The 140,747-nt window shown below is 44.9% G+C and overlaps 23 protein-coding genes across 23 annotated transcripts; 14 read left to right on the top strand and 9 right to left on the bottom strand.

Annotated features, from left to right (window-relative positions):
• Window positions 1-5,965: 5,965 nt before the first annotated feature.
• PG994_004741 (2-isopropylmalate synthase) lies at window positions 5,966-7,934 on the top strand (the record flags this gene model as incomplete). Its single annotated transcript, XM_066856150.1, has 4 exons — window positions 5,966-6,107; window positions 6,162-6,388; window positions 6,444-7,697; window positions 7,755-7,934. 4 exons carry the CDS (start codon window positions 5,966-5,968, stop codon window positions 7,932-7,934), a joined length of 1,803 nt encoding a protein of 600 aa, XP_066718317.1.
• A 1,972-nt stretch (window positions 7,935-9,906) lies between these two features.
• On the top strand, window positions 9,907-12,942 carry PG994_004740 (armadillo-type protein; the record flags this gene model as incomplete). The annotated part of the gene is made up of 5 exons (XM_066856149.1): window positions 9,907-9,958; window positions 10,118-10,176; window positions 10,244-12,533; window positions 12,588-12,696; window positions 12,753-12,942. The coding sequence occupies 5 exons, from the start codon at window positions 9,907-9,909 to the stop codon at window positions 12,940-12,942; spliced, it is 2,700 nt and encodes an 899-aa protein (XP_066718316.1).
• A 1,537-nt stretch (window positions 12,943-14,479) lies between these two features.
• PG994_004739 (uncharacterized protein) lies at window positions 14,480-17,407 on the bottom strand (the record flags this gene model as incomplete). The annotated part of the gene is given in 10 exon segments (XM_066856148.1): window positions 14,480-15,091; window positions 15,154-15,450; window positions 15,518-15,683; window positions 15,736-15,803; window positions 15,857-16,249; window positions 16,408-16,520; window positions 16,610-16,805; window positions 16,823-17,093; window positions 17,153-17,307; window positions 17,351-17,407. 10 exon segments carry the CDS (start codon window positions 17,405-17,407, stop codon window positions 14,480-14,482), a joined length of 2,328 nt encoding a protein of 775 aa, XP_066718315.1.
• A 1,806-nt stretch (window positions 17,408-19,213) lies between these two features.
• Window positions 19,214-20,953, top strand: PG994_004738 (Cytochrome p450 1a2; the record flags this gene model as incomplete). Its single annotated transcript, XM_066856147.1, has 4 exons — window positions 19,214-19,415; window positions 19,476-19,608; window positions 19,665-20,795; window positions 20,872-20,953. The coding sequence occupies 4 exons, from the start codon at window positions 19,214-19,216 to the stop codon at window positions 20,951-20,953; spliced, it is 1,548 nt and encodes a 515-aa protein (XP_066718314.1).
• Window positions 20,954-22,656: 1,703 nt separating this feature from the next.
• On the bottom strand, window positions 22,657-24,807 carry PG994_004737 (uncharacterized protein; the record flags this gene model as incomplete). The annotated part of the gene is made up of 1 exon (XM_066856146.1): window positions 22,657-24,807. The coding sequence occupies one exon, from the start codon at window positions 24,805-24,807 to the stop codon at window positions 22,657-22,659; it is 2,151 nt and encodes a 716-aa protein (XP_066718313.1).
• A 3,866-nt stretch (window positions 24,808-28,673) lies between these two features.
• Window positions 28,674-29,402, top strand: PG994_004736 (uncharacterized protein; the record flags this gene model as incomplete). The annotated part of the gene is made up of 3 exons (XM_066856145.1): window positions 28,674-28,702; window positions 29,049-29,189; window positions 29,234-29,402. 3 exons carry the CDS (start codon window positions 28,674-28,676, stop codon window positions 29,400-29,402), a joined length of 339 nt encoding a protein of 112 aa, XP_066718312.1.
• A 3,254-nt stretch (window positions 29,403-32,656) lies between these two features.
• Window positions 32,657-35,476, top strand: PG994_004735 (uncharacterized protein; the record flags this gene model as incomplete). Its single annotated transcript, XM_066856144.1, has 3 exons — window positions 32,657-32,702; window positions 32,770-33,437; window positions 33,479-35,476. The coding sequence occupies 3 exons, from the start codon at window positions 32,657-32,659 to the stop codon at window positions 35,474-35,476; spliced, it is 2,712 nt and encodes a 903-aa protein (XP_066718311.1).
• Window positions 35,477-37,591: 2,115 nt separating this feature from the next.
• On the bottom strand, window positions 37,592-38,860 carry PG994_004734 (uncharacterized protein; the record flags this gene model as incomplete). Its single annotated transcript, XM_066856143.1, has 1 exon — window positions 37,592-38,860. One exon carries the CDS (start codon window positions 38,858-38,860, stop codon window positions 37,592-37,594), a length of 1,269 nt encoding a protein of 422 aa, XP_066718310.1.
• Window positions 38,861-45,260: 6,400 nt separating this feature from the next.
• On the top strand, window positions 45,261-48,373 carry PG994_004733 (uncharacterized protein; the record flags this gene model as incomplete). The annotated part of the gene is made up of 3 exons (XM_066856142.1): window positions 45,261-45,422; window positions 46,076-48,074; window positions 48,162-48,373. 3 exons carry the CDS (start codon window positions 45,261-45,263, stop codon window positions 48,371-48,373), a joined length of 2,373 nt encoding a protein of 790 aa, XP_066718309.1.
• A 1,366-nt stretch (window positions 48,374-49,739) lies between these two features.
• Window positions 49,740-50,795, top strand: PG994_004732 (electron transport protein; the record flags this gene model as incomplete). The annotated part of the gene is made up of 2 exons (XM_066856141.1): window positions 49,740-50,231; window positions 50,367-50,795. 2 exons carry the CDS (start codon window positions 49,740-49,742, stop codon window positions 50,793-50,795), a joined length of 921 nt encoding a protein of 306 aa, XP_066718308.1.
• Window positions 50,796-51,100: 305 nt separating this feature from the next.
• Window positions 51,101-51,631, bottom strand: PG994_004731 (uncharacterized protein; the record flags this gene model as incomplete). Its single annotated transcript, XM_066856140.1, has 1 exon — window positions 51,101-51,631. The coding sequence occupies one exon, from the start codon at window positions 51,629-51,631 to the stop codon at window positions 51,101-51,103; it is 531 nt and encodes a 176-aa protein (XP_066718307.1).
• Window positions 51,632-52,042: 411 nt separating this feature from the next.
• Window positions 52,043-54,452, bottom strand: PG994_004730 (choline kinase; the record flags this gene model as incomplete). Its single annotated transcript, XM_066856139.1, has 4 exons — window positions 52,043-52,753; window positions 52,871-53,635; window positions 53,694-54,337; window positions 54,419-54,452. The coding sequence occupies 4 exons, from the start codon at window positions 54,450-54,452 to the stop codon at window positions 52,043-52,045; spliced, it is 2,154 nt and encodes a 717-aa protein (XP_066718306.1).
• A 1,494-nt stretch (window positions 54,453-55,946) lies between these two features.
• PG994_004729 (HAD-superfamily subfamily IIA hydrolase) lies at window positions 55,947-57,298 on the bottom strand (the record flags this gene model as incomplete). The annotated part of the gene is made up of 2 exons (XM_066856138.1): window positions 55,947-56,985; window positions 57,045-57,298. 2 exons carry the CDS (start codon window positions 57,296-57,298, stop codon window positions 55,947-55,949), a joined length of 1,293 nt encoding a protein of 430 aa, XP_066718305.1.
• Window positions 57,299-58,347: 1,049 nt separating this feature from the next.
• Window positions 58,348-59,785, top strand: PG994_004728 (uncharacterized protein; the record flags this gene model as incomplete). Its single annotated transcript, XM_066856137.1, has 2 exons — window positions 58,348-59,140; window positions 59,226-59,785. 2 exons carry the CDS (start codon window positions 58,348-58,350, stop codon window positions 59,783-59,785), a joined length of 1,353 nt encoding a protein of 450 aa, XP_066718304.1.
• A 14,372-nt stretch (window positions 59,786-74,157) lies between these two features.
• PG994_004727 (uncharacterized protein) lies at window positions 74,158-75,161 on the top strand (the record flags this gene model as incomplete). The annotated part of the gene is made up of 3 exons (XM_066856136.1): window positions 74,158-74,332; window positions 74,388-74,791; window positions 74,844-75,161. 3 exons carry the CDS (start codon window positions 74,158-74,160, stop codon window positions 75,159-75,161), a joined length of 897 nt encoding a protein of 298 aa, XP_066718303.1.
• Window positions 75,162-88,547: 13,386 nt separating this feature from the next.
• Window positions 88,548-89,090, top strand: PG994_004726 (ead/Ea22-like protein domain-containing protein; the record flags this gene model as incomplete). The annotated part of the gene is made up of 1 exon (XM_066856135.1): window positions 88,548-89,090. The coding sequence occupies one exon, from the start codon at window positions 88,548-88,550 to the stop codon at window positions 89,088-89,090; it is 543 nt and encodes a 180-aa protein (XP_066718302.1).
• Window positions 89,091-91,638: 2,548 nt separating this feature from the next.
• On the bottom strand, window positions 91,639-94,283 carry PG994_004725 (ferric reductase transmembrane component 7; the record flags this gene model as incomplete). The annotated part of the gene is made up of 3 exons (XM_066856134.1): window positions 91,639-93,195; window positions 93,222-94,198; window positions 94,253-94,283. 3 exons carry the CDS (start codon window positions 94,281-94,283, stop codon window positions 91,639-91,641), a joined length of 2,565 nt encoding a protein of 854 aa, XP_066718301.1.
• Window positions 94,284-97,346: 3,063 nt separating this feature from the next.
• On the top strand, window positions 97,347-98,391 carry PG994_004724 (3' exoribonuclease family protein; the record flags this gene model as incomplete). The annotated part of the gene is made up of 2 exons (XM_066856133.1): window positions 97,347-98,082; window positions 98,144-98,391. 2 exons carry the CDS (start codon window positions 97,347-97,349, stop codon window positions 98,389-98,391), a joined length of 984 nt encoding a protein of 327 aa, XP_066718300.1.
• Window positions 98,392-99,017: 626 nt separating this feature from the next.
• Window positions 99,018-100,791, top strand: PG994_004723 (uncharacterized protein; the record flags this gene model as incomplete). Its single annotated transcript, XM_066856132.1, has 3 exons — window positions 99,018-99,091; window positions 99,173-100,236; window positions 100,442-100,791. 3 exons carry the CDS (start codon window positions 99,018-99,020, stop codon window positions 100,789-100,791), a joined length of 1,488 nt encoding a protein of 495 aa, XP_066718299.1.
• A 593-nt stretch (window positions 100,792-101,384) lies between these two features.
• Window positions 101,385-103,665, bottom strand: PG994_004722 (uncharacterized protein; the record flags this gene model as incomplete). Its single annotated transcript, XM_066856131.1, has 4 exons — window positions 101,385-103,122; window positions 103,182-103,457; window positions 103,554-103,590; window positions 103,647-103,665. The coding sequence occupies 4 exons, from the start codon at window positions 103,663-103,665 to the stop codon at window positions 101,385-101,387; spliced, it is 2,070 nt and encodes a 689-aa protein (XP_066718298.1).
• Window positions 103,666-106,498: 2,833 nt separating this feature from the next.
• On the top strand, window positions 106,499-107,386 carry PG994_004721 (uncharacterized protein; the record flags this gene model as incomplete). The annotated part of the gene is made up of 2 exons (XM_066856130.1): window positions 106,499-106,631; window positions 106,689-107,386. 2 exons carry the CDS (start codon window positions 106,499-106,501, stop codon window positions 107,384-107,386), a joined length of 831 nt encoding a protein of 276 aa, XP_066718297.1.
• A 540-nt stretch (window positions 107,387-107,926) lies between these two features.
• PG994_004720 (uncharacterized protein) lies at window positions 107,927-108,718 on the top strand (the record flags this gene model as incomplete). Its single annotated transcript, XM_066856129.1, has 2 exons — window positions 107,927-107,975; window positions 108,186-108,718. 2 exons carry the CDS (start codon window positions 107,927-107,929, stop codon window positions 108,716-108,718), a joined length of 582 nt encoding a protein of 193 aa, XP_066718296.1.
• A 7,470-nt stretch (window positions 108,719-116,188) lies between these two features.
• Window positions 116,189-117,049, bottom strand: PG994_004719 (uncharacterized protein; the record flags this gene model as incomplete). The annotated part of the gene is made up of 2 exons (XM_066856128.1): window positions 116,189-116,194; window positions 116,726-117,049. The coding sequence occupies 2 exons, from the start codon at window positions 117,047-117,049 to the stop codon at window positions 116,189-116,191; spliced, it is 330 nt and encodes a 109-aa protein (XP_066718295.1).
• Window positions 117,050-140,747: the final 23,698 nt, after the last annotated feature.

Here is a 140,747-nt window from a genome sequence, read left to right as displayed (position 1 = left end):
AAACGTCCGGGTATACGCCGTCTTAATTAAGTAAGAAGTTAGAAAGTAATGTCGAAACTTTTTTAAGAACTATCTCGGTCGTAGTCGTACGACGAGCCTTCTTTTTAACCTCTTTACGTTCTATACGTTTAAGCTCCTCAATAGAGTTAAGATTACGCTAAACCGCCCGTATATTTTTTCGAACTACAGCTTTTTCTATTTTTAAAAACGTTACACTTTTACGTTTATTTCGCGACGACGCTCCTCGACTTCCTTAATTTCCGCCTCTAGCTTAAAGTATTATAAAGTAATATTTAATGAGGCCTTTAACGAAAAACTTATATCGTAATTAAATTAATAATTAACGATATACCCGTCGTAACGAGAAAAATTATCCGGCGAAGCTCGATAAATAAAACTATGGCGAATATAATAGGAGTAATCGTCCGGCATCGTAACGAGACTTTTAAAAATAGTTTAAATAAAAAGATCGTAAATATAAAACTTTTCGGTTTTAAATTATTTAAATATATAACGTTTTTTAATACGATTAAAAAATATAATAAGTATATATTATAATAAAAGTGAAAAAAGGAATTTATATATACTTAATATAACGAAACTCCTTAAATATTTATATTAATTAAACCGCTTTAAATATAAAGTAGATAAAAGAGAGGGATAATTTTATAACCTAGCCTAGTTATACGGCCAGGACTTATATCTCTCGGCGCGGGTTAACGATAACTTAAGGCGCCTACGGACCCCGCGAAAGTCCGGTTAACGCTTACGCCTTATTAATAATAATAAACCCTATTATATTATTATAAAACCTTAATAATTAATATTATAATAATAATATATTAAAACTAATTAATTAAAAATAAATAAAAGTAGATAAATAAAGATAGCTAATATAGATTAAATAGTTAAAATAAGATAACTATTACGGGTTATATAAAAATAAAATAACTAGAGGTTAGCAGCTCTCGGGATTTAACGAGATCTAAAGAGCCAGCTTAATAAGATCTCGCGAGATCCTCGAGATCCCTAAGAACTAAGGGATATTAATAAAAGAGAGACTAAATATATAACGACGAACGATTCCTTATATATTTTATATAAATACTCTTTATTTTAATAATTGATTTAAATGTTAATCTTAATTTATTAATAAAATAAATAACTTTAACGACTTTATTATATAAATACCTTTACTCGACCCTTTATTATTACGTTACGACCCGGCTATTATATATTATATTAGTAAAAGCGTTACTTTTATCGCACGTTTAAATACTTTCTCGTATTATTAATATAAACCCTAGTACGTTTTATTAGGTTTCTTTTAAAACTTAAATAGCGTTTATTATAATAAGTCGTATTTATAAAACTAGTTTATAAAGTAATATTAACTTTAAATAAATAAAAATAGCGGAATATATTAACTTTATAAATTAATATATTTAATAGCCGTTAATTATTCTCGATTATTAAATTAAATTAACTTCGCTTTTTTATAGTAATTAACGCGTGTTATAACGAGTATTAATTTAATTATATTTATTATAAAACTAGTTTTATTAAAATTTTATATTATTATAGTGCGTTTAGACTAACCACTACGCTATAAAGTAAAAGCTTCGAAAATGACTAAACGATTATTTCTATTTAATTCTACGGCTTAAGTGCTACCCCGCGGGGGACTAACCCGCCGACCGTAATATATATTTAGTTTTAATATTTACGACTAATATAAACTAGTAAAAAATAACACTTATATTTTTATAAAGAGCCTTTTAATAATTATATTAACGTTTTATTTAAGTCTTAAGGTTTAAGTTATAGTTAATAAAGCGTTTAACTTAATACTTATTAACGCGGTTATCGCCGCGCGATTTTAAAAAAAATTAAATATATCTCTTATAATACTAAGATTAAAAGGTATCCCTTAAATATTTAAATTAATTATATAATTATAAAGCACCTCTTTTTTAATTAGATTTAATTTATATTATAAATATCGGATTTCGCGTCGAGGTTTAATACTATAGAGTCGGTCGTTTAAAGTAGCTTAGAGGACGTTATACACTTTCGTAGTAGCTCTTTAACTAATTCGATTCGAACCTTCTCGAGTCGCTTAAATTATTAAGATAATACGATCTTTTTTTAATTAAATCGATTTTATAATTATAAAGATATTACGTATTAAAGTTTAATTATATAAATTAAAAAAAAGTAGCCGACTTAATAATATAATTAACTTAATAATAAAATATATATAAATATAAAAAAATATTATTATATATATTATATATATTATATTAAAATAAGTAAAATAGCTTATTATATTTTTTAATTTAACCTCGTATTTTAAAGATATTAATTAAAACGTATAGAATCCTTAAAAATTGCACCTTAAAAGAGCTGTCCCATGGTTTTAAGGTGTCCCATGGTTTTGAGACTCACTGAATTCCAATTCAGTGAGCTCGCTAGTTGGTCTGAGCTCACTAGTAGAATGATCTCTGAATAATCGTCTGGCGGCGATCCGTCCTTAATGAAGTATGTAGACACGCCAGGCCTTTGCTCGGGCATATTTCATTGTCTGTCGCCCATTGCCAGCTCGCTGTGATCCCATCGCCAGTTAACCCACAGCTAGCTAGCCCATCGTGAAGAATCGAGGCAGTGTATCCAGGCCCGATGGCTTCTCTTGTTACATTCATGTTGTTCCTACCACACGACATGGGCGTGCATGAGTGTATGTAGTTTTGGAAATATTGTTCCTTTGGGCAATAGGACAAGGGTGATGGTCTCAAGTAGTCCGATTGCGGCTCAACGCCTCCGCGTGTAACCGGTCTTTACTGACAATAACACTAAAATGGGCCAGCGTTATTTATGATCGGTGGACAGTGAGGCGCAACTAAAATGCATTTGATACTTTATTAGTGAGCTATGTATATGTATACTTATCACCTTTCTTTTTATCACATATCTCATAAGCTGCTAAAGCGCTGCTTTCACCACATTTAATAGTACTGTACAGGCCAGGGATGATTTTAATGTGATTAGAGTGACGTTTAAAATATTTATTATACTCGGTGTGAGTTTTAATTAATTAAGCTAACCTTATTATAAAATATACAGCTGTGTTAATTATTCATTAAAAGTATTATATAAAAAGCAGTGCTTTAATAGCTTATAAAATAATATACTTTATAGTTTAATTAACTACACGGTTTAATTAACTATTTTCTTATAATTTTTAATAATTAAGTTTATTTTATCTCTTTTTCACTATTTTATTATAGTTAATAATTAAAAAAAGGTAATATATAATTAACGCTTTAAGCGCTTTAAAATAGTTTTAAATTAAGTTTTTAATTTATAATATAAGTTTATAATATTTTTTATATAACTTTACGTTTTTAATATTATAATAATACATTATAATAAAATATATAATTATTAATATAAAAGCTTATTATTCTCGAAAAAAATACAATAGTTTTATATATAATCGAATTAAATTCGCGATCGGGTTTTTTTTTAAATAAGTAATATTAAAGATATAGCGAACTAACTACTCTTTTAACGCGACACGAGACGCGTAGACGTTAATTAAGCCTCTAGCTTTATATAATAATAACTAGACCTCCGGACGCGTTTTAATTTAAGAATCGATTATTAAAAAGTCTTTTATAAAGATCTCGATGCGTATTACGCGTAATTTACCTTCGAACGAAATATAATTAATAAATATAAGATTTAAAAAAAGGATATTTATAACTTTAACGAGACCGGCTTTTTTATAAGTTAAATCTCGTTCGAAATAATCGTTATAACCTTTAATCGATGCGAGAAGCCTAAAGTAATGTAATAAAAGAACTAGGAATAGGTTATAATTATTTAAAGCGTTAAATTATACGGTTACGCCATTTTTTTATATATTATATTTACTAGGAAAACGCACCTCTTTTCCTAGTATAAAAACAGCTTATTATTAAAGTATTAAGTAATCGTAATTACTAAAAACGGCTAAATTATAAAGGAGAGAGGCGAGGATTAAATTTAATATTTCGATAAATATATAAAGTTTTATACGAAAAGTATTTATTATTTATTAATCTTTAACGGCTATAAAAGCTACTATTTAATAATTTTCAAGCTTTATTATAAAAAGAACTCGATTATTATACTTTATATACTTTCTTATTCGTCGTATAAGCTTTAACCTCTTAATATCAGCTGTTTCTATATATTAAAAAAGTTATACGAGAAATAAATCAAACGTTTTATATAGGCGTATATTATTTATATTTTAAAAGAGGACTTTTTACTAGCGTTCTCAAAAGCGTTCTAGGCCACTTTTATCGTTTTAAATATCTAGGGAGGTTTTTAAGGGGCAAGACTTATATCGTATAATTTAAAATATATTATTTTATAATTAAATATAAAGCTATGTACGCTAATGCCTCCGGGCGACCTTTTCCGGCCTACTTATACCTTAAGAATTAAAAACCTTAAATAACTTAATTAAAACTTAATCTTAAACCGAGTATATTAAAAATCGAATCACGCGATATTAAAATAGCTCTCTAATATTAATTTTAATTAAGCTTAATTAAATTACGAAAAGTATAACGTAAGTTATATACTAACTCGCTTTATTAAAAAGTGAGGTAACTATACTACGAGAAGCGAATAAAATACTTAGCTAGCGCCGCCGTACGAAAAAAAAACCGGCTATAAAATAAAGGATTACTTTATATATAAGCTAAAAAAGACTTATAGTTTTAAAAGGATATTAATAAATAATTATAAGACGAATCGCGTTAAAAAATAGTCGTACGAGGACGTTTAAAACGCCCTTACAGCGCTATAGAATTTACGGAGAGCCCGGATATAATACTTATACTTATTAAAATAATGTAGAAGTATTTAAAGATAAAGATTTCGATTAATTTTAAAATATTAAATACGTTATAGCGAAATTAATTTATACTTTATTAAATAAAGTCTTTAAAGGTGATTATTTAAATTATATAATTAATTAAACTATAAAGTATATTAATTAATTAATTATAGTTACTAGTTATAATATTTTCTTAAGGGAACCTAATAAGACAGCTTTATTTTAAGAGTATGTTTAATTTATACCCGGAATATTTAAGGTTAGTAGTCGCTCTATACGTGTTACACGAGAGTGGATGATATCCATCGTTAGTCAGCTATAGCGAGAGCACGCCCTGCCAAGGCTGTCACTTACAAGACGACTTTACCTCGAGTACAACTGGAAGATGCGTCTTAAGACGACGGGGCCCCAAGCGAATCTTTCCTTAAGTACCTACGCTAAAGCATGACCTCATTCTGCAGAAGGGCGCACAATGAGTCGGGCGTGATATGGAATTAATGTACGGATTATTGGAACCCTTCACCGGTCACACCAATTGCGTTGTGAGCACGTAGTCAGTCGTATATTAAGGACAGAGCTGGAGTGTCTGCTTCAGGATATCAATATACGACCCCAAGCAATAAGAGACTGATAGTATCCAATTGCAGTCTCATCCAGCGCCGTGATCGGTCTGCCCGCTATATCCCCACAATCCGGCTGGTTCCCACTACCCGGGATAGTCGGAGGATCTCAATGACTCAATTCCAATTGATTTGGAGCCTTTTGAGCTGAAGAAATCATTGGTGTTGCCATCTATAAATCACCAAGATATTCTCGCACGAGTCGCCTCGCCCGACCGTATTCATATTCCCTAACAGGCCGTGAAACTGCATTTTATTGCTGGGCCCCGATTGAGCAGGCATTCGTCATAATCCTCATCCACACAACGGACCACCCACTACCCCTCCAAGAAAAATATTACCCCGCCAAATAACTTTAGGTTGAAGTTGCGCACGGGGGAAAAGATTGAGCTTCTACAAGCACCCTTTACTTTTTTTCTGGATATCGAGTGACTAGTCGTGGTACTGAGACATCATGGGTATGCTTAAAGATCCCTCCAAGAAATACAAAAGCTTCAAGCCTTTGGATCTTCCCAACCGCCAATGGCCCTCCAAAGTCATTGAAAAGCCTCCCAGATGGCTTGCCACCGATCTGAGAAGACGGCAACCAGAGCTTGGTCGACCCCATGAACGGAGATGAGAAATGGAGGTTCTTTAACATGCTCGTCGAGCTTGGTTACAAGGAGATCGAAGTCTCCTTCCCTCTGCCTCACAGACCGACTTCGACTTTACGCGACGCGTAATCGAAACCCCCGGCGCGGTACCTGACGATGTCTGGATTCAGGTCCTCTCTCCCTGTCGCGAGGACCTGATCCGCCGGACCGTTGACTCTCTCAAGGGCGCCAAGAAGGCTCTTTTGCACATTTACCTGGCCACCAGCGAATGCTTCCGGCACATCGTATTCGGCTTCTCAGAAGAAGGAGAGTCTTGCGATGGCTGTGAAATGCACAAAGTACGCCCGCTCCATCACCAAGGACGACCCGTCGCAAGCTGGCACCGAGTGGGCTTTCGAGTTCAGCCCGGAAACCTTCTCCGACACCAGCCCCGAATTCGCCATCAAGATCTGCGAGGCTGTTAAGGCCGCCTGGGAACCGACCGAGGCGAACCCCATCATCTTCAACCTCCCCGCAACGGTGGAGATGGCCACGCCGAACGTCTACGCCGACCAGATCGAGTACTTCTGCACCAACATCACCGAGCGAGAGAAGGTCTGCGTCTCCTTGCATCCACACAACGATCGAGGCTGCGCAGTAGCTGCCGCGGAGCTGGCCCAGATGGCTGGCGCTGACAGAGTCGAAGGTTGCTTGTTCGGTAATGGCGAACGCACTGGTAACGTTGACTTGGTCACCCTCGCCCTCAACTTGTATACCCAGGGAATCCACCCGAATGTCGACTTTTCCGACCTGAAGCGCGTCATCGATACGGTCGAAATATGCAACAAGATCCCTGTCCATCCCCGTGCCCCATACGGTGGCTCTCTTGTCGTGTGCGCCTTTAGTGGATCTCACCAAGATGCCATTAAGAAGGGATTCCAAGTACGGAAACAAGAGAACAAGGCCTACGACGACCAGTGGCAGGTACCTTACCTGCCTCTCGACCCGCAAGATATCGGTCGTACCTACGAAGCCATCATCCGCGTCAACTCCCAGAGTGGCAAGGGTGGTGCTGCTTGGATTATTCTGCGGAAGCTTGAGCTTGACCTGCCTCGCGGCTTGCAGATTGCCTTCAGTAAGGTGGTTCAGAAGAAAGCGGATGAGCTTGGCAGAGAACTGTTGTCGGACGAGATCAGTGAGCTCTTCGAGACAACCTACTTCCTCAAAGAACACCCGCGATTCCAGATTATCGACTACTCTATCTCGGTCGACCGTTCACACTCGCCAGCGCCTCCGGCGCCTGGAAAGACACAAGATACTAAGAATCTCGCCCGTCTTTTCGAGGGTATTGTCGCGGTCGATGGCAAAGAGTATCAGCTCCAAGGCCGTGGCAATGGACCTATTTCGTCGTTGGCCAACGCGCTCAAGAGCGTCGGTATTGATCTTGATGTCGCCGACTACAAGGAACACTCCATAGGACGCGGCCGAGATGTGAAGGCCGCGACTTATATCGAGTGCACGGCATCCGGCACCTCCCAGAAGGTGTGGGGTGTTGGTATCCACGAGGATGTGGTCCAGAGCTCGCTCGTTGCCCTTCTGAGCGCGGCTAGCAGCGTAAGTGAAGCCGACCAAGCCTATTGTATGCCAGCTGTTCTGACTTTATATACCTAGTTCGTTTTGAGCCGCCCCGGAAGCCCTATCCTCTCCAAGGCCACGCCACGCCGAACACCCAGCCAAGATGTTGATCTCAACGGACTCGCAGTACCAGACACACAGAGCACAACCGAGACCTCGAATAACGGTGTCTCGTCAGTGGTGGAAACTCTGGAAGCCAAAGCGAGCCATATATAAACTTGGTGCTGCCAAAGGGAACAGCACGCAGAGATGGTCATCATGGTGCCCGGGGCAGCACAACAAGACCAAAGTTGAAAATTATAGTCGCGTTGAAGATTGATTAGTAGCGCATTTACTGGGCTGGGCGGTGGCAAAAAGTCATTCATGCTAGCCGATGAGGCCGAAGCCAAGTACCAAACTAACCTGCATTGTTTTTCGCAAGGTAGTCACTGTAGTAACATGATAAAGAGTATATTGTACATCTTGGGGCACGCAGGGCCCATAACAAGTTTATTATACTTTTTCCTTGCTATGCTGGGTGCTTTGAACATATTCTATTCAGTTGCTCTCCGCCATTTCAGCAAATATGCTGACCGAGACGAGATGCGTATTACAGCATCTGCAAGTCTTGGCAGTTGAGGAGGGGGCACTTTGGGGAGTTGATAGTGTGGGGGAGGGACATTGACAGAATTTCGAGGGTGCGTCCTTCCGGTAGGTATTATTACATGTGAAGCCTTATGAGCAGCCCCTCGCCTGCCTGCGCTGTAAGTCATAACCTACTGGGTGCTTCTAATTGGCTCTCGAGTCGCCAGTCGGTGAGATTGATTAGGTTAGGAATATATTGCCTAGGACTAGAATGACTCTTGAGCATTTTTGATGGATGACTTGGGAGGCAAATTTGCCTAGGTTGCTAGGCAAATGAGTGGTGGCCGATTCCGCTGATCTGGTAGCATCAATTGGCATGCAGTGTCTTTGGGTTGAAAACAACACTTGGTGGGCTTAGGGTATACTGCTGCTTTGGTGCACCCCCTTACGCATCTGTTGCTTTCTGCCTCTACGATAGAAGATTGGCTTTGAAATGTCGGTCACAGGATAAATAATCAAATAAAGCATTACTCCCCAACTTAGCAATAAGACATGCCTGCATGTGGACATTGAAATTATATACAAAAGGGCGGGCAGAGTAAATCTGGCCCCAAGCAGTCGAGGCTATCTCGGGAGGAGCACAAAAGAGAAGGTTCTTTTAGCAGAACTTCCAAACGGCCCGTAGGCTGGCTGACAAGATGTATTAAAGTTGAGTTCTCACCGGCAACAAGAGAGAAGCTCCCGCGCCTCTAGAACATGGCTCTGGCTCCTTCTATGATCCAATCTTATGCACGCACTCATTGTTTCTTCCGTATGGCTTTCGAATAGGTAATGAGTGTACAGTAGTGGCAGGTTAGGTAGGCATGTCATGTCCAGATGGGTGTTTGCAAATCAATGCTCCAGGAGATAAGAGGGAAAAGACCCGATGTAGATTCTTACTTGTAATGCACATCAGGTACATACACGTAGTAGATAAAATTAGGTGCAAGCTCCCGCTTCTGGTCCGTCTCCTCACATGAATTCTCTCTTGTCTCTGGCCTCTTTCTTTTTTTTGTTCGGCCAGTCCAGGAGCGGTTCGATTGTCAAGTCAACACATTTCCTGATTGATTTAGGTATTTTGCTAACCTACGGGCTACGACCAGCGAAAACCCCCCCAAAGGCTCCCCTACCCAGACCCTACGCAGGTGCTAAGGTAGGCTCGGGCCCACTTAAACATATGGAAGGACCCCTCAAGCGCTACCCACTTTGGTAGCCAGCAGCCAACGACGATTGCATATTATTCTCCCATATTCATCTCTCTTCTACAACCAATTTCTCTCCATCCCCCCAAACAAAATAAGAAAAATCAACAAACCCAAGAAAGCTCAGTGTGCCGACTTGAGCATATCGCCGCCGCATCAAAGAAGCACGAGAGCGCGGGAGAAAAGGCTGCCACATTCCTTCATCATTACTTTCTAGAAGGGAAAAAACACACTGCTGGTTTTATTTTGACCAAGACCTTATTTCTCTCCCTTTCCCATCCCCACTTTGCCCATACTGCTGGCCATTATTTACCCCCCCTTCGACACCACCATCGCGCTGGATCGACACCGCAGAACACAGGAGAGGCTGTTAAGCAGACAAGATGGCTGACAACGGTGGTATCAACACTGTCCTCAGCAACTCGCTGTCGCCTGGTATGTTGACTATCCATCCAATCCCCTCATTCCTTAATTTCCTATAAACAATCAATCTATCTGCCGCATTCATGTGATCTCGCCCATACGTCACGGGCCTTTCTGAACCTTCGTCCGTTTTCGCTCTTGGTGCCACCACCCGCTGACCTCACTTTCCAGATGCGGCTACGCGAAACGCAGCCGAGCAACAGCTCACCCAAGCCGCTGAAAACAACTTTGTAAGTTCACGACATGCAACCCGACTGGACCCGCCTTGGCGCTGACCGCAAATTCTCAACCCTATAGTCCCTCTACCTAGCCACACTCGTCCAAGTATTAGCAGACGACAACGCCGAGGCACAGATCCGAGTAGCGGCCGGTCTCGCCCTCAAGAACGCTTTCTCCGCACGCGAATTCGCACGACAGCAAGAACTGCAGGCAAAATGGCTGCAGCAGACGGAGCAAGAGACCAAGACACAGGTCAAGTCCTTGGCCTTCCAGACCCTCTCGTCCAGCAATGCGCAGGCCGGTCAGGCTGCCGCCCAGGTCATCGCGGCTATTGCCTCGATCGAACTGCCTCGGGATCAATGGCCCGACCTCATGTCTACCCTGGTGCAGAACGTCAGCACCGGCGCCCCACACCAGAAGCAGGCCTCGTTGACCTGTCTTGGTTACATTTGCGAGAGCCAGGACACCGAGCTGCGGACGGCTCTCATCAGCCATTCTAATGCGATCCTGACTGCAGTCGTACAAGGCGCCCGGAAGGAGGAGACCAACCAGGAGGTCCGTCTATCGGCCATCTTGGCCCTTGGCGACTCTCTTGACTTTGTCGGTAACAACTTCAAGCACGAGGGTGAGCGAAACTACATCATGCAGGTTGTCTGTGAGGCCACACAAGCCGATGACTCGCGCATTCAGCAGGGCGCTTTTGGATGCCTTAACCGCATCATGGCCCTTTACTACGAGAACATGCGCTTCTACATGGAGAAGGCGCTGTTCGGTCTTACTATTTTGGGTATGAAGAACGAGGACGAGGATGTCGCCAAGCTTGCTGTCGAATTCTGGAGCACAGTTTGCGAGGAGGAAATTAACATCGAGGAGGATAATGGCCAGGTTGAGAGCTCGGATCAGATGCGACCGTTCTATAACTTTGCTCGGGTCGCGACGAACGAGGTTGTCCCTACACTTCTCGTGCTGTTGACCAAGCAGGACGAGGATGCCGCCGATGACGAGTACAACCTGTCTCGCGCCGCCTACCAATGTCTGCAACTGTACGCTCAGGCTGTCGGGCCTAACATTATCCCCCCAGTCATCCAGTTTGTCGAGCAGCATTTGCGATCGGAGGACTGGCACTTCAGAGAAGCTGCTGTCGCTGCCTTCGGTGCTATCATGGAGGGCCCCGAGGAGAAGGTGTTGGAGCCCATCGTCAAGCAGGCTCTGCCTGTCCTGATCACCATGATGGAGGACAGCTCTACGCATGTCAAGGACTCGACCGCCTATGCACTGGGACGCATCACCGAGGCATGCTCCGATGCCATTGACCCTGCCACACACTTGACTCCGCTGATCGGCTCTCTCTTTGCTGGCGTTCATGATGCTAAGATGGCAAGCTCTTGCTGCTGGGCTCTCATGAACCTGGCCGAGCGCTTCTCGGGCGAGCTGGATGCTACGAGCAACCCTCTAACTCAGCACTTTAACGAGAGCGTTTCCACTCTGCTGAACGTGACGTCCAAGCCTGAGGCTGAGACAACGGTCCGCACGACTGCTTACGAGGTTCTCAGCGCATTTGTTCAGCATGCTGCCACGGAGAGCTTCCCGGCCATTGCTTCATTGTCCGATGTGATCCTGAAGCGTCTCGAGGAGACCGTCCCCATGCAGAGCCAGGTCGTCAGCATTGAAGACAAGATCGCTCTGGAGGAAATGCAGACCAGCCTTAATGCTGTCTTGCAATCCATCATCCAGCGACTGGAGAAGGAGATTGCTCCCCAGGGCGACCGCATCATGCAGGTTTCGCTTCAGATTCTTACCACGGCCGGTGCCAAGTCGGCTGTCCCAGAGGCAGTCTTCGCCACCATCAGCAACCTTGCCAACGCCATGGAGGAAGACTTTGCCAAGTACATGGATGCCTTCACGCCATTCTTGTACAACGCTCTCGCAAACCAGGAAGAGCCCAGTCTATGCTCAATGGCTATTGGCCTTGTCAGTGACATCACGCGATCCATGCACGAGCGCAGCCAGCCCTACTGTGACAACTTTATGAACTACCTTCTTAACAACCTTAGGGTTAGTGATCCTCCTTTGATTTCAGCATCCCACGTTCCGAATTACAACTTGTCTAACGCGAACACGCAGAGCAACTCGTTGGGCAACCAATTCAAGCCCGCCATCCTCCAGTGCTTCGGCGATATTGCTAGTGCCATCACCGGACACTTCGAGTCCTACCTGTCCGTCGTTGCTCAGGTGCTGCAGCAAGCCTCCACTGTTACCGCCAGCCCCGATGGCAGCTATGAGATGTACGACTACGTCATCTCCCTGAGGGAAGGAATTATGGATGCCTGGAGTGGCATCATTAGCGCTATGAGGGATAGCAACAAGAGTAAGCAGTGGCGGTTTACACATACGGAAGAACTATGCTAACCTTGACGAACAGCTGAGGCTCTTCAGCCCTATGTCCAATCCATCTTCCAAATGCTTAACATCATTTCGCAAGATATGAACCGGAGTGAATCCCTGATGCGATCATCCATGGGCGTTATTGGGTAAGCACCAACCCGGAAACATTGCTGGAATGGACGATGCTGACATTGTTGATTAGCGACCTTGCTGATGCGTACCCCAACGGAGAGCTTGTCGATGCGTTCCGACAAGATTGGGTCACGGCCATGATCAGGGAAACCAAGACCAACCGTGAATTCCAGTCGCGCACAATCGAGACGGCTCGCTGGGCCCGCGAGCAGGTTAAGCGTCAACTCGGCGGTCAACAGTCTGTCATGCAGCAGACCTGAGCAGGCAACGTTGTGGCACGGGCTTGACCCTCTCTCCCTTCGTCTACTCATCGGGTGGCGGATGCCCAAGGGAGATGTTGAGCACCAAACCTGGCCCATAACCCCCTCTACCCCATGTCATCTACATGAGACCGAGCCAGGCGCCTTGCACGGTTCAGTGCAGCGAGCGAAAGGCACAGTCAATACACATCAGCAGCTACACTTCCCCCTACACGTCGATGCAAGACCCGTGTGTATATAGACCCCTTCCCACACTCTACCCTATTGATCCTATACCCCTCCAACACCCCATTCCACGCCACAGCACACACACAAACACACAAAGCACAAACCGCGATACACCTTTACCCCCTTGCCCCCGTTGTATTTTGCCGCGGAGTTTTCGGTTTTGGCTGAAAAACCCGATACGGACATGTGTCGCAGCTAGAGAAGATCATTATGTCATGTACGCCCCTCTACCTTGATATTGGTGGCCACGAAGTCATGTAAGAAAGAGACGATGGAGAGACGCGATAAGGAAAGCGGAGACCAGTCTCGTCAGGTTTGTTCAAGTGAATACGACCGACAAGGGACGAGGGGGATGCCCCTAGCTCCGAACCCCAACGGTTCGAGGCTTACACTCTATTATGCACGATGAAAAGCTAGCGAGAGACCCAAGTGCTATGCGCTCTTAGGGATGGCAGATGGATGGCTAGCCTGTTTCATCACATCATCTTATGTTTCCGTCCGGAGACACCATCACTTACCCTTATGCGTCGTTCCCGCAGGATATGTTCCATATATGGTAGGCGAAAAGCGCCATGGCCTAGCCTTCTCCCCCCTTAGTTCAGTGCAGAAAACAAGACAAATAAAGTTGTTTAATCCCCATAATCGCATCACAGAAGTGTGCTGCCACGAGCGGTGATGACATTAATGATTCAAGTCGTATTGATTCCGATGTAAACTTTGGTTGTAGTTGTCCTGGCAGTCATGAGTTACGGCCCGCTCATTATATCAAGGCTTGGATATCTCGACTGTGCTATCAACATGACAATGGAGAGGTACTGGGACAGGCTTTATTCACGAGGCTGCATTCCATACCTCCTGCTTATCAGACAAACTTCACGAGGCTGCATTCCATACCTCCTGCTTATCAGACAAACTTCCCTGCGTTCAGCAGCTAAAGAAGTTGGCTACTACACGGAGCTTCTTGACTATGTAGACGCAAGTTTGAACTTGGCCATCGTGAGGGACAAAGCGGATGCGAGTATGTGTTATCTATTGCTACTCGACAATCTCTACCTACAGCTTGAAATATTACCAACTTGATATAAACAACCCGATTGGAGAATTAGAGAATAGAACTTGTTATATTTACTTATATGTCCCCTGCCTGGGTATATCCATCATCGATCGCTATATCGAGATCCAGCGCTTTGATCCGTTTCATAAAAATAATGTCAAATCGACGCTAACCACCCTACCGAAAACGTTTTGGGAAATATAAAAAACGAAATTAGAAGAAAGATACGTATGTGTATATATATACACCCCCTTGTTATGTCGGCGGTTGCGTCGACAAGTCGGCCAGGTGGTGATGATTGTACAACGGAGCTGTCGCATCCGGTGCATTCCAAGGTGCGCCCATGAGTTGTTGGAGCTGGAGATTGAAGCCGTCGTTCGTGGTAGAGATAAAGTTGTTGAAGTCGGGCATGAAAGCCGGGTTATGGTCGTACGTGTTGGCGACTTGTGGCGAAATTTGCGCGGTAGGGGTGCCGCCGCCGTGTTGACTGTGGTGAAGGGCATACATGCCTTCGTATTGTTGCTGTTGCTGCTGATGATGAGTATGATCGGGCTTACCATAGTTGGGCAACTGGGACGAGTAACTGTTGTATTGAGGGTGATGATACTGCGTCGGCGGTTGCTGCTGCTGCTGTGTAGGACTCATGTACTCTACAAGTGGTGGCGGCGGGAGCGAGGGGGGTTCGATGGAAATGGATTGACTCGACTGCAGAGGTGGCAGAATTGCAGGCTCGGTATGCGCGAGAGGGATGAGATGTTGCTTTGGTTCGACCTTGCCATGAACAAAGGAGGGCGAGAGAAGACCTGTCATCTTGTCTGCGGGCGTAGAAACAGGGGGGTGCAGGAAAGCATGTGGTAAGGGATCTTTCTGTCCATGAGAGCAGGATTAATTTTCCATTCGAGGATGTCGAGGACTCGGGGCAACCTTACGCCGTCCGCCATGAAGACGCCTTCATATACTCTACCTGTATCTGGGCCACCCATCCAGCTCTTTAGGCCCGTGAGCCAACTGGAAGCCAGAGGCCAGATTGCCTGGGCCTCCTCCAGAATGCCGATGATACGGTCATACATCCGTATAGGTGGATACTTATTTAGCTCGGGGCGTTGATCGACTATAGGCCGTTTAATAGGCTGATATGAAATGAAAACGGGATACTTATAATACTCACGCTTAGGGAACTTGACGAGATAAGATACAAGCAAGCCGCAACTGTAAACACAGAACGCCTGCTACATGTTAGGGGACTGCTGTTAGGAAACTGGCCGGAGCTACGGCGTAAAATGCTTCACTTACAGCCATCTGAGACCCAACCATTTCTTCCAAGGGCCTATCCGATTCACCAAATTGGGCGTCAATCTGCTTGTAAAGATCAAGGACATTGTCGAAGAGCTCCTTGGATATTGTACAAAGGATATGCGCTCCCAGGCCAGAATGGGGGCTGTCCAACGAGCGGATCATGCTGTAGTAAAGTTAATGGATTGCCCATGGGAAGGATCTCTGGCAATACATACTCCCCAAGATATGCCTTCCGAAGAACAATGTTACTCAGCCTTAAGGTTGCACAAGCACTTAGATATGCCTGTACCTTGCGTCAGACCATCACATGCCATCCAGAAATTCAGGGCAGCTCACAAGATCCTCGTTTTTCTTTCGGTACCCAGCCAGAAAGAGGTTGTCGTAAGCATGATTCTTCGGCAAGTTCTCTTCAAAGTCGGCCAGCTGGCTTCTTATCTTTGCGTAGTCGCTGCCAGTGTCGTTGGGATGACGGCTTTTCTTGTTTGCTACAGCTCGGCGCGCAACTGTGCCCCAGATATGGTGGGTTTGGATGAGGGTAGCAAAGAGCGATCGTGAACCGAGTGTCGTCAGGGTTGGATTCAGATCCGCCGGTGGCGTTCCAACAAGCGCCGCTCGAGGGTTTACTTGGAATTCGCCGCAGCGAAACTCGTCTTCGTCACAGGGCAGCAACGTCGTTATGTCGCTCGCCGCAAGTAGTACCGGCTTATAGGGGCCAGAGTGGAGGTTGTCCTGGCCTAACCATCTGAGCATACAAAACTCTTGTTGGTGCAGGAATCACTTACTATGCAGCATCCACTTCACAAGTTTTGGGTCAGTCTGCAGACACCAAGGCACATAATCGATAGAAATTGGTCGAGGGCCACCAAGTCTACCATGAAAGCACTTACAAGAGTACGTCGAGCGGATTCGGCCCTGATTCTTGCCTCTTGTGTTGAGTCTTCCGTTATTTGCTTAAACGTTTCTTCGCGGTGAAGGTGCATCTCAGTGGCCATCGATATGGCTATACCCATGTTAATCTGCCGGGATTAGTGTCGTGCTCGCTGAGTATAGAAACCAATAATGACCTACATTGCTGCGACTTGTTCTCACCCATGCCATGCTGGGCGATGGACAAGAGGAAAAACGCTTGGCATCTTTCCAGAGTGATAGGTTGGTAAAGCTCCCTCAGAGCCAGCTTCTCGGCACAGTCCAGATAGGATTGCACAACCTTCTGTGCAGCCTCGTAATTCCTATTGAATCGTGCAGATATGCTGAGGATGCTCACCAGGAGGAAAGCGCCTATCCTCTAGAATCTTTCTCCACCTGCAGAAGGAAATCGTCTGTGGCGATGAAGCCCAGTTGAAAGAAGTGCTGGGTGAAGGCTCGGACACCCTCTTTCACCGTTTCGACATCTGCGAGGAGCGCCAACTCATCACCATCCCAGTCCAGTGTGTTGCTACTGGTGGTAAGACTGGGGGGCACCGCATTCTCCTTGTTCACCCTTGGTAGTTTGCCATTGTGCTTTCTGTCCGCCCTTTGGCGCGGATGGCGGAACTGACGATCCTCCGTGGACTCGCCGCGGCCCGGGTAGAAGCTAATAATATCTCAGTGAGACTAAACGCAAACCGGTCAGATGGTGGGAGTCATAGCTACCAATCGTCGGGCTTCCCAGCTTCTATACATCCCTGGCATGGCCCGTGATTTTTTTCATGGATACATTTGCTCCTCATACGCCGACACCTGGGGTGGGTGATAAGCAAATGCTGTTCAGATTTCTTTGGGTCGAAATGCACGATACCTTCGACAAGCTATGGGTGCCCTCCTTTTGATAGGCGCACCTGAAATGGATACCTGTGTAGAAGCAGGCGTGGGGGACGCCGACGGTTTGATATCTGAGGTTTGGTCCATGGCGCGCAAGTAGTAGACAGTAGTGCTCTAACCTGCCTATGCGTTTATTCGAACAAGCACCTGGCGTTGCCGGATGAAGTGAAAATTGCCCTGCCGGCAAATTCGATTGATCCGGCAATGTGACCAACTTAAGGATCGAGCGTGTATTGGCTGCTCCTCCCAGGACGAGGTAGCACGCCGGCTCACTTGTTTGCCCACTTACGGTTTCCGAGTCTTGATGTAAGGCGTTCGGTCAGCAGGCTCAGGTCCCAGGCAGGCTATCATCAGATCTCCCCACATCCGCACCAAATGAAGCAGAGATGAGGTTGGCCAAGGGAGTGATCCGGGAAACGCTGGATTTATGACAATACCTACATACTCGAGCGGATGGAGCAGAGTGTCAGGGCTCTTGAAATAGGAAGTTGTTTCGCAGTTGGGCGTTGCAGCCCAGTGCGCGCAGTTCAGTCAAAAGATCCGGAACGGATGTTGATTGGCACGCAAGGGGGGTGGTTGGTGTGTTGTGTGTCGGACCGGCCAGATGGTTGCGGCCCTACGTATCTGATATGATTGCTTGGGTGCTCGGCTGATATTCTGTTGTGCTTGCTAGCGAGTGTCACTACCCCCATGCGCAAGAGACTGATCTTCTGCCAAATGGACATGGCACGACTGGGCTTCGACAGCAGCCGCATTCTGGGGAAACGACCAACTGGGAGATCGATATTGGGGGGGGGGGGTGTCAGCACCAACCCCATTTTTCTGTCCAATGATGTCTCCCCCTGTTGTGAATGGAAAGCCCAGAATCGGTATAGATCAGGTGGTATGTGTGGCTTACAAGCCCTCGGCAACCTCATCATCCTTGCATTGCCGCACCGGCAACATCTTTCTTCATGACCATTGCCTATACTTGCCATGGGCAATTCATCACGGATCAGCCCGTGGCTGCAGTCGGTCACTGGCTGAGTTCAAGCAGACTCCAACTACAGTCATGCATGTAATGGTATATAATGTGACGCACTGCACATCAACATCCCACGTAGACCAAGGCGGGCAGGCATGAGCCTCCGCTGGACACCGGTATCTCGAGTCGTCGGAAGTAGGTCTCCTCTACCGACTACACGCAAGCCAAAGCCAAGCCAAACAAACATACCTTAGAGTCCCAATCCATGGTAACCTTGCCCGCAATATATTGCCAATCGTCTATACATGTCAGCTTTATTGGTGAAGATATCCCCTTCACCGGTTTCCATCATGCCTTTGGTTGTCCATCACCCACGTCGACGCCCTCATCCCTTCCACGACCCTTTCTAGCCAAGACTATTGGGATGATAGGGGTCGGCACCTCTGCCCCCCGAAGCCGTATGCCGTGATAGGATCCGAGTATTCCCACCTTGATCTAGCCAAAGTTCCACAGCATTCATCCCTCCAATTGTGTTTGCGCAACAGTTGTCAATTGTCCATTCGGCCTATTTTGCGGCTCAGGAACCCCCATTATGGAAATGAATCGGCACGGGATACCTCATGTGGGGGAGTCTTTGCAGGAATAATCATGACGACCAGTCTGTCCTGGAGGGTAATGCGCTAGGATCATGGACTGATAGCACTATAACAAATGCCTGACTTGCTTCGCCTCCCATTCCCGGGCCTCGATAGGCCGCTTGTCTTGCTATCCTGCGTTTACGAGGACACTCGGGTGTTTGCAGAACAATCCATGTTTCTCGGAGAGTCCTATTTATATCTTTCTCAGGGCCCCTTTCGCGTTCTCAGGACCATTTCTCATGTTCCTCAGAACTGAGCTCCGATATCACTCGATCGTTGCATTACTAGATGATGGATTCTCAGGTCCACGGCCTCATAGGCGCGTTATTCTTCGCAGCGTTGGTAGTTTTCATCCTGTGGAAAAGCCGGTTCGGAAGGAGAAATCCGTATCCATTACCACCTGGACCACCGAGGAGATTTTTCATAGGAAACCTAGGTCAGGTCAGCGCTGACCAACCAGAAAGAGATTATATGCGATGGAGCATCGAATATAGTGAGCAGAGATTTTCTATCATGGCTAGTCCGGTTTGACTGCTGACCAACCCGTGAACAGGCTCAGACGTAATTTACGTCAATATGCTTGGTCAACACATGGTTGTGCTGAACAGCGCAGTTGCTGCAACTGATTTGCTTGATCAGCGAGGAGCCAATTATTGCGATAGACCAGATTTCACCTTGTTCGAGATGTAAGTGGCTGTTGCATGAATCCAGATCTCTTGGAATGAGGCCTAATTCAGATCAGCATGGGCTGGGGTCGTACCTTGACATTCCTGAAATGGGGAGACCAGTTCAAGCTTCATCGTAAGATGTTCCAGAGCACCTTTTCCCGCTCTAATGTCGGAATGTTCCGCCCGATGCAGTTACAGGAAAGCAGAAAGGCTGTGCGGTCTTTGATCAAGGGCCCGGGTAGCTGGAGGGAGTCTACGCTTCTGATGACGACGAGCATTATCTTCCGGATAGCATTTGGTCAAGAGGTTCCAAGCGAAAGCTCCCCATATTGCGAGATGACCAAAGCAGCAAGCCAGGCGACTGCCGCTGGTGGTATAGCGGGGACAAGCCTTGTCGATATATTTCCACCCATCCGATTCTTACCCGACTGGCTCAATCCTTCGGCTGCTTTGCGCCATGCCCGGGTGAGCCGAAAGGCCATACAGGCAGTCCATGACCAGCCCTGGGATGCCAATATGAGGGCCATAGAAGCAAATACTGCGCCATCGTCTTTTATGAAGATACACTGGGACCGTTTTGTCGAAAACGCCAAGGGAGGCAGGCCGCAGGAAGCGAGCTTGGCAGACATAAAGGGGGCAACGGGGGCGAGCATCATTGCCGGAGGGAACACCACTTGGGCAACAGTACTGTCTTGCATGTTATTCCTGACCAGGCACCCGGAATCCCAGCGGGTAATTCAGGCGAGACTTGACATGATACTCTATCCCGAGGGCCAAGGACGCCTACCAGCGTTTGGCGACCGCTGCGAGCTGAAATGTCTCGACGACTTCATCATGGAGACGATGAGATGCCTGCCACTGAACCCTCTGAACATACCGCACAAGAGTCTGCGCGACGACGTATATAGAGGCATGCTCATTCCTGCGGGAACTATGGTGCTCACGAATACCGCGGCCATGGCGACGGATGCTGGTACGTACAAGAACCCTCTCGTCTTCGACCCGAGCCGGTATGACCGCGGCGAACCTTATCCGCTTGGGAATTTTGGGTTTGGCCGGCGGAAGTGTCCCGGGAACTGGCTGGCTCTTGAAAGCGTTTACATGTTCCTGGCGACTTTCCTCGCCGCATTCGAGCTCGAGCAGGCCCTGGACGATGAAGGGAAACCCAAGATACCGGAGCCCGGCGTCTCTGTTGGATTAGGAGGGTGAGTCCATGTCTTTGACGATAAATAACGTGGCCTGGCAGAATTGATTAGCTGACCATTTCCCCACAAACTGCAGGCATCCTTTGCCATTCGAATGTGTACTCAAGGTCAGGTCGCAAGAGATGGCAAGGCTGTTGTTGATGGAAGAAGACGCCTGAGCAAGGAAGGATGTTTGCTGCTTTGATTGGGTCTGAGCATTGGGGTTTGGCAAGTGCGGATCCAGGGAAGTCACACCACAGAGTCTATTATTCATCGCACCTTCTTCCTCTCATTACAGCATTGGTTGCCGTTTCCACTTGTGGTTTTCACCTTACTGAGTAACGGGCAAACAGAGTATCTCACTAGTTTATAATCAATTGCAGTATATCATGATGACCAACAGTATACTTCTGAGAATGGCCTTCGAGACCCGCTCCGGTATGGCTGGCCCATATATATAAGTAGTCGTCGATGGTAACACAAATTTATATGGCCAAGCCTTCGTCCAATACTCGATACAACGCACAAGGTTGCGTGTAGTCCATTCAGTCAGGATTCTGACTTCCGTCTGGGAACCCTATAATGGATACAAAAAGAACACGTACGAGAGGCAGTCGCCTCTCCATCACAGGTGAAGGTGGATGAGTTGCCCGCCTGATTACTTTCTGACTTATACTCTTTTTCCGAGCTGCCGTCTTTCGGCACAACTTATCTGGCGTGCGACAGCTCCTGTGCCTTCTACCTGAAGTGTTGCGAGGCTTTGCGAGAGCCAACGTCCCGGCCGATGTTTGCTTGCCGACGATGGAGCCGTCACCGAATGAATGAATGGCTGGCTTACTGTCGGACCAAGAAGGCCCCTTCTATGCCGCCGCGCAGGCCATGGGGCCAGTTCTGCTGCTACCGGTCGGCTTTGAGCGGAAGTGATCTCCTTCGCAGGAGACTGGGTATGTATATGTCGAGACAGAGGCCTCTAGCTGGTCTTTGGAGACGCCGAAGGACGGACTGCGCAGTGGCTACCCAAGATCGTGAAATGGTGGGAGTATTCATCTCCGCGCAATGTTGGAGGGTCATAAGCCGGTGCCGGTGGTGGCGGAAGTGGGCCTCATCTTGAATTGGGAATTAGGCGGTGGGCGATAAAGGAGCTCAAGCAAGTCCACGAACGACAAGAGGGATAGGGGCTAAAATTGCGGACGCTCGTGCTGCCATTCTCAAAGCACCATGCCATGTTGTGATCGTATTGTACAGCGATGAGACATGATTAGCATTGTAAATGTCGCATTTATCTATATAATCAAGGAATGAAAGTAGAAACCTGTTCTTGGATCGTGAAGATCATTAACATAAGTATGTATGCTGTTATGCAAGGCCCCAACCGAGGCCTCTACTAATGAGGAATCGAAAACGTGAACTTTTCAAACCGTAGTAGGCTGGACGAACAGCGGACATGAGTGCCAACCTCGTCATGTCTGTCCTTCCTTCCGTGGACCGCCTATCCTCAAATGCATCAACCCAAAATAGTGTACCAATACATTGGCTGCTCCAGTCAGTGTGTCTGTGCCCCCTGAAAATAATGCTTGCTCCTCCAAAACGCCATCACACTGACTATCGATCAGCTGTGCCCCAACGACAGCTGTAATTCCCAAGCCTTTCAGGTTAGTCCATTACAAAAAAGATAAAAATAAAATGCCCCAAAACGCCGCTGCCATAAGTTCCATGCACCTTCCCGACCTCTCGATGAAGAGGTCTTCCATACTTTAGTGGACTAATATTACACAAAATGGTCTAAGTGAGTGATAGTATCGTGTAAGCAAACGATATGCCAGCCTCTCTTTCGTAGAGGAGCTGGCAAGACAAGATTATGCTGAAGATGCTCTCTGTTGACTCACTCCTCGAATGCTCCAGGAATGGACAAAGAGAGCCGCTTCACCCCATCGTCTGACTTGATTGGGGCTTCTAGTGTTTGTGACGAGCTTTTGAGATCCGCAGTTGAGCTCGTCACCTCATCTTCCGACAGAAATTCCGCAGGTATGTGGGTGGGAGTAACTGGGGGTTCGAGTTTCGCGACAGGTTCAACAGAGTCAAAGACTTCAGTTGATTCCGTAATGATGGGTTGAGGTGTTAGCGTAACCTCGGATGCGTCTCTGGGTAATGTTTGGGTTTTGCCGTCGTCGTTTGCACGTTCCGCTGCCTGGTGGACGGCTTCAGGTTGACCCTCCTGACTTATGCTCATGCGTGGACTCTTCCCAGCTGAACTTTCCGTGCGACCGTGGAAGGGGTGAGAGACAGGCACGACTCCACCTCCGATGCGGCTCCAGAACATTTGCTCTCTCAGTCTTACACTCTCCTCCCATGCGGCTCGTTCCGAATCAGCGTCATCGGCCCGCCAGAATCCATCTTTCACAATGCGCAAAAAGCCCAAGAAGTCGCACGTGGACCGTACGCGACCGAGGCAGTACTTGCAAAGTGGGTAACGCTGAGCAGTGTCGGCCTCGCTTGTTCGGAATCGGTGGTTGCGCAAGTGAGACTCGTCCCGGCGCGTGTCGCCGCATAGAGAACATGGATAGAATTGCGGCTTACTTATAGATGCAAACGGACTGTTCGATGGGACGGGTTCCACAACGAGGGTGCCTTCACACATGGCACTGAGCACAGCTCGCCTGGCAAGCCATGATAGCCCAGGCGCTGTGTCGAGTCGCAGTGTTGGTTCGATATCCTCGACGAGTACCCTTTTGTAGAATTTGCTATCTTTCAACGGCGGTAGTGGCCCAGAGGAGCCAGTGCTGATGGCTGACGACGGGGTATTGGGAGTTTGAGGCGACGTCGTATGGATGGAGGTGCCGGCTGCAGACAATGAAGTTGTCGACGCATTGGAGGGCGCGGAGTTGGCACTCGACGAGTTTAGTAATCCTAGGCTCAGTCCACTATACGAGCCCGAGGAAGCACGGCTAGGCGCTCTTTTCGAAACATTGACAAGAGCCATGAAATCGTCGAAAGAGGATAGGTCCACTCGTACCACAGGCTGGAGTAGGTGAGTAAGATTCGTAGGATACGTAGGCGATAAAGGCTCCGCGATACCGCTCTGGGAGATGGCCTCGGAGGTATTTCCGTCCTCATCTGTGGGCGCGAACTTGCTAAATCCCGGAGAAGATGGCGTGGTCCCACTATGGTCATCGCGTTCGGCCGTCATTTGCTCCAGGACGAGCTTGAGCTGGACAAGCTGCTCTTGCGACGACTTCAGCAGACTTTCGCTATCGGCTAATTGGGCCTTCAGTTGTTCGTTCTTGCGTTGAAGTGCGTCATGTTCTTTCTGGGCATCTTCCTTGGCCGATATGACCATTTTGTTGGCTTCTTCAAACAAAGCTTGCGTCAAGTTTTCCAACTCCTGCTCGATCTTCTTCTTCTCTTTCTCCATTTCGCCACGCACCCGTTTCTCCTCAACGATCTTGGATAGCATATCTTTCTTGTCTGCTTCGACGTTTTTCCGCTTGACCCAAACGTCCCCGGCCAGCATCTCCTGTTGGCGTGCGACCTGGTCCTCGAGTTCACGTATCCGGTCTTTTGAGGACTCCAGCTCCTGGCGAGTGGAGCTTAGTGTGTCGTCGAGACTGGTCTGATGGTTAAGCGCATTGACAAGCTTGGTACTGAGGGTCGCGACTTCGTCGTCCAAATCAGGGTGATGGGTGGTTGGATCGGGGCTCGATCCATCTGCCCGACTCATGGCTCTGCTTCTCGGACCAAGATGTGTGCTAAACTCTTGGTCATCCATCAACGACTGTTTTGACGGCATCCTCTTCGGCGGCGTCGGCGTATGGACCTCGACTGTCGGCTGCGGTAGTTCCCCTGTCGCTGTCATGCTGGACAGATGCGACGAAGAAGGAGATCTGACGTGTGGCGGCGATTTGGAGCGAGGCGACACGCCTGAGAAGGTGGAGAGAGATCTGAAATGGCCATAACCGCGCGGTGGCGTATTAGGACCAGAGCCGGCCTGATGCCCTGTCCATGATGCCATGTGGATGAAGCTGAATTTCCCCATGTTAGTCGTATTAGGATCATAGCCAATTGTGAGACCAATATAGCTCCAAAACTGGTCTATACGGGCAAAAGGTAGACAGAAGGCAAGAGCATGATGGAAGAGGGGGAGGTGTGTGTATGTGTCATGGTGTCATGGTAGGCTCGAGTAATCGGAGATGTAACACAGAATTGCACGTACCCGTCCATCTGGACTGGCTTACGGACCACGAGGTCCCCTGATGTTGCGTGGTTCGATTCGTCGCGGCCCAATCAAGTGTGCGAATTGCAGTCCAATAAGGTTGAGTTGGTGATCCTGTATAAAGCCTCGTGTTTTGTCGGCCGTACAATTATTTCGCGAGTCGTTGGAGAGGAAGCTTTTCCTCCGTTTTCAACGATTGTTGCTTGCCGAAGCGCCGGGGTTTTGTGAAAGTATGCAAGTACGAGCTCATGTATGCATTTCTCCGATATGCATGAGTCGTCGAAGGCGCCTTCGTTGGATGTGCAGTTTGAACCTAATACTTTGGGTTTCAGTTGATGTTGTTGTGAGACAGTCCCTTTTCTGTACTGTCTATGTTGGGCGTTATGGTTTGGGCGCGCTGCAAACCGGACGGGGGGTATATGTTAGAGATTGTTAGTTGCTCAGGCAGCTCGTCAACCAGCGAAGGTCTACCGTGAATCAATGGAATTACAATGAGGTATAAGAGGAGGGGATAAGCGACAAGGTGAATGGATGAACTGAAGCGCGGGAAAAGTGTGGAGGCCGAGCAGAAGGAACATTCAAAAGGGAAGGAGTGTAGCGAGCGACGAGTTGGTTATCGGAAAGGCGCAGATGTGCCATGCGGAGAATGGCAAGAATGGCGAGAATGGCTGATATGATAGGCCGGGTCTAGGTGGTAGTCTTGGCCCTCGGGGCTTGATCTGGGAAGACTAGGGAAGACTTGATGGATGGGAACACACTAGGATGACATGGGCTCGTTAGAACGCATGTCATTCGTTCATTGATGGCAACTCTCACGGATGCAGCGGGTAACATCCATCCATGCTGGGTACACCATTGAAACTGTGGCACTACAGCCGCTCAAGTACTCTCGTACTGTCTTTAGCCTGCAGATCTACGCGCTGGATGCTGCACAACGCGTACAGGATGTCCATGGATCTGGTATATGACGCCAAGCTTGGGAAATCCCATCAGTCGATTGACCTGGCGCTGACCCAGCAGCACGTTTGTCGGTTGTTCAAACCAAACAATTTGGGGAGGGCGGGAATCGCCTGTGACTGGCTAGCAGTCGCTTCCCCGATTCCAGAAAGGCAACTATCGCTCATCACGCTGTGTGAGCCTGTGACCAAATCGGGGTATCAATTGACTTGCTTGCCTGACAAGAGACACTTATTAAAAACGTGGGAACGAATCGGGTGGAGATAGTGTTGGATGAGGCGCATGCATACCTACGTTAGTCGATACATGCACCTAATAAGAGGAGCACGAGCATAACTCTTCATACTGGCAGAGGGCGCTAGGTTAGTCTTGGTCCTCAGTTGCGACAACAAAACTGACAGATTCTGAGTACATGTTTGTTCAACGTCGCAAAACAAAACAGTCGGCCCAGTTGGGTGAATCGACTGATTCGCATGCACGAAAGAAGAAGCTCGTCATCGATACGAGTGTTTGCGCAGGTTTTCCTCGCTTAGGCTGACGCTTCCAAGCTTTTTCTCTGTCGTATTTAGCAAGGCCCCCGGGCGCCCCTAGTACTAGGTGGTGATAGGGTTACAGTGCTTGGGGCTTCACTTCGGACTGTATGACGATTGTCTCTGATTGACAGAAGCTGCGCGGACACCTGTCAAGCACCCTGTGACGTGCCGTGCGGAGCAAATTGATAGATGGCAAGCGGCCGACAGGCTTCAAGTTGAAATGCCCATGACAATATGTTAATACGATGAGCTCATACTTCTCTCTTTTGCTGCACACCAAAGGTATGTTTCAATTGACCACTATGCGTATCAAACATGGCAATTGCGTTTGGAGAAAAGGAGTCCAATAAATAATATACTCATCTCCGCACTCGCTCCAAAAAGGGGACAGGAGCTGACAGGAGCTGACAGAAAGGAGTATCGGAGGATCAGAGCTCTTGGAGCCTGGTAATTCCCCTTCAATCAATCTGAGCCCCGCTTCCGGCGGACGCGCCTTTATGGAACCAACAACATGGCGAAGGCTGTGTCATGCCTGAGCGCTACCTGAAGTACTGAAACAACCAACCTGAACCCTTTGCGGAGCTCTCTGAGTTGGCCTTAACTCCGGCGCAGGCAGGGTTTTTGTTCATCATGCTTCTTTTACTACATTATTTTGGCTGAGAACGAGAAGCTGCGTTTACTCTCTCACATATGTTGAATAAGCAATGAGCAGGACACGTACGGGCTGGCGAATGTGCGCTACTCTTTGGCGCTGCGCTGCTGTGTTTATTCCACGAGTAATGAGTATGTTAGTACAGTAGGAGAGAGAGATGGGCATGTCTAGACGACAAAATGATTGACGATTATCGGATGGCACCACTAGCGATATCCAGGACCCTGCAAGACCAAAAAAGCCGCCAACCAGGATCTACTACTACGGCACCGAACCAACACCTTAATACGGAATTGATTCTCCCCTCTACGCGCCCATCGCATTCGGTTCAGGCAGGGAATGGCCTTCTTTGCCGCGCTCCAACAAGTTGAAAGAGAAAGAATTGCGGGCGTTTTGTTTCCTTCGTATCGCAGATCTTGGAACCGTCAAGTCTAAATTGTTTGGGTGCTTTTCCCACCTCGGCTAGATTAAGTCGTGATGAGATGACTAGACGAACGGATGGACGACCTGAAAATCCGAAGTTCCGCATGTTCTATCAAACCGCAAAAACAACACCGACGGCAATCTAGCACCCCCTGGCCGCCGCGAGTTTTGATGGAGCCTCCATCAGCTCAGCTCAACTCCACTGACCGTCAGGCACATGTATGAAAAGATTGGGGCCTGAAGCCTCCTTCGAGGCTCGAGACCCTTGCATTCTCGTCAGCTCAAGCATTCCAGATTCATCTGGACTCGAATAGTTATTATGGCTTCAACAAAAATAGCAATAGTCCTACTAAAGGAGTAGTCGCCGCCGCCGACAGCGCCAAACAAGCCCAGCCTCACCCTGACCGATTTGGATGAATTGGGATGAAAAGTTTGTTGTTCACGTGCCTTGCTTGCAGGTTCCCCGTTCGAGATCAATCGTCTTTGTCGTGCCTCCACGTTCTGGCCAAGTTCTCGTCTCTTCATCATGCCAACGCATCCTTTAAGCTGTGAGGGCCCGACGACTTCTTCTTTTTGAATTCCCCGCCAGCCAACCGGCAGCTCAGGGTCGTGATGCCGCTGTAAACTCAAAACGTCTTGGCTCTCGATGATCTGCAGTTCAGGCCGCGTTCCTGCGTCTCTAAACGGGCCCTGGCGCTGTGTATGGGTCTTGGGGTAGGGGGCACGGAGCGTGGTGCGTGGACCAACATCAGTCCAGCATACATACGTGTCACGCGCTCTGGACCAAGCAAGGCACCACATGTTGCCTTGCGGCATTTCATGCCTTGCTGTATTGTATGTATGTGATATCTCACTTGGGCTTCTGTTCATCTTCCAACAACTCCCTCCCGTTGCACGATGCCGAGCGAGTTATGCAGGTATGCAACCCGGGTGAGCCCTCCCATGCACGTTCACAAGCAGTTGACCTAGACATTCATATATTCATCATGAGCCGCGACAGCAACAACCTCGTAATAATAGTTGCAGTACAGTAGTGAACTAGGAAGATGAACGCCCAAGGGAAAAAACGAGTGTATTGCGAGCTCGAGCTGATTCGTGTGTAGCTCAAGGAAAACAAGAACAAAATGTACCTATTCCCCTCATACGTCTCGTCGTACGTCAAGATGGAATGAACCAAACTCCCATCTCATCACATGGACACATAAAACCGTAATCATGATCCCACTAACGACCAACCCATCCAAATTCCCAAACTGTTCAGCACCCAGTGAATGATAACGACCGTAAATAACCCTGAAACTGCTTGGGAGGGGCGATTCCCGCTACGGAGACCAGATGAAGCGACTGACCGACTGATTGGCTTGATCGAAGTCTGCTGTTTCTGAAACCCTTCCTCAGGACCAAAAGAACCCCGCAAGATATTGGGCTCAGAAACAACAACGAAACCTCCCCCTTTTCCTTTTATTCGCGACAGAATGGCGGTGTCTACTTGGACATAGACAGAGATTTGGCAGCAACGCTGCCCCTGTGAGCCGGCAGATCAGCGAGGCACTGGGCAACGCACTCCTCGACGCACTCCAGGATCCCGGCCACGTCCTTCTTGGCGACGCACTTGAGGCCGCAGTCGCTGCAGTTGTGGTGTACGTGCGGGGGCGCCGTGGCGGACGGCTTTGGGGGGGGGGAGAACCGACACCGACGCCGTCGGAATTCTCAAGGAAGCAGACACCAACGACGTCGGAACCCGCAAGGAGGCAGACGCCGACCACGTCGGAATCATCATGGAAGCAGTGACGGAAGAGAGCGGCTTGATGCTCCTGATAAGGTCGTCGTCGCCGTCAACGGCCGCCGCCTGACGCTTGTTCTTATACATGGCAAAGTCCAGGTCAGGGTCGACGGCGGTCTCGAGAGGGAGAGGGAGGATGTTCGAGGAGGAGGGGAAGAGGTGGGTAGCTCTCGGTACGCCGACGGGGAAGTGGCTGAGTGAGGGCGTGGGAAGGTCGAGGTCAAGGCCGTCGGTCTCTACTGGTAGAGTTGGAAGAGAGACGGTCAGGGAAGGCAGGGCGAAGTCCTCAGTCTCGAGAGGAAGGTCTTCCGTCAGCGTGAGTGAAGGTAGAAGACTGCTTGTCTTCGTGGGTGGGACCAATCCATCCGTCAGTGTAAGCGAAGGCAGAAGACCATCTGTCTCCAGGGGCAGGTCATCTGTGACTGTGACAGAGGGCAGAAGATCGTCCGTGGAGGTAGGTAGAACAAGGTCGTCAGTTAGGCTGGGGATATCCACAGCTCGCTTCTTGGTCGGCAAGTCAAGACCATCGTCGGTTTCCAAAGGGAGAGGGACGGTCGAGGTCCGGCTGCGGCGCATCGTTATGGTTGGGAAGTCCCAAGGCTCCGAGTTAGTGGGAGGTGCTTCCCGTAGATGATGAAATCATCAGCCGAGGAAGTGGGGACAGCGGTCGACAGTGACTTGAGGCTATGGGTTCGCATGTTGAGTACAGCAGTGAACTCGGTCGAGGTCGAGGTCGATGTTGCAGTCTCTGTGAGGCTGTCCATCATCCGCCTGCGGTGACTATACATCGGTTAGTAATACATTTAGCTAATAGATTTGAACCGTAGCGTACTGGACAGGCTTTGCCATGATGCCGGGTGCGAGACCCGCAGCAAGTATGAAGCTGGTCAACATCTTGTTGAGTTGGTTCGGACACCTGGGTTCACTGTTTTGGAAAAGGGGTTAGTTCAAGACTTATGATTCTGCCGACTTTGAGATGACTGTTGATTTCTCACGATATGGTCTGTCTGCCTGACTACTGCTTCATTTTGCTTCCTGGGATGTCGCCCCCTTCCAACTTATATACCTGCAACTTCTGAACTCACATCCGACTTCGTGGAATTTAACCCCTATTGCGCCAACCTTCCCGGTCCGACGACACGAAACGCGACGACGTGAAAACCGTCGATCGGATTACCTGGCAGGGCGGCAGCATGCCAACCCAATTGTGAATAAGGAAAGTGAGCATCGTAATTTGAGACACGCACTACGGGTTGACAGCAGTAGTGTCTCAGACGGCCCGACGACGGCCACCTGATCAGCGGCTTGATTGCCTATTCCTCGACGTATATCCATTCCACCACGTCTTCAGTTTCGCCGAGAATAAGGGCGAAAAGTTCTTCATAGGCGGATTGCGTGCTTGAGGACGGCAGGACAACGCGTCGCTTCGCGGTTAGCATGACTAGGACTACAGATCGTGGGCCAACGTAAGCCATGAACTGGTGCAGGGACGTGAAGCGCGACGTATATGGTAGCCTCGATGATGCAGAAAAGCCAATGCTGCATGCTGTATGCTATATCTAAAAGCACTTTGGTTCCTTGAATATCAAAGACGAGCATCAATCCAGTACTGGTCCGTGATATACTACCCCTAATCCAGTGCCATGGTATTTGTTGTAACTATCTGCCTTTTCCGAAATAATGCATCAGATATGCATGGAATCCGGAGCGAGTTCTTTGGGGCCGAATTCGAGTTGCATCGATTTCAGGGGTAACATCGCCTTGAGCAAGATGATGCATCCAGGGCAAGCAGTACAATAAGCTACCTTTTTTACAGTCTGTTGGCTTATATGACTAGATGACCGCTGATCTAGTCTCTCAGGATTCATCACAATCAACCGCCCGTACTCGTATTACTATTTTATTCTGGCAGCTTCAATTGAGCACCTGCACACATCTCAGCTTTGACAGTCAAAGTTGATGACCACGGTCATAAGTAAATCACGGCAGGGGAGAGAAGAGGCCTTGTCGCTAGGGGCTATTCTGCCAAGAGTTTTAATATATACCAGACGCAGGAAAGAACCTGAGCACCAAGTAGGTACCTAGATAAACAGGCAAGTGATTTTTCTTATAGATGGCTCTGTCTTTGGTATACTCTGATTCTATACTGACCCATATATGTGCAGATGTGCATAGGAAAGTCACCCTTGTTCAGATCAGTGGACACACTCTATCTGAGATGCAGATCCGTAGGAGGCAACAACTGATCCGAGTGTTGACTATACTGGCCAAAAGCATCCAATCAAGTGTACATTGTAACAGGATAACCAAACTTATGTAAGCCCCAGCACCGCATCTATGGATCTAAGTTTGCATCGAGTTCAATTGGGCAGCAATCGAGTTATTAGATCAAAGTGATGGGTTGGTTGCATGGGTAAGCAATTACAGCCACGAGGCTGGATATATGTGCTTCCAGTCCCATGTTGCAAGTCGAGGGCTCATGATGTCATGGTAAACAGGCCCTCAAACGGACCAGAGTTCTACAGTGCATCAGGACCAATGTCTCTGATAAATATAGTCGGTTTGATCTGTCGTTCGTCATGCAGGGTCATGCCAGGTAGTCAACAAGCTTTCTTTTTGATATGTTGACGTATATTAACTTACATAAGTACTAAAAAAAAGTCGCATGGGAGAAAGAGAGACAGACGCCATCTTCTTTAGTAGTAGAGGAGGCTCGTCCCCCGCAAGGTGTTGCCAGGCCAGCCCCGATTTCTCAAGCGCCCGTCGTTGGCCCACTTGAGCTTTCCAGTTACCCACTTTACTTCCCCAAGCACCAAGCTCTAGTTGTAGCTCGCCGCTGTCGACGAACATCTTCACTGCAGCTTATAACGGCCGTTGTTTGTGTCTCAGACGACTGAATATACTCAATTGTGAGAAAAGCCCGATTGATTCGAAGAAGAAAAGGAAATAATTCGTAAGTTGTAAACCTCTTCAGTTGTCATTTTGTTCTTCATCAAATTTCAGTACTCAGTTATCGCAAACGGTGCCATGGTTTCATGCTGTTGCAATGCCTTGCTCAAGTGGGAGGCTGGGAAAGTATTCCCAACCTCGTATATTCAGACAAACTGCTGCCAGCCCCCCGACCACGATCCAGCAAAAAGGCAATCCCCCCAACCAGGACTCGTTCCTGCAGTTATGAATCATGCATCCCGTGGACCTGCATCTGCAACCTAGAGCATATCGACTCAAGTCATTGGCTCGATATATCCAAGTGGTATTCTAGTGGAGTTTGTTAGGCCGCAAAAGCGACCCCCCGTCTGCTGTGCTGTCCCGGTTACCAGAACCATGGCCAACTCGCAAGGCCTCCCTTCTAACTATGTCGAGCAGAACCGTACGTCTGTCTCTCTTTTACTCATAACAACATTAGCCAAGACTTCTCGCTTACTTTCCAACACTAGGATCCAACCAATCCTACAGAACCTTCTCGTCTGCTGCCACGCCGACGGCGAGGCCATCTCCGGCTCAGGCTACCGTTCTGCACCTTCCAATCCCGGAATTTCGCCATCTGCGACCACAACCATACGAGCGACCCGAGCTTCCTGCTTCGCCCTCACCACCTTCTACCATCGTTCCACACGTCCCGTCGCCGCCTCCATTCGGCACGACGTATGGAACCAATCATCCTCCTAACCAGCAACGGGCGGTGACATACCAAGTGCCTGAGCCTGTAGCCCCTCGACAACTGGCTCGGTTTCAGCAGAAGCCCATCGCCGCTATGTCCGGGCCTCAATACCAGTCCCTTGCCAATGCGGTGACCGACGATATGCTTCGCGCCACCAAAGCGTCTATTACCCCAGGCATCGACGACACCCCCTACATTCAGCATGCGATCGAAGCTTTGACGCGGCAACGGTATAGTCGAGGACTCTCAGGGGTGTCTTCTTCCGGCGCTGGCGAGGAAAATCCTATGATGCGGTACATGCCCGACACCGTCCCGGGGCTCTTCGACCCTCTCCCCGCTCATGAGTCTCTGTCTCAGTCGGAGGATGCCAACTACTACGAGGATGTCGACCCGGATGAATTACTCGCAACCCGACGGCTTCAACGAGCCCTCTCTGATAACCCCGTTATGCCAGTCATGGACGAGCACCCACCTGTCCCGCCCAGGAGCACCCATCGAGTCCCGATGGCAGTGAAGGATATCAGTGGGGCGACCAGTCAGGTTGGTGGCGGACTGAGGGCAAGGCCATGCTGGATGAGTCGCAAAACCGTCCGAAGCACGTACATCGTTCTCCTCGGAACCTCCCGCACTGGCACGCTCGCTCGGATGTCGACGCCGAGAGGATCCGAGACCACCCTCCTCTCACTTTCAAACCCTGGATCCTTCGGACCCAATCACTGTTGGTCCTGGCAGTACTATGCGTATTAATGATTGCGGCCCTCATGTTCTGTGCCATCTATAGCGACCGCCAGAATGGCTTGGTAGGCTACGGTGGCGCGATGAGTGGGGGGCAATATTTTGTCTTCCGGATCATGCCTCAACTCATTGCGGCAGTCTTGCTGATCTATGCTCAATGTGTCATAACCGCAGTGTTCCGAGTTCTGCCTTTCTCCGCCATGGCATCCGAGGATTTACGATACCGACGAGGCGTTGGCTTTTTACCCCTATATCCCAAGTCATTCCTGTGGCCTCAACTTGTTAGCACCTGGCAAGTTTGGATACCTACCATCATCACCTGGATTGCCAACCTTACGATCCCGCTGCAGAGCACTCTGTTTACGGTCATAATTGTTGATGGCACATGGTCTTGGGCGACAGTCCAGGGTGTCGCTTGGGTTCTGGTGGCACTATATGTATTCTTGCTGATTTCCACCGGTATTTTGATTGTCTTTTGGCACAGTAGGCGTACTGGTATGCGACCAGGTTGGGACGTCAAGAGCATCGCCGATGTCATCCACTTGATGGCGCAGAGCAACTCTGCGCACTTGTATGACGGCACCGAGACAGCCGCGAGTAGGGCCGAGATGAGAGATAGACTCGACGGGAACAGGGATCGACTCGGCTACTGGTCTACCCCAGACGCCCCAAACTGGGTGTGGCACGGTATAGGACACTCGACCAATGACGAAAAAGTCGACATCGAACAATTGGGAGCCTCCGTCCATGAGAGGGATTCACGCAGCGGCATGTCTCACAGACCCCTAGCGGGCCCTGATATGCGCCATAGCTACCTGCCTTGGTGTATGCGGACGAGCCAAGTTATAATGTGGGCGGTGGCTGGCTCCGTCCTCCTCATTGCGCTCTTCGTCGTTTCTTTTAATCCAAGTACCGACATCCACCGCGGATTCCTCCCTGCCCTCAGAGCTGGGCCTATTCCAGGCGCATTTTCGGCGGCAGACTTCCTTTACTCTTTCGTCCCGTCGCTCATTGGCCTTATACTGTTTCTCATGTTCCAGTCACTCGACCTTACGTTGCGGATCCTGACACCCTGGGCCGAGTTGACACGGAAGGAAGGTTCGAGGGCCAAGACGTCTTTGCTCGTTGACTACGCTGCTTGTCTGCCACTGGAGGCTACATGGAAGGCGCTCAAGAACCGGCACTGGCGCGTGGCCTGTATCTCTTATTTGGCGAACCTCTTCATTCTGATACCAGTACTGGCTGGCGGCTTGTTCATGGCCATGACGCCACCAGCAGGCGAGGTGCGGATGTATGCAAACATACCTGCCTACGCCGTCCTGCTAAGCCTGCTCGTCCTCTACGTGTTGGCATTGTTCGCAATGATACCAAAGCGCGCTCAGTTTGGTATCCCCCATGCTGTGACTTGTGTGGCCGAGATCATTAGCTTCTGCACCAACGATGAGCTCCTGGCCGACGACGCTTTCCAGTGGCCGCGTGATCGCAAGGCATTCGAGGGGAAATTGGACGCTTACGCCGACCTCCTGGATCAGAGCAGATGGTTCCTTGGCGACGGTCAACACGGCGGGGAGAAGTTCGGCATCAGGCGTTTGCCCAAATTCACAAGACCGCCGTCGCGGAGGCTGCACCCGAAACTGCGCGACCCGGACACTTTGGAGAGGGCCAAGATCATGGTGATGAGAGGCTCTCATGTGGCACATAATATTTCTAGACCTGTAAATACGGGCAACAGCCAAATGCTTGATTAGCGCTTTAACGATCACCACGACAACGAAACAAAACGACGACGACTTCGATTACGACATGATTTTGCGCAAACATTTACGACACCCATGTATAAACAGAAGTTTTGCCGTTGCATTTACGCTTCTACCTGTACATTGTTATTTACTATTGCCAGGCGTCCACCTTGCTGGAGGGGACACGCTGATTCGGCATGGCACATAGAATTTGGACTTTATCTGGAGGATGAGGGTTTGCAACAACCCAAGAGATGAGAGTGCGATATGAATCAAATCACCACTTTTTGGATTTTACGTGGAAAGGGTTCACTCAATAATGGGTTCATGGGTTACGAAAAGGCAAAGGCGTTTTAGGGAGATACATGAGGGATGATTTTATCGGCATTCTGACGACGAGCAAACTGCATATACACATCATACGTTAATAGGGGGCTCCCACCCACGAAGGGAGTCTCCCAGGGAGAGAGTGTTTGTATGTTTGAAGGAAAGAAGGGAGCAGGAGTGAGTTAGAGTGAGCCCGCTTGCAGGTACTGTCTATTAGAGACCGGAATTGAAAACAGAAGAACAATTCCGCCTCAGGCGTTCTACTGATCACTCTATCATTCCCTGTTTGCTTGCTGGCGTGCGCGTTGTCTAAGCTTAGCCGTAAAATCGGTCGGTCCAGCCGATCTCCGCGTTGGTCTCGATCCGACGCTCCTTAACGAGTAGTAATGTAAGCGAGACCTTGTATATCTCTTACACCTCATCGCGAAATGCTCTGTACTCCACGCAATGAGCACTATGCAACAAAGGGGCCACAAGTGCCATCGCAGGATGGAAGTTGATACCACAAGACGATAGCAACACATATTAATTATACGTGTACACCGTAATGGGCTAGCAATTTTCCGTACGATACGACAGAAGACACGGTAGAAAGGAGAATCGTCCGGCTTATATATAGTATGCGACTAGGTGCTCTGCATCAAATTAGCAGGAAACACCAATGCATTCACTATCAGGTTGTGTATGATCATGGGAATATGTTTGGTTGAAGAATACATTTCATTATCATTTCTATATGATTTCATGTCCATGCTATAAAATAACACATAAATACTCGACTGACTGTGTTGACCTTGCGACGTCTCCGTCGAATGTCCCCTTTCTCCCGTCGTCATTATCATCTGTCGTCATCGTTCATCATCAGTCAACAACAAATGTTGTCGGTTTCGCAACCGCACGGTGTTTTTTTTTCTTCGTCTCTTTCTTCCTCCCTCTTGTTCTTTTGGATCCCGTACACACCAGCGTACATAGTGGCTGAACTGATCCTTTTGTTATCCCAGTAAGGAAAAAAAAAGTAAAGAAGACCCTTGGTTCCGCCGCCGCCGTCTATTGACAAATGCGATGATGATGTAACAATGTTGATGCCCAAATCCCATGCCATGATGCGATAATGAAAAGTTTGATGGAAAAGATTTGCTGCTCCGATGAGCCGCCCGCCACCAAATGAGACCAAGATAGAATAAAAAAAGAACAGAGTAGAAAACAAGCCGACAACCACAAAAGGAAAGATATTTTGGTAGCAAGGTGACCGCCAATTATGCGGAATTCATTTTTCAGATATTCCGCACATCAGGATGGTTGGTGACCAGAAGGAAGAGAGCAAGAAACCCTTGATGTAAGATGTATTTGGTTTTCGTTTTTTCCATGATTCATTCCCCGGTTACCTCGATCCTCTATCATGACAGGCATCTCGTCGTACACATAAGTCTTGGTCGTGGTCATTCCATGTTTTTGTTGTTTTTCCTCTTTTTCGTTTTGAGTCTCTTTGATCGGCCGTGTGAAGGAGCCAAGGGGGCGTGTTGTGGTATAGTGTGTATATTTGGTTGCAGATTGCAGGGTCAGGGAGGACCCACGAGGACAAGATGATGATGAGTTGTTATTGGATGCTTGCATCAGCCGCATTAATTGACGGGGGATCTGATGAAGCTGAAATATGCCGTATTCCGAATTCATATCCAGTGTTGAGGCCCAGTCCATCTCAGGACAGGCACTGGAATTAGAAAAAGAAAAGGATTCTAGGCAGGAGATGGTTGCCCATTGGTGTGATTGGATCCAGATAAGGCATAACGTAAGACTTTATGACGATGAACGACCCTTCAAGCCCAGGATTCGGCCCAAAGACCCGCCTCGCTTCCGCGTCTCGGATCCATCTCTGGACCCGCGACCACCGGATGGGGTGGGGGGACTCAATGTCGAAGAGCCATGGGTCTTGTTGCTGCGGTCGCCGCCAATGGTGCTCTTCTTGTGCTGCAGGCCACGGGTAAGGCGCCGGACGAACTTGCTCTCTGCCTCGGCATCGCTATCATCGTCCGAGTCACACTCGAAGACGGAAACGTTGCGCTCCAGCTGCGGCCGCGGAGGTCGCTGAGCCATGGCCGACTGTTCGAGGAACGGTCGAGAAGGGAGAGGGGCTAGCGGTGCTGTAGCGTTGTGGTAGGTCTTCTTGTTGTGTGCGGCGGCAGCGCCCTCGGCGTGCTGCCGGCGTATGTCGAAGGCCGAGGCCGACGGCCGCAGTGACATCGGTCGTGTGTCTGGGAAGACGGGAGAGACGGGAAGTGATTGTATATCTTGCTTGATGGTCGAAGTCGACATGGATGCTGTGGGTGCTTCATAAAGAGGGTGAAGGTGGGCCCGTGGCTTGCTAGAGTTAAAGTTGGCAATGGACTTGCTGGACCTCAGCGGCTTGCGCTTGATTGTGTGCTGCTGCCGGGGCACTTCAGGTGTTAGGGAGGTTGATCGAGTCGGGATAGGCTCTTCGCTCGGTGCCTTTGGGCATACCGAAACCGTGGCTGGGCTCCTGGTCTGAATTGGCCTCAGACGAGAGCTTCTGGGATTGGGCAGGGGCCATTGGAAAGCCTGCAGCTGCGAAGACTGACGCTCTGCCGAAGGGATTGTGATAGTGCCATCGTCCAACCTTTCGGATTTCGATGGTAGTATAGTGGTAGTGAAGTAGTCCGAATTGTCAATGCCAGGACTGTAGGAGCCCTGAGGCTGCTGTAGGCCTTGTGGCCTGGGTGCATCATTGGGCCAGAAGCTATCCCAGAGTTCGCTGGCAGAAGCATTGTAGTGGAAGTCGTCGTCGGCGGAAGCCTCCGAGTCAGAGGCATCGGTCATGCCCGGGACGGATCCATTAGAGGTCATCGACGATCGACTATCTGTTGCTTCATGTCGTATAACCCGGCTGTCGGGCCGGGGATATGAGAAGCTGGCCTTCTGACTGGACATCTCGCCTTGCTGTGAATGTTGTTGTTGTTGGTTCCTCATGGCGTCTGATGGTGTTCCATGAACCAACCCCATTAGGAATTCATCCCGATGGATGTTGTCGAGTCCGTTCCTGGAGTCCATGATCGTGATGCAGTCGATGCCGTATGAGGGATCGAGCCTTGAATCTGAATCTCTATGACGAGACGTGACAGGCTTTGGACAGGGAGTCGACTACTTAAGGAACATGTAATGTAGTTTGGGGAAGTCGACAACCTATGCCAAGATAGTCAGGCTTTGGGGGGAGAGTCAAGATCGCCAGGGCGGGAGTTCCAGGAGATATATCCTCTGAGACGGGGAGCGAGACAGGCGAGGTGTGTTTGGTTCAACAAAAACACGAGGGACAAGTCAAGTAGTGAAGTAGATAAAGTAAGTGACAGACATGGAATGCCCCTGCACCTGCGTGGGCCAAGCGGACCTTGGCAGGCCAAAAATGTTTGTACAGGACGCATAATAGCAAGGGAGGCTTGCTACCTCGATCGAGCCTGCGAGCCTGCAAGCCTGGCCCCCTTCGCAAGTGGACGCACTAACGCCACGGCCTACGGAATGCAACTAGTCATAGTGGGCAGTGGGTAAGGCGAAAAAAACGCGCGACTACTGCGAGGGACAAACGCCGGACCCAGACCCCATTTCCTGGCTGCTGCCCATTCAGTGAGTATCCGATGAAGCTCTCGAGCCCTCTGCGTTGGTGGCAGAGGCCGCCCTAGAAAAGGAGCAATTCGGGAGACAATGCGTCCAAGGAGCTGCAGTGACCCGGTAGCATCCAGCTAGTCCCAACGGCGAACATCTGACATGAGGTGATGGGCACTCTGTCAGAAGGAACCGAGAGAGAGACTGATAGCAACAAACAGATATTGGTGATAGCAACAGTATCCGGGGTCCAATCCGTAGGGCACGGGAAGAATGTATCGGATACCGTTTCCCTCCTTACCTAGTCCCATTCCAACCAATCTGCAACAAGAGGCCAACCTAGATGCTAGACGTCCTCCCTACCTACTTCTCAGCGTCAAAAGGGCTGTCAGTAGTGAAAAGTGAGGGATGCTAAATACTAGCAGCGCAGCAGCTCGCCTCGGAACGTGACTGCATGAGGATCGCGCTTGCGCCTGAAGTCGCTGGGGGGTCAAGTGCTTGGGTATGGAGGTCGGGTCTAGACTGGATGATAGTCCTCAGTGGCCCCAGAAACTTTGGCTCGTTCGTGTCGGGTTGCATTGTATCTGGGCGTCCAAGCTGGTCCCGTTCTGGACACTAATTTTAAGTGGGAAGCTTCAACAGCCGAACCAGCTTTCTTGCAGCTGATTGTGTAAACAACTGGACACTGGACACTGGACACGACGCAGCACACACAGCAAAGCAACAACAACACGGTTCCCCATATGTAAAACTTGTTGTCACATTCTCTTATGCAACATGGTCCATAGCATAGCCTCGGAGGCAAGTGGCTACTAACCCAAATCTAAGAGGCCGAGAGCACCGAGACAATCGTCGTCACCATCTCTCTCATTCCTTCCTTGATTTCAACATATGCCGATTGCAAACGTGCGGGCAGGCGGGCAGGCGGGCCTTGGGGGAGAACTTCCAAGTGGTTCGCGGTCGAGTCAGCAAATCACACTGTTCCGTACCTTACATACTACATACATATACCTTGGGTGCTTGGGTCGACCTGCATCGTTGTCCGATTTGGAGAGCCAGTGACTCTAACGCTGCTGATCGCCACGACTGCCAAATGTGTAGAAGTATTTGAGAGATCGGCGCGACCCATTGCCCAATAGGAACGTGTCGCTGGTTCCTGCTCAGCAAGCTGTCCGTGCAGTGCATGCCGAACTACCAGTACATGATGCAGCAGGGCGGACGCCGACTTTGGTCTTCCCCCCTCGCGGATACAGTGCATTAACCTAGTTTCTGCCGTCACTTTCAGATATGTGATGGGATGGTGTTTGGTCTCAACACTGTGAACACTGTACTGTATATGCGTGTAGAGCCGTCTTTGGGAAGTCGGCCGTGCCGTACGACTTTGGATTGCGGCAGACATGTCTCTTTTGAGAAGAGATATGGCCTGTCTGGTCGACCGGGACTTGCAGCCGGGAGTTGATATCAGTCAGGTCAGAGATTGAGAGCTACAATGTGTTGCCAAACGCCGTTCGTACAATCGTGTATCTGTCCGCGCTGGTTGGCCCAGACAGGAACAAAAGGTGGTAGAGCTAGCAATGGTGAGGAGGAAGTTGCCGTTGGAGGCGGCGGGTGCAGCCCACCACAAACGAAGGCTCGTACGTCTTTGTGTGTGTATTGCCGTCACCTAATGTGCGGTGCAAGAAGCGGGTGCTAGTGTCTACTGTGTATGTATGGGATGGATGTGGAGGGTTGAGACTAGCCTGCGGCGGTGATGCTACAGCTGGCAGAGGTGTGTAATAAGAGCTATATCGGTGTGATTTAGAATTTGCTGAGGGCGCGGACACGCCTGGTGAGCGAGAAGAAGAAACACAGGGCTTGCGGCGCGTCTGTCTGAAAAGGAAGCCGCTCCAAGCCTCCGCCCCTCTCCCGTTCTCTCCGGGACCAATTGGAGCGTTTACCACCTCGTCGACTTTCTTTTTTGGGAAGAACCACCACCTGCATACGGCTCAATAAGGTTGGTTCGGTGGGTAGTAGTCTTGCGACTGGAGGTAAGTACGAAAGTACACCTGTCTGAGCCGATCCGGCACTCCGGGCAGTCTGGTGCAACTGGGCCGGCAAGGTCGGGCTAAGGTTACGTCGCAGGTGCTGTTCTCATCACTTTGGTGGAGAACACACAACGGCCTAAGGCTGCATGTGCAGATAACTGAGGCTCTTTTAGAACCATGCCATTCTTTTTCCTTTCTCTTTCCCATCATCCCAAGTACACGACACTACGCGTAACTCTCCTGCATCCTACTTGCGCTTTTAATGCAGCCACCTCCAAGCCGGCTTGTCGCACGACCATGCTTGGCAACGTCCGGATTTTCCAGCTTGCTGGTTCAGTAGCCTGGTAGGTTAAGTCGTGGTTTCCCCCCAACTTGTGGCCCAGGGCGGACTGGATGGCTGGATGGAAAAGGAAGGACGATCGGCAATTCACCTGGATAGGAGACTGCTAGCTTTTACTCTCTGTGCATAATCCTTTTGACTTGTCGGGATCCATGGTAGGAAGTATTAGTTCGGGCAGCATTCCAGGGCTTTTCAGAGGCATTGCACCAGAAACCGGTAGGTAAGTAAGGCGGCCACACGCCCAAACCTGATAGGAATGAGTGCCGCGCACTCGGGGAGTCCATACTTTGCGGGGTGACGCTCTGGAGTGGATGGGCTTTGTGCAAGGTAACCTGGCTTGCTGGGAAGGCTTGGAAGGTCAATACACCAAGATCTCCTCCAGCAGGGGGGTCCTTACGACAAATCTCCACCTCAAGCCAATCTGGCAGGGAGGGCTTCTCGTATTACTTCCAAGGTTCTAGTTATGTTTCTAGCTGGAAAGTAACACAACCGGCACTCAAGATGTTGTGCAATCAACCTTAACACCCTCATACTCTTATTATCTTCTATGAGTGCGATTCTCGAAACTGTGATAGACGGACTAGATTGACAGCCACGTGTTCTAGTTCATTTCACACACTTCTGCTGCTCATTGCACCATCTCCACTGAATCTTCCAAAGCGATGAACCGTAATGTTTTCGAATCTGTTCCAAACGTGTATCTGGGAGGCATTGGTGAATTGGAAGATTCTCATGAGAACAGACCCCCGGGAAAACTCTATTCCCTCCGTATCGTCAGGTAGGTACCATTCCGGGCAAGACCTATTGGGACGTGCTAGCGTATATGCAATGCAGTATGCAGTATTTTTAGTAGGTATTCAATATTCCTTCTCTTGGCAGCAGTAAGTACCGCAAAAGATGACAGGCCATAAGATAGGCCTTACTACAATTCCGCCATTTCATCCACGTCGGCCTACTGCCCACATGCTGCTTTAGCCATCGCGGTCACTGGGGGTGTTGGGCAGGCCGGTAGCTCCTACTCGAACAGGACAACCGCCGCTGATCTACCTTGCCAGGTTTATCGTGGGGCTCATCCTGGCAACCCCAGGGGAAGAGCCCGCCGACATATATACCTATTAATCTTCTCCAGAGTATGTTGAGCTTTCCAGACACAAAGCGGCTCACACAGTCTAGGCCATGTCTTATATCCCGCATTTACTACGTTGGCGTGTGGGAGCCGGAGCCGGACATGCTTACCCGTCAAAGGTAGGGGTCTACTCCTTACCTAGGTATGGCTCTGACATGCGGTATCATTTTTCGCAGGACGGGCAACTTTTTGTGATAGGAACGGAACGGTTCAAGTAGTCCATACCTAGGATTGCGGTTGGTGATGCGCCGTCGTACGGACGAGGGCGCGGCTCTTCTTTTGCATATCCTTTGCGTTGGTCTGCGATACTAGGGCAAGTTAATTGATCTAGCTGGTGACACCAAAGCGATACCCAGCAGCTCTTAAACACGACCCGAATATGAGTTGGCTCGAAGAGAGACGAAGGAGACATCCATCCTAGGTGAGAAAGAGTTGCGCGAATACAGTAAGTCAGGCTTGGGGGCAACTGCGGCAGATTCGAGATCGGTTATCTTACGAGTCTCGGTCCCGACTCGATAACTGGAGTAATTCTGCTTGGCCCAGTATTTCCAACCTCAAAGCACGATGGATCTGATCCCTTGGGTAACAAGATCACGCGGCTGGAAGCTCATGTAAGTCAGCGGGATCGCGACGCAGAGCCGTGCCTGTAAGTGCACCTATCGTATGCTGAAAGAGATTTCCTGTCTCCCAACAACCTGCACGACAGCAGCATCTTTATATGTATGTAATTGTAGTCGACAGCAGCGAATGAGCCAGGTCTCGAACCTTGCCGGCCACCTGTACGTAGGCAGTCCAGTCTCACAGTCAATTTGACATATCAAGGCCCGGCCGGACAGTGGCCCGAAGGCTTCCCGACCCAATGCTTTTTCATCTCACCTCTTATGAACGTTGTCGATCCTAGATCAGCTCCCGAAAGTTAATTCGCGTGACAGGCCCTGCGTCGCGTCGTGATTGGCCAGAAGCTCAAGCTCAACTTCATGGAGGGACGGGTCGATCCTTTTTTATTTCTTTTGGTCCCATCACAGCTGTCGCGATTTGTGATAGGCCCCATGAAATGTCCTTATGGGCCGGAAGATGCCAGATGCCCTTCCATGTCATGCGACTCGTGGAGTTATGGTTAGTATTGCCATCAGACATGAACCATAGCAATCCGCTTCCACACGATTGGCCAAGATCAAGACCTTCCATCCGTCCTGCTGTTGAACCCCAACCATGTGGGTGAAAAGGAGGTGCAAATCTTGGCACACGTGAAAACCGTCAGTTACCCCAAATCTCATTGATGCAGGTCTGCAGCACTGTCCCTGTCCGTAACCCTAAGGCCTGCCTGCATTACGAGCAGATATTACCATGCGACACACCAGAAATAGGCGGGATGCTTGTCATAATGTTCTTCCGAGCAAGGTCTCATCTGATCCTTCATTGAGGGTCGAAATAAAAGAGGAGGTTTTCGTCTGCATCCCAGTTGGAGCGGCACTGTTACCCTCGTCGACCTGGCAAGAGGGGATCTTGGTGCTATCATCGCAAGCATTCTCTCGGAAGAGTTGCTATGGAGTTGCGCAAAGGCCATTCTGTCCAACAGCAGCGTAACGCTTACCCAAACCGATCTTCTCCTTCCTACATACGTCTCTGGGTGGACACCCGGGACCGCTCCTCTGGGTCGGTGGGACAAGGTTGAGGGACAGGGTATACGACGCTAACCAAGAAATGTTTCGTCACCAGAGTGCCAACGCAACAGCTATGATCTACTAAGTTCGATCTAGAGGATCCATTTCAGCGAAGCCAAGAGGAAAAGAAGCAGGAGCAACCAAGTTCGCGATTATGACGGTCACGGAGAGTTGGACAGCTGTCGAGTCATTCCCAGGTAATTGAGATGGCCACAGCAAATGACAGTTCAGCTCCAGAATGTCTGGTTTTGTCTCAGATCTCAGGAGCTTACTGTGAGATCGAATGTCCTGCTTCATTACCATCTCAATCTCAATTGGCCGATCAACTTGGGGTCTGGAGGAGAACCGCAGTTTGGTCTATCATCACCACTCACTTGGGCTTCGTCTGTCACATCAGGTTCACGACACCCAGGCCATGAAGTACAGTTGACTATCCGATCAGGAGTTATTGCCTTTTTGAAAACCAATTACTATTAGGTATCGGGCCTCAGGTCAAATTGATTAATTAATCTGGTGCCATGCGAAGAAGCAGTTAAGGCATTCGGCCAGATGCAGGATTCGTAGTGGACCGTGCGACTGTGCTGGCCCAGCTGAGAGGCCGTCGCGTAGTTCTCGAGTCTTCCCATTTCTGGCCCCATGTATCTTGTCATCTGTCAAAACTCATGATTGCGCCCAAGCAAAGAGCCATTGGTATATGAGTATGGTCTCGGACTCCTGCCTGTCGCCTGGTAAAGAGAATCTCCCAGATCAATCAGCAACTTGTGAGGCAGCCGGCGCATGTGCTGGCGCTGTCACTGTTAGGTCGGCTCTGGCATTGAGTCGGGCAACAGTGACAGGAGGAGCAGCAGCAAAGCAGGGTTGGGTGCGATGACAACAAGAAGTTTGGCTCTGCATTCCCGTTGTTCACTCCTTCATCCCAACCTGGGCTACCTGTGCGGTCCTGCATCTGCTTTGATGCTATCACTCAAAAACCGTCTCAGCTGTCAGTTGGTTTCGCCAAATTTATTTCCATCGACTGACCGTTTTGTCTGATTACTGGGTTGGGCGCGTCTGGTCTGGTCTCTTTTCCGTGCTCCGTCCACCCCCAGCTCTGGTCGGTTTGCCAGCCATCGGGTTTACCGCTTAACCTTTTGGCAGTAACCAGCCTCCCGGATTTTATCAACACCAAATCAAGACAGGACGACGCAGGACCCTGGCTGAGGGTACCTCAACCGGGCGACGGTGCACCCCAATGATACTTCCTTGCACACATAACATTCCTCTCACTTTTTCCACACCGCCGGCCAACTTGTTGCATATACGACGACTATCACTCCATCCTCACTTGATCGTGCTCCGCCGAATTGTGCAGCAGCTCAACCCTCCCAACTTTTGCAGATGTTCGAGTTCATATGAACGGAGCACACCTACTCCCCCAGGGATACACTAAGCTTTTTTAGCAAGCAGATCAGCTAAGCTTGATCGACCGGCCTTCCCAGTTTTTAGTTATATATCTGTGAGACAAGACTCCAGCAGTATCCGAGTCGTGTCAAAAACGTTATCACCACTTTCCGTGGTGAAGCCGTCATCTTGTCTCCCTCGCATACGCCCGGGAGCACCGCAGCCAAGCTGACCGAATCAATCCCCCCATCTTCATTTCACGACCGTCACGACCTTCACGAGACTCGACCAACCCCAACTCAAATTTACCGGCGCCAGCAGCAGCAGCAGCCGAGGCTTTCTCACGCTCAGCAAACCCAAACTCCGCCCCCATCTGTGCCCGAGCAAACCACAACTCCTTCTTCGCATCATCGCGCATTACGCCGCACTCCTCGCTTTACGGCAACACCAAGTCCCAAGCCTCAAGATCCATCGGCGCAGCAACCGTCGAGTGCGCGAGTCACCTTAACGCTTGGACCTCAGGGAAAGTTTGTTCTTGCTGATCAACAACAGCCGCAATCGGGCCAACCGCAAACGCGTACACGACCGCGTCCAGCCAGAAGACAGCTATCCCAAGACCTTAGCAGCGAAGACGACGAAGACCACGAGCCTTCGCCACGAGCGCCTTCGCAGTACCATCGCGACAACACCAACCCTCAGGGTCCCGGCTTGCCTGATCCCCATCCTGCTGTTCGCATATCGAAGCGTACACACAGTGCTATTTTGTATGCTCTGGAAGAAACATTGCGTGGACCCAAAGAATTGAGCAGTGATTGGGTTGAAGAACTCGCTTCAATGAGTGATTTGCTGGGAGGAGGTGGCATTGCCACCACAAATGGCCACGGCGCCTCGTCTTCGAGGCCTGTTCCAGCTCGTGCGCCTGTCGGCTCTCCGTCGTCTGGCATTAGAGGTCCCCGGATGATCATGCAAGAGCGACAGGCCCGCGAAGCTGCCCGCAAAGAGGAGCGAGAGCGCCAGGAACGGGAACATGCCGAGAACGAGGCCCGCATGCTGGAGGAGGCACGGCGTAGAGAGCAAGAGCGCAAAGCTGCTGCTGGCGGTGGTCTAGGTACTATCCCTGCCGACCCGAATGTGACACGGAGGCCGACAGGGACTGCTGCTGGTTCTGGTCGCGTACCGACTAATACTGGCACCCGCACAGGTGATCTACTCGGTGGTGCTGAGGTGGAAACCCCGCGGCGCCATCATCGAACATCATCTGGTGCAGCTCCGGCGCAAGCTACAGGCGCACCGCCTGGCGGTGCAACGGCGGGAGGTGCGCCAAAAGCTCAGCAGGGCACAGGATCCGACTCCTTGACGGCTATTGGAAGGGGTAGAAACTCTTTCCCACACGCGTTTGAGCGATGGGAGACCCTCTCGGCGCATTGGGAGGGCCTGACATCGTTCTGGATTCGACGGCTGCAGCAGAATTCTGAGGAGATCAATCAAGATCCACTTTCACAGCAATTGTCCCGTCAAGTCACAGATCTTTCGTCAGCTGGTGCCAATCTATTCCATGCAGTCGTGGAACTCCAACGACTACGAGCTTCTTCTGAGCGCAAGTTCCAACGTTGGTTCTTCGAGACGAGGGCCGAAATGGAGCGTAACCAGGAGGTCACGGCCATGCTCGAAGCAGCGCTGGAAGAAGAGCGACGGAGCCGCGCGGAAGCGATACGTGAGGCGGCCGAGAATGCACAGGGATCTTCCAAGGTCCAGAGGCAGCTCAGCGAGATGCGTAAGGAACTGCAGATCTCCAAGGAGGAGGCGCGCCGCGCTTGGGAAGAGCTCGGCCGTCGGGAACAAGAAGAACGCGATCGTACCGCATCGCTGCAGCTGGGCCACCCGACCATTGTTGGTGGCGTTCAGGTTGTACCCATGACCCAGGGTGTAAGCCGCCATAACAGCCAGCGTGATCCTCAACAGTACGGCCAGCCTGACCCGAGCGATTACTCCCGAGGCCAAGCATCTCGCCCAGAATATACTCAAGCCCCAGCTGTACAGCCTGTAGCCACGTCTGCCGGCGAGGTCCCCTATCAACAACCCGCAGGCGTCCACCATCAGGACAGCTACGGCTCCGAAGGAACATTCAGTGAAGGTAAGTACGACGAGGACGAACCCAACCCGGGGTACGCGCTTTATCGAAACTCCTCCTGTTAGCAACCCAATTCTGACGTAAGAGCAGAAGAGTACGAAACCCCAGCAACGCAACCAGGCGCTCCATACCCTCCTAGCACCGGTGCACAACAGCCCGACTACACAGGCGCTGGGTTCTCATCGTCCACCTGGGAACAGATGCCTCGGCATCACCATCCTACCCGCCTCAGCGACGTTATCGAGGAAGACGACGAGCGCAGCCGCACCAGTGCGAGCCACAGCCAAGTCAGCCGTGGCTAACATGTTTGTTTGTCGGGTCTCCAGCCCCGCTGGCTTAATTATCTCTGTTCTTTCGAGCCAAGTCTCTTAGGAATTAATTTTGCATTTTTGGAATGGCGGGCACCACGGCGGACGAAGCATTGTTTGCGATCATCATCCAGGCCAATTTGGGTTGATACGTGGCGGAGCACTCACAACTTGCGAGACATGTTTTGTCTTCATTAATCAGATACCGAGGCTCTCTGATGCTCCCGGTATGTTGTGGCAACTGTCCATTTGGTCTCTTCCTCGGCACAGATTTTATCATCTGGAAAGGGAGCTTGGCGTGCAACGACGCATTAAGACGATAGATGGACCAGGGCGTCTCATCCCAGTGCTTGCCTGCTGAAGTTGTGTGGCACGAGCAAGTTTGCGAAAGATAAGAAGAAGAGGGATGGGCTCGGATCAGGACATTGGCAGCATCGGTCGCATTTGCGAGGCATCCGGCATTTTGGTACTTTTTTCACGTTTCTTCGACCTTCGTCATGTCTCTCTTCCCTTGTTTTCCTCGGCCTGCATATAACGGCAGTTCTCTCGACTTTGCCCTTCACAATGTTCATATTTCTCTTCGATGAGGGCGAAGCAGAGAACAGCGAAGGCGAGAAGACGAAGATAGATTTCTGGCGATGAGATTTTGGCGAGGTCCTGTTCTCTTGGCAATGGAGAAATGGCGTGTGGAGTGGTTACTGTTTCCCGATTGTTGTTGACGGGAACGAAGACTCAGGGATTTAGTGGTTTTCGTTTCTTTTTCTCTTCTTTTTTTTTGGCATGGAGAAAGGAAACACATTGTTGGAGTTTGTATACAGCGGCCACCAAATATTTGCTCCCATGGCGGGACGCTGTTGTACTTGTAGATATAAGTCAAGTGTAATGCGGAGGCGAGAAAGGGGAAACCAGCCCCCTTTTCATTCCTGAGTGGCCGTGCTGGCTGTCTTGTCTTGTCTTGTCTTGAACTACAAACAAAACATATGTGACCAAGCAGGAATGAGGGTAATAATGGATCTAGAGAGACATCCGTCTTAAGTACTGGTTGGCTTCTGTGATCCCAAATGGAACGAATGAATTCATCATTGTCGTATCATACAGTCGCATTCGCAAGAACAAGTCTGGGGTGGCTGGAGCTCTCCCGATTGGGGGGTCTGTGGCTTGAGAGAGCTTCCTTCACCAAGTAATAAGTACCGTCGTACCACTGGATAGATCTGAAAGCTCTCCCATCTACGGAACTTGCCGAGGAGCTTTTTCGTCGGAGAAGCAGCCAACCATCAGCCCACACCAGTCGTGCATCATCAGAGACTCTTCCAGGTGCTTTGCAGTTGGGATCCGAGAACTTTGCCCCCTCAAGTCCAATATGTCGCTATCCTTCGCGCCCGCGACCACATCCAAGATGTTGCGCTCCATTGTGCCCAAGTGCCAGCAGCAAGCAGCAGCAGTAGCAGCCGCCCGACAATGCTCCCGGAGGTTCCTCTCGACTACTACCACTACAACACCCACCACAGCAGCTCACGCACAACCATGCCGCCCGACGACCCTCTCGCAGCGCTGCCTACGCTCCTCCCCGTCGTATAACAACGCCCAACGCCGCTACAAGCACAAGACGGTCGAGGAGGCCAAGAGCCGGTACCGGACGGGTCCGTTCTCGTGGAAGGCCGGCGCGCTCTTCGTCCTCACCGGCGGCGGGCTCGTCTGGTACTTCGAGTTCGAGAAGCAGCGCATGCAGCGCAAGCGCGTAGCCGAGGCCACCAAGGGCGTCGGCCGCCCCAAGGTCGGTGGCGAGTTCGAGCTGACGGACCAGAATGGGAAGCCGTTTAGTAGCGCGGATCTGAAGGGACGGTATTCTCTGGTGAGTTGTTCCTCATTCTGGTGGTTTCTGTCATTGCCGTCATGCTTTTATATCCCCTTGGTTTCTGCTGGGATTATGCAACGCTATGTGAACGTAAATGTACTGACGTAAGGACTCTCTCTTTCTCTGCCCCAGGTCTACTTCGGCTTCACGCACTGCCCCGACATCTGCCCCGAGGAGCTCGACAAGATGGCGCGGATGTTCGACCTGGTCGAGGCCGAGCGGCCGGAGCTCCTGGTGCCCGTCTTCGTGACGTGCGACCCGCAGCGCGACGACCCGGCGACGCTCAAGACGTACCTGTCCGAGTTCCACCCGCGCTTCGTGGGCCTGACGGGCACCTACGAGCAGATCAAGGACGTCTGCAAGGCCTACCGCGTCTACTTCAGCACCCCGCGCGAGGCCAAGCCGGGCGTCGACTACCTCGTCGACCACAGCATCTACTTCTACCTGATGGACCCCGAGGGCGACTTCGTCGAGGCCCTCGGCCGCCAGCACAGCCCCGAGGCCGCGGCCAAGGTCATTTTGGACCATGTCAAGGATTGGAGAGGCCCGATCAAGCAGTAAAGAAGCTATATAAAAGTCGCCGCTTGTTTGCTGCATTACAATGAATCGAACATGTAAATATTATAAGTGGGACAGGCACACTCTGCTCTGGTATGTAGTATATTCTGTACAGCTCTAAATTGTACTATACAAAACTGCGAGAGATCGCAGTTCACGTACCTAAAGAACCAAGGATAAATTGGCTTGCCAAGTATACTCTCATCATACATGTACACATCGCGAGATCCTGCCACACCCCCTCTCTCTATTCCTCCATTTCTTCTACAATGATTCCCTTCATACAATATCCCCATCGTATGTCCATTTTACGGCTCCTTCCCTTCCCGCCTCATCCTCCTCCTCAAAGTATCCCCGTAGACGCCGCCCGCAAGCCCCGCCACCGCCGCGCCCAGCACGGCGACGCCATGAAACGCCGGCTTGAACAGCCCGCGCTCGAGGACCCGGAGGTTGGAGAAGTACCGCGCCGTGCCGTAGACGATGCTGCCGGACCCCATACCCAAGAGGGTCCCCACCAGAAGCTGGGGCTTCTTCTTGTCGTCGTTCTCGTTCTTCTTGTCTTCCCCTTTTTGCTGCCGTATTGATGGCTTGGTGGTGGGAGAAGCAGAAGCAGAAGGAGGTTGTTGTTGTTGTTGCGGTGGATGAGGCCCGTGACGTAGCGCCACCACCAAATCCTCCAGGTCCAGCTGGGAGAACCGCTCGACGGCGATGCCGAGCGCGACGAAGCCGAGGCCCGTCCGCATCCAGGCCAGGAACGTGCGCTCCGAGGCCAAGTGGTCTCGGGCCACCGAGCCCGTGTTTTTGTAGACGGGCGTCGCGAGGCGAGACCAGGGTGCCATGGTCGGTGCTGCTTGCGGTCTTGCCTACCGAAGCAAGGCAGCTGACGTACAGGGGAGATGGCAGCTAGACGGAAATGAACCCCCCTCTGTTTAAGAAGACTGGGAATTGTGTTTGTACGGTGAGTGAATGAGTGAGTCCTTCATCCGCATAACCTGTTTTCAAGAAGCTGGAAACGATTCAGACTAGATTGTGATGCTCTCTTATCGATAAGATCTGTCATGAGCAAAGCGTAGCTACTATTACGAAAGTACAATAAGAGTGACAGGAGAAAAGAGGTGTCAAATTACACGATTCTGCCTACGCTCTATATTCAAGTTGTACAATGGTAATCATCCTGTCCTAATAACCAAGTGTTCTTCAACGACGGGATCACGGTGTACGCCTGGCTTACGATGACGTAACCCGTTCGCTCAGTAGTCGACCGTCTTGATCTTTCCCCTCAAGTTCTCAGGGAGGTCTTCCAGCTTGACAATGCCCATCTGGACGCAATCGCCCCAAAAAAAGTAAGCACGGTCCTGAGCATACCCTAGGTAATCAAACTCATCTCCATGCAATTCCTCTTCCTCGAGCGCTGTGGCGGAAGCAGATACTGCTCCCTCAGCTTCAGTCGCCTGGTTACCACCCGTGCCTGTCAGGTCAAGCCCAGGAATCTTAGCTTGCATAAGACCCCAGGCGACCCATTGAGCGCTATTCGCAATGCGCCAGATCTTGGTCTCTTCCATGAGTGCTTTGATAATCTGCTCGTTCTGTTCCTCCTTGCGCTTCTCGTCCTCTCTCCAGCCACCTGGCGGGACACGAGCGTCGAGCATGAACTCCACGATGGAACTTGTCGAACCTGGAACTGTTGTTGTTGTGACTCCTGTGTCTGCAGGGCTGTCCAAGGGAAGAAGCCTCGGCGTGCCAGCACTGGGATACTGCGGCTGATGTTCGACATAGGCTTTGAGAAACCGGCGCTGTTCATCGGGGGTCGGGTATCTCTCTGTGTTGCATATATGAGGGGTGTTTGCGTCATGGTAGTTGTAGGTCCACTCTGTGAAGTGGTTTGCGAATTCATGACCTCTGGTATTGGGTCCCGCGTACTCGAAGTCAATGACGATAAGCTGCTTGTGTTCATTTTGAGGCTGCATTAACGGCGATTGTTCGTTCCTCCGGCCGGAGGCGAAGGATGTTCCCGTATTGTGTCTGCGCCAATTAGTGACTTTGCTATTTGATTTCAGGAGAGGCAGGAAGGGACTTACATCATTGTGGGCGAATACAAGCTGGTCTCGCAGAGTGTTGTGGCTATTATAATGATTGAAGAGCCAGTCACGGTACTTTTCAATTGTTTGCTTGAATGTCGCCCATTCAACGCCGCATACAAAACCTCGTGATTTCCATGCATCAGCAGGGCCCGGAGTTGAACTACCATCGCCAGCAAGAAGTTCCTTATCCAGGAACGTGGCCACTTTCTCTACATGATCAAGCCATTGATCCCAGTTCTTCAGTACACTCGGGCCGCCGTCTTTCTCGTCGTCAAGCAGGTCTATTCCATCGTGCAGTTCCCTCATTCTCTTGGCAATCTTCTTGGAGGTTTCGGGTTCTCGCAAATGAGCCGGGGTCAGTGTGATGGCATTGAAAAATTGCTCAAAGCGGCCATTCTCGAAGGTACCAAGCAGGCGGGGGCCAATCTTCTTCCGAGCGAGGCGCCGCAACATACTAAGCTCATTCTCTCGGTCGATGATGTTCTCCACTTGTGGTCCGTATACTCGGAGCAATAGCTTTGCAGGAGGTGTCTTTCCAGGCTCCGTTTTGTTGACCATGTCTTTTGGCGGACTCACAACATAGACAGCATTCGTGAGAGCGCCGCTTAAGCGTTCCACTTCAATGCTGTTGCCACTGTCCAAAGGTACTCCTCTCCAGCCTTTGATTCGGAGCGTGTGGGCGATGCGAATTACATCGGTCTTGAAGGTTGCCCAAGCTTGACGCCCCTTTTCTTCTTTGTGGGAGATGGGGGCTTTCTCATCCTCGGGGGGACAAGGCCTCGCCTCCCGAGTAACTCATAGTCTTGGTATTGTCGAGCACAGCATCACAGCCTGGGACTAGCACGTCCCCGTCATGATATTCCGTATCAGATGATTGAGCTCTGTGTAGATGGAAGGGGCGTTTCTTGTGTTTCCTAGCCAGGAGTCGCGGGCTGTAATGAGGCATATTGTTGATGCCTAAAGCACTCATGCTATCGTCTATGATTCGCTGGAGTCGGTCCAGAGAAACATCACTCGATTGAGAATCGATGGAGTGCTTTCTTTGCAGCCTAGCGCCCTCAGCTGAGGTACTTGCGTCTTCTAGATCCGCGGCCTCCTCAGACGGTCGCCGGTGCCTGAGGTGGTGGTGTTTCTTCCCCTTCCGTTTCTCCTTCTTGGATCGCTCATGTTCAAGCCATTCAGCTACTTGACCGATAAGCTTTTCACCATAATGGTCGAGGCGATGGCGATGATGAGAGTGGCCCTGAGACTGGTCTGTATCCTGGGGCTCTTGTAGTGGGGATTGGTTGCTTGCGTAACCACTGAGCATTTCTAGGCTGCTCTGGCTCAGGAGCGATGTCCTGGAGGAATTTGCGCCTACAATAGGCGGGCGACCACTCAAACGTTTGCCAACGCCGGCGGAAAACTGCTTCTTAGGCTGTGTTTCCTCTGGTGCCTCCGGTTCTGGCTCGGCAATTTGGACGGCTGCTTGATTGTCAGTACATATGTTCGTGAGAGGCGGTGCAGAAGCAAGTCTAGTCAGTCCCTCTAACTTTAGAAGCTTACTCGAGACTTCTTGATAGCAAGCGGCATCTTCCATCTTTGGTTTTGTATACAGCTATTCGCAGAGACCCTGCCAAGGCCACAAACACACTATCTAGTTCCAATACGCCCGTACCCGGATTTACTTGTATCGTTAGGTAGTACAGAGTAAACAGGTGCGTGGGTAAGACAGAGATGCTGGGTCGTGTCGAGCGGGGCGAGCCAATATACATATAGGTGCGCAAGACGAGACATGCTCATCTTAAGCAGGTTGTTATGACCGATAAGAAAGAAGAATGTCATGACACGGCTGCATGCACTGACACGTCGATAGGCTGTTTCACGTATGCAGAAAGATAAGGGGAGGAAAACAGAGGAGGGCGCCAACCTTTGAGTGATGCAGCAGACGGTTGCTGTCTATCGCTATCGTCGTCCGGTTTCATCGCAGACCGCAATGGAAGTCCGCCACCCGGGGTGGGGGTGGAAGCGGAGGAGGACATGGCTGTACGATTGGCACTCTCTCACACCATGAGCAACCAGTGTCGAGGAGCCTAGGACTTTTGCTGGCCAAGGTGGTGTCGTAGGACTACGTTGGCGTTGGCGTTGGCGTTGGCGTAGGCGAAGGCGAAGGCGTACGAAAACAACGAAGCTCTGGAATGGAATGGCGGGGTGACTGCTGGCGGGCTATCTATAGGTGAGGGGTATTGATTGAGGTGTGACAATGTCTTGTCCGTAGAGGGAATAGGTAAGACCACAGCTTGATCAAGGCAATCAACCTGCGGTGAAGGTAGTAGAGAGATAGGGTGGACTATTAGGTTGTAGGTCTGCTGGTGTTGTCCTTTTGATAGAGATGCCTAAGGATGCCTATGGAATCAATAGACGGATTGATAGAAGATAATTATTTCCCAGGAGGGAGTTAGGTGTGTACCTTCTTTGTCTGCATGTACTGTACCTAACCTAACCCAACTTTGAACCGAACATGGACGGGATAAAAGGGCGGGTCACTTCCCCTGCAGCGCAAGCTGAGGGCCCTTGTGATCAACGTTAAAATTCCTTTACCTTCACCGGTTTTTGCTCATGTGCCTGAGCTACAGTCGGTGCCGTGAGCAGCTTGTTATCTGGCATGATGGAATACGTACGCAATACCGATATGACCAAGTGTAAGCAAGACGTGGCTTTTTGGGGAGTATATATTACTGCAGATAGGCACTCCGTACGAAACGAAACGAGATGTGGCGGCCCGCAACCCTGGCTCTCGGCTCTGCCCAGTGACGTAGGATTTTGTTATCAGCCCAAACCAGCCCAAGCCCAAATCGGCCTTCGGTCACGGTCTAGGCCGTGCATTCATGTTGTACTTGTACACCCCCTGACGGACATTGATCATTTGCTTGCACTACAGACCCTGGCTCATTAGGCTGGCCAAAACAACACCGGTGTTATCTGTCTGTAGTAGTACTATATTTAACTAGTTGGTATTCTGCAGAGGACTACAGTAGATACTAACGTCAGCCTTTTGGCACCCAATCACTCGTCGAGTTCATATCATGTTCGACTATCGGTAGCCTTCCTGCTTCAACGCCCATTCGACTGCTGCTGCCACGTCGTCTACCACCATAGTTGGAGGGTGTGCCGGCTCTCCGCGATCGTCAGTATATACGCCTGTTCGTACCAGAACCGACGACCAAGACGTTCCGAGCGGGCTTTGGAAGTCGTTCGCGCCGCGGATGTCGCTTTCAGGGTTGTCGCCGATCATGTAGACGCTCCGGAGAGGCTCCAGCTTCTCGACTGCGGTTCCCAGCATCTGCGCCCGGTGCTTACTCAGCACCCTTTCTGCATACTCGTACGTCTCCTTGTACGGTTTGCCGATAACGGTCCGTTGCAGCTCTATGCCGCCCGTAATCTGTTTCCATATACCTGTTATGGCGGCCTGAAAAGCGCCTTGGCCAAATCGAGGAAAGTGGTATTGCGTTGCCCAAAACAAGTCCGCATTCGAGAAATAAAGAGTAGGCTGGCCGTCTGTTTGCCAGCCTGCATTGGGTAAATCCGGTCTGCCGTTCTTGGGCGAATAGGTGCCCAATTCGCCGTTCTGTGACATCAGGAGATCCGAGATGATCTGGATGTCAAGCGCCCAGTCACGAGGGTCGTTGAAGACGAACATGGCGTCGATCTTGGGCTTCGGACTCGGCAAGGGGCGCGCGGTGGCCTCGTAGAGCTCCCTCATCAAGGGTTCGAATGGCCATATGGTAGGATGTGCCATCAGAATGTCCGCAGGGGTGATGACGTTTTTGAACCCGTAGGTCTCGGCAATCTTGCGCGATTTAGCGGCATCGGATCCCGTGATGAGAATGTTCTTGTCCTTGAGGCCCTCGGGCCCGTGAACGAGCTCCTGAAAAGGTGTATGGGACTGAACGAAGTTCTCGGTCGAGAGTTCCACGTTCAGCTTCGAACTAAGGTCTGCAACACGATCCTTCTCGTGCTTTCCACCGCCATTCGTCAGCAGGATGAAGGGTATCTGGTGCTTTTGCAAGTACCGGAGCGTCTCCGTTGCTCCCGGTATGGGCTTTGCTACATGGAGCAAGACGCCATCGATGCTAGAAATCGTTTTAGCTGCTAACTCGCGCTCCTAGTATTTGCCAGGGGGGTTGCCTACTCGAAGGCGAAAGCAAATGGAGGTGCTTGAACCGAATCTTTCTTTTTGTAGTCGATACTATAGCTCCTTCCTGCAGTGCCATGTTGGCCCAGAGGATATGAACGGTTCTGCGTGAATGGCGAGATACTGGAACCACTCAACCTACGGGCGGCCTGGGCTGTGCCAACCGTCTTGCAGCTCGGAACGATGGAGTTGACGAAGGAGCGGGGCCGGAGCCCGGCGGAGAAGGACGAACGCAAGAGAGAGACGCTCATAATGAAACAAAAACAGATAGAACGACCGGCGACTATCCTAAGAGGAAACAGTCACTTTAGCTGTCATGTCTTGCCCACGATCGGTGGCTTATTCAGCTACAAAGTGATGTCCGAGTGAGTGTGTAAGTGGTAGATTAGGATGTTTAAGTATCTTGCCCAAAAGTCAATTGACGGGGTCAACACTCATCAGGAAGAGAGAGTCCCACCAAATGGGCCGGGCCCGTTCTTCACCATCGGAGCATGTTAGGTCCGTCATTGATTGGGCATTTGGTGCGGCATCTCCCGTCTCTTCCATGGACTTCATCAACACTTGTGTCGACGACCAAGAACACAGCATAAAGAAAGAATAGATTCTTGAGGGGTTCGATTTTTCTGCAAGCGTAGCTTTGGGTGCAGACACGTTTCACAGAGCATTTATGTCCTACACGGCTAAGATCGGTCAGATTGCGGCCTACCTTGTATCAGATTACAGATGGACCGGTTGCCTTTCAAGGTGAAAGAATTAAGTTATCTACGAGGATTGATCTGGATTCCAGAATGACGCTATTTCAATACCAACCTTACTTGAAGACGTTACGGGGAGTAGAGCGTTAGCAAGTGTATATTTCGCACACACGTAAGTATGTATTTAGGCTTATCTGGGCACAGCGACATAAACGATAAGCGATAGTGGCGTTATTATCCTGTGGCGTTGCGTGGCTAAATAAACTCCAGTACATCTCATTTCAGGAACCACTGTTGATATCTCATCAAATTCGACGAAATCTCCAGGCCACTTGGCTTTGTATTGTTTCAATATCTCAAACTCTGAGCATTGTCTTGATATACTTTGTCGCATTCAAGTCGTTGCGGTTCCCGGCATATCAGCTTCGGGATATGTGCAGTCGTCACAAACAGTGCGCCCCTTGTTGTTCTGTGAGTTGAGCAAGCCAAGGCGGGATATTTTAATTGATTGGAGCTTGTTGGCCGAAACTGAGGCAGGTGTCTTCTGCTGTTGCTTTGCCAGGACAGGATTGCTGGGTGCTAGACGGGCATGTGCATGAACAAAGATGGCGGGGCCCGATAACTTTGGGAGCGAAGGAGATGTGCAGATGGGAGAGGCAGACTCCGGCGGTAGCCCGGGGAACGACGACGGCGATGCACCTATCCTGAAATCGGTTGAGCAACCAACCAATTTCAGCCGTTCAAATTCGGGGTTTGAGGTGAAACCAGATCCAGAAGACGACGTCAATCCACCTTCTTCATCCCCAACCCAATCCAGGATGGCCAACAAATCAGCAACTAAGAAAAAAGGCACCGCTGCCGCCAAAAAAGTACCTAAGAAGACGAGAAAGGCAAGAGCCAAAGCCGCAAAGAAGGCCGCTGCTGCTGCGTCTGGCACTGTCCACGAGGAGGACGAGGAGAGCTCTGATGATGAGATCGACAACGGTCCTTACTGCATCTGTCGCGGCCCCAACGACCACAGATGGATGATTAGTTGCGACGCCTGTGAGGATTGGTTCCACGGCGAGTGCATCAACCTCGACAAGGAGCTGGGGGAGAAGCTCATCGAGCGGTTTGTTTGCCCCAGATGCACCGACGGCAAGCTCCATTACACAAAGTACAAGAAGACTTGCTCCCTAGATGGCTGTACAGACCCCGCGCGTTTGTACGGCAAGAAGGACCGCTCCGTCTTCTGCTCAAACGAGCACTGCGATGCCTGGTGGGCCGGCATCATTCGTACTCTACCCAGGAAGGCCGCGTCAATCGAGGCGGCGGAGATGCTTACACAGGAGGATTTCATGGGCTTGCTCGCGTCTACTGCTCACCAGGGCGGGTGGAAGTTGGGAGAGAAACCTTTCGGTATGTTCACACTGGCCTCGCCTCAAAACTTCGCGGATGAGTTATCAAAATACATTGTGTTCAACACTGACAACTGGTATGGCAGGCAATATCGAGGGGTTCTGGGCAAACGGCCTGCCTACGCGTCCTGACGTCCTTAGCGACGAGGAGCAGACCTTCCTCCAGACCTCGACAGCCGAGCGTCTTGCGCTGGGCAACGAGATCGTCCAGTACAAGAAGATGATGCAGCTCATAGACTGGGCCAACCAGCGCCGGCAGGCCGCCATCGAGCAGGGCAAGTTCACCAAGGACAGCTGCGGCTACGACTACCGCCTCGACGTGGTCTCGGTGCGCCACGCGTTCGTGGCCTGGGTCGAGACGCCCGAGGGGCAGGCCACGTTCACGGCGGGCAAGCTCGACACGCCAATCGCACCCGACGGCGATGGCCACGCGGCCACGCGCAACATGTGCGAGAAGAAACGGTGCAAGGCGCACAATGGATGGTATAAGTTACTCATGAGCGCCGTGCGGAACCAGATTAAGGAGGCGGCTACGGCGGCGGCGGACAAGCTCGAGGCGGAGGACTCACTACGACAGGAGGCCGAGTCTCGGTACGAGAGACGTCAAGTCGAGAACAATTGGGTGGAAGTCATTAGCGAGGATTAACAACATGCCTTGGTGCCGGTCTTTGAGACCTATCATGGTCCTAAGACCGAGAGAGTTCAAGAGTCGGATCCTCGCATGTGGCACCATCGTATGTACTTGGTGCTAAGATGAAGACTCTCAATATAATAATGACGTGTAATTGAGTGGCAGCTGATATTGCTTTGCAATAAGGAGTTGCTTTAGCATCACCAATACGGGGAGTTTGTCAGATTGACGCTGTATATAGGGCCAATGAGAATCCATAGCCACGAACAATTATTGCATTTGCCGGCTATCCTGACCACTGACTGCCTCTTGCGGTTCTCCTATTCGTCGCAATAGCTAGCTAGCCTACGGTAGAGTTTAGCACATGCTGTTGCTTGCTGGCTGTGCGGGAAACCTATTCGTCGGCACGGGGTTGGAGATCTTGAAAAGGACACCGGTCGATCAGATCAGGGGCGTGTCTGTCACTTTTACGAGTTCCTCCTCATACCTTGCATTCTAGCGGCCCTTGCTACTGCCGCACGACTGCAAGATGGTTGCAACTCCGTCCCTCAGCCCACCGGCTCCCCTCCCTTACTTGTCTAGCTGCGAACTAATATCTGCATGCCGCAGGAAGTGACATGTGAGACTGGCGGTTGGGGAGGTGGGGAAGGCCCCGGGCTCAGGGCGATCTTCCCACGGACGCTCGAGCTGAGAGAGACTTCGGCTGATGCGATGATAATGGTATATTGGCAAGGCTGGGGGGGAGGGTTGGGGGGGGGGTGTTGTATTACTGTACATATCAACTGACTGATGTTCACCTGAGGAAAACGCATGTATGTATGCATATGTGCAGTTAATATCCGAGTACATATGCGAGCCTAGGGGTGGGGGAATCAGTCCATCCATCCCCTCGGGGACCTTAGCCGGCAGCTGTATTTGGGTTTCAAGCAAGCAACGAGCATCGGCGCAAATCAATCAATATTACGGAGTAGTTGAGGCAAGCAGCGGCGGCGGCAGCTGCTGCAGCAGACCATCACTGCAGCGGCACCAAGGCAGCAGGCCCTGCAGACAGGGCACTGCGACAAGAAGAAGAAGCTCTCGCTCGGATCTACTTCCCTCCCAGTCGTAGTTGGGTTGCCATTTTTCTTTCCCCGAGGCTGACTACATATCCTCCTATCTTGTTTCTCACTCTCTCAGGGCCATGATCCTTGATCTTACGGTGATCAGGATGTGCAATGTCTAAGTCGTGGGCAATCAAGTGATGCATACCAGACGGAAGGATAATAGATGAAAAGCAGGCATACCTTTCAGCCCGGCAGGATGACGATGGTGATTACGATGGTATATGTGGTGCCACTTGGCCCAACCTAACTCCCTCGGCAGAGTTCATGAGAGTCATGGCAGATGATTGACGAAACGCTCATCACATCACCCACTGTGAATTGATGGATGCATCCGATATCCCCAAGAGTGCCTCTCCACTTCGGATGCACGAAAGTACTTCCGGCGGAGCGATGGGGGTGTGGTTTGCTCTTTCTTTGTCCAGGTGTACATACCAGGTAAAAGTACGTCCTGTCTATGTGAAGGTCAAAGAAAGGCAGAGATGAGACTTTGATATGGATGATGAGGGAGATGGTCCGCCTCAACCCATCTCTTGACATACTGTATGTACGGTAAGTAATACGTACGTGTAAGCTGGGTCCTTCGCCAACTACATCGTAGAGATTCGACGTTACATTGGTCCAGTCCGATCGTAAGGCGGATCGGGTTAGGAGGTTCGGCAAACCCAGCGAGCCAGTTGGCCGGGCTGGCAATCTCATTTCGACTATCAGATAGATTTGTACCATATCCATACTTTTACACCCAGTGCCTATGTACCTCTTTCCCTTCCTCTCTAGGACGTAGATAATCCAAGTCTGGTCGAGCCTCCGTACTCGGTGATTGACCGTACCCAAATCGCTGCCGATACCAATATCCCGATGACAGGCCTGGCCTTCTTGACTCGGCTATCTTTCAGGGGAGGAGGAGAAAAGCAGGGGTCTTATTAAAGGAGGGAGAAAACGGGCTAGCTAGGTAGGCTTACGACGATGGTCCAACCCTACCTGACCGAGCGTCGAACTTATCAGCGATGGCAACTAATACTGTAAGAAGGTATGAAACAACTACTTTGGCTACCGTTGGCCTAGTCGCCGGTGTGCGAGTCTCCCGCGCACAGGGAGGAGCGTACACACGGACGCAAAGGCGATCACATTGCTCCTTTGAGCAGCACTTCCCCATCAGCAATCAGCACGGTTGCCAACCCGCTGACCAGGGCCCCTTGTAATTCTAGTCTATTACTTACTTGCTCACTTTATTAACCTACAGACGTCGTTCCTCGATATTGTCATTTTCCAGGGTCGCGGTAACGAGACAGAAATATCCTCCACCCCAGACCCCTGGCCGTGACCTGCTGGTACCGCCGTCTGTGGCGGACAAGCGCTCTGCTCAACCCCCTCGCGTCTCTTCCTTTTCATCAGTTATCACGCAGTTTCTGAATGTAGTGCCATCGGGCTCGTCTCCGTCCATGTCCTCCATCCACTTTACTGTCTTACGCTGAGGGTTCTACGGTACATAGGGATTGGACGGATCGGGCGACCGAGAGCAACGATCAATGTCAAGAATACATAGACGAGGTTGGAAGTTGACTCGGTCCTATTGGGGCACCCCATCCCGATAGTGGTTGCCATGTACAGCGTGTCTGTCTCATATCCCCGCATACATCGCGGGCGTGGGTGAGACCCGGTGAATAGGAGTTGCGTACGGATTGGGAACCCGGCACGTTACGCAAGCAAATCAAATCAAGGACGTCCTATTTCAGGTAGGAGTATGTATGTACATAGGTCGGTGCTTCCGCCGCGGCGTGCAGATGGCAGGCAGATCATGAGCATGGGGGTTTAGCTCATTACTTTATTAGCGATGATGTGTACAAACGGTACGGGATGGGGTAGTAATATAATCATTCTCAGCCGTCGGGTACAGGAAGCTGTTTCCCTCACCTGTGCGGTTGGATGTATGCGGTATATTTTCCGTCTGCCGTCAGAAAAGCACCAGCCAGCGCGCAAGCATGGCAAAGCAGGTGCAGAAGGAACGACGAATGATCACCATCCGGGGCTCATCCCAGTCTGTCATCGGCCAATATACCGGTCGCATCCCGCGCTACGGCACCGTCTCCAGTGGTATTTTACGTACTTGCGAGTCGGTACTGCTTTATTGTCATTGGCGGCACGCGGATCGGCTAATGCAATTTGCTGTCTGACTTGTGATCGCATATGGATATACTTGCCTATATCATAGCAGCAACGGTAAACTAGTGGCAGTTGAAGAAGTATGGGGGTTGATAATGACGATCATTGGAAATCCGTACTATGTGCTTTTGTCTAATTGGACCAAAATGTACATAAGCAGGTAAGCGTTTCGACGAAAGTGTTTAGGTAGCGGGCAGTGTGCTGAATCTGGAAACCCCTGCGTGGATGGCGCATTTCGCTTTACAACTTTTTGGATTTTGACTCTCGGCATCGTAGATGCAAGAAAGAGGAGAGGGCGGAGTGCGGGAGAAAGAGTAAGCAAAGAACTTGACCCCTGGGTTGTTCCGTGGTGATCCCGGCGGAGAGTGACCCTGTCTGTGATCGAGCAAAAGGACCTGGTGGTGGTGGTGTGAGGTGTAAGCTACAAACTACCTCTACGTATCCTCTGGTGAGTGGGTGATCTGCCAGAATGGGATGGACTTGCTTGACGTGCGCCCCCTGGCTAGTCCCACGGATAGCTGGGTTGGTAGATTGCGGATGCTGTTCCATGGCGCCGGTGAGATGATTTATTATTATGATCATGATTATTATTGCGAATGGCAGTTGTTGATGTCTCGGTCAGCGCCTCATTACTCGTTCTTCCACGAGGAGGGGCTTTGGAGAGTAGGAAGGAAAGAAAGCAGCTGCATCATCTTTGTCATATACGACCAGTCCTATCCTATGTCTCTGCAGTGTGCCTCTGTGGGAGATCGGCAGCTGGCTCTTTGCTTTGCCACTAAATTTGGTCCAGAGGGCATCTCGAGCCAAGCGTGTTGCTGACAAGCCACGTGAATAAGATTAGCTGTTGGCGGCCGTTGAGGTGGTCGGTTACGGCACGAACTTCTCTGTCTTGAGATTCGAGACACGGACGGGGACCCCTGGGGAGAAAAAAAAAAGAAGAAGGCTTGAATGAACGGCTAGTTGCCGAAGTCCATGCCTGCTTTAGGAAATGTGCTCGTGGTGGCTTTTTGACTCGTGGCCCTCATAATTGCTTTTTCCTATGTACTGCGAGGGATGTGTGCATTTCGTTCTCTTCCTGCGTAGTGCATAGGGGCCCTATAGCGCACAACCCCATGTAATAATTGCCGGGAGTGACAGGCGAGACACCCCACGAGAAGGTCACCATGACAGCCAAGCGAGGCCGTTCCGTCAGAAGAAATAAGAATGGAAGGGCTGGGCTGAGGGGAATACATAGGTGCGTGCGCGTGTTTGTGGATGGTAACCGTGTCAAGGTTGTATCCCAGGGTGTGCTCAGCTCGCCATCTTGTCCGCGCCGTGGGTTCTTGCCCAGGGTTTTCAGGCCTGCAGCCGCCGTCAGGGGACTGTGTTAATCTCGGGAAATCCATCATGAGGGGGGGGGGAGGGGAGCAGACGCAGCATTAATATTCTGCCTTCCCTGAAGCACATCAAGGCCGGATCAGGAAGGTATAGCTTTGCAGAGTCGCACCGGATGGCAGTACCTTTTGTTCGGGTCTTGCTCCCCGTCCCTGTTCCCAGTCGGTCCAGTCCCATTACCGTGGACCGCAACACGCAGGAAGCTGCGTGCGCGTGTGCGTAAGTAGTGGGCTCCATCTTTACACACAGCGCGTCGTCCAGAACAGCATAGGTCTCCGAAAGTGAAGGACCGGGGGACCAATCATCATGATCGACAGCCTGGATGGCCATCTTAAGCCAGAGGTGGGAACCATTTCATCTGCAAGTGAGACGACGGATGGCAAGCTTCAGGGAGGATAGCAGGACTACGCTCCTTGGCCTATCATCCAACGAAGTGAAGTCTAGGATAAACTTTATGGACTGGGGGCCCAGCTTGCAAGCCTGTCGACCAGTGGGAATATGTCTATATCGAGACTGGTCACAGATGGCACTTCGTTTTAATCAACCAGCCTTGGCTACAGGAGAGAGAAGCTGCATCAATGGCCACGCTTTGTATTGTCCGGTGCCCAGAAGAAAGCAGGCGAAGAGACGTTGCAGGAAGATCTTGCTTACACACGCTTATAAACCGCCGAAGATCGACAGATCATGGCATAAGCGAGTCCATATATGCTCTGTCGTCGAGGTTGGACCACTGACAACCCTCCTCCAATAAGCAAAAGGGTGTGGGCATCGTTCGTATCGCCCAAAGGGGGAGAGTGTTGATGTCACAAGGGCAGCAGCCAGCAGTCGGCCAGAGACCCGCGGCAGAAAGGGATATGACTCTGGATCGAACAGCAACCGATTGGGGACGCGCGAGCCAACACCCAAGCAACTCAACCAAATTCCACGAGACATTTCGCTCAAGTATGCTGGAGACTCATGACTCGTAGGGCGGGGAAAGGGGAATGGCGTCTTCTCATTTGCAGGCCTCGGATCCAGGGCTTTGGACGCATCGAGGATCATTACATATGTATTGTATGTAGGATGGGTAGGGGGCAAGGGAGGTGGGCAAGGGGCCCAAGACACGTCATTCCACCCAGGCCCATACCCATGCCGAGATCATGGAGCATCTTCAGGGCCGAATGTGCGTATGTAGTGGGCATGTTGATCTTGATATCATATGGCCACTACAGCCCAGTCGGTGCAAAGCCCGACGTGCAGAGACCTGTCATGGCAGATGACAGGCCAGAGGACGTGTCGTTTAATATCGGACTTTTCTATTCTTCCTGTACCGTAGGAGGCAGGTCTCAGGCGGTGGTATCAATCCTCACTGTATGTTCGTGCCATGGATATGTAGTTGGTGGATCGGCGACATGGGGTGCCACCGACCCTTCCGTGGTCCGGTCCAGTATATGTATACATACCTACATACATACATGCGTCTCCTTGGGGCTGCTAATGCAACTGACTCCGGCTTTTTCTCTGATACATAGCAAATAACCACGGGCACGTTAGCGCAAGAAAAGAGAAAATATTGCTTCTCAGATGCACGGCGCTCGGCATTCAAGGGATGCTTGGTTGTAAGTGTGGTACTGGACCGGCAGACCCAGACATTAGATCCATTCATCCCTCCGTTGTAAGTTTTTTTCTTCTCCCAATGTACGGGTGACTGAATTGGGTTTGGCATGCTAGGAGGGGGCCTGCCTATATTGTTATATGATATAGACCAGCATTGGGCGATCAAGGAAGATCCTTTCTTTGCACGGCTCCCAAGCGATAACCCACATTGGCTGCTTTTCTACGTTAACGGTATTCGTCAACGGTAATCGGCCAAGGGCGTTTTTTTGACCGGCTTGGTAATTCTGGATCTCAGGCCATAGTAGTGTAGGACTCTTTGTGAAATCTCTGCCAAATGCCTCGTGCCATTATCAAGTGTGTGTCTCTTCCCTGGTGGCTTGTGATCACAACACCGGTTGGGAACCACAGCATGGAAGATTGATTGGTAGGCTGCAAGTAGTGTGTCACAGCTGTATTTCTCCGATTATCCAACACAGCCCCCGCAAGCAATGTTGCAGTAGTTCCAATGTGATTGGGTATGTTCCACGCTCGCCTTTTTGGGATTCACGATATCTTCATTTCGCTGTCATAAGAGACAACGACAAGCGATGGGGAGAGAGGAGTGAGGCAGTGTTCGGGAGACAGATCGCATACTTACCCGATCCTCGTACGATGCCAAGCCGTGGCCAGGTAATAAAGAAGAAGAAAATGCGGCTTTGAGGGGGGAAGGAGTGACGGACCCGACTCCCCGGTAGTTTGTCCGCTGGGTGTATGGATATTGAATATTGAATATCACATGTGCAGTGAAGTCGACTTCCCAAAGGCTGTACATGCATGCATCCAGGAGAAACCGGATGGCTTGGTCATAGATCTGGCTAGAGTAGCCTCATCAGACCACAATGACGGTTGAGGCACCCACCCAAATAGTGGCATGGCGCGCCTGGAAGAAAAGGGCAAAGCAGTTCTTACCGGTTGGTAGGTGGTACAGTAATCAATTGGTCCGGCGGTTGGCGGTGACACCCTGTCCATCCGTCGCCCTTAAGGCTTGGGCAAATCAAACACGGCCTGTGTAAGAAGTAGTTTGTCTGGTAGCTACATTAGAGACAGATGTATGGGCAAGAGGAAGACATGGAGAAGATTGTTTGTGACACGTCAGACCCGAAGCTACAGTTGCTAGGGGATTTCGAATGGCGCTGAAGGTACGAAGAAAAGTTGACAGGTCGCCTTATACTGCTGTGTAAACCAAAGCGAAATGTTGTGTACTTCTCGGTACGGGTCAATGTGTGTGATGATGCCTGTCATGCAAATAACCTTGGATGATCGCCGCGGTTCCCCGAGATCCTGGGCGACAAGAACGAGATTGGGTCCGTCCATCCAATTGCATGTGCCGTAGAGGTTTATCCATGCCGTCGGTCCTTCACGCTGCAAATCCGTACATACATAGGATAGCATCTTATCAACGTTACATGATCGATATAGATGGGGGTCAGTGACACCGCCGCGCTCGTCACAAGACAAGTCGACTATGTACACTTGCTGGTGACTGGCTCGGAATGCAAGACGTTGGGCCTTCCGAAGACCAAACTACGCAGTCCGCTGGGACCGGATGAGTGAGAGACCTCTCGGGGAAGGCTTACGTGTAAGAATGGATTGTCGGGCAAGTATGTAGGTACATACATACGTGGGTAACATGACATGTGGATGGATGGGCGGTTGTACAGTCAGTCGTAACCTAGGCCTTAGTTTGTTGTGAATGTGCGGTCCACGACGAGGGTCCATGTGTTGTGATACCCAATCAGTCAAGGGAGCCCAAGAGAACAACAACGAGTGCCTGGCGCATACATGAACAATCTCGTGATGCGAACACATTGATTAGGCCGTGAAGTCGTTGTTCAACTGCAATGTTGTGCTTAATATATTCGACAGGGAGGATCCAAGATGAAATTGCCCCAAAGGGAACATGAAAGGGGTTAGTCTCGCGATAGAAGAACGCTAGAAGGTCTGGGTAGACGTTGGCGTGGAGAAGATAATCTCACTGGCTTGCCAGCGGTCGCGATTCCCAGAAGCCGAAGCTTTAACTACTCATTTACAGGACCATCATGCGGATATATCAACGTTACACTAACTGCATATGCGCATCGATATAGAGAGCTTTGCTATTGTAATACCGGCGCTGTATATTATTAATACCATGGTACGGATAGGTAATGGTAATATGTGACCGCGCCAATGGGCCGTCTCGTTTGGGGGAACCCCCTAGCCTGGATCGCCCTAGCCTTGTGGATCAGTCTTACCTAATACGGGCATATCGATGGTTGTCGCCGTCCTGTACTGGCCGGTGTACCTTCCTGGTTGAATGAGAGCTCCGGTCATCTTACTGCATTGCAATGTAGTATCGTGGATTAATAGTTAGTTGGCGGGATGGTCCGGCGCATTGGAAGCTGCAATTCAGGAATCAATTAGATGCAAGCGCTTAGGTTAATCATTTAGGCGAACCATTGCTTTCACCATCATCACCATCATCATCATCATCGTACATGCCTTTTCTCTCTTGCGTGGGGTGTTGTGACCTCATAGACAGACCGGAGGATGAGGTTTTCCTGGCAACATGCAGTGACATCTAACGGCGATCGATGTGCACTGCGGAAGTGCCTACTTTGTCAAAGTAGGTACAGTTCCCATCAAGATCAATCAGTGTGGGGGTGAGGGATAAGCAGTGGTGCAGATAAACTATACTGCTATTATACCTGTTTGCATGGCGCAATTGTACGAAGTGTGCAGCAGGTAGGCCGCCGCCATACATAGGTGCATGTTCGGCATGACGCAAGGCGGGATTTTAAGACGTCGATCATTGACGCTTGCACAACGGCATTGCGGCGGAAGAGGGAACTTTTGAAGCGCGGGAAGATCAGAACAAAGCACGGCATGGCGCCGGGCTCAGAGCTTCCTGTAACGAATGCGTGCTTCAGGGTCGTCATGCGCAAAGAAACACACGGGGTGACAAGTGATGCATGCCATCATCCCATGCGTTTTGTTACTTGCAAGCAGCTGCGTCTCGGCCGATTGAACTGAGAAGGGAGAGCCGGCACGACCGTGGTCCATCTGTTTTCCTTTTCCATCTGATGATCCGAAACGTGCCGAAGCTAAAAACAGAGACGGACGATCTTGGAGTAACCTTGCGATGGAGGATGGCTCTTCCTGCCGGAAACCTGCCCAGTCACACGTGCGCGCCCAGAATTGACAGCAGACAGACAGAAGGTTTATCCATTCGCCAAGAGATGCACCCCCGTTGGGTACATGGACTCCTACCCGAGAACCAAAGCCGACCGGCTGGCGCGACATTAGCGCTCATCGCTTAGAATAGTACTTCCAAGCCTCATTGGCAAAACCTGAAAAGAAGGGCAAGACACGCTTGTTGTGTAGGGGACCCGACAACCAGAAAACGAGTCACGGGCGTGCAGGGTGAGGAGGATTGGATGATGACATTTACTACGAGTAGAAGCTGATGAGCTCTTGCCAAGAGGTCTTACAGGAGAGGCATTGTACATAGAAAGCCTGCCACAATTGAAGATATGTCGTCGGTCAAGGGGGGGAGAACAGGGAGCGTCCGAAGTACCGCCGCGGCTTCAAGTCATAACACATCTCGACAAACAGAGACAGAGAGCGAGAGAGCGAGAGAAAGCGCTTTCAAAAGAAATACGAATCTCCCCTGTCCGGACCCCTGTAATGCCCTTGAAACCCAGTGCCTTGTGGGCTAGTAGTCTAGAGCCTTGCCCTGCTGCACCCACGCTGTATGACGCAGCTTACGCCAGCCGGAAAAAGGTTAGTATGCAGCTCAGCACGTTTTCCCTCCCATCATCCTGCCAAACAGGGATCTGGCCTGTTCATGTAGTTCAACGGTCAACGCCTGGCGAGCTGTTTGCCTTATTTGGATTAGATGAACCACGAAGGGTCCTGTTTTGGTCGCGCCAATCGAGACAAGCATACCAGAAGGTTAGCCGCAGCCGCATAGGGGTGGCTTGTGGTTTCGTGACGGGATGAATGAAGATTGGCATCAATACTTGCTTGCACATCCATGGTAAGTAACATCAATGACAGCCTGTTGTGCTGGCTGCCACCGGGGACGAGGGAGAAAGAGGAGCTGAGCATGCGATGCAATGATTCTTATTCGCGGCAGGTGTTGCGTGTGGTTTCCCACATGCACGATACTATACATCCACATACGTCTACATATAAGAGTGATGTGCATATTCTCAATAAAGGTTGATATCGATCTCCCGTTGGGTGTGGGATGTACGTATGTAAAACGGTGGGTCGGATCGCCTGATGGGAGTGCGAGTGTTACTATACATACACACACATGGATCCAAAGGAGCGGGCTGCATTTCCAGCCATCAGATTCGTCGGGTAGGAGCAGATGCGTTCTCACGGATACCGTGGGCGTGGTAAGCCTGCTAAGGTTGAGAGTTAAGTTGCGGGAGGCTCTCATCCCACCCGTCCCGCAATCCGTACAGATAATCTTAAGATTCTAATATCAGAGAATCACGCGAATCATTGGCCAATATTCGTAGGTATGTATGTATGTAATAAGTTGCCGCCTGCTTACCACCTACCTACAGTAGCGATAACAAGTCATCACCACCACTACCGCTACCACCACCACCACCATCAATAGTCCCCTTCGACTATGGGAAAGCCTACATGATCCTATCTCTGAGGCGCTAAGCTAGTGGCTTCCGCAATTCACACTCACTGCAAACCCACGAGGCGAGGGGGTGTTATGTACGAAGTTGGTGGACTCTAGTCTGGAGCGTGGTGGCGCCGCCATGGTGCCGTTCTGCCATCCCTCTGGCGTCGCACGCCTAGCAAATATTCATCTCGGCTTTTGGCTGGCAGTTGTCGGTCGGGATTTGAGGACTACCACGCTGCAGTACGTACTGTTCTGCCACTCTCGCGTTTACGCCAGAAGTCATTCGCACGTGTCCCGACGCTTGTTCCGACTGTTCAGGCTTAGTTTATCACCGCTTGCACTAGAATCGTTTGGTATCGTGTGTACATCTCTGCCCACCGCGGCTGTTCTTTCGAAATCTACATGTACTTGGCGGCCGTGCCTAATCCGAGCCGCTAGGAGTTGGACTGCTCATCTCATGTTGTTTGTGTTTGTTGACGTTTTGGATCCGTCATCTCTGGAATAGCCCAAAAACTCCAACAAGATCTCCTTGCGGCTCGCTTGTAGTCGTTGAATCCTTACATCGGAATTCTCCCTCCACACGCATCAGATGACATCTGAATCTGTCTCGTCGCCACTATGACCGAATGGACAGAATGAATCATGGAGACGACGAGGCTGGGCCTTGGCGTGGGCCAGATGGCCTTCGGGATCTCGTTCATCCTTTCTGTCCTCCTTCAACCTGTGTTTCGTCGCGGAGTCAGGAGTCGGCAAGGGCCTGGGGTATACCGGCAGTCAGGTTACTTGGGCTGTACGGTAAGTACCTGAAGTAACAGTGGCAGACCGACAGACAGGGCCTGAATAAAGCCCCCCCTCCCCCCTGACTTGTACTGTATCGATGGTCGATCACGGACCCTAATTAGGCTTAAAATGGAGCCAATCCCAGGCCCAGCAATGCCAGAATCCTTGTCGGCCACTCAGACCACCCTGCGCAAGCGAGCGGCGCCGACTTGACGATCATATGAGATTAGCCTTTGTTTCTGGAAAACTCCGAGGGGTCTAGCAAAACAACCCACAACGGTGTTCGGGCTCGCCTCCGACAGCTACAGTACATTGTGTGCAGTCTGTCAAAGGGAGAGTAATAAGCATAGAAAGAAGCCTCTTTAGGCGATCGTCCTGTCTGTAACAATGCCTGGTTACGGTAGCACTCTCCGGACTCGGCCATCATAATGGTTTCTACCTATTGTTGTTGGCTTCAATGTTCTCCGAAACGTTCTTACATCAGCCATGTCAGGTAACGGTACGTCAGCCGGAGTGACGATGTATAGCGCACACAGACCAGCTGTGATCGATCAATCCATCATAACAACAACAATCGGAATAAGGAGGGTGAAGGATCCAAAATGCCAATTGAGAGCCTAACTCAAGCCAATCTTGGGGCTCCAGTGTGGTTTCTCGTTGCATTTCGTTGTGTGACCAGGCTTATTTCAGCAAGTACATCAATCTCAGCAGGTGCCTGTGCCCAGCTACAGCACATGGATAGCCCCGCCTAATGCTGACGGCCGTCATTCCTGCCGCCATCGACCTTGCACGATTCAATGAACTCATCAAACTTCCAGGACATGCCTCACGGTTAGGCGGTCTACGTTCTCCGTTCTACAATGAACGTGATTCTTCATATGATCTGCTGCGCCTGTGCTAATGTTAGGTATGGAAATGCTTGGGCTGCTGTTTGTTGACTTTGCCAAGTCGTTACTGGCACCGTCTTCAAACATCTCAATCATCCTGGGCCGGCTAGATGAGCCTCCAGAGAGAACAGGGCAAAAACAGCAGCAGCAGCAACAGCATAACGCCATCGACAGGACGGCAATCGACGATGCCGAGAGGCAGATGATTCAGGTGCCGGAAAATTTCAAGCTATCGTGATGTGTTTCCTGGATCAGCTCCCGCCCAAAACCATTGTCCAACGGCATCATCTGCAGGCACCCAGCTGCTGGAGCCGCGATTTAAAACAGCCCGGACTAGAACAGACGCACACAGGTCATCCGAATATCTGACTGCAAGGAAAAGTTGGGTTGACAGGTGCAAGAACCAACCAGACAAGGCAGTCCTCGTGGGGTGGAAAACCAATGCAACGGCATAAGATGATCTGGACAATCCGGTCGCAGCTCAAGCTGGGCAGGAGACCCCTCCCCCCCTCATTTCAGGTGTAGAATAAAGAGCAGCATTAAACGGATGAAGCTTTCGTAACGTCAGCCATGATGATGAGGCACAGAGTGAGCTCGAGTCGATCCTCGTCTCAAGTCCATCCTCGTCTCAAGTCCATCCAAAGGTCAGGCCCAGAATCCTTGTCCCAAAACACCAGATCCCTGCCTATGAACCGGGGTTCACAGACCATCTACACTACCGGTCTCATGCCCCGATTCGGCCATAGTGGGCCGACCGACTAAAGTACGCCATTCATGGCCATGCCGCCTGGCCGCCTCACGCAGAGAGAGAGAGAGAGACAACAATAACAACAGATGAAAGGTGTTCCATGTCATAACGCTCTATTCTTGCCTGACTCTTCGGTGGACAGAACGTGGCCTTCGATCCGTGCCTGACTAACATCGGCAAAGACCATTGCACTAGCATCTGGTCAAGGGGAGAAGACGAGGCGAAAGTGACCACGCGGGAAGAGACGAAGACTAAAAAAGAGGCTTTCATGGGTCCGTCCCATGAAGCCCTTTCTACCCTGCGCATAACGCTGTCTTGCCAAGTCAACGTTTGACCTCCAGGATCCTTGAACCCGTCTATTGCAACCCCCTCCCTCTCCTCCCCATCCTTTCCTAGGTTCGATCTCACCCACATTCGCGTGGTACTGCGAGTACGTACCCCTTGGTTCCCAACCCACCCCTAACTGCGGGACTCGCCATGGTATGACCCATGTACGGGACCACCTAGGCGGGCAAAGCACAAGCATCTCAAGGATCACTTCGATGCATCTGCGGTCTGAGCTCGACCATTAATAGGAGGCGCTATATGTACATGCCGGGGATGCAGGAGTACTTTCGAGACCGGCGATCAACGGTTTATTTCATCCCACGCCCTGCTGTGAGCGCTCTAGTCCGACCCACTGTCAATTTTGTGACAGCCGTCTGTTCAAGGATACCTGGGAGACTGACGCTTGATCGTCTTCTGTATGAACCTCCGGGAGATCTGGTAGATGCAGTACATCTTGTACCCTCGTCCATCGTGCTCACGCAACCCATACATAAGTGCCCACACTCCCCAACCGTCCAGACTTCCTGTTGTCTCTCCAAACAAGATCGTCTCGATATATACAGAAGATACTGGTGCTATCTTATATCAACTCTTATTAGTACATTAATCACTATCTGGCCCGACTCTACCAGCAATTATTTTTAATACCAACTATAACCCGCCCTCGAAACCTCTACGACCATAACGCTTTCAGTCGGCCACTCAACTCCCAACCATCATCAACAGCTCGAATAAACATAACTATGGCAACTACGATATATACTGCTCAGCCCGGTGCTCACTACGGATACCCACAACCCCCTCCTTCGCCTCCCATGGATGAGACATCAAGATGCTCGCTGCCCTCCATCTCGAACTTGCTGGTAATGGCAGATGCCGGCTCGCCAACAACCGAGTCATCGCCAGCTTCGCAGCAAGGTAAATTTCCCCGAATCCAACGCCGGTGTGAATTATGTGATCTGACTTCCCACAGTGCAATCCATCAAGCCTGAGACCCGTCCCAGCTCTTCTCACTACACATCCAATGGGCCTTGCCGGACCGCTCTGCCCCCTACGCCGCCGATGAGCTCCGAGTCCTTTGAGGGTTATCATTCACCATCAACGAGATCCGTGAGCCAGGTGTCCGTGGTATCTGCTCCCAACTATTACTATGAGTCTACGCCACCGCTCGAGAGCGATATTCAGCGCCACCAACACATGGCTGCAGCCTCGGTACCCAGGGTGCCTATTCATGCTTCCAGCTACGCCCAGCAGACTTTTGCGGCTCCTCAGTACATGGCTCAACCGACCATGGCCTCTTACTATGCCAGCCCCATGCCTCCGGCTGCTGCTCAATCTCAGATCTCTGGACTCTACTACCAGAGACCTTTGCCTCAGGTAAGAATGAACTTGGCAATTTTCACCGCAAGAATCATGCTAACATGAATAGGGCTTCCCTCCGCTGCCTGTTGCCGTTTCTATGGCCCCTTCCTCCTCAGGCGCCAACCCGTGGCAGCACCACCACTACATCTCTCCCTCTTCTGCCGCTTCTTTCCCCCAGTCGCAGGACCGATACATCTGCCAGACATGCAACAAGGCTTTCTCCCGACCCAGCTCCTTGAGAATCCACAGCCACTCGCATACGGGCGAGAAGCCCTTCAAGTGCCCTCATTCTGGATGCGGGAAGGCCTTCAGTGTTCGCAGCAATATGAAGAGACACCAGCGTGGTTGCCACAACTTCGAGTCAGGCACTTCGTCTTTACACTAATATATATACGGATCGATAATAATAACCTTCCCGACATGTCGTTTTTACGGTACGGCTTTAATGCTGCGCGGATTCAAAAGGAGAAAAAGAATCAAGATGAGTTTGGAATGGGGAAAAGGCGATAAGAAAGGAGGATACCTCAAGGTATCGACGTTTACGGCCGACAAAACCATGGAGTCATTCACTTTATACCCTTGTGTGGGCTTCGGCATCGGTTGGCCGACATGGGATAGGACAACGGCGCAAGACCTTCTACGGGGAAAATACTTTTTTTGCTTTTTTTAATGGAAAAGACGGCATCTTTGCGTGGGATGTATTTGACGAGGGACAGGGCGCATGACGGTATAGCATTTACAACGGCGTTTGCATCATGGACCAAGCTCCTTTGGGCGGAGAGTGTCGAATCGTTCACTTATTGGCATTGTTTCTGTCAAATGTCTAATGTATAGATGGGAAGATGACTACAACGAGAAGAAGCTACGGGGGAGCAGAAGCGTGTGTCAGCACGACTTTGGCAGAGGATGAGGGGAAGCTCAATGTCTACTGTATGAGTGTTAGGAAGCAAGGCATTCACAGTACCGGCTAGGGAATAAGAAAAAACAACACAAAATATATTAAGAAATTATCACATAAACAAGTCCAGACCTTCTCACGATGACCGCTTTTCCGCCTATGACAGATTCTCGATACTGGTGACAAAGCAAGATTTGACAAGAGTCAGTAACGTACTAACTTGCTGTCTCCTACCCCAGGATACTACATACATACTACATAACTTGCTACGTCGTCCAAGGAAGGTGTTGCTCGTTCCCTCACCTGAACCGGGTTTCTGTCACTTTCTGCAACCTTGACTTCCCAGTATGCGATCAACCCTATTTACGAGTCAAAATGTTTCATTGTTTCTGGGGTGGAGGAGGACGGGACTTGGTAGGCGTGCGACACGGCCCCATGCTGCCATGAGCCCCTGGTGTAAACACATTCCACGTAACATGGCGATAACCAGAAACCGGTACGAGGCCTGTTGCGCATCGTTTCCGATTCACCCTGCAGGGATTGGGGGGCCATCCATAGTCATTACTACAGTACGGGCGCACTATAGTCAGTCTATCCCATTATACCGAGTTATCTTTTCACGTTGGCGAATCTACTTGTCACAGCACCGCATCCATCCCCCCCCTTTGAATTGAGCCCCAGCGACTAGACGAACTACCACACCGACCTTTGGGGGGAGCAGCAATTATCCGTTCAATGGAGAACTTCAATGCGAACAATCTCGCTCCATTGCATGGTTACGACGCTGTCACGTTGTGTTTCAAGCCTATGTAAATCCGAATAAAGACCCAGCGTGCTAAAGATCCTATATCACGCAAGGTGTTATTGGCGCGCAAGAGACACAGAGAGCGAGGAGGGGTTGCGTTACGTTCAGGGGGCATATCCTGGACCCGGTGCTCAGGAATTGAAACATGGCCCGATGTTACTCTAGATCGCCCATCAGCGGAGATTGAATCGCGACAAGCAGAATTGAATACGAGCCAATATTTGGCGGCTTCTATTGCCATTGCTATTATAACCACGGGCTGTTAAGAAACAAAAGATCCAAGGTCTTTGGCGATCAGTATAGACGCTCCTAGTGGAAATGTAACACCACAGACTTTATACTAATTAAAGCCTCCCTATACTACTACTACTACCACCGCTACTCTATTTTGTTTTTCACCGTTTCTTACATGCCCTGCCCCAATGCGGAACTTGCCAGGTTCCCGTTAATAAGGCAAGGCAAGTCGCAGCAGCGGGTAGACGGGGTGACCCCTGCTTCCTTCGCGGTGAGTAAGCAGGACATCCAACGATGTACACACAGACGGCGCGCTACGCACTACATGGCTTCATGGAACTGAATACCTACTGCACTATACTACACTACCGCCGTTAGAGCCGAGGCAGCTGTCGTGTCCATGGCAGAACGGAACGACACTGGCGGGATACCCCCACCCGGCAGCGCTGTACATACTTGTCTCTCGCTCCATCTAATGATCTCCTTGGGTATCAAGACCTGACGACGACGACGCGGACAAAGTGATCGCCCTCTAATTTGGGTAGAATGGGGTCAAATATGCAGAACAGGATGGTGCTAATCACAGTGTCTTCTTGTTGTTAATGTGGCTAACCTGCCTGGCTAGGCGTTACCTGGTGGAGTTTCGCTGGTCCAAAGCGTAAACCCCGAAAAAAATCACAGCCCACATATACTTACCACACCTATTACAGTACTTCATACATACATATGTACAGGCATTACCCTTGTTATCGGATAGAGGGGATACCGGATATGTTGGTGATAACGGATAGTGTTTCCTCGACCAAGCAGTTTTTTGGTGCGTTAATAGATAAAACAGATAACGGATATGCATTCTGAAAATATCTAATTACAGGGGTCCGTACAGGGGTTTTCAGATCCTTGTACAGCCCCTGTACAGGCTGATTTTAGGTATAAAATCTAACCTTTTCAGGGTTAACAGGACCCCCCCTCCCAACCACCATCAGCACCACAGTACCACCACATACAGTACTACTGTATACAGCACCACCGCATACAGTATCACCGTATACAGCACCATCGCATACGGTCAAATGCCGTTATCGTGGTTGATCTTATCGCAATTGGTGCTATTGGCCGATGCTGTTGGCGGTGCTGTTGGCGGTGCTGTATGTGGTGTAGAATGGAGGCTATTTGGGTGGGAAAATGCACCAAATATAAGGCCCCACTTAAAGTCACGTGCGATCCGGCAACTAGATATATTGGAGATAACGCATAAATATTCGTTGGATGAGTCTCATCCGATAACAGGGGTAACGCCTGTACAGGATACAGCATTATAGGAGGATCCTGAGGATCCTGCGATCCATGGCTACTGTATATTGTGGGCAAGCGGGTTTGCGTGCGCAACGCACCTCTTTTGCGCGCCGTTAGTCTGTCGCCCACCCACGGTTATCTGCTCCATGCTGTGCGGTCTGAGACAGCCAGAACCCCCTGCGATCGACGTCCGAATGCGATGCTGGCTACATCCGTGGGAGAGCGAAAGTATCAATGTTGTGTAGGCGAGTGGGCATCATGCAGAGACCCTGTTCCAGACTCCATTGCGCCGTGTAAGTGAGGAGTGCTGTGAAATAGGAGGGGTAACGTTGATGGCGGTGGTTTAAGCGCTGCTGCAACCCGACGTCGTCAGCTTTCTTGAGTGTCTCTCTCTCTCTCTCGCTAAGGTAGCCCCACTCGGCTAACGTAGAGAGCAAAGCACAAGAAAGTGTGCCGTGGACGGCGCTGGCGGCGGCAATTATCGCGTGGAATATGGGCCCCCGATTCCAGGTGAGACTCGACTTGGGGGAGACGGATCAGGCTTATTTAGTTAGTTCGTCTGGGTGACTTTCTGGTATCCCTTTCGACTAGGCAGGTTAGGCCCGGACGGACACTTCTCATCGGGCTTTGCTCCTCTGTGACTAGCAAGGTAGTGACAGCGCCGTTGGTGACGGCTAGTGACGCCGTTCCGTGACTTGCTTTCTTCTTTCCTGCTTCTCCCCCCAATCAATCAACACGGCACTTACCGCACGCGCGTGGCACATGGTTCACTAGCCTGCCGGGCTATCTCATCTATTCCATCAACTATCAGATGGTTTTAATATAGGCCAGATAGATATTTTCACTCACACGCTCCAGCTATGGACCTTTCTGGCAGCTACAGCCAAATGATCATCCCGGTGCTGTCGTGCTGCTCCTGCTGTGCTTCCCTCCACCTAGCGAACATTCAAGAAGGTCGGGTCAGGGTCGTCGGGTCGGGTACCTGCTTCGACAGGCCCCTCGCATCACGACAAGTTGTTGGTTAACTAACCTCATGACTCGTGATAATTGCTGCAATGGGTAATCTGCTCGTCCTAACTGGGCGCAGGCTGGCAGGGTCTGGGGTCAGTCACCCCTCCCCCATTAACCAACCTCGGGTCAGAGTCGCATTGGTAATCTCGAAATGACATCAATTATCGATTCCTCCTTACCGTGGCGCCGGGACCAATGGAACAATAACGGTATGTATTTCCTAATGCCAACATGGGACAATGAATTCTCCATTGATATTGGCATGAATATCATAGGAAAATCATGCTGACAATATCAGACGCATAACATTAATAGATGCGCAATGTACCCAAGTACTTTGAACGAATATGGGTGCTAGGACGGATGGAGTGAGGCTGATGGAGATTTGCTACGTCTTCTAGAAAAGTGTGCCTGACTAGGCGCCAGGGCCAAGCGCCGTTGCTTAACGGCATTGACCTTGCACAGTTCATCTAATCTTCTGGTAGGCCTCGGCTCGAGCGAGCATGCGAGAGCAGCGCTGTCAATTTTACACGAGGGCGTTCGTTCGTGACGCACAGCCTCGTCTCTATTTCTCGTTTTTGGGGGGGAGCGAGAGGTGGGGACCTCGTTTTCTCCTATCCCTCTTTTTTTTTTCTTCTTCTTTTTCTCCCTAGTTGTCGTTATGTCATTTTCACCCTAAGGCTAGCCGCCTGCCCACCTTGGGTTTGGCGCGGCTGAGGGGTTTCAGCAAAGATCACGGAATGAGGATCAGATGAGACCTCCTCTGCTCGTCCGAGACATCGGAACCCCAAGCGGCCGGCGCAGCCCCAACGTTTCGAGATGAGACGGGGGGGCGCGCTCGCTCTGCGGGCTCCAGCTTCCAGCCCCAGACTCTCCCCAGGCGGGATAAAAAAGAGTGAAAATAAAGCAAAAGAGAAAAAGTCGCCGGGCGGTGTACAGTACCATACATGCATACATACCGCTACGTCGGAGAAGAGGGAAGGGCATCATTCATCCATCATTACCACCATGGTTCTGTGAGCGAGCTTCGTCAACCTGACCCCCCCTTCAACCGACCCGTTCCTGCGTCAAGCCTGGATGTCCCTGCAGAAATCGCAACCTGGTGCTCATCCCCGGACGATCCTGGATCGCCGTCCCCTTCTATCCTTGTCATCCCTTCCGCGTGTGATTTGGGTGCGTGGCGGTGCGTGGCCGCTCACTAGGCTATCAATTTGTTAGCTAGTTCGTCCTACCAACGTGTTACTTGGCAGGTCGCTGAGGGCAAGCCTTCCATCCCATCTTGACATCAGGGATAGGCAGGTAACCTCTTTGAGCAAGCCACACACACATACATACACACCACCGAACCTGACGCCTATGTCTCGTTCGTATGCTGGCCATTCGGCGTTTCTGGCCGTTTGGTCCGGCTCGGCGGCAACATGGAATCATCCGTCCTTGATCCGGCGGCGCCTGCGAGAACGGATGGTTGGCTGCAGGCTGGACTGTGGCTGCAAGCCGCTACGTCAAACCCCCGTCAATCACCTGCTTTTTCTTTTTCCTTAGTTGCAGCAGTGGCAGCGAAGCGAGGCTCCCATGTGCAGCCAAGACGCTCCAATGCATACTCTGATAGCCCGTCCCGGGTCTCGGTGCCCTTACCCTAGTGTCAGTATCGGGTGTCGCTTAAACTAGAGCGACGCCACGAAAACTAGTCTGTCGTCTGTTCTTTCTCCCGGTCTGCTCTTGCAACTGCAAGGCGTTGTCGCCCTTGTCACGGCGGACGACTTGCGACTATCACGATTTCGGCCATCAGATCCAGCTCCGGTGTGCTGTTGGGCAGCAATTGGGAAGACGATCGCCCGTCGTCCTTTGCCCAGATGTGTCTAGTGAGTTTCTAGTGCTCGATATCTACGACTAACACGGAAGACGTCTAGCGACTCTAGCCTTGGGTCGTCGTCGAGCCGCGCCAAACGTCGGATTAGACTTTGGCTAGGCTTAGTTTGCAGCAGCTGGCCTTAGGCAGTTGGGAGCGGCTCGTACGACGGTTCTTGATAACCGGTTTCTTTCAACTTCCTCTCCTTCCTTACCTCCGGCAAAGTGCATCTCCTCGGGATCCGTGATGTACCCAGCAAGTACACTCGTGTCCTGTCCTGTCTCGGCAGCTAGTGGGAAATGATCCATCAACTACAGCAACTCACCGGATGTGTGTGCTTGTACATGCACCAGAAGGTATGTAACAGCCTCAAGCGTCACCGAACATGCTCCCTCAGCCCGGAATAGTAACTTTGCGTAAGGTTGTTTCAGAAGTAGACCCTGGGTAACGATCATTTGATCGACAAGATGGAAAAGAGCCTGGGAGCGTCACTGTTGTTTCCACCCTTGCACGGTAAACAGTGTTACCGAGCCTTAGGGCAGAACTTAGGGGTCCTTCTTCATAGGGAAGATCTGCACTTCCTCGTGCGTGTGTATGGGGTGCCAATGCTCTGTCGTCTGAAGTTACAGACTCCGGATGGAGTGGTGGCGAATGACTTGCAGTCAGTCAGTCTCGTAAGTACCTACTGTACTTGGCAATGCACTGGTGAGGCCAAAGGGCAAATGTCGAGTTTCAAAATACCTGTTATGTTTGAGATGTTCCGCCACGTCTCCCCATATCAGCAAAGCTACAGAATGGCCACTGGTGATGATGTAGCAGCGCCAATGCATCCATTCCCCATTGCAATACGATGCAGCAGAAGGGAGGGGAGGAACAGTTAGCTACTTGCTGCAAGAATATACGGCAACATGAGACTCCTTTGCGATTCCGGATTGGGTCGCGATGCGTCGCTGCCAACAGGCATCACCACATCGTGCCGTCATGTGGTAGGTCTCCTCCCGACGCCCAGAACGCCCCAGACTTCGCTGGACTTCGCAAGCTGCTCCGTCCCACCGGCTTGACAATGATAATCCCTCAGAAGTTAGAACCTTCTTTCCAATGGTTTCGTTCTGTGTACGCTATGAATGTACATACAGGCCGGTCTTTCCGGTTGCAACGCCCGAAAAGAGATATGTTGGCGGTATGACTCGTGCAGGCTCCCCCCATGCGCTTCCGTCGCCTAGGACAGGGCTTGATGAAGCTGGGCCATATCCTCGTGGGTATGGCACCTCTTCTCCTGCTCAATCTGCCATGTTGCCGAGACCCTGGCCGCCCGGAGCCATCATTCGCCGTATTCGGCTACCTCCCCGTGCGGAAAAAAATTATATGGAATTCTCCGTTGAGCGGGCTTGTATTTCTCGGTGAGACACGGAAGACGCCGGGCCTTGCTTCCAGAGACAGACAGGCGGCTCAATACATTTCGGTTAGAACCAAAATGGAATCGCCCGGCGAAGAAGAAGAAACAACGACGTAGCATTGAGGACGAATTGCATGCCTCTCTGGGGGAAGCCTACCGAAGGTTGCAGCACTACTCGGTTTGACCTTGGTTCATGGGAGAGAATGGCGTGCGAGTGACCCGGGACCATGGTAATGGGACCAACCCCCTATGATCTGTCTCCTCTCCCCCTCTCTCACATCCCCCGCTCTTCGCTCTTCTCCGATGATCTGCATGCTTCTTCTCCTGTTCAGCGGCGGCTCAACCCGATGCGCCGAGATAAGGCTTGAGTGGTAGGCAGAAGAGCAGACGGATGTTTCCATAGGAAATCAAATTGGGAATCTCAGTGAATAGACAGAAGATAAGCGGTCGGTGTTGACGATAGACCATGATATTCGGGGTTGCGACTGGGAAAGCTACTTCTGGCTCTCACTGCCAGACTAAGGCGTATCCAGTAGTTACTTGTGCGGTGAGGTGGTGGGATTTTCCATGTTCATAGCGTAGTAGTAAGTGAGAAACGGCGAGAAAGGTTGGTTCGCTGCGAGTGTCCTGGCAGTTGTAAACGGGTAATCCCTTTCGTACAACCTCTGCTTACTATGTCGTGATACTCTCCAAACTAAACGCAAGAAGGTAAGCATATGTGGCGACTCATGAGAAACACTCCAAATTGTCTGTCGCTGTAGTCAGCAGTCAGAGGGGTGACGCTTTGTGCCGTTCGTGATAATCGATCTGGTCATATTGGCGCCTCGCCATCTAGGAGCTACACCTCCTTCTGGGGAGGAAGGCACAGGAACCTCTGGCATGCCACCTACTTCGGTGACCCAGCAGCATTTGTCATGACATAGGCCTGTCATTCTCTACTAGATTACACTATGTCCCAAGGGTGTCTCGTGGTTTCTCCAGGGCCGAGGAACGAAAGTAAGAGTACAATCGCTGCGAGCACCCGCGGTTATGCTGTCACATGTACATGCTGTGAGTAACGATATCGCGAAACCATGCTATCACCACTCAGCCGCGGCATACTTCTAGGTATAGACAGTACCATGGGGAAAAAGCAGACATAATCAAGCCTTAGGATCTTGGTGAGCTCATCTGTCAGTACCAAACAGACGGGATGGCTACTTCGATATCCCCCCAGGAGAAGGTGGAGGGTTATTGAAGGTCCAAGTTGCGCTTTTCACCGGAGGAAAGGAGAGATGACTAGACAGTCCTCTGGCGATGTCGTCTAAAGGGTGAATGGGCTGTGCTGAGAAATGTACGCAGAAAGAAGAGTGGGCAGTATACAGATGACTGCTGGACCATAAGGCACGCACTTTAAGCACCCGGCTGCCTCCACTAGAGCATGACGCTTTGGAGTCTGCTGCTGCTCTTGGTAATATAATTTTGAATGGTAGGCAGTTTTACACCAGACTTGGGAAAAGGGAAAGCGGCTACGCGAGTGTCTTACGTAGGTCGTTTTCCGTTTGGTTTGCTCCGATATCTCTCGGGAAGCGAGGGGCGTGTATGATGTGCTTGCATCCAGCGTTGTGGACTGACACTCGTCCCTGTTGGTGATGCTGGTGATAGTAATAGCGTATGACGGTCATCAACCCAGTCAGTTATTGTAGTCTGAATCAGTATCAAGCAGCAGCAGTGACTCGCTCCACGACTGCGAACTAACACTCGGGGAAAGTTGCGTGCGTATAATAATATTATTACGCACCCATAAAGTAGGTTGGTGGTGGGTGTTATGTAGGAGATGGAGTTATTCCTTTCTAAAAGCATGCTGGCTTCCATGAACAGACGGACGCTCGCGTCCCTTCCCGCCTCCTCGTCTATACTCAGACCTGAGAGTGTTACAAGGGGTCTCAGCCACATGCTTGAGCATTGTCGAAGCCTCACCACTACATAAGACACTACCTACCAGCCAGCCACGGCAGCTGATGTGGCGTTTCAACATAGGTAGGCTATGGATGTCTGCTTTTTGGGCGAAAAGGAGGCCGTCAGCAGGATGACGGCGATCGATAGTGATCCAAACAGAACAAATATGATAAACTGGGAGTCAGCTACGACATTCATACCAACTTTATTGGTCAACAGCAGTTCCAGTAATAAAATCAAGAATGGTGACGAGGATGATCCGATGATAGACGCAGATTTCCTTGAGACCGACGAGCTCAACTTTATAGCAAATGCAATGGCCATTTCTTTTAACCGAAGTAGGGACGAGTTCTGACCGAAGGTCACTTGTAAAGTCTTACTGGTTGTGCATTGTTGCTCCCCTGTGATAGGATACCAAGACCTAAAGAAACCACAGCATATGCTCGGCATGTCATCTACGATCGCGCTCATCATACATGTTCAATATCTAGCCAATGGATGTGTCAAGATCGATAACGGCGGAAGTCAGTGACTGTAGCTTACACTGGGCCTTGTGCGAGAGACCGTCAGGGGCAGGCGCTTTCCTAAATCTTACCTGTACAAAGGTTACGCATCCAAGCCGCCCTTTAATAGCTGATCGCGGGTCGGCGGAATGAAAGCCCTCCACGATAGATACCGGTCGAAGCGCCAAACTCTAGTGCTGAAGTGTTATATCGGACCACCAAAGAAGTTGTCGATGTTAAACTGAATTCGAGCGAACTGAGCTGCCTCCTGTTCTACGCCACGTCACGGCGACCCAAAATACAGGAAGTCGATGGTTTCCTCGAGATGAAAACTGCCAGTGGCGTTGGTAAGATACATACGTGGAACCCGATGGGTAGTAAAAAGATAGAGCGGTCTGCCAACTGTCCCCTGGACATCTCAGTCACCCAAGCACATCTCTGCGGCTTCTGTACAGACCTACCGATAACCTAATCCCAGGCCCCGATTAAGCTGGCTTGTCTTGCACTCGACTTGGGATCAATCAGGAGGAGTTCCAGTCATTATAGATCCACGTCATTTATGTCGGTGTGCCCATGGAGGTAAAATCTCACACAGAGATAATGCAGTGGCCAAGGTTTCCGGCGCTTCCGGGGTCACCGCCCATACAAGAAAAGGGACTCACATAACAGTAGAGAGCAAAGCACCTCCAGCCCCCGAATTGTTGTGTACGTGCCCCGGAGCAGAGGTATATGTACAGTCCGTTATGCAGTCTGCACAGGAAGGAGCGTACTCACCTCTGCCTTCTCTGCAGGACAGCAGACCCCCTTAGCTAAATATCACCACATTTGGTAGTACATTGCAATAACGTTTGTCTGTCTCTGAACTGCATACCGCAGACGGAGCCTTCCCGACCTATTACTTATCAAACGGAACAGTTACACCCTCTGTGTGTTCGTAGATCAGGAGGTACCGAAGAGGTGCGTAGCCCCTATCTTTTTGGTGGTGGATCGTACCTAGAGCCTTGGGTCCAGAACTACACGAAATGGCCTCGGTAGTCAGCCGTCCCAACGAGACCAATGCCAAGTCCTCCAGTAAAAACCCCATATTGTGGCAATCCAATATTCTATGAACTCGGGTTGCTACCAGATTAGTTTCGAAAGGCCAAGCTTACGGTACGGTACATAAGTGACGGTAGTACGGAGTAGTGCGGGCGTCATAGGCCTACGAACGGAGAGTATACACGACCTGCGTACCCGGCAATCCGGGCTGGATCATCTTGTATTGATATATCCTTGCGATTTAACCCTGTCGGTATGAACTGAGGCCTGTGGCGCACTGGCCGACTGGAGGATCGAGGCTATATCAACTCTGAACTGGGAAAGCACGACGGACGAACATGTTCCGCACCCACACACAGAGAGCGAGCAGGCACTGTACATACATAGGTAGCCACGCCCCTGAAGATGCCGGACCTGCATACTGGTGGTCAAGCAAAAACCCATATGTATAGCAGCTGCTGGATGTCGCCTCGGCCTCTTTAGGCGCGCCGAGGGAGGGTGTCATTGGGTGGGGGTGTGACCCAAGCCACTGATGAAAGTTACCAGCAGCGGCTAAAAAGATCACTGAATTGATTCCTTGCATATGTGTGAGACGCTGACCATGACCTAAAAAAGTAGCATGCAAAGATGCGTAGAGGGTGGGTGGATGTCAGCGATAGATAGGCATAGTTCCGTAGAGGGTGGGTGGATGTCAGCGATAGATAGGCATAGTTCCGTGCTTGCTTCGTTTTGTCTCTCTCTCTCTCTCCTAGGTAGAGAGGTAATGATGCAAGCTGAATCTGGGTAAGCGGTTTGAGATATGCGGCCCAGACTCCAGTCTCAGCCCTGTGAGCACACAAGACCAATCAAAAGTCCATGGTGACGCCGTTGCTGCATGGGTGGGCAGATGCTATGAAACACTCTTCCTGAAGACAAATATATCTGAAGGGGTCTGCAATGGTAATTGTGTCGACATTGGCCTTTGTGGTTGTCAAATATCGAAGGTAAGCCCAAGCTTACCGCACTGATGTTTGTACCTTGCATCGTTAGGTGCGGGCAAAATGGGAAATGCACTTTTCTCTCCTCGGAAATCCCATCCAACCTAAAGAAAAAGGACTGACCTAATCTACGTCGTCGTACAGTTCATTACGTAGTTCAAGGATGACCCCGGCATGGCATTGACGCTGTTCCAGATGTTCCAAAGGTTCCATCCGGCGGCAGCGAAACGCTTTGCACTTTGCTTTGGCCCAAATTCAATTCGACTTGGACTGACTTCGAGGAGAGGCCGAGGTGGGGGGAGGGGAGGACCAAGCAGCCAAGCCCATAAAAAACCAATTCAACTCCCGTCTCCCGCCCACGCAGGGCCCGGTCACTGTCAATCAATCTTGATCGGTCGGTGTGTTTGTTTTGGGGCTTGTTCATGTCCCCTTCTCCCTCCCCGTCCCTCGCCAGAAAAGCGATCGAACACCAGCCGCCCTCTGGACTGCTTGCATCTGTCGTGCATTGCATTGCATCAACATCGCAGTGCATCGCATCGCTCCCGTCCTGTCCTGGATGCTTACAAGTCTACAAGTACAAGCACATCACCACTGACGACAGACAGGCCCTCATTAATCGCTTCGCATCGCAGAGCAAGTGCCGAGGCCGATAACCACTCTTCCTTTCTGGATTGCCTCGATCACACACACACGCACGCTCTCTCTTTCTCTCTCTCTCTCTCTCGGTCGCTGTCCCCTCTCTCTCTCTACACGCCACTGGAATCGACTGCTACGGTCGCAATCTATTAATCCCGCACACCTCTTTGCCGTCAATCTCATATCAGTACCTCATTACCCATCCCAAGATAATCCCTACCGGCCAGTACGCCAAAACGGAAACATCTGACTTCCCCACTGCGATCGTCCAATACCACCACAGTTGTACCTGGAGCCGTAGTGCCAACACCCTGGCTATAGACTGTCTTGGCTCACCCTCCTGTCAGCTCATGCTGGTTCGCCGAGGAAAAGAACCCATTTGTCTCCAGCCTGCTGGTTTTCTCTAGCTTCCTCTTCTGTCCACCGCTTGCTACTTGATCCCGAGTGACGAAAGGCTGAAGTCGAAGTGGTGTGTACCCCGTCGGTGTGGGTGATCCAGTCCAGAGAAGGGTACGGTAATCTAGAAGCAGAAGAAGAAGGGGAAATTTTCCGTGAGAGTGGGTATGCTTGTGTGTGGTGAACCGGCTCCAGCTCTGCGTGTGTATCACCAAACCAAACCAAAACCAAATCACCAGAACGAAAGTAGGACACCGCTGCTGCTGCTGTTGCGGTCTGGTCTGGCCTGCTCTGTTCTGTGCTCTACGGTTCCCAAGCGAGCCAACTCCGGCCGGCCGTCCCCCTTCGTTTGTTCAAATCTCCATTTTGTTCCAAGCATTGCAGTGTGCCGCCGTACACTTCGTCTCATCTCCCGCCCTCACACCACACCCACCCCGGTTGGAGCTCCCTTATCAAGCTTGTTGTGTATGACCTTCATCAGCCCGCTCACTCTTCGCCCTCGCCTCTCCCGACTGCTTCCATGACCGCGGTGCAATGAGCATAGACCTTTTGCCGTGAGAGACAATGAGGCCCTCCGCACCGCTAGATCCAACGCTTGACCACAAGGTGTCGCATCATCCGCCTTTATACACAAAAACCAGACGACGTTGCAATCCGGACCTGCCCCTCCTCGGCTCGCCACCGCCGACCCCTGTATTACCGACGCTGCACAACGCTCCATCCTAGTCAAGCGGGCAGCTGGAGTTGCCAACGCAGACGCTGTGCTGTGCTGAGCTGAGCCCACGTTCGTGCCAATGCCGTCGACCGAGGCCAATACGGTCCCGGACGCGCAATTGGGCTTGACCGAGGATGAGATCCAGCTCCTACGCTATCACCAAACCCAGGCCAATTCGTCCTCGTCACGCGCCGCCAGCCGCGCTTCGTCCCAGGGCCGCCTGCTGCTAGACAGCTCCAGCCTTGCGGCGCTCTCGAGGCATCTCGACCGGCTGATGGTGCAGATCCAACAGCGTATCGAATACCTCAGCGAACAGAGTTCCATGGTTACCATGCAGCAGTATGACCATGCCGGAAACCTGATTGACACTGCCGACAGCGAGATCGCGCGCTTCCACGAAATTATGCGCCAGCTGGACGAACTCGAGCTGGACTTCGATCGCATCCGCCATATTCGGGACATCGTTCGGGGCTATCGGCAAAGAGTGGAGGAGCTGGACCGTGAACTTGAGCATTCAAGTTCTTCGCGGCGGGATCGCGAAGGACACTCCTCTCATCGGCACGGGCATGGCCACTCCCATCGCCACGAAGGTAGCTCGTCGACGCGCCGCCACCGACACTGAACATAATATGAGCGGTGTATTACCATGGGGGATCTCCATGACGCCGAAGGCTCCAGCGATATTTTACCATTGACGGATGCATTATTTGCGGTTGACGAAGGGACAGAAGACTGGATGGATTACAAATGTGGATGGGTAGAGGTTATGGTTACACGACCACGGGATAGGAGATAACGGCAAGATTGTTTGCTTTCGCGATACGGCAGGGAATCACAGCACCGCCTTCGAAATCGAACACTAAAAGCTGCTCGGTATATCAAAAGAATCCTGAGCGATCAGCACTTCCAAAATACGGGTTTCTTTCTGTCACCATCAAAATCAAGACTGATGAGGCCTCGCGGCCGGGAATATAGGGGTAGCCTCACGGCTCATTTGACCATTTCGGCGTCTGGAAAGTTGTGATTCTTGGGCGGGAGTTACATTTTGTTGCCCTTACCGCCTCTACACTACTTCACTGGACATGATTTCTGGGGCTGCTTTGCATTTGAATTTGGTTACTGTTTTCTGGATATTCGGGGTTTTTATCAGTTGCGCAAATACCCCTGTCATGTTATATTCCCCAAGGCTGATATCATGACTATGTGGTTCTTTTGGCCTTGGTTTCTGTCTCTTCGGTGCCTTATGGGCGCCCCGTCTTGAACGCTATACGCTACGATTCGTGGAAAAGCAAAGAGGAACTTTCTACATAGGGCAGCACGATGCTGGTCTCATAACACGTAACGAGATAACGCGAGCTCAAGGAGGGGAGTGCTGTCAGAGTAGATACTGCATTGACAAAAACGAAATATCAGTATCTTCATACTTCCTTTGCTGATGAACTTGCCTGCTTGCTTGTCCTCAACTGCAGATACACACGAAGTGCTACAACGAAATGCATCTTATGTTCCCTGGCCCCATGATATTGGGCTAAACATCGACACCAAGAACGAAAGGTGACGGGAAACCCCTCAGGTGTGTAGTCACAATAGGAGTGAGCGTCGTGGAGGTTGGCTAAAACCATCGCTAGCCCATCGTTACCTCGGTATACCAAGACATTTACGTCCTGCTGCATGTCTTGCACTCTATTTTCACACGTTCTAGGGACACGACGATCCAACCAAGCAGCAAAGCTGTCGATGAAGAGGGGTACTTCATGAGACACATCGGACATGCCTAATTAACAACTGAGGCGAAGAACACCTTGGCTACATGGGGGTCGGTAAGTGTCTCACCTCACTCACCTTCCTAGGAATGGCTTGGTTGGAAGAGCAAGCTACGTTGCTTCTCCGAAGAACGATGTCGAGAGCCAGGGAGTGGTTTTATCAAATATTTTTCTTGAGCGACAAAACTCCATGACAGATTGCCAATACCATTATTCCAAGTTGTACATGTCGACCAAATGGAAGATATCATTTGTGAACAAAGTTCGGTGATAGATGCCGGTGCTGTTCAAAGCGAAAACTCGGTCACCTGGTGACCAGATAATGGGCGTTTTGTCCTGCAATATTCTCTAGGCTTTCGAACAAAACTGTTCTCCAGCAGCTTGGTCCTTTGCCTGGAAGGGAGGAAAGTGAGCAGGGACTCCCTCTTACCCGAATACTTGGGTGGAGAAGAAGAGAGATATACACGTACGCATGCTGCTGGCAACACAGTCTCGTCTCATTCCCTGGGCTTAATGACAGCTTGGTGACAATTCTCAAGGAGGAGGACTAGGCAGCGAGTTTGAGTGGGCTAGCTTTATCTATTACTACTTGGCACGTCTGTCTGTCTATTGACAAAGGCGGACACGGGTCGAGGATATCAATAGGTAAGCAAGCCCGTCTGCGAAACAGACAGATACCGCCATGACCTTAACACCAATACATGCTGTGCTGCTGGCATGTTGATGACTGGCCATTGCTTTTCATATGAGATACATATATTTTTGTTTTGCGATGCTAGGTAGTATGTACCTACCTCTACGAAGTGAGAACACACTTGTGTAAGAGGCGTTCGTAAGAAGGTATAAGGCTCTCTATACCACAAATGATCATGACCAGAATTTCCGCGCTGGTGCGATCAAGCAGAAGATGTCAAGGGAGGCGGAGGTATAAGAAACACAACAAAGTACGTCTTTCTAGTTACAAGCGAGACGAAGGTCATTTGTTCGAGAAGCGCTTCAGGATATGTGTCACATAGAAAAGCACGGTGGAAGACAGGCCATGTAGATAAGAAGAGATGCGGTCTCATTAGGGAATATGGATTAACGCCAGGAGTCGTCTCCGCTGTGCCTGATCACCCAGCTTCTAATGAACGAGACCCGTAACTGATCGACGACTATCGGATACGATATAAGTACGCCTGATTACGCCTTGTGTAGATAACAACAAAAATGAAATTACGGTTTTGGTATCTTTGTCCCCAAACAAAACAAAACTCCACGTCAGGTATGATTATCGTCGTCCATCATGCAGGGTCAATTCTCCGTCCCCTGTTGCTGTCATGCCTCCACCCAATGTCAATGTCTGGGTGGTGGTGGTTCATAGTATAAGGTGTGTATGTATATGTACAACCGAGGGCCAGTGACTTTCTATAGGGCATAGTTCTCGGTATGCAAGAAGATCTCCTCGAGCATATCGTCGCCCCAGATCTCGGCCTGCAGCCTTGCCACCGTGTTGGCGACGCCGACCCGCATGCTCTCAGGCCCACAGACGAAGACGGCTGTCCTCCGGCCGAGGATACCGCGCCCGTCGGTGCCGCCCGTCGCCCACTCCTTGAGCATGTAGCCCAAGTCGGGCCTGCCGTACTCGACGCTCCAGCCGCCGTCGATCTGGTGCGGGACCGGGAAGGCGAACCGCATGAGCGACTTCTGGAACTCGGTCGGCGTCTCGGGGAAGCCAAAGTCGAAACCCGAGGGCGGCCCAAAGGTCGATGTCGGTCTTGGCTGGCCCTGGCCCGGCAGGTTCGTGGTCCGCAGATGAGCGAACTCGGGAGGCCTGGGCAGGTCCTGAGATGGCTCAGTAGAACGCTGCTCCTGTTCGGGAGTCTGCATATTCGAGCCGTCAAATCTACGGGGAGATGGTGGCGCGTAATTAAAATGAGGTTGCTTGTCGGACCGCAGTTGGAGCGGAGGGAATTGGAAACCCTGCTTGGGTTTATCCTCGGGGTACTCGGAACCAGACGGCGGGGGAGGAGGCGGAGGTGCATCGTCATGGTTCCTTTGAATCTCCATGTGTTCGTCCTCTCGGCCCTCCAGCCTTCGTAGCGAATCATCTTGGGCTGACTGCCTGTTGGCCGGTGCTGGCCGCTGCGGTGGTACGTGATGCGGCTGGAGGTATTTCTGTTGTGGCAAAGCAGTTATCCTGTCTTCATCCTCGGCGCGCAGCTCGAACTCATAATCGACATTGCCATGAGCTTCGTCGCGGATATAGGTAGAGGCTCGCTTCGAGGCAACGCCAGCAACAAACCCATCCAGTCGGTCGTGGAACATGGTGCTCAGAGGCCGCTGCGCCCTCTCTCCGATTCCAGCACCCACGCGTTGTCTTACGGCCGACGTAACGAAAAACTTGCAGGTCACGCTCTCGGGCGGCGCAGACTCCCGACATATTCGGAGCTCTTCACGGAACCAATCCATCGCTTCCAGCCTCTTCAGAGCCCAGATAACGACAACCTTTTTCGTGATGGCCTTGCTATCCCTCATTCGCTTGATGAGGTTTAGTAGTTGTGACATTAGTGAAGTGATACCACTTCCGCCTGCAATAAGGATACAGGTATCGAACGCGGAGAGCTCGCGGCGCATCCCCCCATAAGGGCCATCGAGGTATGCTCGGTATGTGTGAAAGGGGCCCTTCTGGATGGCAGTTTCCAGTACTCTCCGAGTGAAACCGCCGTAAGGCTTAAAAACCAAAACACAGTCGCGATACTGCTCTCCGTATTCCGAAGGGAAATCTTCGCTGCAAAGGGACGATATAGTAAACGGGTGGTTGTCAAAGAACGAGATGCCAGGCATCCGCAGATAGACATATTGACCAGGGTTCCACCTCATCTGTGTAGGAATTGTCACCTTGATGGCATTTTCTGTCATGAGAGTGATGGCCGCCTCGTCCCCTACCATGAAGGCAAGACGCCATGGTTTGGTCCAGTTGAGCTTGAAGAGTCTCAGACATAACAGACGCCCCATATTGCGATAGTGCTGTACAGATAACTCCACGAGGCGAGGAAGTTCTTCGTGTGCCAGAACAAGAGCCCAACATAGACCATCCCGACAGGTACATGGAGCATCACAAATGCCTCGAATGCCACCCTTCGAATGAAAGGAAGAGAGGCCACACAGAGCCAGATAAGAGGAACCAGACACGCGATTCCTGTTCCGTAAATGACACCACTGCCTTCCGGGAACAGTCGTGAAAAGGTCTGCATGCCACCATCATCCCACACTGGCTGTACATAGAAGGGAATTGTGTGGACAAGGGACATGAACAGGCAAAGATACCCTGCCCACCGGTGGAAGACATTCAGCCTCTCGGGACCAACGCCAGTGATGTAGGTAAGAAGGTTGGTTTTCATGCTAGATGCGATGATCCAAGGGGTCATAGCAACTGCAATCATGCCTGCGCGGATTGCGACTGGAGGCGAGCCAAACTGAATGCTCTGCCAATAAAGGGGCTGTAATAAGAAGGTGTAAAGCGCGGTGAAAGCGAACCCAATAAAGCCGACTGTCACCACAGCAAGGGAAGAAAATGTGAAGCGCTGCTTTCGCCATACAAGATCGGGTATCGGTCGGTAGAAGACCCATCGAAACAAAGCGAGGGCATCGAGTACGGGCGTGATGGACGAAAAGTCGCTCCTGGGCTTGAAGTCCTTCTTCTCTTCGTGGTTCGTCTCGGGGAAGAAATGGTGTCCAGTTTGCCCGGTCTGCATCGCCATCATGGCCTGTTCGGGGTCTAAGCTGTACACGTCTCGGTAGTGTCGCTCAACATCCTGCTTGTAGATTGCCTGCCGGATCTTATCCTGCCACCAATGCCATATCCTCACAAACAGGACTGACCCCATTAACGCAAGGCAGAAGTACGTCCATCCGAGACCGTATTTCCCTGCACTGTCCCATGGGTCCACTGTAAGAGCCTCGACGAGGCCCGGCGGACTAGTCGCTGTTAACGGAATATGTATTCGCTTTGCTAGTTGGCCTATGGTCCGCGACGCACCGGCCATTGCGCCCTGGATTTCGGAAGCCATGATATCGAGGCTTCTTGCTCTCCTTTCGACTGAAATACGCTCAGAAACCTCCGTACTATGCGCCAATGGTAAGTCGCATCGCACTAATATAAGCTCGACATCAAGGGCATCCGAATGGCTTATGGGGATGACGCCAGGCTTGATAGAGGCGCGGTACTGGTCACCCTCGGAGTCTAGGTCAATTGAAGCCGCTCCCTGGTTATGTCGTTCGGTCGAACAGGAAGACTCGACACGTGGAGAATGGTTAACGATGCGCTCCGTTTGCGATTGAGGAATACCAGACTCCCCGCGCCACAGTATTAGTGTATGAATGGAAGATGATAATAGTGCCAGTTGCTGCCACGTTGGAGGTGCGTATTGCGTGTATATACCACAGAACGAGCAAGGATTGTTTGCTTTATGGGCACTGTTCCTCTCCGGACGAATGTGACCGGAACTGGCAAAGTCGAATGGTGTAAGACGTTTGACCACCACGGTTGGTCTGATTCAGATCGTAATGTGCATATACAAAAGCGTCCTGGTGGAACGGAAGGGAGGTGTGCAATTCGACTTCACATGAGCTCAGTCAAATCACAGGCAAGAACACCTTGGTGTGATATGAATCCTGTAAGGGGACCGGATGGAAAATGGCACCAAAGTGGCACCAGGCCCAGCGGCTGGCCGTCTTTAATATTGGCTGGCCTGAAGTTGGGCTATTCCCCGCATACTGCAGGATGCACCAGGGAACCAGGGAGGTGTGTAACCGTAAGCGCCAAAGGGAAAGCAAGCTCTTGATGCGGGCCGTTACCTGGATGCTCCTAAAGAGGCGGGAGGCGTCGGTAGGGCCGCAAGGGGTATGGTATACACAAACTAAGGTCTTGAGTCCTCGCATGCAGTCTTGCCCCGTAGATCGACAGTGCTGTTGGTGGGGCGAGTATTGTGACAACCCAAGGGAATATGATAGACTTGTTGTGTTGTTGGTTGATGATGTCTTCGAAAACTCAGTCGCACCACTTGGTAATCACGTATGACTGTTCTGTTCTTCCTCTGCTTGGGAAATGAGGGATTTTGCCGGCTTACGGGAGCCCATATCTTCTTGCCTTTTTTTCCTCTTTAGATGAGAAGGGTTGCATCGAGCTATGATGAAGGGCTACATTCTGTCAAATACTGCAATATCAGACATGCAATAAGTCAGCTTGCTGTCAGACAAGTGTCAAGTCAAATGTCAAATGTCAAGCAAGTTGTGGGCATGGCGTAGCCCTCGAACCAGAACACCAAGACGGACAAACCTTCGTCTTGTGCAGGTGAACGAAACCCCCCTCTCTTCTTCGGAGGAGAGCTGTTTGCTTCATCCTATCAGTGGTGCCATCATGGCTTTGATTTGGGGTCTGTTGTCTGTTGGTGCTGTCGAATTAGAGGCAGAGATGCGATAGCTCCCGTGATTGACAACCAGGTACCCTGCCTGCCTGCTGGGCTGGGAACCTTCCAGGGTTAGTGAAAGGCAGAAAAGCCTGCGCATGGCTGAGAAGAAGCATTGGGATTCGACAGCATCTTGTTGGCTGTTCACAGATTGAGCTCTGCGGTGTTGCAGGACGGGCGGCAAAAGACGGCCGGTGATTCGCCAAAGCTATCGGTTGGCGTGGACGAAGCAGCTCCACCACAGCTGCGCTTCAAGGATAAACCAGGACACCCCCCTGGGCATACTATCGAATCACGGCCTCTTCCCCGTGCCTGGCAAGTTTCTGCACCTGCATGAACAAGAGATTCTTGAGCTTGATCCGGCTTTTTCGGCTGGCCGATGTCTCCCAGACCAGCACGAATGAGTTGTCACCACTTTCGACGTGACCGTTGAGCCCTCTGCTGCAGCATGGAGCTTCATCCCCGCTGCTGATAGGCTGGCTTGTTCAATTCATGCAATGTGTTCCAGAGCGCCGGGAACTGGAAGCAACGAGAGACGAAGTTGGTGAGGTTGGATGCATGGAACTCCGTTATCCAAACGAGTATCGCAACGGTAGGTAGGTAGCAGTAGTCAACGATCTCATTCCCGCTTTGAGCAGAGCCGCGCCGGCAACATTGCTCTCTCCAAGCAGCCGAGCGGGAGTCTGAGAGCCAATAGAAGGAGTGCCGAATCACTCTGTTACTTGGTCAATTTGGTTGGCCCTTCTTTCAACCGGGGGTTATTACCGTGCTATAACACACGCTACCACAATTACATGCAGGGAAACATTGTGTTGCAGCAATGTGGGATATAACCACAGACTACAGGACTGTCCCGTTGGATGGGGGGCACTTTTGCTTAGGAACCGACTGCTACCTACATCCGACGGTAATCTTAGCCAACCATCAATCTGAGATTCATGTTAGATGAGCCTGACGGCGTCAAGTGCTAAGAAATCAGAATCAAACGATACGGGAACACTGATAATTCAATCCAAACCCCTACGGCTATTCTGTGCTGGTTGTTGTCACAGCCATTGAGAATAATGCCCCCAATATGAGACATTCATCCGAGGATGTCGAGGATAACGTTGACTGAGGCTCGAGCCAGAAACGACAAGACCTATTTCCTATTCCCCGTAGTATAGATGAATACGATTACGTACGAGCCTACCAGCAGACTATCTGCGGTGGATGTTGATAGAATGAATACCATACGTCCGCCACAAACACATGACGTCTCGTAAAATCCCAGTATTACTTCAGTCCTGCAAATGAACCACAATATCTTTGAGCCATTGCAGGTAGCTGCACTAGTTTGATCAACAGCAATCCCCCTTTGTGATACTATCGTCTAACCTTACTTCGTTACGAATCTGTGTCCGTCGAGGTTGAGCAATAGTCCGTCCTTTTGCTTAGGTAAGGTAAAGTGCCTGGCTTTGGAGCTATTGGAGCAGTTAGCACAGCCTTGCAATCCACTAACCTTAACACACCGGTCGCAATGGGCGTTGCACCCCACTATCGATTGCGGAAGGCAAGGCTGAAAATATTTCTATTGATCGTCATTCTGTGCATCAGACATTTGAGAAGGCGATATCTGGAATTATTAGGATCAACCGTCTGTACTTGCAGACATCTCTCTCCATCATGGCGACATCAAAGTCCATGACTCTCTCGAGTACCACGTTTGCCAAACTATCACCACACCCTTACCTCCTCGCAAATCTGCAACCCGCTGATCCTTCCACGACGCCTACTCGCACGAACGGACGCCAACCCTCCCAGACTCGCACCCCATACATCAACACCTCCTCGCTCTCGCATGCCCATGGCAGCGCTGTAGTACGGAATGGCGACACCACCGTCATATGTGGTGTCCGGGGCGAGACGATCCTGACGTCGGCCATCCCCAACTACCGGGCACCCTCGCCATCGGACGACTCCAGCTCCTCCCTGGACGAGGCACGGGACTACGATCTCCTGGTCCCCAACATTGAGCTCGCCACCGGCTGCGCCCCGAATTTCCTGCCTGGTGTACCGCCCACCACGCTCGCGCAGACGCTGAGCACGCGCGTCTACTCTCTACTGCACAGCTCTAAGCTCGTCGATGTGAGCCGGTTACGCATCTATCCTGAAGAGGCCGGCAAGGAGAACAAGGAAGAAGACGACGAGAAGATGGATGAGGCTGAAGAGATCGACGAATACGCTGTCGCTGAAGACAAGGCAGTCAAGGCTTACTGGGTGCTATACATTGACGTCTTGTTCATCTCGTTCGACGGAAACCCCTTTGATACGGCCTGGACTGCCATACTCGCGGCGTTGCGGGACACGAAGCTCCCGTTTGCTTACTGGGACGCCGACCGAGAGATGGTACTGTGCAAACGTTCTCAGGAAAAGGGCGGCCCCTCTTAATCTACGGGGATTGCCTGTGGCATGTACGGCAGCTGTGTTCACAGCCAAGGAGAAACAAAAGAAGGGCAGTGGTAGCTACTGGATTCTCGTGGATCCTGACAGACTCGAAGAGGGTCTATGCGACGAGACAGTCACTGTGGTCGTCGATAAGCTTGGTCGGAGTACGAAAATCCTAGGAATATCGAAACATGGAGGCACAGTCGTCGGTCCTGAGCTCACGAAGAAAATGGTAGCTACAGCGGAGTCAAGATGGGAGCAAATCCACGCTGCCATAGAGTAGAAGCGGATGCAAACAAAATAACGATTGATACCCCCTCGTAACTCATTTGCAATTGGTGCTTAATATGGTTTCCCAAGGAGGATTTATGAGACCCCATTGGAGGCATGTTGCAGGTTTTTACAGGGCGTTGTGCTAGAATTATATACGGTCAAAATGGGCAATTTTCTGGAAGATATGTATCAAACCCTTCGAACTATCCTATCAGGTGTAAAATCCAGGACAGTAGATACGGGACGACGATTTGCTCTGCCGCCCATTTGGAGTAGCCTAATGAAAGGCCACTCTGCTGCCAGAAGTGCTATGATGCTTTGAGGGCAGCAGAACCAGACTTGAATGGGCGGTAAGTTATTAGAAAAAGAGAAAGGTAAATCAAGCACCCTCAGGTGCGAGCTTTCAATATCCCACCGATTCTAAAGGGTCCGTGCACCGGAATCGAGCTTGATAGCAGGCAGCAATATCTTTTTTCCCGTCTTCAGCAGCGGGGCCAGGCCAGGATCATTCTTGTCGGAACAGACTCCATCCAAGGAGAAAGAAAAAAAACTTACGCCCATCCTCCCTCCCACCTATTTGTCTTTCCTACCTCAGCTGTCTCCTTCTCGGAGGGGAGAAAAAGAAAGTCCATTATCATGGAGTCTCTAGGCGAGGAGCCTTGGGATGTCGTGATTTGTGGTACTGGCTTGCAGCAGTCACTCCTGGCGTTGTGAGTAAAAGATGCTTTCTGAGGAATCAATACAAAGCGAAGTCGGTCTGACTGACTTAGCCTCCTGTTCCAACAATGAAGAGCTCTCTCGCGGTCCAAGAAGCGTATCCTCCATACAGATCCCAATTACTACTATGGTCAATACGAAGCTGCCTTGACCCTGCAAGAGGCCGAAAGCTTCGCAGCTAAACATGCCGGAGGCTCCAGTGAGGCTGAGAAGAAGAGGAGTGTGGTCCGCAACGCTGCCGTATGGAAACCCGACGATGCGGAAGCCCAAGGCTTGAAGTTCCCCCGCGCCTACTCGCTGGCCCTCGCACCGCAAATCATCCACACCAAGTCGAAGCTACTATCCAGCCTGGTCTCGTCGCGAGCCTATCGACAGGTCGAGTTTTTGGCGGTCGGCTCCTTCTTCGTCTATGAACCGGCGAAGGATGGATCGGACCCCAAGCTCTCCCGAATACCGAGCAGCCGCGAAGACGTGTTCTCGAGCCAGTCCATACCTGCCCGCTCGAAGCGGTCGCTGATGAAGTTCCTGAAATTCGTGCTCGACTTTGAGTCCGATGACCAGAAACCTCTCTGGGAGGCCCACGCCGATGCTTCGCTCACCGACTTTCTGACTGCCCAGTTCAAATTGGAAGATGATTTGAAAAGGTATGTTGTCGCATTGACCATGGCTCTGGATGGGAAGGCCTCTGTCAGATCCGGGTTGGCAGCCATCAATCGTCATTTAACGTCCATGGGGATGTTTGGTCCGGGCTTCTGTGCTGTGTACCCGAAATGGGGTGGTCTCTCGGAGATTGCCCAAGTCGCGTGCCGTGCTGGTGCTGTGGGTGGTGGCATCTACATGCTGGACACAAGTGCGACTATGAAGCCTTCTGGTGAAAACGAAAAGGCATCGTTGGAGCTGCCCAACGGCATTACGGTTCAAGCAGACTCGGTTATATCTGGGCAAGAAACCACAGCCAGCGTGCAAGCAATTAGCAGACTTATAGCAGTGGTCAAGTCTCCGCTTAACTCACTGTTCCAAGTGTTGGTTGAAGGTGCTCCTACACCGGCAGTGGCCGTGGTTGCACTACCAAGTACACCATCACCGATCTATGCTGTAATTCACTCCAGTGATACCGGAGAGTGTCCTGTTGGCCAATGTAAGCTAAATCTTTCCCCCTTCCTTCATACCCCTTTGCCCCTCTTCCATGGTGTTAGGATGAATAGAAGCAAACACTTATCTACATTGTCTGAGCTATGCTTTGACGACAAACAACCTCTGACAAACTGATACACCTACAAAATCATACATTTCCATGTCTTATCACATGAGTCCCAACGGTCTGCTAATCAGATTTACAATAGGTGTCGTGTATCTTACAACGCTGGCAACGGCTGGATCGAAACATGAGCTCGAGCAAGCGCTTGTCATGCTTGTCTACGCCGTGGAAGGTGAAGATTCAACATCTCCATGTCTATATCAACTTTACTATGAACAAGCCCTCGGTGACAGGCAATCAACTACTGAGAATCACGGCACCACTCCTGCCTTATCATTCCCGCCGCTTTCAGCAACCATTGCCTTTGAGGACTCTGATCTAGAGGCTGTGAAGACTGCTTGGAGTCTAGTCTCAGGTGACGAATCTGACGAGGACACGTACTTAGTCTTCGAAGATCGAGAAGGAGCTGATGCAGAGGATGAAGTGTACGAGTAAGATAATGTCTAGGATGCACACTGTGGCACTTTTACCTTAATTGATCTAATTTGCATACTGTATCATCTTTCGTTCCATTGTGAGCAACCCTAGTCTACGTCCCTCACTACAGGAAACAGTGCACTGAAAATCATCAAAGCCATGGTTTTGTATGTAAATGCTCGCCCATTTACACCCATATGGGAGGCAGCATATCCTCCGATCTCGATAGCAAATTGCTGCCATAAAACTCAGTTCCGAAAACGCCAGGCGGTTGATTCTCTTTCGTGCGTAGTACGCACAGATCCGCCAAACCTTGACTAAAGGGCTTGCTGCCATGGATAGATGCGTTCCCATAGACCGACCAGGATGACCCGTCTTGTGAGGCCGTCGAGACCCAAAGACAAATCCATTCAGCCAGCCACCGTCCTCAGAACTTCTAACGCCATAGCCATGTAACGACGATCCGTTGAGAGCCAATATTCCTCAGCTTGGTCCCTTGTTATCGCCGTGTCGTGTCTGTCTGTGTCCATCTCCTTCCAGACAGCCCAATTCTCAGCCCACTGAGAGAACGTGCTAATGCAGGCGTGCTTGCTCTGTTCTGCTCGCTCGCTCTAACTTCCAGGATCGATCTTGACACCAACGTGGATCTCGCCGAACGGTTCCTGCGGCATGCCCACCTGCTCAACCGCCATTCTTCCTTTGGTCACAAGGCCAAGAACGTGGTAGAAAGCTTGAGCAGCAGTGGCGCGGTCGGTGCGGGCGGGCACAAAGACGTCGTCAAAGCCAACCCACTTGCGCTGCTTCTCGAAATCCTCATCATGGCGGCGCTCGCCGCTCTCGGCTATCGTTTGCTCCATGTAAGAGAGGAAGTTGGCACCCTCCCGGTCGAGGAACTCGCGCGCGTGCTGGTTTCTTTGGTTTCTTTGCTGTGTGTCGAGATTGTTGTCGCCGCCTCCAGCGGACAGAGGAGGGAACCCTTGGTCAGAGCCTGAGCCATTGGAGTCACCACCAACGCTGCCAAACCCCACGTCAAAGTCTCCACCGCCGACGTCTCCGCTGTCGCTGTAGCGTACGATGTCCTGGACTGAGCCAGCGCGTTTGTTGAGAGGGCTTGAAGGCTGGTCGCGGCCGAACTGCGGCGGCTGTCCACGGACGGAGGAACCGGGCATGGCAGAGGAATGTCGGTTCCAGGGCATAGATGAAGGAGGATCGTCAAGAGCTGGCTGGCGTTCTCTGCCAACTTCAGAAAGGCCGTCATCACCAAGGCCGAAGACCTTATCTCCGTTCTGATCGCCACGGCCCCGATGCAGCTGCGCCTGTTCGGCTTCTCCCTGCTCTTCGAGGCGTGGTCGAACTCGACGGCCTTCGCCCTCGGGGTCCTCAATATCTTCTGATGCTGATCGAAGATGCTTACGTCCACCCTGATCCTGGTCATTAAAGACTTCGAGACCAGTCGTTGCAGTGAAAAGGAAATCACCGGAATACTGAATAGCCAGTGGGTGAATCATTCCTGGGATTCCTAGGTTTTGTCCGATATTGGCAAGACCTAGTCCGAAAGTAAGATGGATGGCGTTTTTTCTGGCCTCGGTCGCCGTGGTATGGTGTCGCTTAGGCTTGCAGCAATTTTCTCTGTAGACGTCGGGATTTTGCCAATCTCGAAGGACGTTTCGGGAGATCTCAAGCCTCTCGTCGGGGTGAAAGATCCTGCGCTTTCTCTTTCGTTGCGTGGTTGCGCCTTGGTTTTCTGCTTCAGGGCTGGTCTGCTCATATGCTTTCTGGTCATCGCGCTGAGCCTGGGGTAGAGCTTCAACATCCGGAAGTGGCTGTTCGTCCATAATAATGTCACCCTGCTCATCCATCTTCGGCTGCTGTGCAGCAAGTTGGGGAAGGTTGTCTCCTTCAATGCTCGGCATCGGGGGTAGCTCTAGATCTTCACCAAAAATGGCAGGCTCGATTGCTGCAGACTCAACAACGTTGCCATCTTCGTCGACATTGAGACCCCAATCTGAAGAGGCGCCAAATTCCTCCTCGCCACAGATGTCGCCCATGCCACCCAATGGTGCTGGCTTCTGTCCTGACGAGAGGCCCTGAAGACCTTGGTGCAATGAATTATGATCAAGCGTATCTGAGCGTGGGACATCCAGCTGCAGATGGAATCGGTCTTGGCTAGATGCGCTGCCAGAGCCCGGGGTCAAGGAAGGTGGTGACATTTGTGAAGATGTCTTTTGGGTGTTGTTCCTTCCATTGCTGTTCACTAGAAACATGTCTGCGTTTGCATTGAAGGCAGGCATCTGGGGAATGAAACCAGAAGCGAAATCTGGATCGTCCATAAGCATCAGATTCTCACGTCTAGAGATCGAATTAGTGGAAGCTCCCTGAGAAAACATTAGACGAGACGAATTGCTCACCTCCCTAGGCCAGCTCCTGGGGCAATCTCGTTTCTCGTCATATTCTTGAAGAAGGTATTCATGTGGAAATTCACTTTCTGAGCGTCTGTGAGAAGGTACTGGCACTGCTGCTTGAACACTCCAGATACTCCATAGAGGAGGCTGCCTTGTAAGCGCAACGCGATTGGAGCACCAGGCTCGATGATCTTCTCAACAGCTTTGTCTATCTCGACCTCTTGGATTGCCTTGCGCGTAACACGCTTCGTCTGAGAGCGTGAGCCAATGGTGGCCACAATCCTGCAAGAGAAAGTCAGATGAGTATCCTACACTGCCTCCCAAGCTTCAACAGTTCGGCTGCAGATGGATGGATTTGGGTACGATTGGACTGCTTACCAGATGGTGGCGACGCCATATTGGCGGTCAGTCAGTACTAGCTTGGTGTCAGCAAAGGCCACGGGCAACACGGATGCACAAGTGTGTACTTACTTTCGTGGCTATAAAACATCACGAACTTCAAGACGCGGCCCCTGGCTCACGTTAATCCACAGAGAGCTGAACAAATGCCGAAAGGGGTGTGGCTGCTGGTCTAGCAGCGGCAAAGTCGGGTTCTTGCTGGTCCTTTGCTGATCGTGAAGATATATACAGATGTATGTACCTTCAAGGCTGGTCGGAAAGGATAGAGGTCAAGGGAGGAATTACAACATAGGAGAAACCAGAAATGTTGCCTTGAACTTCGGGTTCTTGGCTGCTTTTCCTGGAGCTTTTTTGGGTCCTACAACGATACAGCAGCTCGAGAGAACAATAGGCAAGGCAACAGCAATGCAATCGGAAGCTGCATGCTCCCCTATGGCAGAAGTGGGACCCAACTTTGATTGTTCCTATTCAGAGGTCTTCAAACAATCAAAGTCTGGGCATCAATCAGATCACCCAGCCAATGACTTGCATAAGTGCTGGGTGGATGTGGATGGAAATTTCTTCAATCGAGCTGATATTCTCTCCCTTCACACCATATCAAGGTCAAATTCATGTAATTACCCATGTATGTTCTTTGATAGGACGACTACCTAAATGCATGAAGGTCTACCAGTCATGCTGGCTTTTAGACAGCCAACTCACTCACCGGGCATTTGTGATTGATCCTCACGAGTGAATCACAGGTCTTGTTAGATTATCTGTCACAGTTCTCCTGGGTTGAAAGCAATGCCTTAAGGAAGTCTCTTTAGGTTTCTGAAAGCTTCTAAAGCTTGTCAATGCTTTATGGATGCTGATACACAGCAGGACCCCGTCAGTACTCACATTTCGACAGTTTTCCGGCCACTTTGATCTATATGTAATCTCCTGCAAGCAGCTGGGTTCAATGCTTTCATCTGAGAATTCCTATGAGCTATTCCATATAACCCCTTTTCAAGCCAACCTTATTGGATGGAATGGACTAGTCCTGCACTTCCCCAGCTCAGCTCAGTTGGCGCTGCCAGACACCCAGAAACGGCGAGGCAGAGATCGAATCAGCTGCGGTATCGGAAATATCGTGTACAGTGGTGACAGAAGATGTGTATGAGCCCATTCATACAAGTCAACTGACCGGTTAGTATCATACATATCTTCTCCTAGAGCCGCCAAGCACTCACGTACGCTAGCCTCCCTCCTCGGCCGAGTGGACGAGACTACCAACCATCTCAGAGCTCAAGAATCGTCAACTAGGCATTCCTCCGCTTTGCTGCTTGCCTTTTGTCATACTCTTCCCGCAGCGCGGCACAGAGAGCGTTTGACCTGGCACGTGCTGCCCATTATTGAGCTTCCTGTCATGAAGTGGTCGCCAAGCTGTTATATCTGAACAGGCCAGTATCTTGTGTCACCAGAGGATGCTGAGCGGGATGGCTCATAGAACTTCCTACGGCAGGTTGATCTTGTTCCATATATCTCGAGTTACTTGGAAGCCGGGTCGGTAATCTTATCCCTGCTCTGTTCTTGTGCCAAAACACTCGTTGCTAAGCACACACAGGTGGAATCCAATTCCTATGACGCTATGCTATCCACCAAGCTGGCTCAAAATATCCTGTCGTTCATTCTCAATGTCGACCTCGGTTTGTCCCGTTCCTAAGTCGGTTGGCGCCCACCTGCGTATGGTATCTGAGAGTAAGTCAGGGTTACTCGATCCCACTTTTCTTCTATCTCCTCTCATTATCATAGGGCAGTCTAAGTAGCATTCCTTCAACAACTAAAGGCAAGATGGCCGAGCGGTCTAAGGCGCTACGTTCAGGATATCGGCCTTCGGATTGACTATCAACATCGTAGTCAGGAAACTGGCGTGGGTTCGAATCCCACTCTTGTCACATAATTATTCTTTTTACATGTCTGGGGAGTAGCGGTGTAATACCTTATCTTCTCATACAACTTTTCTTCCTCTTATTTTCTTAACTGCCAGAGGATGAAAAATACTGCGATAGGTTCTCGATCCAGGGTATGCCTTTCAACTTGATTGATAATGAATGATGTGCACTGAAGAGACTATCACTTGAGTGTGGGTAGTAGCCAGTGAGGTGGGCGACGACGGATAATGGTTCATTTTCCGCATGCGGTAATTGCTATGCCAGGGTCTTCCCGCACGGGTCTCTGCTGTTTGGAAATGCGTGCGGACTGCTGCGGACGCCGTGATCTCTAAGTCTTACTCTATTTGGAATGATGTCATGCATATGATTGGTCTCCCATGCTTCCCCAAATCCTCTGTATTACCTCCTTACCTTCTCTGCCAGTCTATGTACAGCTTACTAGGTCGGACCCATTCCATTACTCAAAATAGTTGCTGGATATATATACCCAGTTGAGGAGCCTCGGTCTTACAGATCTCTCAAATCAGTTGCCGCATCTGCGGGCTTCACCACGGGGACACGGTGGGCTGTTTTGATATACTTAGTTTCTAGCTCCTTCGGTAGCCTCGGCTTCAGCAACATCACTTGCGCAACAACTGTGAAGATCCGAACCGGACCCTTGGCCATACTGTCACATTCTGCTAGAGGTATCGCAGATTTCTCGTTTCGAAACACATTGAGGAGCTGGACTCGACTCCACCTAGCATGAATAAATACCGGCCCTCGCTCGTTTCGACTTTTAGTTTCAGGAGCCTTCCCTTTAGACGACAGCTTCAAAGACCAGCGCTGAAATCTTCACTGTATAAAGCTACACCAAAACTGTATACATTTAGCCCGCGAAGGAACTATTCGACCGAGGACAAAGCAGCCCGCTTTGTGACAAGCTTCAACAATTTCCAGACGTTCACTGGAGTGCTCTTGCTATCTTCTTTGGGCGCATACTACCTGTACCAACAGAACGGCGCAAAGATGTCGTCCAAGCTCATTCCTTCCGACCCCTCTGAGGTGATGGTCATTCGCGACATCACCCCGAACGTGGTCACCCTTTCAGTGCCATTTGAGCGGTTTGGCATGATCCATGTTGGAGGTCGTGCGACCTTAGGTAAGGAGTCCGCCCTAATGCATGTAGGTCTCATAAGCTAACATGCGCGCGCTATAGTTCGCCTCACATCCGGCCGCTGGGCCATCTTCTCGCCCGTCGCGCTCACCCCCGAGGTCAAGGCGAAGCTGGCGCAGCTGGGCGGCACGGTCGGGTACATCCTCGCACCGGATTTCGAGCACCACATCTTCACCACGGAATGGGCCAAAGAGTACCCAGAGGCCAAGATCATCGGGCCCGAGGGCCTGCCGGAGAAGCGCGCCAAGGCGGCGGGCAGCGACGACAAGATCGGCAACGAGCAGTTCGCCTACGTGTACACGCCCGCGGACAAGCAGTACAACCAGATCGATGCGGACTTCGCCCGCGACTTCGAGGTCGAGTACATGGAGTCGCACCCCAACAAGGAGATCATCTTCTTCTACAAGCCCGACCGCGTGCTTATCGAGGCCGACCTGCTCTTCAATCTGCCCGCCATCGAGCAGTACTCCAAGGTCCCCGAGGCCGCTAGGAACTCACATGGATTTGCCAACAAGCTGTTTGGTGGCATGCAGAGCACGGCCGGAGATGCCAAGGGAATGAAGCGGTTCATGTGGTATGTCTTCAGCGCAAAGAACCGCGCATCCTGGAACACATCCATCCAGCGTATTGATCAGTGGGACTTTACGACCATCGTTCCTTGCCACGGAGAGACGATGGAAGGTAATGGCAAGGAGATCTTCAAGAAAATATTTGAATGGCATCTTGAGGGCAAGAAATGAAGTAGAGGATTGGGGAACATCTAGCCATAGCGGCCAATTAATATGGTGGACGGCAGTTGGTAGCGTTTTTGTTTTTTTGCTATACTCTGATACCACTTGCTCGTACATACGTATGAGGTCTGTTGTTTTCTAATGTACTTTCCAAAGACCCTTCCTGATGAACACCAATTCGGGGCGACTCGAAAGATGGTTCTGTCTTCCATCACATACATCACTAAAGTATTCGCTATTTGAGACCTTCAAAAAGGGAACGATCCTGTCGAACACCCCAAAGACACAGCAGCCATTGCGGGGCTTTGTCAGGGTCGGGGCAGTGAGCCGGTGCGCCCCTCAACCGTGTTGCCCCGTTAACGGGCCAAACAAGGAAATAGTTGACCACACTTGGGTTTCTAGCCGCTCAATCGCTTCGATCGCTTTGACATGAGGCAGAAACATTTCTTAAGAAGAGCTTCAACATATCATTGCCATATACTGAGTTGTATCTATACTTATACTTTTACCATCTACATGTTCATTCTCATATTCTTGGGAACTTAGACAATGTTGTTGACCTCGTCGCAAGTCTCCATCGCCATCTCATCCGGAATAGGTAAGTGACGAACGGCTCAACCCCGTCTCCATCCATCCTCCCGATGCCCGTTCCCGTGAACAATTCAATATACCTTCCAAGACATTTACCCACACTTGTGCACGCACGCAATATTTCGAAGTTATGTTGGGGGGCCGGATAAAGACTATCTGAATATGTACCTAGACGCCTGACCAGATGCTTACCACTTTCTTCCCCCTCGGGCTACAGTCCTCCTCTTCACCACGGCCCTGTTCCTCAGCGGCTACGCGATCCAGCAGCGCACCCTCAACGACCTGCGGAAAGCCATCCGGCCCGACCCCCGGCCGAGTCCCAAGATCCATCTCCAGCAACCCGACCGCTTCCAGAGGTCGACGACGGAACTGCCCGACGGCACCGTCGTCGAGGTCGACGATAATGGCAACATTATCACTGGAGAAGAAGGTGTCGAGGCAAAGGTCGACCCAGACGCCATAAGGGCGCCGAGGATGCCCCAGAAGCTGCAGAGCAGCCGCTGGCTCGAGGTCCGACCCTCGACGCCGGAAGATGTAGCGCTGCGGAGGTTGCAGGAACAGCAGATCCTGAAGGAGGCGGAGGAGGCGCGGCGGAGGAGAGAGGTCGAGGCCATGAAGAAGAAAAAGGCGGAGGCGGACGGACCCGAAAAGCCCCTGAGCAGGGCGGAGCGCAGGAGGCGGATCAAGCAGGACATCCGCGACTTGTCGCAAGGCGAGGGGCCGGTGTATTACCAGCGCCGGCTGTGGTGAGAGGCACGGAACGGAAAGCGGTGTTCTTTCCCGGCGGCGCTGCTATGGTTGACGTTTCTCTATGATGGACATGAACTTCTTCTCCCTTGGTTTTGGCAGCATCATGTCGATCGATATGCTCTAAACGAAAAAAAGGGGGAACGAACGGGGGGGGCGGCATGCACATTTGGATTTCTGGTACGGCATTGTATGAATTTGGATGATATATATGGTTTCAGCTACGACGGGGGTATTATTGGAGTTATTGGGTGGTGCAACTTATTAGGCTTGTTGCTGAGATAAATGGGCAAAAGACACCATCACGCGATATTAAGAATATCAACGTTTTGCTGATAGGGTTAGTTTTGATCAAGATATGTTATCATGCAGTCGGCATGGGACCTAACAGCTCCCAATTGTGTTACTTAAAAGATGATAAGGGTCTCTCGAGACTTCCATCCCTGCCAAAACGTGACAATATGCCATTTGGAGGTTGGGTCAGACGACTCAGAGCTTGGGCAGTAGATGTCTTAGAGTTGGCAGCCACCAGATAGAAACATATGACCCTCTTTCAGGACTGCCAAGAGCCCGATTCAGCAGGGAGGGAGGCTGATTTTCATATACATGCACACTGCCCCAGTAGGTTAAGTACTTACTGTAGGTAAGTACATGTAGATACGAGCAAACATGCTGCAAGCTAGCTATGCGCGGCGATAGGGTCGTTTTCCGAGTCGGGAAACTAGCTATCTAATGGTACAGACCTGTCTTGCCTGTCAGCTCATGTCAAGATGTCTAGGAATGACCATACTGTTGGTTCTGCCAAATAGTTGGGCGGTACCACCGAAGGGAATTCCGATGGAGCCGAAAGAGCGAGGTCACAAAAAGCGGTAAGCATGTTAGTATACGTGGAAACTTGCTCTTTCGTTTTGCTCTTTTGGAAACTTTTTATTTTGATAGATATATGATACAATCCCAGACGGGTGCCGGCATCTATTTCAAGTTGGGCTCCGAAATAAATAAGAGCAAAGGATTTAAATACCCTGCACCACCCCTGTAAAGATTTATTTACCCTGTTAATTTTTAATAACTATACCGCCTTCCCTTTTACTAATACCGCTCATTAAAGCACGCCTCGAAGTTTAATTAGTTTTAACTTTAAAACTACTTATATAGTCTCTTACACTTTTATTTATTATAGTTATTTTTTTTATAAGTTAAATAGCGGCCTATTAAAGCTACTCTTTTAAAATAACGTTACTTTTTTAAAGTCTTTTTTTTTAAAAGCCTTTTATATAAGTGTTACGACCTAGCTTAACTATATAACTTAAACTTACTTTCGACACGATTTTATAATACTTTAAAGTATATATAAAACTTAGTATAAACTAGCCCCACTTAGTTAACGCTTATAATTTATTAATAATAACGAATTTACTTATTATAAATATAATAATAGTTATTAAAGAAAAAATACGAGATAACGTAACGACGATAGTATTAAATAAGTAATACGAACTAGATAACTAGGTTTAAATAACTAAGACTAAACAGCTAAGCTTAGATAACTAGAGCTAGATAAGTTAAGACTACGCTATTAAACGAATAACTAACCTAGGTCACGTGATGAATTATTAAATTAAAGAATAAGAAAGTTATAATCTCGCGAGCTAACGAATTATAAATTACGAAAATAAGAATATATAATTTACGATTTAATTAAAATTAATTAAAAAAAACGAAATATATAATAATAAATAATTCCTTATATATTATATATAAATACTCTTTATTTTAATACTTAATTTAAGTATTAATTTAATTTATTAATAAAGTAAACAGCTTTAATGACTTTATTATACGAATTCTTTTACTAGACCACTTTATTATTACCTTATAAACTAAGTGCTATTACTTATTATATTAATAAGGCGTTTCTTTTATTACACGTTTAAATATTTTCTCGTATTATTAATATAAACTTAAATATATTTTATTAAGTTTTTTATTTTTATAAATTATTACTTAAAACTTTAAGTAATAGCTTTATAAAAACTATATTTATATTTAATAAAAGCTAGTTAAACGTATTAAATACCTCGAGTAAAAAAATATTAATTATTAATACTATTACGCGAGACTTAAAAAAAAGCGCGATAAGCTCTTAATTAAATAAATAGTAAAATAAATATCTTACGATATTAATAAATTATATAAAGAAACACGCCTTTTTTATACTACTATTAATATTATTTAAACCTTTATTACATTTAAAAAGGGAATAAAGATTAATACGATAATACTTTTTAACGAAACGAGCGGGTATTTCTAAAAATTCCTTGTCTAAGTTAAAGCCTATTAGCGATTGTATAAAAAAACGTTCTAAAACGTTACGTAACGAGTCGTCCACGCCGCCTTGTTTTTTTCTAAAAAAAAAGCGTTTACTTAATTCGAACCTTACTTAAACGAATTTATAAAGAATAACTAATAAATCTAGCTATGCCGAGTAAAGGTATAATAAATTTTCGAAAGTTACGACGGCTTCGAGAACGCCTTTAAACCGCTTTTTTAAAACCTCGATAAAAACGATAAGCCGAAAGAGAGCTTAGAACTTTTAAATAAAAAAGGTTAACCGTTTTTATACCGTTTAATTCTAACGTATTATAACCCGGTTAAATTATATAAAAGTTATAAAAATTATAATATATTATTAAAGATTAAAAGAGGAAATTAAAAACGAGCTTAGCCGGCTCGACACCTTTAATTATTTCTTTTTATATATAAAACTTATTGTTAAAATTAATACGGGTTTATATAAACGCCGCCGCGAAACGTAAGGCGGCTTATAATAATAAAGTAACCGAGTTTAAGTTAATATAAAACGCTTACGCTAATATATTAATGTATAGCTTAAAAATATTATTATATATAACTATTATAGCGGACTTATAAACCTTAATATTATTAAATATAATAAGTATAATAAAAAAAGAATGTTACTTATTATAATTATTAAAAATAAAGATATTACGCTCGAAAATATCGATCTTTAAAAAAAGATTTCTAAAAAGTCCCCGAAAAATAATATATTAACGCTACCTAAACCGAGGGCACCCCTATAACAGCTATTAAAAAAAGTAACGCTAAAACTAGTTACGGTAACCTATTTTAAATAGCCTATTATAACGATGAGTACACCACGCATTTAGCGGATAAAGAGGGAATTAAATAATTCCTTAAAGCCCTCATAGCTAAGAAAGGCTATAACTAGAGCGTCGTAATAATACGTAAAGAGCTTAACTAGATATATAATAACTTTAATAATAACGAAAATATAACTAATTAATAAAAATAACTTATAAATTACGAATAATTAATAAATACATTAATAAACGAGTTTATTAACGAAATCGCTAAGCCTCGAAACTTAAAACCTCGACGAATAATTAATTATCCCTAGTATTTTTTACCCGGATTTAAAACGCTTACGCTAGATACTTATTTTAATTAAATTTAATTAAAAATTTAATAAAAATTACGCCGTAAATAACGATTTTTATATCTCACTTATAAATAACGTATATTATATTCGCTTATAAATATTAAATATATATATAACGCTTATATTAAACACCTCGCGAAAAACTCGAAAATAAATAATTTCGTTAATAAAATAATAAATAACATATTTTATACTTATATTTTAACTATATTATTAAAAATATTTAAATATTTATATCGAATAAACGACGAGCGTCTTTATTAATATAAAAAGACTTATAATAACTATAATAATATTATTTTAAAAAAGGGATTAAAAAGAGTACCTTAAAAGTTAATACCTTAAAAACGCTTAAAATAATCGTAAGCTTATAAACGTTTAAAAAAATGCTTAATACTTTAAAATATACGAGTATATACTTAATAAAAAAAACCTTTTTATTATAATTAAAAACTTATAAAATAGCCCCGAGCTTTAATAAACTTAATAAACTTTTAAACTATTTAATAAACTCGAATCTTAAATATTAAAACTAATACTTTATACGAGGAAGAGTATAAAAATACCTCTACCGGCGTATTAAATAACACCTTACCGAAAAAAGAGGAAAAATAGCGACGATATAACGCTCGATCGTAAATAGTTATTACTTACTTAAAAGAATATCGGCCGGGAAATAAACGCCGCCGAGTATAAAAAAATAACACCAAGCGGATTTAAAAAAGCTTTTATATTAAATAATAAATAATTAAAATATTTATAAATATATTATATTAATAATAAATTAAAACAAGTTTATATTAAAACGTTACTTAATAATAAAACGTAAAGAAACTATATTTTATTATAAATCGTTAATTTTCTCGAGCTTAAATAAAAAGAAAAAAACGCCCTATATCGATTTAAAACCGTCGATAAAAAATTTATAACTTATAAAAATTATTGGAACAGCTGGAACTAAAGCTGTTCATACTCCAAAAGTGGTGCCACGTGCCTGCGCGCACGAACCCCTTTTCTGTTTCATCAAGAGGGGCATACGATGCCCCTCGCAGCTAGCACTGTAGATAGACATGAATAAAGGAATACAGCAATATAACCCCGATTGAACCCGGAACCCCCGTACGTACGGACAGCCTATTTAATAAAAATAAAGAAGTACGAAAAAAAGTCGTGAACCTCTCGATTAATATTAAAATACGTTATAAATAAATTACGTGTAATATTACGAACGTTATAAAATATAACATAATTTTAAAACTACTTTAATTATAAATACATAAAAAAGTACCGGTAATTCGAAAGTTTTTTTAACGAGAAATTAAAATTAAGCTTACCGCTTCATATATAATAAGATCACGAAATACCTTTAAAAAAAGAAAAGAACTTCTTTTTATAATAATTTATAAACTTAATTAAAAGTATAAATAAGCCTTAAAAGAATATATTAAAAAAAACTTTAAAAAAAGAGTTATACGATCATCTATATCGCTAACAGGCTTCTTTATCCTTTTCGTACTAAAAAAAGTGAAAACGAAAAACTTAAGTAACGTATATATATTAATTATAAAAAGCTTAACGAAATTACTATTAAAAACCGGTACCCCCTCCCCTTAATTAACGACTTATAAAATAAGTTATTATATATTAATATCTTTCTAATACTTAATCTCTTTAACGTATATAACTTAATTTATATTAAAAAAGAGAAAAATAAAAAACCGTGTTTCGTATTAAATATAAATATTTCGAGTATTACGTTATATAGTTTAATTTAATTAATACGTTAATTAATTTTTAAATTATAATTAATTATATCTTATACGAATACCTCGATAAGTTCGTTATAATATACCTCGATAATATCTTAATTTATTTTAAAAAATAATAAATAATATAAAAGGTATATAAAGTTAATACTTTAAAAGTTATAAGATATTAACCTATTAATTAATTAAAAAAACGAATTCTATTAATAATTAGTAATATTTAAAAATTATATAATATCTTTTGAAAAAATCCGGATAAAACCTTTAAAATTTTTAATAATAAAGAATAATTTACGCTTATAAGCGCTATAAAGGTTAAGCTTTTCTTAAAACTAATCAATTATTACCGGATTTTTATCCCCGGATTTAATAAGATAGCGATATTTTTAACGAATTTAATAAAAAAGGACGAATTATTTTAATAAACGAAAAAAGAAGCCGAAGCTTTTTATATTATAAAAATGCGTATTTTTATCGAATTAATACTTCGCGTATTAAACCTCGTAAAACCTTTCGAGGTTAAAATCGATATATTAAATTATATAATTAAAGGGTAATTAAGTTAACGAGATAATAATAAAAAGTCGTACCTTATCGTATTTTTTTTAAAAGTTTTTAAATAAACTAGAGTTTAATTATTAAATTTATAATAAAGAATTAATAATTAGTATTAAAACTTACGAGAAATAGAAATATTATTTTAACGAAATAATAAAGCTAATAAAAGTTTATATTAATTATAAAAACTTTATAACGTTTATTATTATTGAAAACTTAACTTTATTATTATTTACCGTAAAAATAACGAGAACGGTCGCGCCGACATACTAAGCTAATAACTAAACCATTAGGAGGAAATCCCCCCGAGACGCGAACTATCTTAACATACGATTAAAACAGTAACTTTACGCCGTCACGTTAACTAAACACTACGAACCGCGTTTAATATAATAACGACTAGGTTATTAAATTTAAATAACTTAACCGGACCCTCGATTTTATTAATTATACTAGAGATCACCTCGAGGACTACGAAGGCTTTATCTTTTATTAAAATAAGATTTATATCCTCGAATAATATCGCAAGGATTTTATTAAAGAATTTCACGAACACCTTACATACGAACACTAAAGAGTGTTTAAAACTTAAAAATAGATTACTAAGTAATTCGATTATAAAAACCTTAAATTAATTATAACTAAGATAATTAACGAATATAACCTTTATAATAAAGTTAAAACCATTAGATATTAATTATATAAAGAATTATAACTAATTTTATTATTAAATAAAGCGTAAAAAATAATCGCACTTAATATTATAATTAAGCTACTTTTATTTAAATAACCTTTAATTAAAGTTAATTACGATAATATCTTAATAATTATAAATAAACTTATAAAGTATACTTATTTTTAATTATATAAAGAATTTAATATAACGAACGTTATCTAGGTTTTAAAAAAACGTACTAGGGTTTATATTAATAATACGAGAAAGTATTTAAATATGCGATAAAAGTAACGCTTTTATCGATATAATATATAATAGCCGGGTCGTAACGTAGTAATAAAAAGTCGGGTAAAGGTATTTATATAATAAAGTTATTAAAGCTATTTATTTTATTAATAAGTTAAGATTAATATTTAAATTAATTATTAAAATAAAGAGTGTTTATATAAAATATATAAGGAATATTTATCGTTATATATTTAATCCCTCCTTTATTAATATCTCTTAGTTTTTAAAGATCTCGAGGATCTCGTTAAGATCCCGAGAGCTATTAACCCTTAATTATTTTATTTTTACGTAACCTATAATAGTTATCTTATTTCGATTATTTAACTTATATTAGTTATTTTTATTTATTTATTTCTATTTATTTTTAATTAATTAGCTCTATTATATTATTATTATAATATTAATTATTAAGGTTCGTTATTATTAATAAGGCGTAAATATTAACTAGACTTTTATAAGTTTATAAGTATCTCGAGTTATTATTAGTCCGCTTTAAAAGATATAAGTCTTAGCCGTATAGCTAAGCTAGGTTATAATATTAGCTTTCTTCTCTCATTTATTTTATTTTTAAAGCGGTTTAATTAATATAAATATTTAAAAGGTTTCGTTATATTAAACGTTTATAAGTTTTTTTTTTTTTTTTTTTTTTTTTACTTTTATTTATAATATATATTTATTATATCGTTTAATCGTATTAAAAAATATTATATCTTAAAATAATTTAAAAGTAAATAGTTTTATATTCATAATCTTTTTATTCGAATTATTTTTAAAAGTTCCGTTATTATATTAAATAATTATTTTTATTATATTTATTATAACTTTATTTATTAAGTTTTATTAAATAACTTTTTTTATTATAATAAATATATTATTAATTATTAATTTAATTATAATATAAGTTTTTTATTTAAGGTTTTATTAAATATTATTTCATAATATTTTAAACTAAAGGCGGAGATCGAGGAGGTCGAGGAGCGTCGTTACGAGATAGACGCGAAGGTGTAGCGTTTTCGAAAATAAAAAAAACTATAATATAACGAACGCTATCCGGGTTCCAAAAGAAACCTAGTAAGACGTACTAGGGTTTATATTAGCAATACGAGAGAGTATCTAAACGTGCGAGAGAGGTCCGCCTCTATCGATACAATGTGCAATAGCCGTAGGAACGAGGCGGTGTTGACAACTCGCTGAGTGGCATCCTGGAATGTCCCTTCGTAGAACCGTTGGTAGGCTTTGACCTGGACAAGGAATCCGCGGAGGTTCCCGCTTGTCCCGTCAAAGGTCGCTTGGGTGCTAATCTTCATTCCTCCTTTGGGAGCAACAGGGGTCTGGATGATGTTGGCGGCGGTACGGAGGAGGCGTACTTCCTCGCGTAGCTCATCGATGTCTGGTGTCTGTCCTGGGGTGTCCTTGGCTAGGAGCTCGTTGCGCTCCTTCTCGAGTTTGGCGTAGTGATGCTGGTAGTTGGCGCTTTCCTGCTCAAGTTCCTTGATTCGTTTGGCCAACGCTTGTCGGGTAGGGCCGTCGTCGCTGTCGTCGCTGTCGTCGCTGTCTACCTCCATAGCAGGGTCTCGCTGAGGGGTGCTCGCGGTGGTGGCAGGGGCCTTCCCGTGGCGAGGGGTGTTGTTGGGTCCAGGTGCAGACATGGTTCCTGTAGGTGCTATTGCTCAAGGGTCCAGGTAGTGACTCGCAAGAACAAGAGTGATCAAAATGTAACGAACGCTATCCGGGTTCTAAAAGAAACCTAGTAAGACGTACTGGGGTTTATGTTAGCAATACGAGAGAGTATTTGAACGTGCGATAGAGGTCCGCCTCTATCGATACAATGTGCAATAGCCGTAGGAACAGAAGGTGACTGAGGTGCGTAGACTTGAGGGGATTCACAATAGTTTCGTTAAGGCTGTTTGCCTCACCAATGGGTTAAGATTGATGCTTAGATTGATTACTAAAGTAGGGAGCGCCTATATGAAATACATAGGGAATGTCCGTCGTTATATATCCCGTCCCTCCTTCACTGATCCACGCCGGATCACGTTGTACACCGTGATGCGTCGTCCCGGATCACTGGGAGCGTCGTGATCCTGTAGCTCCTTATCTTATCGGCGCGTGACTCCGTTCTGTCTGTCCAACCTGTACTGGCCATTTCTGCCCGTCCATTCCTATCTGTCCATCCTGTGCCATCCTCCGGGTGCTGCCCTGGGTTGGCCGTGTACGTTTGTCGTCGTGGTGTTGGTCATCGTGGTTGGTGTGGTGGACTCTTGTCATCGCAGGTGGGGTTGTAAGCGCTGACTGGCGGAGTTGATGACCGTCCATTAGTTCGTAGGCGCTTCGGGTCGACCATCTTGGTTCCGTCCCGAGGGTGGGTACTGGCCGCATCGTTGGGTCAGGTCGTAACATATAGTTCGAAAAAATAATACGGGCGGTTTAACGTAGCTTTAACTCCGTCGAGGAGCTTAAGCATATAGAATATAAAAAGGTTAAGGAGGAGGCCCGTTATATAATTACGACTAGGTCGGTTTTTAAAGAGGTTTTAATATTATTATTTAACTTCTCTTTTAATTAAAACGGCGTGTACTTAGACGTTTTATTAAAGCCTTTTTTATTAATTAAGTTTAAACTTATTTTTTAAATAATTAAAGCTTTTAAGCGGCGTTTTTTAAATACTTTTTAAATTTTAAAGTATTATTTTTTAATTAATACCCTTTTTATTAAATAAAATATTTAAAGCCTCGTTTTATTTTTCGTTTATTAATAATCCGCTTTATTTTATATTTATATTAATTAAAATATTTTCGATCGTTAATTCGAATAATAAAATATAAAATATAAAGTATATTTATATAATATTTTATACGTATTAAATAAAAGTATATTTAATAATATAAATTAACTTAACTCGTAATATAAGGGTATAAGCCTTTAATTAAGCTTACTTTTATTATATATTTGTTTAATTTTATAACATAACTTTTTAAATTATATTTCTATTAATTTTATTACTTATACTTTAATTAAACTATAATAATAATATCGTATTACTATATTAATTTTATTATATAATAACCGCTCGTAATATTACGTAACTTTTATTTATAAGTGCCTCGATTTTTAATACCGCGTATCGATAATATACCCACTCGATTAAACGTTTCAAAGGGCGTTTAAAACTTCGAAATATTTTTTTAAATCGGTTTTTAATCTTTTATTATTTAGTATTAATACTTAATTAAATTAAATAATTATACTTAATTTATTAAAAAGGAATTTATATCCTTTCGTATTTTATTAAATCGCGAATAAGTAATTATTTCGTATTAAAAAGAATTTTAAGCGAATAAAGTTATAAAATATTAAACCTAACGTACCTTATAAGCGAGCTGCGTATATAAACGAGCTGCGTACTTTTAATTAATTTTCTTACAATTAACTTTATACTAACTTTTCTTTTTTAATAAGTATAGAATTAAAAAATAAAGAAAAAGGGTTCAATTTAACGCTTTAAGCGCTTTAAAATAACTCGAAATTAAGTATACGAAAAGCTACAGCGATATATTATATCCTAGAGTCGACGTTACTTAGCCGACGATGCGGAATTCGACCACGATCCGAAATCTCTATAAACTCTCGAAAGCTTTCTAATTTTAAAAAGGAATTAATTATTCGATATATTATTAATATAAATACGCGATCGTTTCTTCCCTGGTTAAGTAATATAAAAGATATAGCGAATCGATTATTTAGTTTACGCGACGCGAGACGCGTTAACGTTAATTAAGCCTTTAATTTTATATAATAATAATTAAACCTTTAAACGCGTTTTAATCGAAGAATTAATTATTAAAAAGTCCTTTATAAAAACCTTCACGCGTATCGCGCGTAATTTATTTTTATATAAAATATAATTAATAAATATAAGATATAAAAAGAGGATATATATAATCTCGACGAAACCGGGTTTTTTATAAATTAAATCTCGTTCGAAATAATTACAACCACTTTTAATTAACGCGGAAAGCTTAGGATAATATAATAAAAAAACCGGGAATAAATTATTTAAAACGTCGGATTAAAAGGTTACGCTATTCTTTCGTATATTATTTTTACCGGGAAAACGTACCTCGCTTCTTTATATAAAAATAGTTTATTACCGAAGGATTAAGTAATCGTAGTTATTGAAAATAATTAATTACGAATAAAAAAAGCGAGGACTAGATTCGATATTTTAATTAGTATACTAGGTTTTATACGAAAGGTTGTTATCGCCTCTTAGTTTTAAACGGCTACGAAAATTATTATTCGATAACTTTCGAGTTTTGTTACGAAAAAACTCGATTATTATACTTTATATACCTTCTTATCCGTTATATAAGCTTTAATATTTTAATATCGGCTGTTTTTATATATTAAAAAAAGCGTATAAGAAAGAAATTAAAGGTTTTATACGAGCGTATATTATTTATATCTTAAAGGAGGACTTTTTACTAACATTTTTAAAAGCGTTTTAAACGATTTTTACCGTTTTAAATATATAAAGAGGCTTTTAAAAAATAGGACTTATTTTATATAATTTAGAATATATTATTTTATAGCTAGATATAAAGTTGCGCACTTTAACACCTCCGAGGACGTTTTCCGGCCTATTTATCCCTTAAGAATTAAAAACTTTAAATAACGTACCTTATAAATAAATTAAACAATTTTTAAAACCTAATATAATTAATTATAAATAAATTTTATTATAACGTATTTAATATCTTAAAATTAATCTAAATCTTTATCTTTAAATACTTCTATATTATTCTAATAAGTACGAGTATTATGCCCGGGCTCTCCGTAGATTTTATAGCGCTATAAGCGCGTCTTAAATATCCTCGTATAACTACTCTTTTAACGCGATTCGTTCTATAACTATTTATTAATATCTTTTTAAAACTATAAATCTTTTTTAATTTATATATAAAATGATTTTTTATTTTATAGCCGTTTCTTTTTCGTACGGCGGCGCCGGCTAAGCAATTTATTCGCCTCTCGTAATACGGTTACCTCACCTTTTAATAAAACGAGCCGGTATATAACCTGCGTTATACCTTTCGTAATTTAGTTAAGCTTAGTTAAAATTAATACTAAAGAGTTATTTTAATATCGCGCGATTCGATTTCTAATATATTCGGTTTAAAATTAAGCTTTAACTAAGTTATTTAAAGTCTTTAATTTTTAAGGTATAATAAGCCGGAAAAGGTCGCCGAAGGCGTCGATATATATAGCTTTATATTTAATTATAAAATAATATATTCCGGGTTATATAATATAAATCTTACTTTTTAAAAACCTTTTGAAATATTTAAAACGGTGAAAATCGCCTGGAACGCTTTTAAAAACGCTAGTAAAAAGTCCTCCTTTAAGATATAAATATGATGCGCCCGTATAAAACGCTCGATTTATTTCTCGTATAATCTTTTTAATGTACGAAAACAGTTAATATTAAAAGGTTAAAGTTTATATAATAAATAAGAAAATATATAAAGTATAATAATCGAGTTTTTTTAATAATAAAGCTTAAAAGTTATCGAGTAATAGTTTTTATAATTATTAAAGATTAATAAGCGATAAATACTTTTCGTATAAAGCTTTATATATTTATCGAAATATCGAATTTAATTCTCGCTTCTCTTATTTATAATTTAGCCGTTTTTAATAATTATAATTACTTAATTCTTTAAAAATAAGCTATTTTTATATTAAAAAAAGAGGTACGTTTTCCCGATAAATATAATATATGAAAGGATAGCGTAACCGTATAATCCGACGCTTTAAATAATTATAACTTATTCCTAGTTCTTTTATTAAATTACCCTAAGCTTCTCGTATTAATCGAAAGTTATAACGACTATTTTAAACGAGATTTAATTTATAAAAAAACCGGTCTCGTTAAAGTTATAAATATCCTTTTTTTAAATCTTATATTTATTAATTATATTCTATATAAAATTAAATTACGTATAATACGCGTCGAGATCTTTATAAACGATTTTTTAATAACTAATTCTTCGATTAAAACGTATTCGAAGGTTTAATTATTATCGTATAAAATTCGAAGCTTAATTAACGCCGACGCGTCCCGCGTCGCGTTAATAAAATAATCGATTCGTTATACCTTTTATATCGCTAAACCGAAAAAGAAACGATCACGAATTAAGGTTAATTATATATCTTATAATCGCTTTTTCTTCTAAGTTCGTTAACTTCTGAGATTTCGTAAAGATTTCGCGTTTTATAAAAAGACCGAGCCGTCGGTTATAAAAGGTTATATAAAAGACTTTATATATTAAAGCTATACGTTAAAAGCTTAATTTTAAGTTATTTTAAAGCGCTTAAAAAGCTAGAAATATTTACTTCTTTTCTTAAATACTAACTATATTATATTATAAAGGAAATTAAGTATAAAGGTTATTTAAATAAAATATAACGAAAGTGTTTAATTTACTTATATATTTAATTCACTTATAAGGTATATTAATTCGATTAAAACTTAGTCTTAAACTTAATACGTTTAAAACAGTATCGTATAATATTAAAATAGCTTTCTAATATTTATTTTAATTAGCCTTAATTAAATCGCAAAGGTTATAACGTAAGTTATATACCGAGTTACTATTTTAAAAAGTAAATAAGATGCTTAGCCGGCGCCGCCGTACGAAAATGAAACGGCTATAAAATAGAAGATTATTTCGTATATAAGCTAAAAAAGACTTATAGTTTTGAAAAGACGTTAATAAATAGTTATAAAACGAATCGTATCGGAGGAGTAGTTATATAAAAACGTTTAAAACACGCTTATAGCGCTATAAAATCTGCGGAAAGCCCGGGTATAATATATATATTTATTAAAATAATATAAAAACTTATAAAAATAATAATTATTAATATATTTAATTAATTATAAACGTTATAATTAAATTAATTTATAATTTATAAAGCTTAATAATAAAGAATATTCAGCTCGTTTATATACGCAGCTCGCTCATAAAGTACGTTATATTACTTAAATCGAAAAAATTATAATTATCGACACCTTTATTATAATTAACTCGTTAATTATTATTATCACTATTTTAATAAATTAATTTAAAATTAACCTATTAATAAAATTTATATTTAACTTAGATTCCATTTTTATTATTTTATATTCTTAATCTTTTTAATAAAATAAATAATTATTTAACTTAATAAAGCTTAATAAAACTTATAACGATTTATAATATTTTAATATATAAATTTATAATAAAATAAAATAAAACGTTTACCGATTTTTAACCTTTATTATTTATTTAATATATATTATTAGCCGACTTAAAAGCCGCGTTTATAAACTAATTTTATTTTACCTTTATAAAGATATATTTATTTTTATAAATTATTTTAATACCGTTTTTAATAATTTACACTATATATAAAACGTTCTAAACTAATTATACTAGTTGTAATAAAAATATTAAAATTTTAATATTTATTACGCCGAGTTTTAACGTTTATTTTTAAAAAGCGAAATATATTAAGAAATATTAACCCCTTTACTTTTTAAAAAAATATTATTGTATAATTCTTTTTTAATTTAAAAATATTAATAATTAGTTATATATTTATAATAATTAAACAATAATAATTATTGATATTAATAATAAATTATTCGTATTAATTAATTTAATATAATTTTTTATTTTATTAAAAAAATTCTATTTTTTTGTTCTATTATAATTTTATAAACTTAAACTTTAAATGATAATTTAATATTTAATATAAATATAATAAATAGTATCGTTATAATTTAAACAATTACCGTGTCGTCGATTATTTTAAATTTAATAATTACCTTTATTTTTAGTTTCGCGTCGATTATTTTATTCGTAATAATAACCTCGAATTATATCGCTTAGCCAGCTCGTTTAATAGCCTTCCGTACTCGGTAAATAACGCGAGCTTAAGCTAAGCCGCTATTAAACTTATAAACAATATATACCGGCGAAATCTCGTATATTATATTTCTTCGCCGCCGCCGCTTAAATATTATTCGTATAAGAAAAAGCTAGATAACGTTTTAATATTATAAATTTATTATAATTTTAAAAATAAACGAGGAAACTTTATTTATTTATATTATAATTAATATTAATATAAATTCTATTAATTAAATTAAGAAGCTTATATTTTAATTAGTTTATAAATTAAAAAGTATTAAAAAATAATTTATTTATTTATTACTTAATTAATTTATTACTTTATTATATTAAGTTTATATTAATTTTATAAATATAATTTAATAATCGAGTTCGTTAAATACTCTTATATTTTAATAACGATTTTTATTAAAACAATTATAATACTTTTAATTAATTAATAAAAACTTAAATAATATATAATATATTTCGTAAAATCCGGCTTAAATACTTATTCGTTTAGTTTATATAGTTAAAAAATATAAATATTACTCGTATTTCCTCCCGCGTTTACTAAGCTTATTAAAAAAAAGGGAATATTAAATATTTACGGTTACTTTAAAAGATATTAATTAATATTTAAATTTAAAAAACCCTTTAAATTTTATTAATATATTCTCGTTTAAATAAGCCGAGAAACTACTTTCGTACTAAAATTATAATTACTTTATTCGATTAATAAAATAGAAAACGCTTTTATTCGAGCTATTTATTATAGTGCGTTTAGACCAACCACTACGCTATAAAGTAAAAGCTTCGGAAATAATTAAACGGTTATTTCTGTTTAATTCTACGCCTTAAGTGCTACCCCGCGAGAGACTAACCCGCCGATCCTAACGCTATTATATTCGATATCTCGGGGTAAATTAATTATTTTACGAAAATAGTTTTAAAAAAAGAATTTATTTACCCGAGCTCGTTGCTCGCTATATTACTCGTTTTATTTATTAAAAAGCTTAAAAAAGATTTCGTTTTTATATAAATTATAAAGTTTAAATAATAATATTATTAAGAACCGTTACTAATTTCTTTTAGTTAAATTCTTTTTAAATAATTTAAAAAGATAAAGTATTTTATAAAATTTAATATTATTACCGCGTTTAATAATATTTATGTAAAGAAAGGATAAAAGTATTTAATAGCTTTTTATACTCGTTTTAATTTATTTAAATTAATTAAAACTCTCGTTATTTTTTAAAATTTATAGATAATATTAACATAATTCTATTTAAACTTATATTATATTACTTATTTAAATAAAATTTTACTTTATAATAAAATTAAAAAAGAATATAATAAATACGTTTAAATAGTTTTATAAGCTTTATGCGACTTTAATTTGTTTATAAAATTCGGGAAATACGGGTTCGCTATTTTTAAAATAATGATTTTTAAAATAATCGTTAACGCGGATAATATTCGAACAAGCTTAGTTAAAATAACGATTATTAAAGAGTCCTTGTTTATTTAAATAATACTTAAGCTTTTATTAAGTTTAAAAACTTATATTAAAAATTTCTACAGGATTTCTTAAAAATTATCGCAGTAATATTAGCTTTAATATAAAAAAGGTTAAATTTTAATAAAATAAACGTTATTAAAACGTTTTTAAAAAGCTTAAACAAGCGTTTATTAATATATTTATTTTAACTTTATTTAATTAAAAAAAGGAAAGAATTCTAAAAACCGACGCGTTTAATTATATTTTTATGAAAGGTTTTCATTAATATAATAATATCGAAATATTAAAATTTATAAAGTACTCTTTTAAAAAATACTTAATGATTAAATATAATTACGAGATTTATAATAAAAAAGTATTAATTATTATTCGTTATTTTAAAAATTAACGTTTTAAATTAAAAAGAGTCGCTTTTTTAATAACGGTTATAATAAATTATCGAAACTTAGAATATTTTATTACGATAAAATTATTTAATTAAAATTAAACGCGATGGTTTAAATTCTTATCTCGATTTAATTTTAAAATTATTTATTAATAAAAAAATTAAAGCGTTAAAATAAACTCTTTAATTAAAAAGTTAAAAAATTTATTTAAAAAAGAGAATGAACGCTTATTATATTAAAGTTAAATAGTATTAAAAAAAATTCAGAACTTTACTTATAAAAACACCGCCGTTACTTTTATTAACCTTTAAGCTTATTATATTTAAACCGCCGGCCTTTAAGTCTCCGGTTAAATTTTAAAAGACCGTTAAATTCGCTGAACCTTAAATTTAAATTAGCTAATTCTCGATTATACGCTTTTAAACGAGTAAAGCCTTTAAATTTACCTTTAAACTTATTTTACTTAAAGACTTTATTTACTTTAAACTCGATTTATTTAAATACTTTATTAAAGATACCTTTATTTATAATTCTCGCTATATTTAAAAAACTTATTTAATTAAGGTTATTAAATTAATAAAGATTTATAATCGATTATAAAAGCTTTAAATACTCGTTATAATTATTATTAATATAGTTTTTTAATTTAATACGAAATACGAGGAACTTATTTATATTATTAAAAAAAGTCATACGTTTTAAATTTATTTAAACTTTTATAGCTTTATTATATTAACTCGGCTACCGGTTATATAAAATAAGCTCGTATATATAAAACCGGTTTTTATAATTATTATTAATTTAAAATATTCATTTATGTTAAAACTTTAGTTAAAAACTATTACTTATAAAAGAATTATTAAAAATTAAAAAAACGCTAAGAGATATTACGTTTATTAATTATTTTGTAATATAATTTATTATTAAGTTAATTATATTATTAAATCGGCTACTCTTTTTATATTTTATTACTTTTATATAAGTTAATTTAACCTTAACGTTTTAAATTAAATAAAATTAATCTTTATTCGATTCGTTATTTAATTTTATATCCTTTTATATGTTTACATATTATAACTTATTTCGCCGTAGATATTATAGCGCCTTTTACCGGTCGCCCTTCGTTTCGACGAACCCCTCGTTCCGTATTTATTAGTCGCTAAATGCTTCCTTTTTACCTTCTCGTTTTATAGCTTTTAAAATTCTTATATAATAAGGGCTTCTTTAAGCTAAACGCGCGATTTTTTAATTTTTCGACGTTTAAAAAGTATTAATTTAACCTTTTATAAAGTGCGTATTTAATCTTTTCTAAAAGTTATTTTATATATTATTATATATATACCTTTTATTATTTAGTTTATAATATTTAAAATTAATTTTAGAAATTTGTTTTAATAAATAAAAACCTTATTTTTAAGAAAAATAAAATATTTAATTATTTATTAAAGATTAAATGATATTTAAGGGTTATAAGTATTAATTGTTCTCGAACGCGATAAGTTAAATATAATCGTTTAAAAACGTATATTTAATTTATGAATTATTTAGTTAAAGTGATAAAGTATTAAAGTAAATACGTTAAATTTAAATTTAATATTACTTTTATAAAAATAATAAAATACGCGGCCTTAAAGGCGATAAAGAATTTTAATTTCGTAATATAATTTATTAACGCTTTAATAATAAATAAAGTATTATATTTAAGGGTTAAAGTAAATAAAAAAAGTAAAGAGGTATATTAAGCGTAATAATACCGTTATTTTTATAATATTCCTCGAATTCGGTTAAAATATAACTTTTATAACTATTTAAGATTAAAAGGTAATAGTATTACGACCTGACCTAATTATGCAGCTAGACCCACCCTTAGCACGGCGATATAGTATCCTAAGGCGCCTACGAAAAATAATACTAAGACTTACCTTACCGGTTAACGCTAATAAACCTACTTACGATAATAAACCTTACTATACCGCTATAATATTACGATAATTAATATTATAATAATAGCACGATAAGATTAGCTAATTATAAGTAGGTAAAAATAGATAAAGTAATATAAATAATTAAAAAAAAGTTATATAACGACTAGGTAAGACGTAGCTTAATAGGATATTATTAAGTAACTTAATAAAAATTATTAAATAAACGTAATTAATAAAGGAGGGATTAAATATATAATGACGGATATTCTTTATATATTTTATATAAATATTTTTTATTTTAATAATTAATTTTAATTTTAATTTATTAATAAAGTAAATAGTTTTAATAACCTTATTATATAAATACCTTTACCCGCCCTTTTATTATTACATTACGATTCGGTTAATATATATTATATCGATAAAGGCGTTATTTTTATCGCACGTTTAAAAACTTTCTTATATTATTAATATAAACCTTAATACGTTTTATTAAGTTTTTTTAAAACTTAAATAACGTTCGTTATATTTTAATTATTTTTAGTTTTACGAGTTATTACTTAAACTTTTAAAAAATAGCTTTATAAGAACTATATTTATACCCGGCCTTAATAATATTATCTAATAAAGAAACATCTTTATTATTACCCTTAATACCTCTTAACGAGACCCCGTTATAAATATTAATAACGACGATAATAATAATAACCTTAAATAATAAACGTTAATTAAGCGAATTAAAGAACTCGAATAAAAAAACGTTAATTATTATTACTATTACGCTAAGTTTAAGAAGGAGCGTAACAAGCTCTTTATTAAGGGCACCCCGGAATAAACGCCCTATAATATTAATAAGCTATGCGAAAAAGTACGTCTCTTTTCTATAGCTATTAATATTATTTAAACCCCTATTATATTTAAAAAAAAAGTATAAAGATTAATACGTTAATATCGTTTAACGAAACGAGCGTGAAATTTCGAAGCTTCTTTATTTAAGTTAAACCTATTAATAGTTTTACGAAAAAACGTTCTAAAACGCTACTTAGCGAGTCGTTTATACCGCCTCGTTTTTAAAAAATAAAGCCTTCGCTTAGTTTAAACCTTATTTAAACGAACTTATATAAAATAATTAATAAGTTAAACTATATCGTATAAAGGTATAACGAATTTTTAAAAACTATAACGGCTTCGAATAAGCTTTTAAATTACTTTTTTAAAACCTTAATAAAAAACGATAAATAAATAAAAAACTCGAAACCTTTAGATAAAAAAGATTAGCCGCCTTTTATAATATTAAATTCTAACGTATTATAGCTCGACTAAACTATATTAAAGCTACGAAAATTATAATATATTATTAAAAATTAAAAAACATATTAAAAACGAACTTAGCCAGCTTAATACCTTTAATAATTTCTTTTCGTATATAAAGCTTATTATTAAGATCGATACTTATATATATAAATAACGCCGCGAAAAATAAGGTGGATAATAACGATAAATTAATTAAATTTAAGTTAATATAAAATAATTACGTTATTATATTAATATATTGTTTAAAAATATTATAACGTATAATTATTATAATAAACTTATAAACCTCGATATTATTAAATATAATAAACGTAATAAAAAAAATATATTACTTATTATAACTATTAAAAATAAGGATATTACGCCCGGAAATATCGAGCCTAGAAGAAAAACTTTTAAAAAGTTTTAAATAAATAATATATTAATGTTATTAAAACGAAGGACGCTTTTATAATAATTATTAAAAATAATAACGCTATTATAAAATATAATAGACTATTTTAAATAACTTATTATAATAACGAGTATACCTTATATTTAATAGATAAAGAAGGAACCGAATAGTTTCCTAAGGCCTTTAAGGCTAAGGGTAACCATAGCCGAAGCGTCGTAATAATGCGAAAAGAGCAACCTCTTTTATATAACGGAGATAGTAATTCGATAAACAGCATGTTACAACCCGACCTAACTATGCGGCCAAGACCCTACTCGCCGGAACGGAACTATCATACCCCGACCAGGCTATAACGTTATAGCTACCGACCGTATTATTAGTTATATTAATATAAATTCCCTTATATTATAAAAGCGCGTAAATATAATTACGAGGATATCTTAAATAGCGAAAGGATAGACCCGACCCGGGAAAATAGCTAGGAAGGAATCACGTAACGATAAGCGACTAAATCACCGCTCTAGTAAGTAAGCCAGGGGTAACGAGATTACGACGCCCCTAAGTAAGTTATTAAAATGGATTACCGTGATCTAAAGGATAGATCACCGTGAGCTAATAACGGGATTACCGTAAGCTAACGGATAATCTAACGAATTAATAAAGAAAGAAATTAAATATATAACGACGGATATTTTTTATATATTTTATATAAATATTTTTTATTTTAATAATTAATTTAAATATTAATTTTAATTTATTAATAAAATAAATAGTTTTAATAAAATTATTATAAATACCTTTAAGCCTATATACCTTAATTATTTTCGTTTTTATTAATTATTATTTATTATATTAATAAAAGCGATTTTTATTATATATTTAAATACTTTCTTATATTATTAATATAAACCTTAATACGTTTTATTAGGTTTTTTTTAAAATTTAAATAACGTTTATTATATTTTAATTACTTTTATTTTTATAAATTATTATTTAAACCTTTAAATAATAATACTATAAGAATTATATTTATACCTAACCTTAATAATACCGTCTAATAAAGAAAAACTCTTACCGCCACTTTTAGTACCTCTTAATAAGACCTTACTATAAATATTAATAGCGATAATAATAATAACAAGCCTACTTAATAAACGTTAATTAAACAAATTAAAGAATTCGAGCAAAAGAATATTAATTATTAATATTATTACGTTAAATTCGAAAAAAGCGTAACGAGCTCTTAATTAAAAATACCTTAAAATAAATACCCCTTAATATTAATAAACTATATAAAAAAGTATATCTCTTTTATATAACTATTAATATTATTTAAACCCTTATTATATTAAAAAGGGGTATAAAGATTAATACGTTAATATTTTTTAATAAAATAAGCGAAAACTTCCGAAATTTCTTAATCTAAATTAAAACTTATTAACGGTTTTATAAAAAAAACGTTCTAAAACGTTACTTAATAAATCGTCCACGCCGCCTCGTTCTTTAAAAATAAAGTACTCGTTTAATTCGAACCCTATTTAAATAAACTCGTAAAAAACGATTAATAAATTAAGCTATGCCGTATAAAGGTATAACGTATTTTCGAAAGCTACGACGGCTTCGAACAAGCCTTTAAATCACTTTTTTAAAACCCCGACGAAAAGCGATAAGCGGAAAAGGAACTTAAAACCCTTAAATAAAAAGGATTAACCGCTTTTTATACAGCCGAGTTCCGGCGTATCATAACTTAATTAAATTATACCGAAACTATAAAAATTATAATATATTACCGAAAATTAAAAAACAATGTTAAGAATAAATTTAACCGGCTTAACGCCCCGAATAATTTCCTCTCGTATATAAAATTTATTATTAAAATCGATACCCGTATATATAAGCAACGCCGCGAGAAATAAGGCGAACCTTAATAATAAACTAATCGAACCTAAACTAATACGAGGCGATTATATTAATATAATTATATACCGCTTAAAAATATTATAACGTATAGCTATTATAATAAGCTTATAAATTTTAACGTTACTAAATATAATAAATAAAATAAGAAATTACGCGGCATTTATTATAATTATTAAAAACTAGGATATTACGTTCGAAAATATCGAGCACCGAAAAAAGATTTCCGACAAGTTTTAAAAAAATAATATATTAATATTATTAAAATAAAAAACACTTTTATAATAATTATTAAAAATAATAATACTATTACTAAATATAATAACCTATTTTAAATAACTTATTATAATAAAAGGTATACCTCTTACTTAACAAATAAAAAAAGTACTAAATAATTCTTTAAAACTTCGAAAAATAAGAAAGACTATAACCGAAATATCGTAATAATATAAAAAGCACGACCCCCCCTTTATAACGAGGATAGCGATTTAATAAATAATATTACGAGCTAATTAAAATAACCCCTAAACCACGAACACCTAATAAATATATTTATAAGCGAATTAATATACGAGATCGCCAAGTTTAAAAACTTAAAAACCGACGAATAATTAATTATTCTTAATATTCCTTACCCCGATTCTAAATACCTACGCTAAATACTTATTACGGCCGGGTTTAATTAAAAAATTCACGATAATTACGCCGTAAAAAATAACTTACGAATTTCTTTTATATATAAAAAATATTTTACGCTCTTATAAATTTTATACGTATATAACGTTTATATAAAACACTTCGTAAAAAAACTCGAGTATAAATAATTTCTTTAAAAAATTAATAAACGACCTATTATATAACTATACCCGAACTATATTATTAAAAAAATCCGAACGTCGATCCTTAACGGACAACGCGTATACCTATTAGTATAAAAAGATTTATAATAGCTATAATAATATTACTTAAAAAGACGAGATTAAAAGAAGTATTTTAAAAACTAATACCTTAAACATATTTAAAAAAAATCGCGAGCTTATAAATATTTAAAAAAAAGCGCCTAACGTTTTTAAAACATATAAGTATATACCCGATAAAAGAACCTTTTTAATATATTAAAAAACTTATAAAACGTTTATAAATTATCACGAATTTAATAAATTTTCGAATTACCCGAAAAACTTAAATTTTAAATATTAAGGATAATACTTCGTACGAGGAAGAGTATAAAAATACCCTTATTAATATACTAAAAAGCGTTTTAAAGAGAACGGAGAGAACGATAGCGACGATATAAAGAGCGATCGTAAAAGATTATTACTTACTTATAAGAGCAGCGTCCGGGAAATAGACGCCGCTTATTATAAAAGGATAATAATAGGCGGACTAAAACAGGTCCTTATATTAAATAACGGATAATTAAACTATTCATAAATATATTATATTAATAATAGGCGTAAAAAGAGTTTATATTAAAACGCTACTTAATAGCGGAGCGTAAGGAAATTATATTTCACTACGAATCATTAATTACTTTAAACTCGAATAGTAAGAGAAAAACGCTTTATACCGATTTAGAACCGTCGATAAAGGATTTATAACGTACGACGATAAAGAAGTACGGAAGGAAGTCGCGAACTTTCTAATCGATATCGAAGGACGCTATAAACGAATTATATATAATATTACGGACGTCGCAAGATATAATATAATTTTAAAAATATTCTAATTACGGGGAAATAATTTTAAAATTAATTAAAAAATAAATTAATTTTAATAAAATATATTAAAAAGAGGTTTAATTAATAAGTAACGGTTTAAAAAGCGACTTTTTAATAAATTTAAAGTTTTTAAAATATATATTATTATTAAAAAGCTTAAGCCGAACGTTATAATAATTATATTAAAAAATACCGGTAATTTAAAATATTTTTTAATAAGAAACTAGAAATAAGTTTATTATTTTATATACGATAAGATTATAAAATACCTTTTAAAAATAAAAAAGAACTTTTATTTATACTTATATATAAATTTAATTAAGAACACGAATAAGCTTTAAAAAAATATATTACGGAGAACTTTAAAAAAAGAGTTATCCAACCATTTATATTACTAATAGGCTTCCTTATCCTTTTCGTTTTAAAAAAGAGTAAAAACGGGAAACCTAAATAATATATATATATCGATTATTAGAAACTTAACGAAATTATTATTAAAAACCGGTACTTTTTTCCTTTAATTAGAAATTTACGGAATAAATTATTATACGTTAAAATCTTTATAATACTTGACCTTTTTAACGTATATAACTTAATCCGAATTAAAAAAAGAAAGGAATAAAAAACCGCGTTCTAAACTAAATGCGGCTATTTTAAATACTAAGCTATATTATTCGGTTTAATTAATATACCAACTAGCTTTTAATTTATAATTAACCACGTCTTACGAGAGTACCTCGATAAATTTATTGTAATATATCTCGATAATATCTTTATTTATTCTAAGAATAACGAGTAATACCGAAAACATATAAAATTAATACTTTAAAAGCTATAGAACGCTAACCTATTAATTAATTTAAAAAAAAGCGAGTTCTACTAATAATTTATTACTTTCGTAAAGTATATAGTATTTTTAAATAAAATCCGAATAAAACCTTTAAAAATCGTAATAATTAAAAAATAGCTTATACTTATAAACGTTATAAAAATTAAATCCTTTTTAAGATTAATTAATTATTACTAGGTTTTTATCCCCGGATTTAATAAAATAATAACACTCTTAATAAACTTAATAAAAAAGAACGAATTATTTTATTAAATAGAGAAAAAAATAAGGCCTTTTATAATATTAAGGAACGAATTTTTAATAAATTAATACTTCGTATAACAGACTCATCTAAACCTTTTAAAATTAAGACCGACGTATCGAACTACGCGATCGGAGGATAACTTAATTAACGAGATAATAACGGGAAATTATACCCGGTTATTTTTTTTTTAAAAAAACTTAACGAATTAAAGTTTAATTATTAAATTTATAATAAAAAATTAATAATTATTATTAAAACTTATAAAAAATAGAAATATTATTTTAATAAAATAATAAAACTAATTAAGGTTTATACCGATTATAAAAACCTTATAACGTTTATTATTATTAAAAAATTAAATAAATAATAAATATAATAGTTTAAATTCTTATTAAGATTTAACCTCACTATTATCTACCGGAAGGGTAACGAGAACGATCGCGTCGATATACTGAGCCAACGACCGGACTACTAAGAAGAGGCCCCGCTCGAAACGCGGACTATCCTTATTTATAACTAAAACGGTAACCTTACACCGTCGAAATAATTAAACGTTATAAACTACGTCTAATATAATAACGATTAAGTTATTAAGTTTTAATAACTTAATTAAACCCCCGACCCCGTAAACTACCCTAAAGATCGCCTCGAAGACCGCGACGGTTTCACTTTCTACCGAAACAAGATCTATATCCCTAAGCGGTATTACAAAAGCTTTATCTAAAAATTTCACGAATACCCTATGTATAAACACCAAGGAGTATTTAAAACCTAAAAAAGGATTATTAAACAATTCGATTATAAAAACCTTAAACTAATCGTAACTAAGGTAATTAATAAATACAACCTTTATAATAAAATTAAAGCTACTCGATACCGACTATACAAGGAATTACAACCGATCTTATTATTAAATAAAGTATAAAAAACTATTATATTTAATTTTATTATTAAACTACCCTTATTAAAAAACCCTTAATTAAAATTAATTATAATAATATTTTAATAATTACGAATAAACTTATAAAATATACCTATTTCTTACCGTATAAAAAATCTAGTAATACTAACGACCTAACGTACACATTCCTTCGAATAATCGTTAGCTAATACGGGCTACCCGAAACGATTATTTCCGATAAAAATAAACTATTTACCGCTAAATTCTAAAAATCGCTTATAACATAACTTAGAATTAAATATAAACTATTTACAGCTTACCACCTTTAAATAAATAAATAAACCGAGCGGATAAACTAAACCTTAAAATAATACTTACGCTACTACGTTAACTATAAATAAGATAATTAGGTATAACTATTACCTATAGCTTAATTTACTTATAACAGCGTAAATAACGAAGCTACGCGCATCTTACCATTTCGAACAAACTATAGGTACAACCCGGAAGTCACTAAAAAACCTTTAGAAAAAGAGTTAACACTAATCGCGACCATATAAATCAAAAAACTAAAAGAATTCTAAATTATACTATAATAAGACCTTACTTTCCTTTAATAATAAATAAAGGTATACGCCGATTAAATAAAATTAAAAGGACTAACCTTTAAAAAAAGAAAAAAAGTTTACCTCTTATAATAAAATATTAAAATAAAACGATTAAGCGATAAATTAAACTTTAAAAAAATAAAACTACTTAAAATTATAAAAGTTATTTTAAAAACTAATTACCGATTATTACTACTTAAAATAATATAGATATACCTTATATTTCATATTTTATTACTCGAGCCAGCGGTTGAAAAGACCTTAATCGATATATAATTAGAAATCGAAATAAATTAATACGAGTACGAGGTCAACAAAATTATCGATAAAAAGAAAAAAAAAACGAAACTTTTAATACCTCGTTTAATAGAAAGGCTACCTATTAAAAAATAATATTTAAAAACTTAAAAAATACTTAACGAACGCCGCGGAAGAACTTTAAAAATTTAAAAAGGAGCTCCCCCGATAGAAATTAACGGTTTAAGTTTAAAAAAACTTATTAAATTAAAAAACGACTAATTAACATCTTTAAAAATACTTAAAAAATATAAATTATTAAAAACGAAGTTTTCTTAATTAGTAATCGAGAAAGAAATACCATCCTTTTTATTTAACTCTTATATTCCCTAACGAAACGCTTCCGAACGCTTTTTTACCACAACCTTCTTTATATAATAAAAGCGGGCTAAATAACTTAAAGCGGTAAATAGCTACGTTTATAAAAAAAAATAAAGCCTTTTTTATATCCGACTCTTCCGCTTCTAGCTTTTTCTATTAAACGGCTAGCTTCGTTAAGGCCGACGTAATAAAGGTACCGTTATAAAAACGACTAACCAGAATATACTCCCAATAACGAAACGACTTCTCGTTTATATAATAAATTAAATTCTAGCGAAAATAACGAGTATAAAGCATACTAATTAGGTGACCCGTAGATTCCATATTAGCGGCAAGAGCTAAACGCGCGACAGTTTTTTTAAACCGAGATTTTTCGACACGATTAATTATAATAAGTAAATATTATAATAAAAAATAATAAAGAAAATAAACTTATTATAACTTAATAATATAAATAATTAAAGTATTTATAAAATCAATACTTTAAAAATAAAGTAGTTAAAAAAAAGAGAATAGTATTATAACCCGACCTAACTATACGGCTAAAACCTTACTCGCCGGAACGGAACTATTATACCTTAACCAGGCTACGACATTATAATTACTAACCGTATTATTAGCTATATTAATATAAACTCCCTTATATTATAAAAGCGCGTAAATATAACTACGAAAATATCTTAAATAACGAAAGGATAGACCCGACCCGAAAAAGTAACCAGGAAGGAATTACGTAACGATAAGCGATTAGATTACCGCTTTAATAAATAAGCCAGGGGTAACGAGATCACGACGCTTTTAAATAAGCCACTAGAATAGATTACCGTAATCTAAGAAATAGATTATTATAAGTTAATAACGGGATTACCGTAAATTAGCGGACAATTTAACGGATTAATAAAAAAAGAAATTAAATATATAATAACGAACATTCCCTATATATTTTATATAAATACTCTTTATTTTAATAATTAATTTAAATATTAATTTTAACTTATTAATAAAATAAATAACTTTAATAAAACTATTATAAATACCTTTAAGCCTACGTATTTTAATTACCTTCGTTCTTATTAATTATTACCTATTATATCGATAGAAGCGACTTTTATCGCACGTTTAGATACTCTCTCGTATTACTAATATAAACCCCAGTACGTCTTACTAGGTTTCTTTTAAAACCTAGATAACGTTCGTTACACAGCACTACGAACTAGTTAAAATAACCGACAGACCTCGAATACTTAGTTAGTATACTAATAAACGAGCTAGTAAACGAGATCGCTAAATTTAAAAACTTAAAGACCGACGAATAAATAGCTATTCCTAGTATCCTTTACCTCACTCGAAACGCTTACGCTAAATACTTATTACGGCTGGTTTTAATCGAGGAATCCATAGTAATTACGTGGTAAAAAACGACCTTCGAATTTTCTTTATATACGAAGGATACTTCACGCTCTTATAGATTTCGTACGTTTACGACGCTTATACGGAGCACCTCGCGAAAGAACTCGAGTACGAATAGTTTCCCCGAAGGATCGGTAAGCGACTAATTATACGACCACACCTTAATTATATTATTAAAAAGATTTAAATATTAATCCTTAATAAATAACGCGCGTACTTATTAATATAAGAAAACTTACGATAATTATAATAATATTACTTAAAAAGACGAGATTAAAAAGAGTGTTTCGAAAATCGATACTTTAAATATACTTAAGAAAAATCGCGGGCTTATAAACGTTTAAAAAAAGCGCTTAACGTTTTTAAAACATATAAATATATACTTAATAAAAAAAACCCTTTATTATATTAAAAAATTTATAAAACGTTTATAAACTTTAACGAGCTTAATAAACTTTTAAACTATTCGAAAAAACTAAATTTTAAGTATTAAAAATAATATTTTATATAAAGGAAAAGAACACCCCCGCTAATATATTAAAAAATACTTTATAAAAAATAAAAAGAATAATAACGATAATATAATAATTAATTATAAGAAGTTATTAATTATTGATAAAAAACAGCGTTTAAGAAATAAACGCCGCTTATTATAAAGAAATAATAATAGGCGGATTAAAATAAGTCCTTATATTTAATAACGGATAATTAAAATATTTACGATCATATTATATTAATAATCGAAATTAAAAAAATTATTATTCGAACGTTACTAAATAATAAAATATAAAGTAACTATATTTTACTACGAATTATTAATAGCCTAATATTAAAATAATAAGAGAAAAACGCCCTATACCGATTAAAAACCGTCGATAAAGGACTTATAACGTACGATAATAAAGACGTACGAAAAAAAGTCGCGAACTTTTTAATTAATATTAGAAAACGTTATAAACGAATTACGTATAATATTACGGACGTTATAAGATACGATATGATTTTAAAATACTTTAATTATAAATAAATAATCTTAAAATTAATTAAAAAATAGGTTAATTTTAATAAAATATATTAAAAAGAGGTTTAATTAATAAATAACGGTTTAAAAAGCGACCTTTTAATAAACTTAAAGTATTTAAAATATACGTTATTATTAAAAAACTTAAGCCGAATATTATAACGATTATATTAAAAAAGTACCGGTAATTCGAAACTTTTTTTAATAAAAAATTAAAAATAAGATTACCGCTTTATACACGGTAAAATTATAAAATACTCTTTAAAAATAAAAAAACCCTTATTTATATTTATATATAAACTTAATTAAGAGTATAAATAAGCCCTAAAAAAGTATATTATAAAAAACCTCGAAAAAAGAGTTATAAAACTATTTATCTTATTAGCAGGCTTCCTTATCCTTTTTATTCTAAAAAAAAAGTAAAAACGGGAAACTTAAATAAGGTATATATATTAATTATTAAAAGCTTAATAAGATTATTATTAAAAACCGATACATTTTACCCTTAATTAGCGATTTATAAAATAAAATATTATACGTTAAAATTTTTATAATATTTAATCTCTTTAATGCGTATAATTTAATCCGGATTAAAAAAAAATATAAAACCGCGTTCGAAACTAAATATAAATATTTCGAATATTAAGTTATATCGTTTAATTTAATTAATATACCGGCTAACTTTTAAACGATAATTAATTACGTTTTACGCGATTACCTCGATAAAGTTATTATAATATATTTCGATAGTATTTTAATTTATTTTAAAAATAAGAAATAATATAAAAAATATATAAAATTAATATTTTAAAAGTTATAAGATACTAATTTATTAATTAATTAAAAAAAAGAATTTTATTAACGATCTATTATGTTCGTAAAGTACGTAATATCTTTTAAAAAGATTCGAATAAAACCTTTAAAGATTTTGTAATTAAAAAGTAACCTACGCTTATAAGCGCTATAAAAGTTAAATCTTTTTTAAAATTAGTTAATTATTACCGGATTTTTATTTCCGGATTTAATAATATAATAATACCTATAATAAACTTAACGGAAAAAGATGAATTATTCTAATAAATAGAAAAAAAAGCCTAAACTTTTTATAATATTAAAAAGCGAATTTTTAACGAACTAATACTTCGCGTAATAAACTTTACTAAGCTTTTTAAAGCTAAGACCAACGTATTAAACTATACGATTGAAGGGTAATTAAATTAACGAAACGACGACGAAAAGTCGCACTTTATCGCAATTCTTTTTAAAAAACTAAATAAATTAAAATTTAATTATTAAATATATAATAAATAATTAATAATTATTATTAAAACTTATAAAAAATAGAGATATTATTTTAATAAAATAATAAAATCTATAAAGGTTTATACTAATTATAAAAACTTTATAATATTTATTATTATTAAAAAATTAAATAAACGCTAAGTATAATAGTTTAAATTCTTATTAAAGTTTAACCTTATTATTATTTATTATAAAGGTAGCGAAAACGAGTATGCCGACGTATTAAATTAACGACTAAACTATTAAGAGGAAGTTTTATTAAAGATACGAGTTATTTTAATTTATAATTAAAATAATAACCTTACGTCGTTACGATAATTAAACGTTACGAACTACGTTTAATACGATAATAAATAAGTTATTAAGTTTAAATAACTTAATCGGACCCTTAATATCGCTAATTACGCTTGGAACTATTTCGAAAACCGCGATAGTCTTACTTTTTATCGAGGTAAGATTTATATCCCCGAATAATACCGCGAGGAATTTATTAAAGAATTTTACGAGTACCTCGCGTATAGATATTAAGAAATGTTTAAAACTTAGAAGCGAATTATTAAATAATTCGATTATAAGAACCTTAAACTAATCGTAATTAAAGTAATTAACGAATACGACTTTTATAATAAGGTTAAAGTCGCTAGGTATTAATTATATAAAAAATTATAATTAACTTTACCGTTAAATAAAGCGTGAAAAATAATTATATTTAACTTTATAATTAAACTACTTTTATTAAAAGAACCTTTAATTAAAGTTAATTAAGATAATGTTTTAATAATTACGAACAAATTTATAAAATATACCTACTTTTTATTTTATAAAGAGTTTAACGATATTAACGACCTAGCCTACACGTTCTTTCGAATAATTATTAGTTAATACGAGCTGCTTAAAATAATTATCTTTAACTGAGATAAGTTATTTCTCGCTAAGTTTTAAAAATCGCTTATAGCGTAACTTAGCGTTAAATATAAATTATTTATAACTTATTACCCTTAAACGAATAGAAAAACCGAGCGGATAAATTAAATATTAAAATAATATTTACAATATTATATTAATTACGAATAAGATAATTAAATATAATTATTATTTATAATATAGTTCGTTTATAATAATACGGATAATAAAATTATATATATATTATTATTTATAACCCGGAAATTATTAAAAAACCCTTAAAAAGAGAA

Source organism: Apiospora phragmitis (assembly GCF_038363925.1).
Source record: "Apiospora phragmitis strain CBS 135458 chromosome Unknown utg000005l:1.0-4161743.0:1.0-4166827.0, whole genome shotgun sequence".
Classification (NCBI taxonomy): Eukaryota; Fungi; Ascomycota; class Sordariomycetes; order Amphisphaeriales; family Apiosporaceae; genus Apiospora; species Apiospora phragmitis.
This window is presented reverse-complemented; position numbering and strand designations above follow the sequence as displayed.